This window comes from Crassostrea angulata, chromosome 2, assembly GCF_025612915.1.
Source record: "Crassostrea angulata isolate pt1a10 chromosome 2, ASM2561291v2, whole genome shotgun sequence".
Classification (NCBI taxonomy): Eukaryota; Metazoa; Mollusca; class Bivalvia; order Ostreida; family Ostreidae; genus Magallana; species Magallana angulata.
The window spans coordinates 10,780,907-10,925,085 of NC_069112.1; the positions used below are offsets into that span (position 1 = coordinate 10,780,907).

The following is a 144,179-nucleotide window of genomic DNA, read 5'->3' on the forward strand; positions in this document are numbered from 1 at the left end:
TGATGACGTAATTTGGGATTTTAGGGGACTAAACTCTTAAATCTTTGATATGCAAAATGTGAAAAAGCAAAACACTTTGTTACGCATTATAAAGGATATTGACAATCGTTTTTATTATCTGAAAGGGAGTGTTTTAGGTGGAATTCTGAAATATCATTTAAATATCGTTTAAAAATTGAACGGAAGACCTACTCGTTACTCGTAACGAGATCGTATCTAGTTATTATTATTTTTTTCCACAAATTTTGTGCACGCGATATCTCAAAAACTATTCGACCGATTTCGACCATTTTTTCACAGATGATTGCCAGTGATCATAATTCTAGAAGTCTTTTGAAATTTTGAAATCGTCACTTCCGGTTCCGATTTACGGCCGATTTTGTAATTTTTTTCAACCCATTTTGTGCAGACATAAACTCAGGGACTATTAGAGATATAATTATGAACTTTTCAGGATAGGTAGATCATAGTTTGAAGTTGTGCACAAAGCAGTTTTTTTACTCCAGTGGCGCCATTTCTTTGAGCTCGCCTAGGCTCGAAAATTAAGTACGAATTTTGCATCAAAATTTTCATACATTTTTATCTGTATCTTTTTATCAGTTAATATTTTGATAAGACATATATAACAAAAGTAGAAGATAATCAAAAGTTCTTTCCAACAAATTCCAGAACAAGGGGCTGGCCCCTTAAATTAGGGGCCAAGAGACTCGTAAACTCTATTATAAATAACTTAAAAATTATAAAGATTTATTAATGCATTATAGAAGCAAAGTTGTTGATCGTAACGATATCTATCAGGAAAAATCATTGCCATGCCCATTTGTTACGTAATTAGGGATTTTTAGGGGCCAGAGTACTTAAACTTTAACGCAATATATCTAGAGAAGGAGACATATTTTGTTAAGCATCGTAGAAGAGAAAATGCTTGCATTAATGATTCTCATCGATTCCATCAATCAAAATACCAATGTTTGTCCCCATTAAGGGTCTAGAGGGCTGGCCCCTAAAATATTAAAACATTTGTATCTCAACAATTATAAACAATTTTAAATAGGTGTAAGAACAAAACATGTTAGAATTAGTGAGACCTTTTGATTGAATTCAAGAAAAAGGGGCTGGCCCCTTCAATTAGGGGCCAAGAGACTCGTAAACTCTATTACAGATAACTTAAAAATGATAAAGATTTTGTAATGCATTATAGAAGCAAAGTTGTTGATCGTAACAATATATATCAGGAAAAATCATTGCCACGCCCATTTATTACGTTAAAAGGGATTTTTAGGGGCCAAAGTACTTAAACTTTGACGCAATATATCTAGAAAAGGAGACATATTTTGTTAAGCATCGTAGAAGAGGAAATGTTTGCATCGATGAATTTAATCGATTCCATTAATCAAAACACCAATGTTTGTCCCCTTTAAGGATCTAGAGGGCTGGCCCCTAAAATATTCAATCATTTGTATCTAAAAAACGAACAACAATTCTAGATAAGTGTAAGAACAAAAAATGTTAGTAGTCGTGGGACCTTTTAAATGAATTTAAGAAAAAAGGGCTGGCCCCTTAAATTAGGGGCCAAGACACTCGTTAAGTCTATTACACATATCTTAAAAACGATCAAGATTTTGTAATGCATTATAGAAACAAAGTTGTTGGTCGTAACAATATCAGTTTGTGAAACTCATTTCCAAACCAATTGATGACGTAATTAGAGATTTTAGGGGGCTAAAATCTTAAACCTTAAATGTGCTGTATGTGAAAAAGCAAAATTCTTTGTTAAGCATTTCAAGGGATATTGACAATGGTATGCATTATCTGAGAGGGAGTGGTTAAGAGGGGAATTCTAAATTTTCATTGATATTTTAATCGTATCGTTTAAAAATTGAACGGAAGACCTACTCGTTACTCGTAACGAGATCGTATCTAGTTATTTTTATTATTATAATTATTATAACAGTTTATTTTGTGCTTTGAATTATAAATCTGTAAAACACAACACTTGGGGTTCAAAAAGCTGGACTAAAATCTGTACACTAGCAACTGTAGAAGTCTTTGGGAATAGGTAATCTCGTGATTCATAAACTGACAGTGAAATGGCAAAGTATGCTAAATTGTGTTTTGATGCTTATTGCTAATTTCTTACATCCTTAACATACGTTTTACATTGAACAAATTAAAGAAATTAAGATTAAAAATCTGTATTTCCCAGTTCAGTGAAAATCAGTAGAATTTACCGGGACGGGAAATAACGCTATTTACCATCGGTAATTCCTAGCACTGGTATTTCCCGGGCAACCCCAGACCATACCGCTATGCAAACAGGAAAACACAGGAGAAAAATCTTCTTTGATCTGCCTAATTCTTTCATATCTTTATGAGGTCCTTATCATCTATTACATATGTGTGATCTAATGGTGTTCTTAAATATGATAAAAGAGGGTTTATATTCTAATAATTTTTAATAATTAGTAAATATTAATATATTAATAATAATTTGTATTAAATTTTAATTTTTTTAATTATAGATGCCAAAAAGAAAGAGGGCTGTAAATGCTAGAAAGCAACGAGAAAAAGACAGATACAAGAAAAGACAGCAGAGACAGACAAAACAAGCTGCTCAAGATGTGTCAGAAGTGCAGATAATGTCATATTCCTCTGTCCCCTGGGGGACAGATGATGAAGCTATCACAGCTTCTCCCGGTATTCTTCCGGGGCTTGGTTCTATGGGGTTTCCACTTAAAGAGGAAAAACCCCTGGCCAGGGTGCAGGCCTCGCCTCGAGTGAAAATGCATTCACCTGCCCTGAGGTTGCCATCTCCTCGGGGAAGTCTGTTTGTCCGTGAGCAGGACAAGGCACCTTTCCCTGACTCCCTAGAAAGGGTTTGTGCTCCACCGAGGGTTCCTGGACCGGACACCGTGCACGTGTCTGGACCAACAGGCGCAACTGGAAACCTCTATGTATGGAGGGACCAGCCGGAAAACAAAAGATGAGGGCTACTTGACGGTAAACAAAAAGGAAACTGAAAGGAAAACAATGATATATATAAACTAGAGCAGAGCTCGTGGCAAAGCCCAGAGTAGGTCTTCCGTTGTTGCTGCGAGTTGAAAATATATGTTATATGGTGTCAAACGATTATAATGACTATACTTTCAGTTCTGCTTTTGTTGTAAAAACGTGTTGTGATTGAAAGCCTGTATATAAAACGTGTTTTGAAACAAAGAAAGGAAGAAAATATTTTAGGAAAACTATTTGTCGAGCAGAGTTTATGTAATTGTTTCAAACATTCTTTAAAAAGTGAGATGTTTAACGGCGAGTTAAATTTTCAAGGGTAGCAAGCATTGTTATAAACAGTATGTACTCATGATTCATGTCAGGAATTGTATTTCTTTTTTAAACTGAACCCGCCTACAAAACACGTAAACCTTTCTCAAAGATAACTTCTATATTAAAATATTTCTATTTTTTTAAGACTATGTGCAAGTTTAGAATTGCGTGCTGACAAAATTTACAGACCATAAAACGTACTACTACACCAAAAAAGCGTGCGGCCTACGTGCGAGAAACGTTTCGTGTAAACCTTTTAGAGTTTCATGTAAACCGTTTAGCGTTTCGGGCAAAGCGTGTAAATCGTTTCGAGCAAAGCGTGCGAGAACCGTGTGAAACGTTCATCAGATTTCATTTGGAACTCTCTGACAAGTTAATTGTTTCAAAATGGCGCCCGTGTTTTACATTACTTTAACAAAATTGAGCGAATTTTTAACAAACAAAAGAAAGGTATATATATCAAAAGACGACTAGTAACAGATAATTACATGTATATTTAACGTTTTCATGCGATGTTTCAGTACTGAAACAATATTAAAATTCGCTATACATAAAAAATATTAAATACAGTTAGCGAAACATGATTTCTATCGGAACAAACCTAAATCAACTTTAACTTGCACGATCATGTTTTGATAAGCATGTATTTTTATTATTTATTTACATCGATAACTCTTACTGAGACCATTCGGCTGTGTACAAGCAGCACACATAACCTCGGACATCGGGTGAGACCTGCACCTGGCTAAACCTGTCAATCAAACTCTGTGTATTTGTTTTCATTGGATGGTCAGGCGTCTCTCTTTTGTCAAAAGCCAATGGAAAAATAATGACTTCAAGGTAATCGGAATACGTATTTGATGAAGCACACAATTTAAATGATAGAAAATTTATTAATTATTTGAACAAAATTAAATGTAAACATAGAAAGGTTATAAAAAAATTAATTATTATGGGAATCTATACGCATGGTACTCAATTCAAATAGATTATATTATGATTTTATTATTTTATGTAGTAAAATCACCCTTCCAACTGTTACTCAATTACATAACAATTGATGACCTGGGGCTATAAATGTTTTGAGCTGTGTGCGCTGAAGCGACACAAGATTCTCGGTCGCATGCGGCAATTGAATTAACACAGACTGGCCGAATAAACAAAGGGGTGGAAAAGTGAAACAAAATGTTACACATAAGAAACCACCAAAAATGATTTTCGACAGATCTTGCTATCTTTTCTCCAATTAAAAAAAAAATCCAGCGCGAGCACCTGTCAGCGGGGCGGGAGGAGGGGGGGGGGGGGCAGCAATGAGTTCGCTTCCACAATGAAACTACAGTAGTGACCGATAGAATCTAATCTAAAGTTGTTTAAACTCATGTGAATATTTTTTAAAATAATCATCGAATGCCTCAATTCAGGGCATTCCTTTATCGTGCTAGCACCTACTGCAAACATGTAACATGGAACTTTGATTATAATTTGATTTGATTTTTAAACTACCTTATACGCTATCGTATAAATCAATGCTTAATCAACTGTACAAGTAAAATAAATTTATCTTTTCATTTTAAACCAATATAATAGTTGAAAACATAATAAAATATAGTTGTGTCCGTGCAAAATATGAAACATAAACGCGTCATAAGGTACATGTAGAAGAACACGAACCGACCGCGGATCACTTATCCACTCGCGCCGGATTTCCTCAGCCATGTGCGAGGGATGATCATCATTTAAATGTTTAATATTTGAGGGGGGGGGGGGGTGTTGATTTAAAACATTAATTGTACAGTTTTTAAAGTAGTTTACATAATCAAACCAACCATTAGTTTATGTCTAACGATTTTTCCGATTTGGAGTAATATCGTTCATTAATATTCATTTACACTCAAATATTTAATTAAATATATACAAGTAGGACAAACTTTTATAACATAAAATTAAAACAGTTCTTGTATATACGGCTATATTAACTCAAACACGTTCATATGCATGTAAGTGTAAGTCGCGGTGTGCGAATCTTGTGTATTAAATAACCGCTTACCGCTAGGTAATGCAGCCGTCGCTGATCTCCTCGGCCGTGGGCAAAGAATATATTTCGTAAAGGTACAACGCACAGAAACGCACAGCTCACAACCAAGGAAGATTTGAAAAGTTTGCAATATAATGACCTTACTCTATCAAATAGAAGTTATATATTTTAAACTTAAACCCCACAATTGATCTATGTCTATTATTGCTTTAGAGAATGACATTGCTTTTATTAATTAAATGAACTATTTCTTACTTGACATCCAATCGTTTAATCCACAAAAGATTTTGTGTAATCAAAACTAAAACAATTCTTGAGTTCGCGGCTAAATAAACTCATATATAAGAGACGCAACTCTCGTGTATTAGATAACCGCTGACCGCTAGGTAGTCCAGCCGCGAGCATGGTGACCGATTTTCTCGGCCGGGGGCGAGGGAGAGCTTACGTAATGGTACACACACACACAGCTCTGATTCAAGGTAGATTTTAAATGCATGGAGTTAATAAATAAAATGTAATGCATAGAGTTTTTGAATTCCATATTTTGTGGTTAAAAAGAAAAGAAAAAGAATGTTTTGTTTTCCAATTGCCGTTTTTAATGATTGTGCACTATAAGAACTTAACAACAATGACTTAAACTCCAAAAAAAAAAGCATGCACTCCAACAAAAAAAAAATTCTGATAAATTAATGCCTCCTGTATAAACCAGCATACTTTCTGCGGCAACTTTATGCCAGTTGTACGCACAAAGACTTTCGTTAACTTGTCAAATGAAAACAGGTACATGTCAACATATAAAGCTTTTTACACTCATACTACACAAATCACTTACAAAATAATATTGTTACGACCTTTATGAGATCCCAACAAACAACTTTTCCAGCGACATCCATATCAAAATCCAAACCGTTTTTGAGTTATTAAGCAAAAACTTTTAGGGGCTATTGGCCCTTAATTTAAGGGGCCAGCCCTTTTTTATTGGTGTCAAATGAAAGCCCTTGATATTCTGCACAACTTTTATTCTACATGTCTTAACAAAATATTTTTCGTTAAAAAGATATAAAGGAAAATATGTCTAAATTTTTGCACTTTTTGGAATCCTGTTTTTTGACCCCTTACCTTTTCCTAAATAAGGAACGTAATCCAAAAACAAAAACCGATGTATACAACTTCAATGTCTTTGTTATTCAAATTCGTTGGATTCCTTTTCCCTGCTATCATAGTCTCGGAGCCTTTGTCTGGAAACCAAAGGCCCTAAAAATTTTTAAAAGGGGAATAACTCGTTAACGGAAAGGGAATTCTAACTTTTATGAATTGATGAAGATAGTGTTTTGTAAAGTCCATTAGCCCTGAAAAGTTGAGCAAAATCCGTTCAGAAATGAGCACGATATCAAGCCTCAAAGTTCGCGTCTAGGAAGAAAAAAAAAAAAGAAAAATAAGAATAATCTTAACCCGCACAATAATAGAAAGGTCTTCCGTTGGAAACGGAAGACCTTAAAAACAATGAAATAAAATATGAGAATGATATGAATGAAACACAATCAATTTCTGAAGATGACATTAAAGACAAATTGGTGGGAACAAATGCAGAAAATAATGTAGAAGGTAACATGGATAAAGCAAATGCAGGTCAGTGTTTGGAGACATTAAACGTAAGAAACAATCAAATAAGTTGTTCTGTTCCAAGGTTCATTTCATCAAACCAATCCATTGTTTTTTAAAACTCTGGAACACAATTTGTTGCAAATTGTCTGGCAGGATTGGCATATCACAAACTTAAAAATGCACAAAATTGGACAACAATGGATATGGACAGAGTTTTGATGACTGGAGATGAATTGTACACATTTTTGCAACGAAGCTCATCCATCAATGACAGGTACCTGCTTGTGGAAGAATTGCCACACCTCTTTGAATGTTTCAATCAGTCGTATGAATTTCTTGCAAATGAATCACTTGCAAGTGTTATAATGGCTGATGATGGGATAAATTATGCAGCATTTAATGCATTACCACTTGATGAAGCCGTTCAGATTGCTCTTACAGACACTGACGGCTTTTTTGTGTGCTTTGGTGGAAATACTTTGCTAATAGGAAAGTTACAAAATGGCTTCTTTTCTTTTGACTCCCACTCAAGGTCTACTGAAGGAATGTTAAGTATATTTGGAAAGAGCACAAGAGTTTTGCTTCAGAGTGTAGAAGAAGTATTTTCACATATTCAAAATCTAGCACTTTCAATGGGATATTCAAAAAGTGTTGAATGTAATTTGACTGGTGTTTCCTGCAAAATGAACTACATAGAAAATGACAGCTGTTTGCATATGACGGGAGATATCGTTACAGATTTTGAACAATCAAATATACCTGTTGAAAGTTCTTTTGAAGCTGGTAATGGAAAAGATGATTTGATTTTTATCGGCCAAGATCAGTTCAGTTTCTCCCCTCTGACTGCTAGCTTGAAGAAAGACCTTTGTCAAAAAGTGAATGTTCCTTACATTAGCGATTCTGCTGCAATACAGTTTTCTAGATCAACTATGACAACACCAAGACAGGAAAAGGAGATTTTAGGTGATGGCAACTGCTTTTTTAGAGCTGTCTCTTTCTGCCTTACAAATTCGGAAGATTTTTACAACGTAATGCGCAGTGCTGTTTGTCAGCATATTATTGGAAACAAAGAGTTATTTGAACCATTCTTAAATGGTGAACAGTCTATTGAAAATCATCTTAAATCCTCCAAGATGTCACAAGAAGGAACGTGGGCTACTGAGGTTGAAATATTTGCTACAGCTCACTTACTGAATATTGATATATATACATTCTCTTGAGGGCGTTGGATCAGATTTTTAGTCAGTGATGTAGAACCTTCAGAGCAAAGCAAAACTGGTGCAATTTATTTAAACCACCATCAGCAAAATCCTTACAATGTCGTCCTTTCAATAAATGGACATGAGTCAGACATGACACAAAAGCAAAATGATGAAATTGTAAATGAGTATGAAAAGCGATACCGAAGTTGAATACGTTTACGAGGAATCAGACAAACATTACAGGAAAAGGAGAACAAGACTAGATATGCGGAGAAACGTAAAGAATCTTGAAGGAAAAGATATCATGAAGATTTGGAATTTAGAAACAAGAAACTGAAATCGTCTTCTGCAAAATATGTAAACAGTGAAAAATTCCAAGCTAATGCGAAATGGCGAAGCAAACAAAAATACCATAATGATATTGAGTATCAAAACAGAACGAAAAACAGAAGCAATAAAACTATTACTGATAGATATGCAGAAGACGAGGAGTATAAGGAAGGTTTTAAGAGAAAAAGTGTGGAAAGATATGCTTCTGATGAAAAACACAGAGCTGACGTTAAATTGAGAAGTATTCGAAAATATGAATCGAATGCTAAACACAGAGAAAATGTTAAGAGCAAAATTAAGCAAAAGTATAAGTCAGATGAACTATACAGAAAGCAAGTTATTTCTGCAAGTTCAAAGAGATACAGGACAAATCAAAACTTGAGAGAAAAAAAACTTATAGCTACAGCTAATAGATACGAAAAAGATGAGATATATAGGTCAAAAACAAAAGTTTCTAGCAGAAATCAATATGATTCCAATCCAAGAGTTAAAGTCTTAAAAAAGGAGAGTGTAAAAAATCAGAGAAGTGCCAAACAATCTGAATTGAAAAATGAAGAACGAGTTGTGAAAGCATTTAAAGAAAAGGCTATGCAAGGCATTGATTATTCGTGTTGCTGTTGTGATCGGCTTATGTTTCAAAACCAAATCCAGAGATGTGATCGACATTCTTATGCCAAAAATGACCAAGCAAGAAATGTTGCTGAATGATGTATTCAGGATAAACATTGCCACACATGCATAGATACATGTCCAGAAAATTGCATCAAGTCTAAGTTATGGATTTGTTTTATATGTCACAGGAAAATCTTAAGTGGTAACATTCCAGCAGAAGCAGCATAAATAAAATGGCACTTGAAGACATCCCAGAGGAATTAAAGCAATTAAATAGCCTTGAGAGACATCTGATTGGAATACACATTCCGTTTATGAAACTTATGGCTTTACCACACGGCAGTCAAAAAAACATTCATGGCCCAGTTGTACGTGTACCATCAGATCTAAGAAAAGTTACAAGGTTACCATTGAAACCTGGATAAGATCTGCTGCTGAAAGTCAAACTAAAGAGAAAATTGAACTACAAAGGTTCAATCGAATACCAATTTGTTAACCCAAAGCACATATCAGAGGCTTTAGAATTTTTGAAACGGAACAATGAATGGTATGAAAATGTAACAATTGACACAAACTGGAAACAATCCGATGACAGTTGTCATGAAATGGTCGAAAGTGCTGATATTTTATCAAAAGATGATGAAGAACACATTGCAACAGATACCTGTTTACATCCAGTTGATATCGCACAAGAAGTTCTTGGTCATATATTACTTTGATTATATTTATAATATCGCACCTGCAGAAGGAAACAATCCAGTAAGGATGTTGCAAACACAAGGCAATGAGGCAAAGACATTTCCATACCATTTCCCTAGAGGACACTTCTCGTGGAATGACAAGAGAGACACAAGAATAACACTGTCAAGATATTTTAACAACCGCCTTATGCTTGACAGAATTGCATAAGACAGCAGTTATATTTTCTTCAGTCAGTATATGTCTGATTTGAATCAAGAAATAGAGAAAACGCAATTATCAATCAGAAAATCGGTCAAAGGCATACTCAGTGGTCAAAATATGACAGCAGACATGGTACAAAACCCTGAATTACTTTCAAAGTTGATGAAAAATGACGAGGCTTTGCGATTCATGCAACCGATACGGGGAACGCCAGCATATTGGTCAGCTGCTCAAAAAGATCTGTTTGCTATGCTAAGACAGTTAGGAATACCAACTTGGTTTTGCTCGTTTTCAGCAGCAGAACACAGATGGAATGATGCAGTTGCAACAATATTGAGACAACACAATGATTTAAGAGATCCGTGTGTTTTGCACTGGTCTGAAAAAATGAGGTGCTAAGAAGCAATCCCGTTACCGTTGCAGGAATGTTTGAGCATAGATTTCACGTTTTTCAGACAGAAGTGATATTTTCTCCATCAGAGCCAATTGGGAAAATATCAGTTTTTTTTCCAAAGAGTCGAATTTTAGCAAAGAGGTTCACCTCACATGCATTGTTTATATTGGGTAGAAAATGCCCCGAAACTCGATGAAGATGGAGAAGACGCGGTTTGTGAATTTATTGACAAATATGTTAGCTGCGCAGTGCCCTCTGAGAATGAAGATTTGGATCTAAGAGATGTGATATTAGCTGTACAACAACACAGCAGAAAACACTCAAAGTATTGCAGGAAAAGGGGGACAGATTGTAGATTTAACTTTCCTAGACCTCCATCTGTATGTACCTTTATAAATTCTCCAAATGATGAAGACAACTTGCAAGATGATGCAGAAGGAAGCAGGAGCAATCAAATGCTAAAGAAATATTATTGCGAGTTTGGAATGAAGTACAAGATGGATCAAACGAATCTGAAAATACGGAAGATATTTTTAAACGAATAGATTTGACACAAGAACAGTACATAGACGCCCACAGAAAATTAGCAAAAAAAAGTTCAGTTGTTCTTAAAAGAAACCCACGTGAGCTTTGGATCAATCAGTACAATCCGTGCCTTTTAAAATGCTTGGATGCCAATATGGACATACAGTTTGTATTAGATCCGTTTAGTTGCATCGTTTACATTATCTCTTACATATCAAAGTCGGAGAGAGAAATGGGAATGGTGTTGAAACAAACCAAAATAGAGGCAGAAGAAGGTAATGAAAGTGCTCGTACAACCCTGAAAAAAATTGGTTCTGCTTATTTGAATCATAGGGAAGTCAGCACACAGGAGGCTGTCTATCGCGTATGTAACTTGAAAATGAAAGAATGCTCAAGGAAAGGGGACAATCCTACAAGACTGACAAAACCATTTTCTCAACTTAAAAAAAGCAGAACAAGGTAAATGAAGGAAATTTTGACGAAGACAACGATGAAGAAGATATCTGGATGACAAATATAGTTGAAAGACATCAAAGCCGACCAAATGTACCATTGTTTCAAAAAATGTGCCTGGCAGAATTTTGCTCAGAATTTAGAGTACTCGCTAAATCCCAGGTTCCAAAGACACACAATGAAAATGTATTTGAACGGCAAAATTCGAAAGGTTTCATTCAAAAGAGAACACGTACAAAACCAGCAATAATAAGATACCCAAGGTTTAGATAAAATGTCAGAGAAATATTACCAGTGTTTGTTACAGCTGTTCTTGCCTTACTGGGGTATTAATCAATTGAAACCTCCAGGTTTCGAATTGTATGAGACATTTTACGAAAATGGACATGTTCGAATCCCAGGAAAGCAAAAGTTACAATCAGTCAAGTCAATTGTTGACATGAACAGACTACGGTATGCAAAGAATGAAAATGCAATAGCAGAAGCACAGGATAATTTTGAAAACATTGGAGATCCAGAAGATACTTGGGCTAACATCTGTCCTGAGACAGAATTAATGAGACATGAATGTTCTGCAGAGAGAAATCATGATCTGAATTTGAATGTTACTGAAGAATTGCCAGAGATGCAACCAGACACTAATTTTGATATTCTCTACAAGATACAACAGGATACACAGTCAAAAGAAGAAATGATAAATATTCTTCAAAATTTGAACGACACTCAAATGAAAGTATTTTACTTGGTGCGTGAGTGGTGTTTAAAGAAAAGTTTCGGAGAAAAACCTGAATTATTGCACATTTTCATAACTGGTGGAGCAGGAACAGGCAAGTCATTTGATTAAAGCCATATACTATGAGGCATCACGTTTACTTGGAAAAACAATGATAACTCCTGACAGTGTTTCAGTGCTTCTTGCAACATTTACAGGAACAGCTGCATTTAACATCGGAGGCAATACCATTCACCATTTATTTTCACTGCCAAAACATATGTCTTTGCCTTATGAACCACTGAGAGAGCAGTCTAAGTAAAATGAGAGTTTAACTTGGAGATCTGCAAATTTTGGTTATTGATGAAATTTCAATGGTGTACAAAAAATTGCTATACTATGTTCATGAAAGACTAGTACAGATAAAGAAATGCAAGGAACCTTTTGGAGGAGTGTCAGTGATAGCTGTGGGAGATTTCTACCAAGTTCCACCTGTGAAGCAGCGTAAAGATGAAAGACTTTATAAAGACAACGCTCTTTATCCTTTTGATTATTGGGTAGACCTTTTCAAACTGGTGGAGTTAAAAGAAATTATGAGACAACGTATGAGACAACGTGAAGACATCCCGTTTGCAAAAGCGTTGAATACACTTCGAACTAGAGAATTAAAAGAACAATTGGAAGAACCAACCAACGCTATCCTAAATGACTGTGTACGAGAGGGACCTGAAGATGTTCTCCTCGTCTATTCAACAAATGATGAAGTCAACGCCTATAACTTGTCAATGCTCAGGAGGAAATGTGAGGATCTTGTTGAAATTAATGCTCAAGACTTCACAAAAGATAAAACTACTGGCGAACTCATCCTGAGAAGCACACCTATGAGTAGGTCTAGAACAGATAGTCTTCCAAGCACCTTATTGTTGGGTCTCGGTGCAAAGGTCATGCTCAAAAGAAACAGCAATGTAGATGATGACCTTGTTAAATGAGTTATGGGCACTGTAACAAAATTTGTTTATGGTCAAAGACATGCACAAAATACTGTTGTTGCAGTGGTAGTACTGTTTAAAAATATAAATGTTGGGAAGAAAACTGGACAGAGAAGTAAAAATGGAAACCTTGTTCTTATTGAAAAAGTCCAAGAGGATATTCCTGAGCAAAAAACAAAAAATGTTGTTCGACATCAGTTTCCATTACGATTGGCTTGGGCTTGTACAGCTCATAAAGTACAAGGAATGATAGTTGACAAGGTGGTAGTTAATTTAGACCGAACATTTTCACCAGGACAAGCTTATGTTGCGTTGAGTAGAGTAACGTCAAAGCAGGGATTATTCATTGAATCGAACAAACCAGAAGTATTGCAAAAAAAGATGTAAGCTGATCCAGAAGTCAACGTTGCATTACAGAGAATGCCGAAATTAGAACTACCAACCTTTGAAACATCTCAGAATGGCATTGAAATTTATCTTCACAACATTCAAAGTCTAGGTAAACATTTCGGAGATCTCTTAAAGGATAGCCGATGCAAAGATGCAGACATTATCTGCCTAAAGGAAACTTGGCTAAGATCTGGACAACCTATCAATATGTTTGATATCAAGGGTTTCAATTTCTATCCAACAAATAGGCAAGATTCTTTTGACGACACCAATGCCCAAGTTTCAAAATTACGTGCCTAAAAAGGTGGTGGAGTAGCTGTTTACATTAACCAAACCACAGTTAACAAAGTTGTCAGTTTCCTTCCTGTAAAGAATGTAGATGTTATCTGTGTAAAATGTTTGCCAGAAGATATAGCAGTTCTCGTTGTCTATCGCCCGAACTCTGTGGATGTTCCTCAGTTTTTAGCGCAACTCGAAAAAGTGATTGCATATTACAGATTTCAATGTAAATTGTTTGTTTGTCTTGGAGATTTCAACGAAGATGCAACGTCTGCAGGCCCTATTCAGAATTTTATGATTAATAAAGGTTGTAAGCAGATTGTTGATTTCAAAACAACAGAGGGAGCTACTATTTTAGACCATGTGTATATGTCAACATCTTTAAAGGCAGAAGTGGTAAAAATGTCAACATACTACAGCTACCACGATGCATTAATTCTGAACATCATATCCAGAAAATAATTATTAACTGTGTTTCAACTCCTTTTTGCGCCAAAAAATATAGTTTTTGACAACAATCCAGTCTCAACTATTGTGGGCATTCTACATGTAAATACCGGTACTTACTGCAAGTAAAAGCCCAATTCAGGAGGATACTAGTAATATTTACCAATCATTCTAATTAAATTCACAATTTTCGACATCCGATTTGCAAAGACCTGCATATAATTTTAAAATTGATAAATTTAACGCTCACTTTCATCTTGAGATCTTGCGAATGATCCTTATATATTATGTTATAATTTTATCATCTGTATTGTAGAACAAAAAATTCACATTTACGGCTGACATATGCATTTCGGATTATCTATGAAATCATGTTTAAAATGAATTATGTGACAAACTTTTAAACTTATTAAGGACCAAAAAGAGTCTAAATCTATTCTAGATTTCTCAAGAACGAATTTCTAAACACTTGATGAACAAATTGTGTTTAGAATTATAAACCCTTTATTCAGTATCAAGAAAAAAGGAATGGTCCCTCAAACAAGCGACCAAGAGAGAACTTTTCATTTTTCATTACATATTTTCTGATAGATTATATATTGATATATATTATATATTATATATATATATATATATATATATATATATATATATATATATATATATATATATATATATATATATATATATATATATATATATATGTTATATTGATATCATCATTTCCATCATTAAGGTAAGGTTTGCGGCTTGCATTTTTTAGAGGTTGTACCAAAGTTACATACAATTTGGTTCACTATACTAAAGTCTTTTTTCTCATGAAATTCAATGAATTTTGTACGTCCCGTTTTATAACTACAAAAGGTTAAAGTTCATTTCCAATTTTCATTTTGAGGAAATGTAAACAATTTCGTGAAAATATGTACATTTTATATGTGACTATTATGGGGGTTATTTATGCTTAAAATGTTCGAAAATAATATCACTATTAATATCATGATTCACTTTTATTAATTTCTGATGAACTATTTAAATATAGAATAAAATGCAACAAAAGACATAATTTTGGACTACTATTATGTAAACGAAAACATCTTATTTGAAACCTTTCCAAGTCCACCGATTTCAGGAAAAACATATCTTAGAATATGTGTAATCTGATGTTTCTAAAATACTATTCAAAACCATATGATGCGGATTTCGTTTTCGTGAAAATTGATAAAATGCTTGTGTCCTCTTGTTTTTTCATTTAAACTCTAAAAAACCCGCGAAATAAAAAAAAACTGAATCAATTATGACGTCATATAAACTTTGACGTCATAACTGAAATAAAGGGTAGTTGGTGTTACGTCACAATGAAAATGTGTAAGTTATCTCCCTGTAACCGCAAACCTTATCTTAAGAAATTGACGATTTTGCAATTTGCGGTTTGTCCCTGGAACTTCTCCTGAACGATAAAAGATATTGAATTCAAACTCTCGGCTATAGAAGACAAAAGATCGTGGATTTTATTTTCATTTTGATCCGACTTGAATGGGGTCGAATCTCGCTTGGACCCGAAAATTGCGATTAAAAAAAAAAGCCGTATTTTTTTTCTGGATTTCTTTGTTTATCTATTTTCTGAAAAATATTTTGTTAAGACATGTAATGTAACAAAAGTTTATAATAACAAGAGATCTCATTTGATTTCAAGAAAAAGAGGTTGGTTCTTACAAGTTAGGGGACCAAAGGGCTCTAATGTCTTTTATTTGTTGCCCTTTACTGAGAGATGTTCTTTGAAATACTTTAGAACCAAATATAAATATCTAATAGTTATTGTTCTAAGAAATGTATTGATTTAATCATTTGTACGTAATAAGGGATTAAAAGTTAAACATTTTGATCATCCATATCGCAAAAAGGGAAACTATTTTGAAATGCAGTATAAAAGAAATAATGTTCAAAATGATATACTTAACAATATGCAATATTCACAATTTAGTTAAACAGCCCCAAAATGGCGGTACGGGATTGGCTCTTTAAACGTTATTTCCCATAGATCTCAAGAATGGTAACGAATTTCTAAACATAGCGATACAAATAGCATTAGTACTTTACACCATTTTCCAGATTATGTTTTGTTGTCGTAAAATTCAAAGTCGATGATGTCTAATCACCTTTTAAAAATTTGACGGAAGACCTCCTCGTTGCTCGCAACGAGATCGTGTCTAGATAAGGTCTTCCGTTTCCAACGGAAGACCTTATTGTTTTCGTTCGGTTTCTTTTTCCCTATTATTAAGGTCTTCCGTTTCCAACGGAAGACCTTATTGTTTTTCTTAGGTTTCTTTTTCCCTATTATTATGGTCTTCCGTTTCCAACGGAAGACCTTATTGTTTTTCTTCGGTTTCTTTTTCCCTATTATTAAGGTCTTCCGTTTCCAACGGAAGACCTTATTGTTATTGCTTTGTTTCTTTTTCCCTATTCTTCTTCTTATTAAGGTCTTCCGTTTTCCAACGGAAGACCTTATTGTTTTCGTTCGGTTTCTTTTTCCCTATTATTATTTTTTTTTTCTTACAAAATTTGTGCAGGCGATTTCTCCAAAATGGCTTAGCCGATTTTCGTGAAACTTTCAGATCTAATAGATATTAATCCGAGCTTAATATACATTTTTTTATTTTGATGACGTCATTTCCGTTCTTGAGAAAATGACGTTTTAACGATTTTCAGAGGGTCAGCTTGTCCAGGGATCTCCTCCTAAACGGTAAAAGATATTGAGTTCAAACTTTCAGGGATTGTAGACAAGAGATTGTAGATGTGCTATTTGGCGTTCATATTTGTCATGCTCAAAAGGCGTTTGAGCTCGCCTGGTCCCGAAAATTGAGACTAAAAAAACGTCGTAATTTTTAATGGTTTTCTTAGTTTGTCTCTTTTCTGAAAAATATTTTGTAAACACTGGTAATGCAAAAAAGATTTATATTTAAAAGACCTTTCATTTGATATCAAGAAAAAGGGGCTGGCCCCTCAAATTAAGGGACCAAAGGGCTCTAAAGTCATTCATCTGTAGCCCTTTACTGAGTGATATTTTGTGAACAGTTATAGAAGCAAATATGTTTATTTTACAGTTACGTATCCAATAAATGTAATGATTTTATCATGTATTACGTAATTAGGGGTTTTTAAGGGCCAAAAGTCCAGAATTTTGATCACCCATATCTCAGAAAGGAAAAATATTTTGAAATGCAGTATAGAAGTAAAGATGCTCAAAATGATGTACTAAATAATATGCAATTTTCAAAATTTCGTTAAATGGCCCCTATAAGGAGTTATGGGATCGGCCCCAAAAATGTTCTTTCCTATATATCTCAAGAACGGTAACAAATTTCTAAACACTTGTTGAACAAAATGTTATGAGATTTAAATGACCTTTTATTTGATATCAAGAAAAAGGGGCTGGCCCCTCAAATTAAGGGACCAAAGGGCTCTAAAGTCTTTTATCTGTAGCCCTTTACTGAGGGATATTTTGTGAACAGTTATAGAAGCAAATATGTTTATCTTACAATTATTTATCCAAGCAATGTAATGATTTTATCGCGTGTTACGTAATTAGGGGTTTTTAGGGGCCAAAAGTCCAGAATTTTGATCACCCATATCCCAGAAAGGAAAAATATTTTGAAATGCAGTATAGAAGTAAAGATGCTCAAAATGATGTACTAAATACTATGCAATTTTCAAAATTTTGTTAAATGGCCCCTATAAGGAGTTATGGGATCGGCCTAACCCTAAAATGTTCTTTCCTATATTTCTCCAAAACGGTAACAAATTTATAAACACTTGTTGAACAAAATGTGTTGAAATTTAAATGACCTTTTATTTGATATCAAGAAAAAGGGGCTGGCCCCTCAAATTAAGGGACCAAAGGGCTCTAAAGTCTTTCATCTGTAGCCCTTTACTGAGGGATATTTTGTGAACGGTTATAGAAGCAAATATGTTTATCTTACAATTATTTATCCAAGCAATGTAATGATTTTATCGTGTGTTACTTAATTAGGGGTTTTAAGGGGCCAAAAGTCCAGAATTTTGATCACCCATATCTCAAAAAGGAAATATATTTTGAAATGCAGTATAGAAGTAAAGATAGTCAAAATGATGTACTAAATAATATGCAATTTTCAAAATTTTGTTAAATGGCCCCTATAAGGAGTTAAGGGATCGGTCCCTAAAACGTTCTTTCATATATATCTCAAGAACGGTAACAAATCTCTTAACACTTGTTTAAAAAAATGTGTTAAAATTTAAATGACCTTTTATTTGATATCAAGAAAAAGGGGCTGGTCCCTCAAATAAGGGGACCAAAGGGCTCTAAAGTCTCCATCTGTAGCTCTTTAGTGAGGGATATTTTGTGAAAGGCTATAGAAGCAAATATGTTTATCTTACAATTATGTATCCAAGCAATATAATGTCATGTGTTATGTAACGAGGGGTCATTAGGGGTCAAGAATCCAAAACTATGACCACCTATATCTCAAAAAGAAAAAATATTTTGAAATGCAGTATAGAAGAAAAGATGCTAAAAATGATGTACTTAACAACATGCAATCTTCAAAATTTGGTTCAGCGGCTCCAATAAGGATATAAGGGACCGGCCCCTAAAACTTTTTCTTCTAAGATATCTCAAGAACAGTGACAAATTCTAAACACTTGTTGAACAATGCTCTTACACCTGTAACAAAATAGTATCTCGCCCCCTAGAATGTAGACCCTGTTTTTTTTAATTCTAAATCATGTTTAGCTGTTAAATAGCAAAATCAAGATAGAACAAATTCTAAAATCAGACGGAAGACCTCCTCGTTGCTCGCAACGAGATCGTGTCTAGTTAAGGTCTTCCGTTTCCAACGGAAGACCTTATTGTTATTGCTTTGTTTCTTTTTCCCTTTTATTATTTTTTTTTTTCTTACGCTTTTTTGTACAAGCGATTTCTTGAAAACGGCTTGACCGATTTTTGTGAAAATTTCAGATCTTGTAGATATTGATAAAAACCTTATATATAATTTTTTATTTTAATGACGTCATTTCCGTTCGGGAGATATTGACGTTTTAGTGATTTTTAGAGGGTCATTTTGTCCTGCTATCTCCTCCTAAACGAAAAAAGATATTGAATTTAAATTTTCAGGGATTGTAGACAAAAGATTGTAGATGTGTTTAAAGGCATTTATGGTTGTCTGGCTTCAAAGGCGTCGAAGCTCGCCTGGACCCGAAAATCGAGTTTGAAAAAACGACGTAATTTTTAATGGTTTTCGTTCTTTATCTCCTTTCCTGAAAATATTTTACTATAACATATAGAGCAAATAAAATTTATATTTACAAGAGCTTTCGTTTGATAACAAGAAAAAGGGGCTGGTCCCTTAATCTAGGGGCCAAAAGGGCTCTAAAGTCTTTCTTCTATAGCCCTTTACTGAGAAATATTTTGTAATATGTTAAAGAAGCAAAAATGTTTATCTTTCACTAAAAAAACTATACATTATAAAATTTTTATTCTGCGTTACGTACTTAGGGGTTTTAAGGGGCCAGAAGTCCAAAACTTCGATCGAATATATCTCAAAAAGGACAAATATTTTGAAAAGCAATATAGAATGAAAGATGCTTAGAATGATGTTTTAAACAATATTCAATCATAAAAGTTTCGTTATCTGGCCCCAGTAAGGAGATTAGGGGTCGGCCCCTAAAATGTCCTATCCCAGATAGCTCTAAAACGGCAAAGAATTTCTAAACACTTGTTAATCAAAATATGTTTAATATCAAAAGAACTTTCGTATGATGCCTAGAAAAAGGGGCTAGCCCTTCAATTTAGGGGCCAAAAGGGCTCTAAAGTCTTTCTTTCATAGCCCTTTACTGAGAAATATTTTGTAATATGTTTAAGAAGCAAAAATGTTCATCTTTCACTAAAAAAACTATACATTATAAAATTTATATCATGCGTTACGTAATCAGGGGTTTTAAGGGGCCAGAAGTCCAAAACTTCGATCGAATATATCTCAAAAAGGACAAATATTTTGAAAAGCACTATAGAATAAAAGATGCTTAGAATGATGTTTTAAACAATATTCAATCATAAAAGTTTCTTTATCTGGCCCCAATAAGGAGATTAGGGGTCGGCCCCTAAAACGTCCTATCCCAGATAGCTCAAAAACGGCAAAGAATTTCTAAACACTTGTTGAACAAAATATGTTTAATATCAAAAGAACTTTTGTATGATGCCTAGAAAAAGGGGCTGGCCCTTCAATTTAGGGACCAAAAGGGCTCTAAAGTCTTTCTGTCATAGCACTTTACTGAAAAATATTTTGTTATTTGTTTAGGAAGCAATATATTCATCTCACATTTATTTAACAATATATTATAATTATTTTATCATGTGCTCCGTATTAAGGGGTTTTTAATGGGTTTTAAGGGGCCAGAAGTACAAAACGTTGATAACATACCTCAAACAGAACAAATATTTTAAAAAGCATCATTTTGAAAATCAATATAGAATAAAATGCTGAGAATGATGTTCCTAACAAAATTCAACCATCAATTTTTTTTATTGTTGCCCCGATAAGGAGATAAATGGTCAAATATCAAAGTCAAGCTCTTATAACCTTCAAAAAATCGCACGGAAGACCTCCTCGTTGCTCGCAACGAGATCGTGTCTAGTTATTATTATTTTTTTTCTTCCTATTTTTGTGCACGCGATTTCTCAGAAACGGCTCGGCCGATCTCAATGAAAGTTTCAGATGTGATAGATATTGGTCTGAACCTGATTAAATTTTTTTTGTGTTGATGACGTCACATCCGTTTTTGAGATATTGAGATTTTTCTAATTTTTATATGGGTATTTTGTCTTCTGTCGTTCTCCTAAACTATAAGAGATATTAAGCTCAAATTTCTACGGTTGGTAAAGGAAAGATTGAAGTTTTGCATGATTGTTGTTTTGTATGTTTAGCACTACTGGCGCCAAAGCTCGCTATGGCTCGAACATTGACATTAAAAAAGCGTCGTGAATTTTTGTGCTCTTTTCTCTTTATCTCTTTTCTGGAAAATATTTTGTTAAAACATGTAATGTAAAAAAAGTTTATATTTACAAGACCTTTCTGCTAATATAAAGAAAAAGGGGCTGGCCCCTTAAATTAGGGAGCTAGAGGGCTCTAAATAATTTTACCCATAACTCTTTTCCGAGGGATATTTTGTCATGAATTATAGAAGCAAATATGTTTATCTTACAGTTATAAAGCTAAGCAGTATAACGATTTTCTCATATGTTACGTATTTAGGGGTTTTTAGGGGTCAAAAGTCGAAATCTTTGATCACCTATATCTCAAAAAGGAAAAATATTTTGAAATGCAGTATAAAAGAAAAGATGCTCAAAATGATGTTCCTAACAACATGCAACCTAAAAAATTTGGTTCAGCGGCCCCAATAAGGAGATAAGGGACCGGCCCCTAAAACATTCTTTCTCAGATATCTCAAGAATGGTAACGAATTTCTGAACACTTGTTGAACAAAATGTCTTTATAATCAAATGACCTTTAATCTGATACAAAGAAAAAGGGGCTGGCCCCTCAAATTAGGGACCTAGAGGGCTCTATAGTCTTTTTCCTATAGTTCTTTACCGAGGGATATTTTGTAATAAATTATAGAAGCAAATATGTTTTTCTTACATGTATGTAGCCTAACAGTATAATGATTTTCTCATGTGTTTCGTAAAAAGGGATTTTTAGGGGTCAAAAGTCCAAAACTTTGATCACCTATATGTCATAATGGAAAAATATTTTGAAATGCAGTATAAAAGAAAAGATGCTCAAAATGATGTACTTAACAACATGCAACCTAAAAAAATTGGTTCAGCGGCCCCAATAAGGAGATAAGGGACCGGCCCCTAAAACATTCTTTCTCAGATATCTCAAGAATAGTAACGAATTTCTGAACACTTGTTGAACAAAATGTCTTTATAATCAAATGACCTTTAATCTGATACAAAGAAAATGGGGCTGGCCCCTCAAATTAGGGACCTAGAGGGCTCTATAGTCATTTTGCTATAGTTCTTTACCGAGGGATATTTCGTAATAGATTATAGAAGCAAATATGTTTATCTAACAGTTATGTAGCTTTACAATATAATGATTTTCTCATGTGTTTCGTAATAAGGGATTTTTAGGGGTCAAAAGTCCAATATTTTGATCACCTATATGTCATAAAGGAAAAATATTTTGAAATGCAGTATAAAAGAAAAGATGCTCAAAATGATGTACTTAACAACATGCAACCTAAAAAATTTGGTTCAGCGGCCCCAATAAGGAGATAAGGGACCGGCCCCTAAAACATTCTTTCTCAGATATCTCAAGAATGGTAACGAATTTCTGAACACTTGTTGAACAAAATGTCTTTATAATTAAATGACCTATTATCTGACACCAAGAAAAAGGGGCTGGCCCCTCAAATTAGGGACCTAAAGGGCTCTAAAGTCTTTTTCCTATAGTTCTTTACCGAGGGATATCTTCGTCATAGATTACAGAAGCAAATATGTTTATCTTACATGTATGTAGCCTAACAGTATAATGATTTTCTCATGTGTTACGTAATTAGGGATTTTTAGGGGTCAAAAGTCCTAAACTTTGATTACCTATATCTCAAAAGGGAGAGAATGGTAACTAATTTCTGAACACTTGTTGAACAAATTGTCTATAAAATCAAATGACCTTTCATCTGATACCAAGAAAAAGAGGCCGACCCCTAAAATTAGGGACCTAGAGGGCTCTAAAGTCTTTTTCCTATAGCTCTTTACCGAGGGATATTTTGTAATAAATTATAGAAGCAAATATGTTTTTCTTACATGTATGTAGCCTAACAGTATAATGATTTTCTCATGTGTTACGTAATTGGGGGTTTTTAGGGGTCAAAAGTCCAAAACTTTGATCACCTATATTTAAACAGGAAAAATATCTTGAAATGCAAAGTAAAAGAAAAGATTCTTTAAATGATGTACTTTTAAAACAACATGCAACCTTAAGAATTTGGTTCAATGGCTGCAATAAGGAGATAAGGGACCGGCCCCTTAAACGTTCTTAATCAGGTATCTCGAGATCGGTAACGAATTTCGTAACACTTGATGAACAAAATATCAAGAAAAGAAAAGGGGGCTGGCCCCACAAATAAGGGACCTAGAAGACTCTAAAGCTTTTTATCTATATTCATTACGGGGGGGGGGGATATTTTGTATTTGATTATAGAAGAAAATATGTTTATCTTACAGTTACATGTATGTAGCCTAACAGTATAATGATTTTCTCATGTGTTATTTAATTAGGGGATTTTATGGGTCAAAAGTTTGTTCAGCAGCCCCAATAAGGAGGTAAGGGATCGGCCCTATAAACGTTCTTTCTCATGAATGGTAACGAATTTCGAAACACCTGGTGAACAAAATGATTTTTAAAGTAAATTACCTTTTATTTCATATTTAGAAAAAGGGGCTCAACCAAAGCTCTTACAGCTGAAACGAACTATTTTGAAAAGCAGTTTAGAAGAAAAGAGGTTCAGAAGGATGTGGTTCACGATATGCAACCAGCAAAATGTCAATAAATGGCCCTGATAATTTAGGGGGGAAAAGGTCGGCGCACCTCAGAGTCATTTACGCGTGTAAATAAATTTCTTAAACAAAATGTATGTAAAATCAAGAGTCCTTTCAATTGATATCAAGCAAAAGTAGCTTTGTTCGCCATACATTAAAGAAAACTAGAAAATTTTGAATGATATTTTTTTCCGTAAATTATAGAGCAGCAATTAAAATGGATATGTAAAAAAAATACAAACATATACAACCTGACTAATCTATGTACATATAGTTACATGGTCTTCTATTAGATAAGTTATTTATTATCCATGAAATGTTTTGATTGATGAAATTAACTATTCATTGAACAATATTCAATAATAAACACAATTTAACTAATAATTTTAAAAAAACTGGATATATACATGTCGGATAAATATGCCAGTGACAAGATGGTGATGTGGAGCAAACAGATTCCTGAAGACGAACAAACCAGATACTGAATATTTTAAAGAGTTTCCCTATTCATTGAAAGTTTGGAAAATCCAGATGGTTTTTTTTTTTTTTTTTTTTTAACCGTTCAAACAATCAAATACGAAATTTCATCGTACGATTTATTATAATGTCGTAAGTGATGTCATAAACTATAAATAGAAGAGCTTAAAAGCGGTGGTAAAGAATCTACGCAGTTGAAAAGTTCTATTGTTTTTTACCTTTGGCATTGCCAAAGTTAGTTTCTCTATATAGAATTGAACTGATCCAGAGCAGAAGGCATCGGCAGAACTGAAATCCAGTTATTTGACACAGTACTGTTCAGTACAATTGTCAAGAGTAAGTAAATAAACTCAGGTTAGGCATTTATCGTCTTTATGCGCCATTTTGAATCTGCAGAAGTTGATTTGTTAAGATGCTTAGTTCGATTACCGTATTTGGCAAATGCTGATCTGCAGTTAACCTATTTAATATTTATTTTTTTATGAGAAACCATTTAGAATGTATAGATTTTCACCTATTTACACTAGCAGTATCGATTTGCATGCATTACGTCATTTTGGGTGTTGCTAAAATGCTGAAAGGAAAGTGGAACGGAATATGAAAACGGAAAATCTTATGTAGGGTATTTACTTTATAATATATGTGTTAATCATGTTTAAAACAATTTAATTTGTGTAAATTATTAGTATTATTAAAGTTTTATCAATATGAGGTTATTTATTCAGGAAATGGTCCTTAAAATCAACAGTAGGGTGATTTCACCATGCATCGGACACCTTTGGATTTTTCCCTTTGATCACGCATTAAATATCGTCCAAATACAAATAAAACTTGTTTTACAACTTAAAGTTTTCCCCTTGCTTAATTATTGGAGAAAAAATTGTGAAATTGTTAAAAATGTAGAAAATGAAGCAAATTAATGAAGTGTTGAACTATTTCACCATGGATCGTACAATATTTACCAAGCATCGGGCAGCTATAGCAGCACAGTAGAGTTTAAAAATAACATTTTCTGGATAAATGCAAAAATACAAAGGTTCGAAAAAAATTAATTTATTCAATTGCTTTTCAGATTTCTTTTAATGTAAATCCCCAAACCTACATATAGGAATTTAGACTAGTGCTTCTGTTTAAAGGAATATTTATCATAAGGGGTTTTTTATCGTGCCAGCTCCTGTGTTTGTATGTGTGCATGTATGCTTGTATGTGTGTGAGTGTGCACTCCATCTCAATTTTCTAGTAAATTAAAAAAAAAACTTCCAATGGACTTTCCTTAACCTTTGCACCAGTATGCCGTATTGTAAAAGATTAAAACAAATGCAATGTCATATTAATTGGTCAATTTGTAATGCAAAAACTTAGATAAAATTACACCATTGTAAAGGGGGGGGGGGCATACATTATGACAAAATTCGTTCAAAACTAAAAATATTTATCATAGATTGCACACTTCTGTAAAATAACATATAAGAAATGCGTGTGCCTTTCAAAACCATTAATACTATTACAAATTATTATTTCATTAAATCAATGTCATAACCAACTTTGTATACGAGTTATCAATCGAACTTTCTGAGTAAGAGTTATCAATCTTCACTTCTTTGAAACCGAAGTGAAAGTAAGCAGTTCAAAACAACAACTTGATATCTTTTGGATTTAGATCGAGTACAGGTAAAGAAAATATAGTTTTTTCAGTAATGTAGGGATAGTAGAATATGGTCTTATCATTAACATAACTATATATTCCTAAATAATACATCCCTACACACAATAATTCATGCCGCGTGGGGATGCTGTGCTTAGCGGTGCCCTTGTTTATAGATTGTTTTTCTTTTTTCTTTACATATTTGTATCAATCTTTAAATGATAAGCAACTAACTGGATATTTAGACGAGCCAACAGAAATGAAAAACTAAACTGAAATAAGTGAAATTAATCATAAGTGGCCTGAATTCTTTTTGTTGCTGCTGTAAAATTTAGTAAGTTTTTATGGAGGGTAATCGTGTTCAAAATTCCAGACATGTAAACGTGTAAATCTGAATATGCAATTGTCTTAGTGTGTGAGCCTGAGTATAAAAGAGTGTAATTGTGATCGTGTAACCTTTAAAACTGGGGGTATAAACACATGTAAGATTGACTCAGTTCCTTCGTTTGATGCACATTTTGCAGCTTGATTTTTTTCATTAGTTAATTAAACCTTCAACTTTGCACACTTCCAATCCCTAGTTTCTGCATTTGTATCATCAGAATCGACAATACTAAGCACATGTGACATGATACAAATTGACAAATGTAAAGTCTACAAGTTTGTCAAATTTTGGCATGACCTTATATGGCAACTGCCTTGCTGTGGGAAAAGGCATGCCGTAATCACCGGAATGGACGAAAATAAACATATTATGTAATTTCGGCTAAACTATTGCAATAAACTTACAATGAATGGCACTTTTTCTGTCGAAAATGCTGGTATTAGAAAAATCATTGAGGTATGATGAAACTGAACCAAACAGAAAGAGGTTCATTTTATTCAAAGCGGAGAAAACCTCTAAACTGTAGAATGTTTTTAAAAAATCTTCTTCTCAAGAACTACTGAGACAAATTCTACTTAATTTAGCATAAGGATGACGTTTACTCAGAATGAAAGAAAAATACACTGATGATAATGGAAAACCGTCTATTGTGTGTATAGACCTTTGCTTGTATTGTTATTTTTCACTTTCAGAAAAGTAGGTCAATGACCTACTTTTTGAGTAAATGGCCATTAAATATATATTGAAAAATCAAGAAAAATCCCATAAAATTTTAAACTATGATTGAGATTTTCTTAATTATAAAAATATAACAAATAGTTAAACACTTTAAAAAATAAGATACAGTTTATGAATGGTAGTGGCACTAAATATGTACACAGCATTAAGATTCCAGCAGCAATTTTAAAAAATAATTCAGTCCGAATTTCCTCTTTCAGTTTTCAAATCCCTACCCATATTTGATCCAATTTTACAAAAAATTGAATGATGATAATACAAACACATTTATGATATTGAACTACTTATATTGACCTTATTCTGTTGCCATAAAATTTATATGAGGTCAATGATCAAAATTTTGAGATATGGTGTCTTTTATTGTTTTTAAGCATTTTTCAATATTTTTATTATTCGTGCCATAAGATTATTTAAATGAATAAGTAAGGTAAAACCAACGGATAATATGCAAAATTACATAGACTTAAATATAAAATCCTAACTTTGAATATTAGACTAGTGCCAAAAAACTTTTAGCAGAAAACAAAATCTGCAAAATTTAGTCCGAATTTCCTCTGTTTGGCTAAAAGTCAATTTTTGTTTGAGCCTAATTCCATAATAATGTAAAACTATTGAATGTTTTGTCAATAATTATTCATTTCATAAATACTTTTTGTGTTTAGAACAAATTTTACTCATTACATTGAACTTTATAACAATCAGAATTTGAGAACTCAAACCCTGAGTAAACAACACCCATAAATCATCCTTATGGAAAAGAAAATTTAAATTGCAAAAATTAAGGTCTAATTTTTTTTCAAATTTGAGTAATTTTCGAAAATGATAATATCACAGAGAGAATGGGGGGTCAATCAGTTTAACTTCTGGCTCAGTATTTCGGAAACAAGTTTAGAGGACCAGTCTTTGTTAGAAGCAGCCATCTTGAACGGAGGTGAATTTGCTTGTTGTGCAACAGTTTACGTGCGAAGGGAATACTTGAAACATCCAAAATATATCTGTGCTGTTTATGTGAAGTAAATTGAGGTTAAATATTTCAATGGGTTGACATTTTCATTTGTGACTGGTTTTAGCTTGTTTTGTTTTTCGTTTAGCATGTTTAGTTTCTTTCTATTTAACTTGAGAAGTACCATCATCTTTATGTTAAAATTTAAGATTTTTATGTTTAGACTGGTAAATCAGACAGCTGTTTACATCAATATCTATAATTACTTGCATCAACTTTTTGCATTTTCCCCGAGCTGCCTACGATCATGCCTGAACTTTTGAGACCACCCCTGTGGTATCATCTAGTGTTTACCCATAATGCACAAGCATACTTCCGTTTCAGTTTTGTTCCTGGTCAAAATCTGATGGACTAACAACAGATTATAAAATACTATTCATTATGTTGGTACATGTAATTTGGTACGATCTTGACGTAATGGTTGATTAATGCAATATGTTTCATTAAGATGCCCAGCAATTTCAGGATAACTCCTCCACAGTTTTCAAGATAGGAAGTTGTTCTTTGCAGATCAATTGTACATATATCAGAGGTGTGCATATTGCTAGGAATTTGATTTCTGATAATTTATGAACAAACACCAGCTTTTGAACTAAGTCATTTTTTGACAAAATATTGCATATAGGGTACCGTTATTCTACGGATAATTCTTCCTACATTTTTCAAGATAGGAAGTTGTTCTTTTGCAGATCAATTGTACATATATTAGAGGTGTGCATATTGCTAGGATTTTGATTTCTGATAATATATGAAAAGAATAGTAGGTTTTGAACTTAGTCATTTTTTGGCAAAATATTGCATATAGGGTACCCTCATTGTACGGATAACTCCTCATACAGTTTTTAAGATAGGAAGTTGTTCATTTGCAGATCAATTGTACATATATCAGGGGTATGCATATTGCTAAGATTTAGATATCTGATAATTAATGAAAAAAAATACCAGCTTTTGAACTTAGTCATTTTCAGGCATAATATTGCATATAGGATACTCCATTTCACTTGATACGGTTGGTAGTGTTTATCAATTCAGGTTTGACATGGGTTATGGATACAGTTCACATAAAAGAAATCCGGTTTGCCATCACAATGACAGCTTTTCACTTGTTTTTTTTTTTTTTTGATTAATATCTATAAATTGTATTAAATGTCAACCATCAATTGAATATACATGCCCAAGGAATTTTATTTCAAAACGAGAAGGGAGATGTAATGCATCTCATAATTTTCCTTAATTTTACACTATATTGTAAAGGTCATAACTTAAAAAGTGTAAAGATATTGACATAAGGTCTTGAGATGCATTTTTTTAGTGTAATGTGTAATATACACTGTATATGGTACATGAGATATGGTCCCTAGTGTCATCCCCAGCCCTTAGCTTTGGTAAATTACTTAATGACAAATACCGTTGACATCCCCACCCCTGAAACATACATATTCTTGTTTCTTGTGTAATGGGGCATCATATAGTATAGGTTATGGCCATATGGGTAATTATGTCCCCCTGAAAGAGGAAGTGCCCAAAATTCTCAAATTCCGTTGAGACCCGACCCCCCCCCCCCCCCCCCCCCAAAAAAAACAAAAAACAAAAACAAAACTATATATATATATTCTTGTTCTTTGTGTTAAGAGACATCAAATGGTATAAAGGTCATAGGCCCCAGGGGTCGTCCCAACCCCCTCAAACAGGAAGTGCCCAAATATATGAAAATGATTGATATCCCCAAACCTTAACCATATATATTCTTGTCTCTTGTATTAAAGGGCATAAAATAATGAGTAGGTTATGGGCCCCAGGGGTGTCCTGACCTACCTCGAAAAGGAAGTTCGAATATTTGAAAACTGTTGAGATCCCCACCCCTAAACCATATACTTGTCCCTTGTGTTAAGGGGCATCAAATGGCATATAGGTTTTGGCCCCAGGGGTTCCTCTTGACCACCCCTCGAACAGGAAGTGCCCAATTATCTTCATAATGGTTGAGATCTCTACCCTTAAACCATATATATACTTGTTCCTATTGTTAAGGGGATTTAAATGATATGTAGATCATGGGACCCAGGGGTGGTTCTGACCCCCTTCAAACAGGAAGTGCCTAAATATCTTGTAAACGGTTTAGATCCCCACCCCTAAACCATGTATATTCTTTTTCCTTGTGTCAAAGGGCATCAAATGGTAGTGCTGAAACGAATACCATAAATCAGTATTCGAATATTCGTGAGTACTATTCGATTCGTATTCGAATATTCGTAGACGTAATAGACAATGTATTAAGCATATATGATAGTTTGTATTACGAAGTGGGTGTACGTGTAGACTGCTTAAACATGTCAATTCGAAGTTGACAATGCATGAGTATCCATTGAATTGGGTGCGCATTTAATTTTTAAGCAAATAATAATATACTGATTTTTTAAAAATTTCCATCATCTACAATCAAAAGATTTATTTCTTCTTTAATAATATACTGCAGTCCTGACTCTTGTATGAGACCGATACGTAGCTTCGTAAGTCAGTCCAAATATTTCCGCCATGTTTGATATAGTATTAAACAGAAAACTGATAACGCTCATAACTCCGGAAATGTTCTGTTTATTTAAAAAAACAAAACAAATTATATCGATGTATCTTTTAAAAGAAACTTTCGATGTACCTTTCGATATTAACTCTCCGTAGCTCACACTCGTTCAAACAGTTAAGCATTTTTTTCTTCAGCGTCTGAAATGAATTGAAAAATCTAGAATGTTTGTCTCCGTTCGATGTAAACCCTGCTTTTACTTTCAAGGTAAACAAGCATGGCGGAAGAGTCTATTACTGGGTCAAGTAATAGACTCTACCAAGCATGGCAGTCATAGATGGCTTTATATTTACTTTCGTTCCGAGTAAAATGAAATAACACGATGCTGCATAGTTTACAGTGCTTGATATGGGTGTTTAACATGTGATCGAATATTCGAATGCTAAATATACATTCGAATATTAGAAATTTACTATTCATTCGCGAATATTCGAACATTCTTTTCAGCACTATCAAATGGTATATAGATCATGGACCCTGGGAGTGGTCCTGACTCCTTTTTGAACAGGAAGTGCCCAAATATCCTGAAAACCAATGAGATCCCCATCCATAAGTCATATACATTCTTGTTCCTAGGGTCATGTCAGTTCAACTGATATACAGTAAATGACACCTGTTGAACATCATCAATTTTCAGAACTAGAAATAATCAAGTATTTAATATTTTTGTCTGTAAAGCCTAGCCTAGGTCAACCCTACCCCCAATGAGGGCTTCAACTGTTTGGGAGAAATTATTATTCCCTTGATTATACTTACATTTTGTTTTAACATGCATATGAATCAAAAATTGTGATCTATGACTGCCATGCTTGTTTAAATTGAATGTTCAAGCAGGGTTTACATCGGACAAAAACAAACATCCCAAATATTAATTTGTGATGAATTAATAGCAGAAATATTGAAATAATTTGTAAATATGTTTGAGCATTTGCATTTTATAACTGATTGTTAATATAAATAGTACATTAAAAGGATTTTTAAAGAAGCAACTTTGATAAAAAATAATTTTCGAGACTTTTCTTTCCTGACCGTAAAATCATATTAGAGTTTATAAATCTTTGATTATTGAGATGTTCATTTATTTTCTTTTATATCATTTGCATAAAAAGAAAATGTGCCTCTAATTCAATGGACACTAGCTGACATATTTATGCAGTCTACCCATGCAACTTCATACTATAATAAGCTGTCAAACATGGATACTACTTCATAGATGACACCAACAAATCTTCGAATACAAATAGTAGCAGTCAGGAATATTCTAATATTGATAAATGGTATTCATTTCAGCTCTACTGATTAAGGTTAAGTTTTGGGAGCTGGTTAAATTGTTTGGAGCAGGTGCCCTTAGATGATTATATATTAGTTATTACTGTTCTTAACTTCACCTAACTTGCATGGATTATATAATGTGTCTATGATGCTTATGCATTTAACAGGCTTACAAGTTGAATCAGAGCCATAGGCTAAAAATTCTGAATGACGTAAAGGTTTTTGGGGCTGGTAAAAGCTTTTGAAGCAGGTGCCCTCTGATGATTATATCTTGTTTATGACTGATCCTACTTTATGATAATGATGAACTTGATAAGTTGATTGCTGAATCTGAGCCAGGTTTTGGATGCTGGATGAGGTTAATGTTTTTGAGCTGGTTAAAGTTTTTAGAGCAGGTGCCCTCTGATAGACAAATCTTATTAGTCCCCTATCGGTTTTCACCGGAGGAGACTATAGCTTCCCTCTGCGTCCGTCTGTCCGTCTATCTGTTTGTCCGTCTGTCTGTCCCACTTCAGTTTTCCACACTTTTTTTCTTCATGCGTTTGAGGAATAATATGAAATTTGCTGAACAGCTTCAAAATATCAAACTACAGATCAAGTTTACACTTATGTAGCTTCTGGTTGACATATTTTCGAGAAAATTAAATTTTTATATTCGAATTTTTTATTGTTCGGGTTCGATATTCTGCATAACCAGGTCTAGGCAACCTGTGTTTTTGGAGGATAGATTTTATCCTCCAAAATTGGAGGATAGATGTTTGCGCCCCCTGGTGGATCTTTTCAGATGAAGGGCAATTAACTTTGATTTTACAAAGGGAGTTAACTATGAATAAAATGTAGTTATTATACAATAAAAATATCACCTTATTTAGCTATTAATAATTATATTTATTGATAATATTTAATAAATATTTAAGTTTAAATAATTGCAGGGCTGATTTTAAAGAAAAATATCTTATGTGAAGACTCTCACATTTTTTTCAATATTCAGGATAATTGATATCTATAAATGGTATCATTTTGATTAATAAAATTTAACAATGTCTTTTTGTGTGAAGGGAATAAATTTAAATGATACTTAATAACCTGTGAATTAATTATAATAAGAGCTACAAAGTTCCTAAGGTATATGCAAATATTTACTTTGTACATGTACAATATAGCAGATGAAGATATCTATTATGTGTCTCTAAACGTGAATGAACTCATTAATGTTTTAATGAGGAATAAACATAACTTTTTTGTGGTTTTTATTAAATGAAACAGATGTCAATAGTCTATGTCATTTGTTAAACTGAACACAGGAAGTACACACTTTCAAAGCATATTGTGAAGATACTATACATAGAATTTCAAATCGCCGCATACAATCATTATTTTATTTCCTTAACTTTAATTCCCATATGGTCTGGTGCTTGCATTTTCTCATTAAATATATGCACGAAGCCTTTAATGAAATATACCCATGCTATCCTCCAAAAATGGAGGATAATTTCACCCACAATGCAAAGTGACTTTCCATATATGGTAAAAATCAGCAGCCATCTTGAAATTGAGCTATCCTCCAAAAACGGAGGTTGCCTAGACCTGATAACAGTGCATTGTTTTCACAATTTCCACAAACTGGTAGAGGACGTGTATTGCTTATGCAATACTCTCAGAATGCTTGTTTATCATTATTTAGTTCCATGTTTATCAAATTTGAATACATGATGCATCTTCTGATTGTCAATGTGGTGCACTCCACAATTATAAAATTTAAATTATTAAAAATCAACATATGTTGTATAATCATTTGTTGTTCAATATAATGAAACTTTTATTGCATGAATGTTTGTGAAATATGAAGATTTATTCCCCCATACTTCCCTCACCATCATGCAATAAATGTATATTGTACCATTTAAAAAGATTAGGTATAATATTGTATTATATGATATGGTATTCTATCATTCTGATATTGCATTTATATATTATTGTATCACATAATATTGCATTATATGGTATGATAGATCATACTGTATAATATGATATCGTTTTATGTAATATATAGTTGTATTACATGATACGAAGCAGGGGCTGACAGATTTGATTACAAGGGCTCCAGGGCAAGTGATTTCACTGATAGGGCAAAAAAATATTCTTGGGGACTTTCTCATGAGCAAGTGTCTTTTTATAATATGCATATGTACTGAAAATGAGAGTTCTGTATTTTGCTGAATATAATACTCACTCCCTATTACTAGAAAGTTCTTTATGATCTAGGAATGCCTAAATTATAAATCACAATAGGATTTTGACATGTTTTTTTTTTCCAGGTGCAGCGCAGGTTATCATAATGAAATAAAATTCTTACTTTTCTATTTCAGTGCTACAGTTCTTGTGTTTATTTATGATATTGTAATGTTTAAACCTAATTATACCCCCCGCAAACAAAGTTTTGGGGGGGGGGGGGGTATATAGGAATCACCTTGTCTGTCCGTATGTGCAATCATGTCCGGTCCATATCTTTCTTATGGAGAAACATTGGAAGTTCTTACTTCACACAAAGATTGCTTATGACCTAAGGATGTGTCATGACCTTGACCCAAGGTCAATCAGGCAAGGTCAAGGTCACTTGCAGAAAAAAATGCAAAAATTGTATCAGGTCCATGTTTTTCTTGAGGAGAAACATTGGAAGCTCTTACTTCACACAAAGATTGTTGATGACCTAAGGGTGTCATAACCTTAATTCAAGGTCATTTAGGCAAGGGCAAGGTCACTGGCAGGAAAAGTGCAAAATTTGTGTCCTGTCCATATCTCCCTTATTGAGAAGTATTGAATGTTCTTACTTCACATAAATATTGCTTATGACCAAACGGTGTGTTGTGACCTTGATCCAAGGTCATTTGGGTAAGGTCAATGTCAGCGGCAGAAAATTGCAAAATTCATGTCCGGTCCATATCGTTCTTATGAACAAATATTAAAGTTCTTAATTCATATAAAGATTGCTTATAACCTGAGGGTGTGTCATGACCTTGACCCAAGGTCATTGAGGAAGTTCAAGGCCATTGTTTTAAAAATGCTTAATTCCTGTCTGTGCCATGTCTTGTATGAATGGGAATATAAGAAGCTAAAATTTGCTTGTCACAGGCCACATAAAATTATTTTTAGATTATCATCCCCGTCTCTCTGAAAATGGCCTGCCCTGAAATTTCGGAAAAAATCGTGCTCGCTATACCAATAATTCAAAATGTTTAAATATTAAATGGATGCTTGACATTTGGATTTTGTTTGATTCGAGTCATGGTTGTGCAAATGTCCTCATGCATTAACAGTTAACTTAAAATAAAATGGAATTAAAGGATATAAATTGGTTTGTTTACTCATATTAGCATTAACAGTTTAAAAAAATAAAGCAGTTGTTATTTATAGAAAATGGACAGTGAAATAGATTCATCCAATATTTTTTATATTGGCAAAAATACACGCGTTATGATTTTTTAGCTCACCTGAGCCAAAGGCTCAAGTGAGCTTTTCTGATCCGTTTTGTCTGTCGTTGTCGTAGTCGTCGTTGTTGTTGTCGTCGTCGTTGTTGTAAACTTTTCATATTTTCATCTTCTTCTCAAGAACCACTGGGCAGATTTCAACCAAATTTGGCACAAAGCACCACTAGGTGAAGGGGATTCAAGTTTGTTCAAATGAAGGACCACGCCCTCCTTAAAGGGGAGATAATTGAGAATTATTGAAAATTTGTTGGTATTTTTCAAAAATCTTCATCTCAAAAACTATTCAGCCTGAAAAGCTTAAACTTGTTTGGAGGCATCCTCAGGTAGTGTAGATTCAAGTTTGTTCAAATCATGGTCCCCGGGGGTAGGGAGGGGCCACAAGAGGGGGATCAAGTTTTACATAGAAATATATAGGGAAAATCTTTAAAAATCTTCTTCTCAAAAACTATAACGCCATAAAAGTACAAATTTGAGTGGAAGCATCCACAGGTAGTGTAGATTCAAGTTTGTTCAAATCATAGTCCCCGGGGGTAGGGTAGGGCCACAATTGGGGGATCAAATTTAACATAGGCATATATAGAGAAAATCTTTAAAAATCTTCTTCTCAAAAACTATTAGGCCAGGAAAGCTCAAATTAAAATGGAAGCATCCTCAGGTAGTGTTGATTCAAGTTTGTTCAAATCATAGTCCCTGGGGGTAGGGTGGAGCCACAAGGGGGGGGGGGGGGGTCAAGTTTTACATAGAAATATATAGAGAAAATCTTTAAAAATCTTCTCAAAAACAATTAGGCCAGGAAAGCTCAAATTTGAGTGGAAGCATCCTCAGATAGTGTAGATTCATGTTTATTCAAATCATGGTCCCCGGGGGTAGGTAGGGGCCACAATTGGGGGATCAAGTTTAACATAGGAATTTATAGAGAAAATCTTTAAAAATTTTCTTCTCAAAAACTATTAGGCCAGTAAAGCTCAAATTTGAGTGGAAGCATCCTCAGGTAGTGTAAATTCAAATTTGTTCAAATCATAGTCCCCAGGGGTAGGGTGGGGCCACAATTCGGGTATAAATTTTATACAGGTATATTTAGAGAAAATCTTTAAAAATCTTCTTCTCAAAACTATTACGCCAGGAAAGCCCAAATTTGAGTGGAAGCATCCCCAGATCATATAGATTCAAGTTTGTTTAAATAATAGTCCAGGGGTAGGGTGAGGCCACAATTGGGGATGAATTTTTATATAGGAATATATAGAGAAAATCCTTAAAAATCTTCTTTTTAAAAACTATTTGGCCAGAAAAGCTCAAACTTGTGTAGAGGCATCCTTTGGTTGTGTAAATTCAAGTTTGCAAAATCACAGTCCCTAGTGGTAGGACGAGGCCGTGATGGCGGTTTGATTTTTTACATAGGAATATATAGAGAAAATCTTAAAAAATATTCTGGGAAAATTTTCAGTCCAAAACTCAGTACTTAGTGTGAAAGCACAGGTTATGCAGATTTATGTTTGATGAAACCATGATTCCCTAGAGAAAAGTGGGGCCACGAAATGGGGGTAGGGGTATATAGGATAGAGAAAAATCTTCTTACAGGTACAACAAAAAATGGGGCTTGGTATTTACCAAAAAAAGAGGTGGAAAAAAATTTGCAGATTTCCAATTTTTTTTAGCAAGATATACTGTACTTAGTTGTCAAGATATTTTGATACAGTAATGCTAATTTGATCAGAATTTTAAAAAACAATTGTTGCTCAGGTGAGCGATGTGGCCCCTGGGCCTCTTGTTTTCTTATTTGGGATATCAATTGTGAGCTTGCTTACAGTACCTCTAGTTTTATCTTTGATAATAGACCGTTTCATTGCAAAAATTGTTTTGATTCTAATTTCTTAATTGATAAATACTTATAAAATGGCAATTTAATATAAAATTAAGCTGTTTAATAGCTCACCTGAACCGTAGGTTCAAGTGAGCTTATCTGATTACCCGTTGTCCGTAGCCCTCCATCCGTCTGCAAACTTTTCAGATTTTTTAATTCTTCTCTAAAACCACTGAGCCAAGTTAAACCAAATATGGTACAAAGCATTCGTACGGGTAGGGAATTCTAAATTGTTGAAATAAAGGGCTAAATCATTTTTAAAAGGAATATAATTGCGAAACAGTTAAAAGGGTGTGTGTCTTTAAAATCCTCTCAAGAACCACTGCACCTTTACATTTATAAACAAAATTGTAAATAGTGAAACTTGTGTTCCCAGGACCAAATCTGAGGCTCCAAAGTTTAACATAGAATTACATATTTAACAAGAAAGGTTTAAAAATCTTTCTTTCAAGTGCTACAATGTACACTGTAAAATTTGCTGGATAACTATGCAAGGATCCTCATTTTGTGTTGTAAATTGTGAACGCCTTGATCTTAAGTCTAGTACTGGACCCCCGAGAGTGGTTCGAAGTTAAACATAAAAGTATATAAGGAAAATGTTTAAAAATCTTTTTTTTGAGAGCTCAATGCTATAGTTAATGAGATTACTATACATGCATCCTTGTATAATGTAGATTCTATTCTTTGAAAATCTTTGGCTTCGGACTAATACTGGGGCCGTAAGAGGGGTTCAAAGTTTACCATAGAAATATATAGGGAAAATGTTTTAAAACCTTCCTCTCGAGAACTTAAATGCTACAATTTGTGACATTACTATGCAGTATGAATGTAATCTTGGATAACATAGACTCAATATTTTTAAAATCGTAACCAAGACTAATACTGGACCCCCAAGAGGGATCAGAGGTGTAACTTAGAAGTATATAGGCAAAATGTTTTTAAAAAATTTCCATAAGAACTAGAATAGTTCATCTTGTCAGATTACATCTTCAAATATTGTTTATTCTCAATCATAAAAGCAGTGGCTCTCAATCTAATACTGCGGCCCAAGAAGGGGAAATATTTAAAAAAAAAAACTCAATAACTACATTGCTTTTATTTGTAAGATTGATATGCAAGCATCCTAAAATAATTTAGATTGTAAATGAATCAAACTGTCACCACCAGAATTATATTGGGATCCCAAGACGGGTTTAAAGTTTAACTAATGATTATATATAGAAAATGTTTCAAACTCTTATTCTTGAAAAGTACAATGCTACAGTTTGTGAGATTACTAAGCAAGGATCCTTAGAAAGTGTACATTCTAATTTTGTTTATGCCAACATAAACCCAGGACCAATACTTGGGCCTTAAAAAGGGTTCAAAGTTTAAAATAGAAATAGTATATGCTACGAAATAGAATGTTACAAGGAACTGTTGTTCAGGTGAGCAATGTGTCTCACGAGCCTCTTAATGTATGTTCAACCTCTTTTAGCTGTGTCATCGTGTCAATTTACGTAACCATAATTGATGTATAAAATAAATATGTGCCTGTTATCACTCGCTTATGTAATCATAGCATTGCACGTTCTAAAATTAAAATATTAGGCCTTATATAGATATGATTGGTTTAAGTTAAAATCGCATAAGATTCATTTCACCATTATTTAACACCTCTGCGGCCTTAATGAAACCATAGCTGTGAACGTTAAATCGTAACATATCATATAGTCATATTGTCATATTGCATATGATACAATATCATAATTTATTAACCTATATCGTACATTTTTATATCATACAATGCAATTTTGTGGTGTATCATGGGAAATGATGTTGTATTACATGATACTATTTTGTGTCATTTATTATTTTATGATATTGTATTATGTGATCAAAAACAATAACGTAAAACAGAATACATTACAGTATCATTTTATGTAATACAATATCATATCTTGAAATGATGTCATATCTTATTGTAATATGATTATGAAATTTTTCTTAAAGATATGATATTGTGCCAAACCATACTACAGTATCCATGAATATCCAATATTATTTACTATGATTTATATATAACATGACTAAGGTGGTCTCATAACATCGTCGCTTGACAAGGGTTTACGATCCACTCTTCAGAGCATCAGAGTGGATTGTAAACCTTTGGCTAGGTAAGGTGATGCCTCATAAAGGTGATATCACGCCTCAGTGAGATTTGTAATGAGATTAAATATGTTAAAACTTTACTGCACATATTATCATTATGTTTTTATTTACTTGCCACAAAATTCAAATTTCTTATAAACAACAATCAAATAGAAAATGCACTTGAAGTATGACAGCGCTTATCATATAATTCTTTTATATTTTGAATTTCACATATACTAGCATGATTTTAATTATTTCCTAATTAAACCAAACATAAATAACACATTCAGAATTGAAATAATGTTTTATAGATGATTTTGTTTACCCAAAAACCATGAAAATTGCTCTTGTTTGTAACCCTGTCGTTTTAATGAATATAATTAAATAGATTGGTAGGATACTTAAGCATAGATGATATATTACCTTTATATTTATACACGTCATGTCAACAATCATAAATTAAATCTATATAAATACAACTTACAAATAATGCACCCATTAATGACCGTTAGTTCCAGGTATAGTCTCATCGAACTTGCTTACTAAAATACATGTAATGTGACACTTAAATAACCTTTCTGGCATGTGAACATGCTTACTGAAATATATATAATTTGACACTTGTATAATCTTTAATATGACATAAAACACCTCCACATTATGATATTGATTTATATCCTATTGAAAAAAATCAGGATTAATTTTAATTTAAAAAAAAAATGTTCCTTCTCATTAACATTTTGCCACATTTGTATACCAGTAAATATTTTGCTTCATTTGTTTACCAGTTAAGTTGAAACCTTTAACGAAACATTTTTCGGTAGTGTACTTTAAACTTTGCTTAAATAACTATCCTTGGAGGTAAAGTGGAGCAACAATGCTAAAATTTTAACATAGGAATAATTTTCAAAAATCTTTTAACCTCTCATTGTTTATTTTAATCTCAATGTTATAAAATCAGCTAAAGACAAATATGCAATATATCATTTCATACATTTTTTTATGTATTGAAGCTCTTTGGTTATATCAGTTTGGTATTATAAGTCAGTTGAGCGATATGGCCCCAGGGCCTCGTGTTTTATAAAATGATGCAAAAATATGGTAAGAAAGGAATGATTCTTGATGAGATGTATACTAATTAAGAATTGCATTTTGTGTTTAGATGGCAAAGAGAAAGAAAGCTGTTAACCAAAGACTAAAGCGTGAAACTGAGAAACTTAAAAAGAGGCAGAAGAGACAGAAACCTGCACCAACCGATGCACCACCAGACTTGTCTAATTTCTCTGTTCCTTGCGGAACAGAGGAGGAAGCTGTTTCAGCTTCTCCCGGTAACTTTCCGGGGCTTGGTTCTATGGGGTTTCCATCTAGAGAGAAAAAACCCCTGGCCAGGGTGCAGGCCTCGCCTCGAGTGAAAATGCATTCACCTGCCCCGAGGTTGCCATCTCCTCGGGGAAGTCGTCTGTTTGTCCGTGACGAGGGCAAGGCACCGTCCCCTGACTCCCCACCGTGGGTTTGTGCTCCACCGAGGGCACCTGGACTGGACACCGTGCACGTGTCCGGACCAGCAGGTCAGGCGCAGCTGGAAACCTCTATGTATGGAGGGACCAGCAGGAAAACAAAAGATGAGGGCTACTTGAGGATAAACAAAAAGGAAACTGAAAGGAAAACAAATAGAAATGAAAATACTAAGAAACAAACAATTTCAGGTACTTGTATTGAAGAAAACACAAATGAAAGAAATCCTGATCAGAACTGGCAGATACCATCCAAGAAAGGTACCTATGAAATTTCTTCCTCTGTACAAGGCTCATTTCATCAAGCTCATCCATCATTTAGGGATAATGCTGGGACACAGTGTGTTGCTAACTGTTTAGCAGGATAAGCGTATCACAAATTTAAGAGTGCATTAAATTGGACAACAATGGATATGAACAGAATTTTGGTGACAGGTGACGAGTTGTACACGTTTTTACAAAGAAGTTCATCTATTAATAATAGATATCTTTTAGTAGAGGAATTACCTCAATATTTTGAATGTTTCAATGGATCATATACCTTTCAACCAAATGAGTCGATCACAACTGTTATTTTAGCAGATATTGGGTTTAATCTCGCAGACTTCAATGCTCTACCACTCAAAGAAGCACTACACCTTGCATTAACAGACACTGATGGCTGTTTTGTGTGCTTTGGTGGGAATACTATGTTAATTGGAAGAAGTACAAGTGGTTTCTTTACATTTGACTCTCATTCTAGATCTTCTGATGGACTTTGCAATGTTAACGGAAAGAGTTCAAGACTTTTATTTCAAAATATAGATCAAGTGTATGCACATCTTGAACGTCTTGCTCATTCAATGGGATTTTCGAAGGGTGTGGAATGTAATTTGACAAGTGTGTCTTGTAAATTGAACTCGCTAAGAAATGTTTGTGGATTGGTAGTGGAACAAGACATCAGTAACATATCTAGAACAACTGACCTACCAGTAAAAACCTCAATTGAGGAGTGCGATGAAAATGATGATCTGGTTTTCATCAGACATGAAGAATCAAATTTTGATTTCATACCACTGAGTCCAGAATCTAAAGAAAACATCTGCCATGATTTGAATATTCCGTATATAACCACAACAGATGCAAATGAAATGTATTCAAGAATGAATTTGACAAAACCAATGTTTGAAAAGAAAATAGCAGGAGATGGAAACTGCTTTTTCAGGGCTATATCATTTAGTCTTACGAACTCTGAGGATTTTCACGGTATAATTCGTAATGCTGTCTGTGTGCATATGATGGAAAACGAAGAACTTTTTAACCCATTCTTAAATGATGGCGTGCAGACTGTCCAAAGTCACCTTTCTTCTACTGAAATGTCAAAACTAGGTACATGGGCTACCGAAGTTGAAATTTTTGCTACAGCTCATTTACTGAACATTGATATCTACACATATTCTAGTGGATGCTGGTTAAAATTTGCGGCTGATGACGTTCAGTTTTCTACTGAAACTAGATCTGGAGCAGTCTATCTGAATCACCACCACCAAAATCATTATAATGTAATACTTTCTGTTGATGGTCAGGAACTGCAAGGAGAATGTAAGCGAAATTGTAAACATTCAAAAAACGAGTACGAAAGGAGATTTCGAAACAGAACTCGTATGCAGAGAAAGAGGCTGTCATCAAGAAAAACACAAGACAGTTTGAGTCCTGAACTTAAAAAGAAACAGCAGTTAAGATCCAAGTACCAGAAAAATGAGGGTTATAGAGAAAAAAAGCGAAAAACAACACATGCAAGATACTTAAACAACGAAACATACCAAGCTGAGACAAGACTAAGAAGCAAACAGAGATATCATGATGATATTGAATATCAAACAAGAACTAAAGAAAGAAACAAGAAAGTATATACATCAGACCAAGGTCGAAGGGAAAGTTTGAAGATGAATAATATTGAAAAGTACAGAAATGATGATCAGCATAGGAATAATCTAAAAAAAAAAAGGATTGAGAAATATGCAACTGACGACCATCACAGGAAAATTGTTAGAATGAGAAGTGTTCAAAAATATAAGATGAATGCAGAACACAGAGACAACGTTAAAGCAAAGAGCAAACTAAAATATGATTCAAATGCAGAACACAGAGACAACGTTAAAGCAAAGAGCAAACTAAAATATGATTCAAATGCAGAACACAGAGACAACGTTAAAGCAAAGAGCAAACTAAAATATGATTCAAATGCAGAACACAGAGACAACGTTAAAGCAAAGAGCAAACTAAAATATAATTCAAATGAACAGCATAGAGTTAAAGTCAATGCTTCAAGTACAAAGAGATACAGAGAAAATGCAGAATTCAGAGAATCCAAGCTTCTTGCAGCAGCTGCAAAATATAAAAGTGATGAATCCTTCAAGTCAAAGGTAAAAGACAGTAGTAGAAAACATTATGCTTCAAATGAAACAAACCAATCATTGAAGAAAGATAGAGTTAGAGGTCTGAGAGTAGCTCAACAAGCACAACTGGAAAATTCAGATGAGGTTGTTAAACTATTTAAAGCAAAGGCAAAGCAAGGTATTGATTATTCATGCTGCTGTTGTAGTCGTCTACTATTTCAAAATCAAGTTAAAAAATGTGATCGACATACTTATAGCAGAAACCAGCAAGCAGCAAACATTGCAATCCTTTGCATTCAGGAAAAGTATTGCCATCAGTGTACTGATTTATGTCCAGTGAATTGCATCCAATCAAATCTGTGGATTTGCTATACAGGTAACAGGAAAATTCTAACTGGAAAGATCCCAGCAGAAGCAGCATATAACAATCTATCACTTGAAGATATTCCAAAGGAATTGAACAATTTAAACAGCCTTGAAAAACACTTAATAGCAATACACATACCTTTTATGAAAGTAATGGCTCTTCCACATGGTGGGCAACAAAATATCCATGGACCAGTTGTATGTGTACCATCAGATCTCAAAAAATCACAAAGTTGCCAATGAAACCAGATGATGATTTGCTACTCAGAGTAAAATTAAAGAGAAAGTTAAGTTATAAAGGTTATGTTGAATACCAGTTCGTCGAACCAAAACACATATTTGAGGCATTGAATTTCCTGAAACTGAACAATCAGTGGTATAAAGATATTTCAATAGACACAAATTGGAAGGGAAATTTTGGAGATTGTGAGGACATTCCAAGCAATGCCGACTTATCATCGGAAGATAATGTTCAGAACATATCGACAGATACATGCTTGCAGCCTGTTGATATTGCTCAGGAAGTGCTCGATCATTACTTCGATGATATTTATAATATTGCTCCAGGAGAAGGCAATAACCCTGTGAAGATGTTACAAGAACCAGGTAATGAGGCAAAGACATTTCCATACCTTTTCCCGAGTGGACGCTTTACATGGAATGATGCAAGAGACACAAGAATAACGCTATCAAGATACTTCAACAATCGCCTTATGAATACTGACGATCGATTTGCAAAAGACAGCAATTATGTTTTCTTCAGTCAGTTTTTGTCTGATTTAAATCAGGTTATCGAAAAAACTCAAATATCAATAAGGAAATCGGTCAAAAGAATTGGAAGTGACGAGAAAGTGACAGCAAATATGGTGAAAAGCCCTGAAGTACTTTCCAAATTAATGAAAACTGATGAGGCTTTGCGATTCATGCAGCCAATACGTGGAACACCTTCTTATTGGTCAGCTGCACAAAAGGATCTCTTTGCTATGCTTCGACAATTAGGAATACCTACATGGTTTTGTTCGTTTTCTGCTGCAGAACATAGATGGAATGATGCAGTTGCTACAATATTAAGGCAGCAAAATGATAACCGCGATCCTTCTATGTTAGACTGGTCTGAAAAGAATGAAGTGCTAAGAAGCAATCCTGTGACAGTTGCTAGGATGTTTGAACATAGATTTCATATATTTCAAACTGAGGTAATATTTTCACCATCCGAACCAATTGGGAAAGTATCAGATTATTTCCAAAGAGTTGAATTTCAGCAAAGAGGGTCGCCACACATGCATTGCCTGTATTGGATAGAAAATGCTCCAAAACTTGATGAAGACGGAGAGGAAGCTGTATGCGATTTCATTGACAAATATGTTAGTTGTGCAGTTCCATCTGAAAATGAAGATGTAGAGCTAAGAGATGTAGTACTGGCTGTACAACAACACAGCAAGAAACATTCCAAATCATGCAGGAAAAAAGGCACAGAGTGTAGGTTTAACTTTCCTAGGCCACCTTCTGTACGCACGTTTATCAATTCTCCAAACGAGGAAGATGATAATCAAGATACGAATGATTTATCAGACAATCAATCAAAAGCTAAAGAGGTGCTATTAAAAGTATGGAACAAAGTGCAAGATGAACCAAATGAATCGGAAAGTACTGAGGATATATTTGAAAGTCTCAATTTGACACAGTCACAGTATGAGGAAGCACATAGATTATTAGCCAAAAAGAGATCAGTTGTTCTCAAAAGAAATCCACATGAGCTATGGATCAATCAGTTTAACCCCTGCCTATTAAAATGTTGGGATGCAAATATGGATATTCAGTTTGTCCTAGATCCATTTAGTTGCATTGTATACATCATTTCCTACATTTCGAAGTCTGAAAGGGAAATGGGAATGGTGTTGAAACAAACCAAAATAGAGGCAGAAGAGGGAAATGAAAGTGCTCGTACAACTCTGAAAAAAATTGGCTCTGCATATTTAAATCATAGAGAAGTAAGCGCACAGGAAGCTGTCTATCGGGTATGCAACTTAAAAATGAAGGAATGCTCAAGGAAAATTGTTTTTATACCAGTGGGTGACAATCCAACCAGGCTGACTAAACCATTGTCCCAACTTAAAAAAAGGAACAAAAAAGAAGAACATGATGATTTTGAAGATGACAATGATGAAGATGATATTTGGATGACAAATATAATAGAAAGGTACCTAAATCGGCCAAAGAAAACAATGTTTGAGAATATGTGTCTGGCAGAATTTTCTTCAGAATTCAGAGTGCTTGCTAAATCACAGGTTCCTAAATCTGAAAATGAAAATGTATTTGAACTGCAGAACTCAAAAGGGTTTATTCAAAGGAGAACACGCACAAAGCCAGCTATAATTAAGTACCCACGATATAATGTAAAGCAAATGCCAGAGAAGTACTATCAAAGTATAATTCAGCTGTTCTTGCCATACTGGACAGATAATCAATTGAAACCTCCAGGATTTGATCTCTATGAAGACTTTTACGAAAATGGACACGTACGAATCAAAGGAAGCCAGATCGTGCAATCAGTGAAATCAATTGTCGATTCAAACAAATCACAGTATGCTCAAAATGAAGATTTGATTGCAGAGGCACAAGAAACTTTCGAAAATATTGGAGAACCAGAAGATGCATGGGCACATCTTTGCCCGGAGACAGAATTAGTGAGACGAGAATGCGCTTCTGCAAAAAATGAACCTACGGATTTGAATGTTCCAGAGGAACTTCCAGACATGCAAAATGATAACAATGTCGATGTACTATACAGAGTTGAACAGAACACACAATCCAAAGATGAAATGCTACACATCCTTCGAAATTTAAATTTGACGCAAACGAAGGTATTTTATATTATACGAGAGTGGTGTTTGAAAAAGATCTTTGGGGAAAAACCTGATCCGCTGCATGTTTTTATAACGGGTGGAGCAGGAACAGGCAAAAGTCACCTTATCAAAGCCATACACTATGAGGCTTCTCGAATTCTTGGTAAAAATTTGACAACACCGGACAGTGTTTCAGTGCTTCTTACTGCTTTTACTGGGACAGCTGCATTTAACATCGGAGGGAGTACTATTCACCATTTATTTTCATTACCGAAATGTATGCGATTGCCGTATGAACCACTAGGAGAACAAACTCTGAGTGAAATGCGTGTTCAGCTCGGGGATATGCAAATCCTAGTTATTGATGAAGTTTCAATGGTGTATAAAAAGCTGTTATTCTATATTCATGAAAGGCTTGTTCAAATTAAAAAATGCAAGGACCCATTTGGAGGAGTGTCAGTAATTGCCGTGGGTGATTTTTACCAACTTCCTCCAGTTAAGCAACGCAAAGATGAAAGACTTTACAAAGACAACCCTTTATATCCTGTTGACTACTGGGTTTATCTTTTCAAAGTAGTGGAATTCGACGAAATAATGAGACAGCGTGAAGATATTCCGTTTGCAACAGCACTAAATTCCCTACGGACACGAGTATCAAAAGAACCACTGTCAGAAGAAACAAATTCAATCCTAAATGACTGTGAAAGGGAAGGTCCAGATGATGTCCTTCATGTCTATTCAACAAACGATGAAGTCAATGACTTTAACTTGAAAATGATAAAGAAAACCTGCAAGGACCTCATTGAAATTGATGCTCAAGATTTTACCAAAGATAGATCGACTGGCAAGCTATTCTTAAGAGATAAACCAATGACAAAGCCTGGAACAAGCACTCTGTCAAGCAGTTTGTTATTAGGAGTCGGTGCAAGAGTGATGCTAACAAGAAACTGTGATGTAGGTGACGGGCTTGTAAACGGAGTTATGGGCTATGTATCCCATTTTGTATATGGACGCAATAATGTAGCAAACAATGTTGTTGCAATAGGAGTGATATTTGACAATATAAACGTTGGAAACAAATCTGGAAAAAAAACTAGAAATGGGAACAATGTTTTGATTGAAAGGATTCAAGAGGAAATATTGGACCAAAAAACAAAGAATGTTGTTAGACATCAGTTTCCATTGCGATTATCTTGGGCATGTACATCTCACAAAGTGCAAGGAATGACAGTTGACAAAGTTGTTGTTAATTTAGACCGCACATTTTCTCCTGGACAAGGATATGTTGCATTGAGCAGAGTTACATCAAAAGCAGGATTGTTCATTGAATCAAACGATCAGGAAATGTTTAAGAAAAAAATATACGCTGACCCAGAAGTAAAAGCAGCTTTGCAAGAGATGCCTAGATTAATACAACCAACCTTCGATATCCCTAAAGAGAGCATCACAATTTTCGTTCACAATATTCAGAGCCTCAATAAACATTTCGAGGATTTGAAAAAGGATAGTCGATGTACGAATGCGGATATCATATGTCTAACAGAGACATGGATGAAATCAGGACAAAATGTAAGAATTTTCGAAATAAATGGCTTTAGTTTTCACCACACAGCTAGAGAAGATGCATATGACGATACCAATGCTCAAGTGTTTCAACTGCAATCAGCAAAAGGTGGCGGTGTAGCTGTTTACATGAAAGAAACAGGTCCTGAAAAAAATGTTCTTGCGGTCCCGGAAAAGAATGTGGAATGTTTAAGTATAAAATATGTTTTGGAAGACATAATAGTTCTAACTGTTTATCGCCCAAACACTTTAAATGTTACCCAATTTCTGTTAAAACTTGAAAAGCTCATTGAATATTACAAGACTCAGAGTAGTTATGTTGTCTGTCTTGGTGACTTCAATGAGGATGCACGATCTTCAGGCCCTGTTCAAACATTTATGAGAAGGAAAGGTTTTATCCAAATAGTGGATTTCAGTACGACAGAAGGTGCAACTATTCTGGACCATGTATATATGTCAACATCAATGCAGGCAAATGTCGAAAAAATACCTACGTACTACAGTTACCACGACGCATTAATTGTGAAAATCGAGAAGAAGAAATAGAAAATGTGTACTGATATGTTTTTGATTCCGGAGAGAAATTTGAATAGAAGTCACGTTTAATCTGTTAAAATGGTTATTAAATTATACGATTTACAGTTATAAACTGTTTTCATTCTACCGACCAAAACACTTAACTGAATCCAACTTATCTTTCGGTCAACCTTTCCAAAAAATCCGTACTATCATGAGCAATGGCATAAATTTAATAAATATTATTTTGTTAATACAATTCAAACACAACTTTTAAAGAGACAGTACAGCTGAAAACGTATGTGATTGACATCAGATTTACCAATTGTATCGATAGAAAATAAGAAATAACGTTGATATTGTAAAAGTTGAAAAACATCAAAATCCCTTTCAAATACTTAATTAACGTAATCACGAGCTTCCAGAAATTAATGGATCGTAAAAAACAGAATATTCTTATATTGTTTATTTGTACCAAGTAGACTTTAATTGACAGTAATTGACACGTGCTGAAAACTTTAAGAACTTCGTCCGATTACGGTCCTAGGGTTATACGAGGTTAAACGGACTCCCTAAATGGAACGCATCCTCACTTACTCGAAAATTCATAAATGGTTTACCAATTTCGGTTCATTTCTGAAATGAACAGACATAAAATATGTCAAAAACCACTCAAGGGGCCTCATTTACAAAAATGAATTTAGGTTGTAGCAACTCCAGTCCTAAAATAAGGGGACCAAAGATCTAAAGTCTTTTATCTATAACCCTTTATTGAGGGATATTTTGTGAAATGTTATAGAAGCAAATATGTTTATCTCACAGTTATGCATCCAACCAATGTAATTATGTTATCATGTGTTATGTTATTAGGGATTTTAGGGGCCAAAAGTCCATAATTTTGATCAACCATATCTCAGAAAGGAAAAATATTTTGAAATGTAGTATAGAAGAAAAGCTGTTCAAAATGATGTCCTTAACAATATGCAACCTTCTAAATTTCGTTAAACGTCCCCTATAATGAGATAAGGGATCGCCCCTTAAACGTTCTTTCCCTTATATCTCAAGAACGGTGACGAATTTCTAAACACTTGTTGAACAAAATGTTCATTGATATAAATGGCCTTTCATTTGATTTCAAGAAAAAGTGATTCTCCCCTCAAATTAGGGGACCAAATAGCTTTAAGGTCTTTTATCTATAACCCTTTATTGAGGGATATTTTGTAAAATGCTATAGAAGCAAATATGTTTATCTCACAGTTATGTATCCAAGCAAAATAATAATGTTGTCATGTGATATGTAATTAGAGGTTTCAGAGATTTTTAGTGGCCAAAAGTCCAAAATTTTGATCAACCATATATCAGAAAAGTATAGAAGAAAAGCTGTTCAAAATGATGTCGTTAACAATATGCAATCTTCAAAATTTCGTTAAACGGCCCCTATAAGGAGATAAGTGATCGGTCCCTTAAACGTTCTTTCGCATATATATTAAGAACGGTAACGAATTTCTAAGCACTTTTTAAACATGATGTGATCAAAATAAATGAACTTTCATTTGATTATCAAGACAAAGGGACTGGCCGAATAAATTAGGAGACGAAAGGGCTCTAAAGTCTTTTATTTATAGCCCTTTACTGAGAGCTATTTTGTAAAATGTTATTAGAGATAAATTAGGTATAATACATTTATATATCCTAACAATATAATGATTTTCTCTTGCGTTACCTAATTAGGGTTTTTAGGGGCCAGAGGTAAACAAATTTAATTCTATCTTAATTGGAAAAAATACAAGTATTAAAAGACATTGTAACATAATTTATCAAAGTCGATGATCTCTTAATTCCTTCTAAAAATTTGACGGAAGACCTCCTCGTTGCTCGCAACGAGATCGTGTCTAGTTATTATTCTTTTTTTTCTTACCGATTTTGTGCACGCGATTCCTCATAAACGGCCGAACCGATTTACGTCAAACTTTCAGATCTGATAGGTATTGATCTGAACCTTGTTGGAAAATTTTTTAAATGATGACGTCACTTCCGGTTTTGAGATATTTACAATTTAACGATTTTCAGAGGGTCGGCTTGTCCGGGGAGAAACTCCTAAACTATTTGAGATATTGAGTTCAAATTTTCAGGGATTGTAGACAAAAGGTTGTACATCTGAAATATGGTACATATATTTTTTTGTGACCAAAAGCGCCGAATCTCGCCCGAGCTCGAAAATTACTGTTGAAAAAGCGTCGTGATTTTTCGTGGTTTTCTTTCAATATCTCTTTTCTCGATAGTATTTTGCTAAAGCATGTAAAACAAAAAAACATTATAACATCAAGAGCTTTTATTTGACATCAAGAAAAAGGGGCTGGCCCTTCAAATAAGAGGCTGAGAGGGCTCTAAAGTCTTTTAATTTTATATTTTTACGGTGAAATATTTTGTGATATATTATAGAAGCAATTATGTTCATTATAATGTTATTTATCTATACATGACAATCGTTTACTCCTATATTATGTAATTAGGGATTTCAAGGGGCCATAAGTTCAAAACTTTGATCCTCAATATCTCAAAATGGAGGAAAATTCTGAAAAGCAATATTGAACAGAAGATGCTCAAAATATTGAGCTCAACAATATGCCACCATAATTTCCTTGTTATGCGGTCCCTAAAAGGAGTTACAGGGTCGGCCCCTAAAACGACCTTCTCAATCGAGAACGTTACAATATTCCTAAACACTTGTTGAACAAAATGTGTTTGAAATGACAAGAGCATTCTTATGAGATCAAGAGTGGGGTAGATAGTCTTTCATACATAACTCTTAGATCCCACCTATATTTACAGATATGTTTCGTTGACGAATATTAAGGGCAATGTCATTTCCTTTTCTTAAAATCGGACGGAAGACCTCCTCGTTGCTCGCAACGAGATCGTGTCTAGTTATTATTATTATTTTTTTTTCTTACCGATTTTGTGCACGCGATATCTCGGAAACGGCTGAACTGATTAACGTCAAATTTTCAGTTCTGATAGGTAATGATTTGAACCTTGTTGGAAATTTTTTTTGTTGATGACGTCACTTCCTGTCTTGAGATATCGTGGATTTAACTGTTTTTATAGGGGTATTTTGTGCGGAGAATTCCTCTTTTATCATTTAAGATATGATGTTGAACTTTTCAGGGCTGATAGACGAAAGATTGAAATAGTGTCTAATGGTAATTAATCATCTCAAAGAGCGCCGAAGCTCGCCCGAGCTTGAAAATTAAGATTAAAAAGGCGTCGTGATTTTTCTTGGTTTTCTTTGAATATCTCTTTTCTCGAAAGCATTTTGTTAAAACAAGTAGAACAAAAAAACTTAATTAAATCAAGAGCTTTCATTTGAGATCAAGAAAAAGGGGCTGACCCTTCAAATTAGGGGCTGAGGGGGCTCTAAAGTCTTTTGATGATAACTTTTTACCGTGAAATATTTTGTGATGCGTTATAGAAGCAATTATGTTTATTCTTAGGTCATTAACCTAATCATGGCAATCATTTACTTCTATGTTACGTAATTTGGGATTTTAAGGGGCCAGAAGTCCAAAAGTTTGATGCTCAATATCTCAAAATGAAGAAACATTTGGATAAGCAATATTGAACAAAAGATGCTCAAAATATTGAGCTTAACAATCTGAAACCATAATTTCCTTGTTATGCGGTCCCTAAAAGGAGTTACAGGGTCGGCCCCTAAAACGACCCTCTCCAGATATCTCGAGAACGGTACAAAATTTGTAAACACTTTTTGAACAAAATGTGTTTGAATTGACAAGAGCTTTCATTTGAAATCCTGAAAAAGGGGCTGGCCCTTCAAATTAAGGGCTGAGGGGGCTCTAAAGTCTTTTAATGATAACTTTTTACCGTGAAATATTTTGTGATGCGTTATAGAAGCAATTATGTTTATTCTTAGGTCATTAACCTAAACATGACAATCATTTACTCCTATGTTACGTAATTAGGGATTTTAAGGGGCAAGAAGTCCAAAACTTTGATGCTCAATATCTCAAAATGAAGAAACATTTGGATAAGCAATATTTAACAGAAGATGCTCAAAATATTGAGCTTAACAATCTGAAACCATAATTTCCTTGTTATGCGGTCCCTAAAAGGAGTTACAGGGTCGGCCCCTAAAACGACCCTCTCAAGATATCTCGGGAACGTACAAAATTTGTAATTACTTGTTGAACAAAAAGTGTTTGAATTGACAAGAGCTTTCATTTGAAATCATGAAAAAGGGGCTGGTCCTTCTAAGAAGGGGCTGAGGGGGCTCTAAAGCCTTTTAATGATAACTTTTTACTGTTAAATATTTTGTGAAACGTTATAGAAGTAATTATGTTCATTCTACTGTTATGTACATGTACATGGCAATCATTTACACTTATGTTACATAATTGGGGATTTTAAGGGGCCAGAAGTCTAAAGCTTTGATGCTCAAAATATTGAGCTTAACAATGTACAACCATAAATTGTTTTTATCTGGACCCTAAAAGGAGTTTTGGGACCGGATATCAAAACGATTTTTCCCAGATATCTCAAAAACGGTAACCAATTTCTAAATACTTATTAGTGGTACACAAAAATACCTTTTGACTAAAATGAATGAAAAGGAGCTGATCCCTCAAATAAAGGACACCAAAGGGATAAATAGTCTTTCACCAATTACTCATAGAGCCCGCCTCCTTTTCCGGATACGTTTCGTTGAAGAAGGTCAAGAGTAAGGTTATTCCATATTCTAAAAATCGGACGGAAGACCTCCTCGTTGCTCGCAACGAGATCGTGTCTAGTTATTATTATTATTTTTCTTTTTTTTCTTACAAATTTTGTGCACGCGATTTCTCAGAAACGGCTCAACCGATTTTCATGAAACTTTCAGATATGATAGATAGTGATCGAAACCTTATAGGTTTTTTATTATATTGATGACGTCACTACCGTTTTTGAGATATTGACGTTTTAGCGATTTTTAGAGGGGTGGCTTGTTACTCTAACTTCTCCTAAACTATAAAAGATATTGAGTTCAAACTTTCATGGAATGGTAGACAAAAGATTGTAGATTTGCAATTTTATTTTCATTTTGAACTGGATTGAAAGGCGCCGAAGCTCGCCTGGACCTGAAAATTTAGTTTAAAAAAATGTCGTATTTTTTTCTTGTTTTCTTTGTTTATCTCTTTTCTGAAAAATATTTTGTTAAGACATGTAACGTAAGAAATGTTAATATTTACAGGACCTTTCATTTGATATCAAGAAAAAGGGGCTGGCCCCTCAAATTAGGGGACCAAAGGGCTCTAAAGTCTTTTATCTGTAGTTCTTTACTGAGAAATTTTTTGTGAAATGTTATAGAAGCAAATATGTTAATCTGACAGTAATGTATCCAAGTAATGTAATGATTATATCATGTGTTACGTAAATAAGGGTTTTGAAGGGCCAAAAGTCCAAAATTTTGATCACCCATATCTCAGAAAGGAAAAATATTTTGTAATGCAATACAGAAGAGAAGTTGTTCAAAATGATGTTCTTAACAAAATGCAACCTTCAAATTTTCGTTCAACGGCCCCTTAAAGGAGTTAAGGGACCGGCCCCTAAAACATTGTTTCTCGTATATCTCCAAAACGGTAACGATATTTTAAACACTTGTTGAACAAAATGTGTGTAGAATTAAATGACCTTTTATTTGATACCAAGAAAAAGGGGCTGGCCCCTTAAATTAGGGGACCAAAGGCCTATAAAGTCTTTAATATGTAGCCCTTTACTGAGAGATATTTTGTGAAATGATGTAGAAGCAAATGTGTTTATTTTATAGTTATGTATTCAAGCAATGTAATGATTTTATCATGTGTTACGTAATTAAGGGGTTTTAGGGGCCAAAAGTCAAAAATTTTGATCACCCATATCTCAGAAAGGAAAAATATTTTGTAATGCAGTTCAAAAGAAAAGTTGTTCAAAATGATGTTCTCAACAAAATGCAAACGTCAAAATTTCGTTAAACGGCCCCTAAAAGGAGTTAAGGGACCGGCCCCTAAAACATTCTTTCTCATATATCTCCAAAACGGTAACGATATTTTAAACACTTGTTGAACAAAATTTGTGTAGAATTATATGACCTTTTATTTGATACCAAAAAAAAGGGGCTGGCCCCTTAATTATTATTATTATTAGATAGAGCTCGCTAAAAATCGTAAAAACTTAGCTTTACCTATACAAATAGGTTATTTTGTACATCATTATGCAAAATTGTGTATGCTCGACTTTTACTGTCTTGCTAAAAGTTCAACTTTGTTTGAGCCTTATTCCATGATATAGTAAAAATATCGAATGTTTTGTCAAAAATAATTTATTTCATAATATTTTTGTGGATTTTAAAATAAATTTTACTAATAAAATTAAACTTTATAATTATCCTACTTTCAGAACTTAAACTCTGAGTAAACAACGTTCTTAGGTAATTTAGCACATCACTTCCTTTTTTTATTCTCACCAAGGCCTTGACAACTGACTGTCAGTATTTTCAGGAAATTGTGAGTTGTCTTTTCCATTATCAAACTGGAAAAACAGGGTATTCATCACCAAAGAGAAAAAATGAGGTATAAAAAAATATAGTCAGTAACAACTCTAACGAATGTCAGAGACATTTGAACAGTTACATGTACGTTGTTTTTTGTTGTTGTTGTGGGTTTTTTTTAACGTAAACGTTGTGACAAAGACGCACTATTTGAACATGTATTACATCTTTTTGCATATCATACTGTTATAAAATATTCTTTTTTTTCCAAAGTATAAATGAATCATTGATATCATTGAATCATTGATATCAATTTGTGGATATTGTTTGTCAAATAATCATAAAAATGCGCACGTCAGATAGAATTGCAGCAAAATGTTTTAATTCAAGAATGGCATTCAACAATAATCTTATTCACTTTTTTTAAGATCAAAGGTATAATGTATCTAACACTCGTTATAAAGTTGGTTTAATTGTTTTACTTCAATAAAAAAGTATACCTTTGTTTTCATATTGTTGATTCAAAGATATTGACAAACAACGAAACAATTACCTTTGTTGCAAAAGGATCTTGACCAACCCACGTCACAGCCTTTTTCGCATTGACCAGTCATGTGATTACAGAAAGTATTGCGTTTACAGTACCCAATACATCTTTGTTCACAATCTTGTCCATACCACCCATGAGAACACGCTGTTAAAGGAAAGTTTGCATTCACTATATTGATATATTTTAAGCATGTTGTAAAAAGGCTAAATGACGGATTGTTCACATTACTTTATCAAAAAAAAAAGAAAGTACAAATTGCATCTCTCCAGCCAGGTTTACATGATAAACATGTTCCATTGTGTATAAAACATGTGTTGTCTGCACAATGTGCTGGACAAGGTGTGTCACAGTTACTGCCATATACACCAGATTTAAAACACCCTTAAAATAAAGGTATACTCAAATTTCTTCACATCAATTTTAATGCTTTTTAAAAACTATTAAAATTCTATGTAATTTGTTTTGCAGTTTTATATATTTTTAAATGTTTTCTCTCTTTTTTTTTGAGTGAGGGGTATAAATTGTTACCTGACACTATAACCTCACAAAGTTCAGTGTATACTGCATTGATCCGATAATCTACAGGATAATGAACCCTGTCTACCCGTTCGTTGTAAAAAGTGACATAACGTCCCTGTTTAACACAAGTTGCTGTGAAGTTAAGAGGTGGCAACAAAGGGCCGTCCTTGTAGCACAGGGTAGATTTTTCTTTAGTACTCAAGTTAATATGAATAATGAAAATCCAGCAAAGCGGCCTCTTTGTCGAGTCTCTTTGAATCACAGAAAATATAACTTGTATAATCAACATGGAATTCAGCCATATTAACATTCTGACTAGCACCGCAATTAACTCTCATCAAATATCATTTATATTTATTTATCAAATAAAAAAAAATATTGATTTTTTTCTTCCTCCTTAAAAAGACATACCTTTTCATAATTACAAGCAAATCTGATCTAACATATGGCAGCAGTGAGTGAGAATATACAATTTAATGATTTTTTTTTCAAAGTTTGTTAAATTGAAGGATGATTTAATGCACTTTAAAGAAAGCATTTTTTGGTCAAAGTCATTTTGATATCATTTTAAAACTCGTTATGAAATTGGATTTTTATCATAGCGACTCTTAATGCAATTGAAAAAAAAACATATATATATACATGTACATATCAAATATACAAGTATATAGAACCTGAGCATTTAAACACTATTAAATACGATCGAACTTATTGAGAAGGATGTGGGAGCAACGAAATATACAGTTGAGCTATCTGTTGTTGTGGGTTTTTTTTAAATGAGTTGACCCAAGGAATGATACCCCTTACCCGTACGTACCCTTCGATATAATATAAAGAAAATATTGTTTACGTTAACAAACTACAAAATATAGTGTGTTCAAAATAAAGAAAGATAAACTGAATAAAGATCCAAATGACAGAAATATAGCTGCAAAAAATATATTTAGTATGATGTTATTTGAAGGATATAAGTGTTAACTAGACTAGATATATTACATATGACCTCTGTTTAAAAATCCAATTGATGTGAACATCAATGTAATGTAATGTGAATGTAATTATTTGTCATAATTTGAAATGTCAAGTCTTTTAAACAAACACTACACATTTTGTTATTATCGACAACTTCAAATATTACAGTGCATTGACTTGGACGAACAATTAATGTCCATTAAAACAAATTATGTGGTTCCTTTATTAATTAAAGTTCGCTGTAAGAAAGCAGTTATCTGTAATCTATTTCTGTTCTTAAGACTTAAGATATAGTTAAGTTTTGACAAATTTTGCTAGATACTCTAAAGAGATGGAGAAACAAAACAAGTGCGAGGAAGCTTTCTTTGTCTTGTGAATGCAACATTTTTACTACATGTTTAATTCTATACAACAAATTGTATTCTTTAAAAAAAAAAAAGAAATCGAATTCTACTGTTGACTGATGTCATACATTTATACATCACGTAATATAATATAATCAAGATTCAAGACTTCATGATATACATTTTGAATTTCGGAAAATGTCTCACATGCAATTGAAAGTTTATTGATACCGATAAACATTTTTATCTTTTAACACATATACTTAATTGTTGTATCAAGCTGAGTTTTTAAAAAAGAAATAGCTGGTACTGGATAGCCTTTGAATCTGTCTGTTTGAATCGCCTTTTTACCGTACGATAGATCATCTTTTTAAAAGAATGCGATCATTAGATTTAACAACATTAAGCAAATAATCGTGATATATATTTAGACTGTCGTTTAATTCATTGACCTTTGTTGATGTTGTGTACACTTTGATTTCTATTGTTTTATATATTTGTATTTGGAAAAGGCAGTCTAAGTTTTGGAACGTGTGCCAAATACCAATTGTGTTGTATCTTTATATATAAAAAAGTTATATGTTAAAATCAAATCAATCATGATATTTCTTACTAAATTTCACTTAATAACCACACTTTTGTTTATTTTTGAATATATATTATGTCCAGTTTTTTCTTATTTGCTTTTTTTACATATTAAGATTTTAAAAAAACCCAGCATGTTTGATATAAATTGAAGTTGACAGGGATAAAAAGATAACTGAAATATGTAAAGATAAACGTGGCGTTTATCTATATTTTTTTTATATTTTTTGCAGCAGCAGCAGCAGCAGCAGACTGAAAAAAAAAATAGCGAACTTTTCATTTAATTTCAAATCAGTAAGTCGGTACTTAATGCGTCGTAACTCCTAATTATGTTCTTTTGGTCAAATTTCCCTATAATACTTGCCACTGTTCCAAATAATAATTTCATATAAAAGACTGTTTTAAAGGAAAAAAATTGCCACCCCAACTTATTCAACTTCTTCGTTTTTTCCATTTATCATTTATTAATTTTAACGTAGAACACAATACAGTCGCACCTGTTGTTACGGCCAACTTTAATCAGCGGCCACTCGCCACGAGCAGCCAGTTTCAATCCCGCCCGTTTAGTTTTTCACTATATTTTAACTAATATAAACGTCCACTTGTCTAACTTGGCCAGTGTTTATAGGTCACGTACATTCAACATGCCTGTTTTCAACGGCCATGTTGTCTGTTTTGTCACATGTGACCCCGTATCGAAAGAAGCCAAACTTAGACAGCTGATAATGAGTTAATGAGAAATAATTGAGTGTGTAATTTGAATTCTGCTAAGATTTAATGAGATAATAAATTATAAAACCAGTGTTGTATTGTTCATATATTTATTTATGTACTTAATTCATTGCAAAGTAATTAGATTGCCAGTCTTGCGTTTAACAGCTGAACATGTACAACAATTTACCGAATATAATGTCCGCACCTTTTTTTCTTGAAAATTTCTTTGTGAGAAAGGGGTGCATGTTATACACTCCAATGGAATTTGGGCTCTTTTTTCACGGTAAGCATTGGCTATCGTAGTTCAGTACATAGCCGTTGTACGGAAACACTACTTCTGTTTGTCAACCGCATTAAACATCTGAGAATTATTGTTTGGGGTATTGAGCAGAAAATGTTTTGCTCTAAATTGAATCAAATCTACCATTTAAAATTAATATAAACTGTTTATTCTGCGACGCGAGCTACGCATTCGCCATCTCCGTTTACCAGCCATTACAGTTGTAATTAATAGATCTGTGCAATAGAGCCAAAATGAATATACCCGCTGCTCACTCCTCCTTGGCACCTGATCATACCTCCATCTTCTTAAACGTCCGTGTTGCTATGCTTTGAATTTGTATTTCGTTGTATGTTTTTTTTTAGATGATTGACATTTTGTTATTGACATTTTTCATTTTAATTATATACATAAGTAAATGGGAATTTTATTTAAAAGATATCGTTTGTTTTTAAAATTTGTGAATAAATAATAGTATTTACATTCATTCACACTATCGAGAGATTGTTTACTCCGTTAAATATTTATTTTCAAAACCAGCAAGTTTTCAAACTTTGTTTGGGCCAAAAGTTTGTTTTAAAATACTTTGAGTCAATTCATAGCATCTTTTTCTTTTAACTGACAAAAATCCTGCCGCTTTTTTGAAACCAATTGACATCCTCGCTGTTTCAGATATATTCCCCATTATATAAAGATTGTACCTCTGTTACAGAGAGACCCTGTCCAACCAGCATCACATCCTCCGGCACACTGACCAGTCACGAGATTGCAAGTATCATTGTCTTTACAATGACCTGCACACCATTGACTGCAGTTTACACCATACCACGTTTTTTTACATTCTGTTAGGATAAAACACATAATAAACGAAAACGTCACCAATTGTTCAAGTTTTGAAATTGAAACCAAGCTATTGTCAAATATCGGTAGAGAAATCAATACTTAAAACTTTTTATGGTTGTAAGAGTATTTTTGTCGAATTGTTGTAAACTGTTTGTAAACTGTTTTCAAGCAGAATTTATCTGTTAATCCACGCTTACATGATAAACGCTTTATATCGTGAATATGATATGTATTTTCGCGAACAGTCTATTTTTACTATATACTATATACCTTCTGTGCAGTTATCCCCCATCCAACCTACATCGCATGTACACAATATATCTGTTTGTTGACAGGTGACAGATTTACAGTTAAGAAAACAAACCAGTGAACAATTTCTGCCATAATATCTTTTTTTGCAAGCTGAAATATAAAACTAAAGCTTTCTACAACATAATTATTTATTTTATGCAACCTATGATCTTTTTTTCTAAAGTAACAGACGATGATGACTGTTTATTTACTTTTAAGCTCACCTGAACCGAAGGTTCAGGTGAGCATTTCTGATCTGTCCGTCATCCGTCTGTCCGTCATCCGTCTGTCCGTCTATCTGTCTGTCCGTCTGTAAACTTTTTACATTTTTGACTTCTTCTCTAAAACCACTAGGCAAAATTTAACCAAACTTAGTACAAGGCATCCTTATGGGAAGGGAATTATAAATTGCTAAAATAAAGGGCTAATCCTTTTTAAAAAGGGAGATAAATGCGAAACAGTGAAAATAGGGTGCATGCCTTTAAAAATCTTCTTCTCAAGAACCACTGCACCAGAAATGCTAATATTTACGTAAAAGCTTGTATATATAGTGAAGATTGCAAAATTGCAAAAATCGTGACCCCCGTACCCAGGTGGGGTTCAAAGTTTAACATAGAAAAACATAGGAATAATGTTTGAAAAATCTTCTTCTCAAGAACCACTGCACCAGGAATGCCAATATTTACACAAGAGCTTGTATATATAGTGAAAATAATAGATTGCAAAAATTGTGACCCCCAGACCAAAGCAGGGGCCCAGGCAGGGTTCAAAGTTTAACATAAAATACATAGGTCACATGTTTTTAAATCTTCTTTTCAAGACCCACTGCACCAGAAATGCCAATATTTACATAAAAGCCTGTATATATAATGAAAATTATAAATTGCAAAAACCGTGACCCTCGGACCAAAACTGAGGCCCCAGGCGGGGCTTAAAGTTTAACATAAAAATACATAGGAAAAATGTTTAAAAATCTTCTTCTCAAGAAACACTGAACAAGAAATGCAAATATTTAAATAAGAGATTATATATTGCGAAAATAATAAATTGCAAAAATCGTGACCCCCGGACCAAAACAGGCGGGGTTCAAAATTTAACATGGACATACATAGGATAAATGTTTAAAAAATCTTCTTCTTAAGAACCACTGCACCAGAAAGGCAAATATTTAAATAAGAGATTATATATTGCGAAAATAATAAATTGCAAAAATCGTGACCCCCGGACCAAAACAGGCGGGGTTCAATATTTAACATGGACATACATAGGATACATGTTTAAAAAATCTTCTTCTTAAGAACCACTGCACCAGAAAGGCCAATACTTACAAAAAAACTTGTATATATAGTGAAAATTCTAAATTGCAAATACATGTATCGTGATCTCCAGACCAAAATTAAGGCCCCAGGCGGGGTTCAAAGTCTAATATTGAAATACATAGGAACAATGTTTGAAAAATCTTCTTTTTAAGAACCACTGCACCAGAAATGCCAATATTTACACAAAAGCTTGAACATATAATGAAGATTATGAATTGTAAGAATCGTAACCCCTTAACCAAAACTGGGGCCTCAGGCGGGGTTCAAAGTTTAACATGTATAGGAAAATGTTTAAAAATCTTCTTCTCAAGAACTACAATGCAACAGTTTGAGATATTACTATGCATACATACTTGGCTATTGTAAATTCTAAATTGTTAAATTCGTGACCCACGGACTAATACTGGGGCAACAAGAGGGGTTCAAAGTTTAACATTGAAATATATAGGAAACATGATTATGAATATTCTCGAGAACTACAATGTTACAGTTTGTAAGATTATTATGCAAGGATCCTCAAATACTAAATTGTAAAGTTTGTGACCCCCTGACTAACACTGGGGCCCCAAAAAGGTTTCAAAGTTTGACATAGAAGTATATAGGGACACTGTTTAAAATCTTCTTCTCAAGAACTACAATGCAACAGTTTGTGGGATTACTATGCAAGCATCCTCAAATTGTCAAGATTCTTATTTGTGTAAGCCGTGACCCCCAGACTAATACTGGGGACCCAGAAGGGGTTAAAAGTTAACATCAAAATATATAGGGAACTTGTTTGAAAATCTTCTTCTCAAGAACTTCAGTACAACAGTTTGTGGGATTACTATGCAAGCATCCAATTTTAGCATAGAAGTAAATAGGCAAATGTTTAAAAATCTTTTTCTCGAGAACTGCAATGCTACAATTTGTGAGATTAATATGCATGCAACCTTGGCTAATGTAGATTCAATATTTTTGAAATAGTGACCCCTGGACTAATACTGGTGACCAAAGACGGATTTCAATTTTAACGTAGAAGTATATATGGAACATGTTTAAAAATCTTCTTTTCGAGACCTACACTGCTTTCATTTGTCATATTACTACGTAAGCATCTTTTAATAGTGTGGATTCTAAATTATTAAAGCCGTGACCCTCGATCTAACACTGGGGCCCAGGAAGGGGTTCAAAGTTTAACATAGAAATATATATGGAAAATGTTTTAAAAAATTCTTCTCGAGAATTACAATCCTACAGTTTGTGAGATTACTATGCAAGCATCCTCAAATAGTGTTGATTATAAATTGTTAAAGATAACCATAAACCCTGGACCAATACTGGGGCCCCAGAAACGGTTTCAAAGTTTAAAATAGAAATAGCATATTATACCAAATTTAATGTTACAAGGAACTGTTGTTCAGGTAAGCGAATGGCCCATGGGCCTCTTGTTGTTGTTGGCGTTGTTGCGGAATGTTTAAGTGAAAACATATGTCTGTAAACAAATAAAATATTGATTCTTTTATGAAATCGTACCCGGTTACTTTAACTGTAACCACATCGACTTATAAAAGTTTTATATTAATTTTGGCTAAACAGGTGACAAATTTTTTAATGCATTCAACTTTTATCTGAATATTTGTATTTTAAAACACAGAGACAAACTGCACACATGTAGGATGAAAATAAATGTACATTGTATGCAAACTTCTGCAATAAACGAAATCTTACAGGAACTATAGCCATCTGTGTGTCGACATGCTATACAGTTGGGAGGGCACCTCAAGGAGCAGTTTGTACCGTAGAACCCGTCAGCGCATGCTAAATAGTAAAAACAAATTATATTACGACAACCAAACATGAGTTAGCAATAATATATTTTGATGATTTTGCATTGGACTTTGGTTAGGGACACATGACAATGTTATTTTAATGTAATGAACCCCAAACGCACACAATTAATGCAAATTATGTTTCAAATTATTTTAAATACTATTGATAATAAGAAAATGTTTGTTAGCTTATAAAATGTTGCATATCCAAAAGCAGTAGAAACTCTGATCAATATAAGCGATTCAAATTCGTACAATTGTTACATAGTTTTCCCGTGTAACCGTCTTCATAACCATCAGGACATACACCGCTTACGTGGTCACATGGTTCATTGTTTATACAATGACCGCTACATCGTTCACTGCAATTTGTTCCGTAATGTCCAGGTAGACATACTAAAAATAGAAAATACAATTTAAGATATAATGAAAATAATAAAAAAAAATTCCACAGCAGTTAACATTGCTGTTTTTCACAGAAAAATCTGAATATGATATAATGTGTAAACAATTTACTTTTGCTACAGTAATTATTAGTATATCCAGGGTTACATCCCCTGTCACAGTGTCCAGTCTGTTTGTTACATGGAGAGTTGTCCAGACAGTGACCACTACAGTTGTTGACACAGTAATAGCCATAGGTACCGCTAACACACTATGTAACCGGTATATATAATTTCACACATTAGTGATTATTTTAAAAAGATTAAGCATGTTTTAGCACAGAAGTATATATAAATTACATTCATGTATCTTAAATAAATCGGTCATACTCTCTTTATTGATCAACAAGTTTATGGGGTTTTGAATAAATTTTTGTAGTAATAATAATCTTAACAAAAGCATATGATAATGTATTGCTTTTAGATCCAGTATCTAGAAAAATGACATTTTGACGATAAATGTAGACAACATGCCATTACATAGAATTTAATTTATATAAATGTTATTATTTTTTTAATTAAAAAGTACATATATTTGTTTCAATGTATATTATCTTTTTTTAATTTTAGCAATAAAAACTATGGAAATGTTATAGTGATTGATAAAAAATAGATTATGAATAATTACCCATTTCACACATATATCCAGTCCACCCAGAATCACACCCTTTGTCACATAGACCAGTCACGTGATTACAGAAAGCAGCGTCTCTACAATGTCCTGAACACACTTGGCTACAATTTCCACCAAACCACCCTTCTTTGCACTCTATTTAATAAAAAAAATGCCTTCTGTCAAAACTTTACCTGATAGTTAACATGTATGAAAACATAGTTAAAAAGTCAATGTATTTTACAGAAAAAATAAGATTAATTATTAACTCTTTTTTTTTTTAAAACACCGTTTAACTAACACTTTTCCTATTATATATTAATTTTTGTTATACTTGAAATCGATATACGTCTTACTTTTTTCACACGATATTCCAGTCCATCCGGATTTACATGAAGAACAGGTCCCATTTTGTATGTGACATGTGTCGTTTCTACAGTTGATGGGACATGTCGTGTTACAGTTACTAACGTATACTCCAGATAGGTTACACCCTTTACCAAAATGAGAATAAAAATATATCTAATAACGTAGTTCACTTTTAAAACATAATATCCTTATCTTGTTTCATGTCTATTTGATTGTAAAGACATGTGTATAATTCAATAATAAATACAATATCAAAAATGAAATAGTTTTTATGATTTTTTTAAAAGAATTACGACAATATCAATGTCTGTGTAACGATATTTGTTACCCAAAAACTTTAAAGCAAGTCATTAATCTCACATTTAAAACAGATTGGTAAATTTGATTAAACGGCTTACACATATTCAAAAGAGATTATATACTCTTTAATGGGATGTATTTGCATTCTGAGTAAAGTCATACTTAAAAACTTAAACCCAATAATTACTTAATAGCTTGTCAACTTGTGTTTTGTGTCAAGTAAGGGTCCGTGCTACCGCGAAATTCAATACTGGTTTATTTTTGAAAATATCATTAAATAAAAAAAAGTTATTGAAAGTAGTGTACCTTGTATTATTACTTCACAAATTTCAATATAAGCATTTAGCAGTTCATATCCATCCGGGTAGATTGCTCAATCAAGTCGTTCGTTGTAAAAGATGACGTATCTTCCACGTTCTATACATACTGTTGAAAAGTCTAGGGGCGGTAAGTGTAGGCCGTCTTTGTAACACAGAGTAGACCCTAATATGTCACCAGTAGTTGATACATACAGAGAAAATCCAGCAAAACGGCCACGTTGTCTATTATCTAAAAATATTTTATTAAAAGGATATAATTACTTTAATGCTGCCATGCATATAGTGTTTTGAGTGTTGTAAAATGTTCGAACTTACTATTACAGTTTTTCTGGTGATCATTTTTTTAAGAAGAAAAACATGTTCAGACGATAACAGTTTCCTCTCTTACAATTGTACGCTGTAATTTAACATTAAATGCATCTGATATAAATTTCTTACATGCCATTTTGACAGCTCTTTGAGAATATGGTATGAATTCTTGTACAGATTACATGTATGTTAGCTTTCGTCTGTTTAGTTGATTCTAACTTTCTATGTTTCAAAAAGTGTATCACTGATATTTGTTTTCAGAAGTATTGCTTATTACATATATCCGATTTGGATAACTGTAGGACTTATTGTAAAGCTAAATGTTGTGTACTTGCATTCATACCAAATATACTAACTTAATCTAAATATTGTAAGAGGAATGACTTAAAAACATATCCAGTCCGCTTGAGATTATGATGATAAAACTTGTTTCTTATAAGCTACAAAAACAGCAAATTTATCTGTGATTGTGTTAGAGAGTTCAAATGAGATAAAACGTCTTAAGAACAAGAGTAAGGAAAAACACAGTGTTTATATTTTGAATTTTGTAGTTTTGAAATGTGTATGGGATACATAATCTACAAATTTAATGCATTATTTTAGGTTAATCAAGATGAACAGTGTCACTTTCCATTAAATTTTCTGACACCAAACCATGTTCATCTAAAACACTTTTTTAGATATTCAAAATTAATACCAAATTCATCATTTCACTAGCACGAGATAAAACGATACAAGGGATAATCTTCAACACACAGTGTAAAATCAAAAATTTATTCCATGAGTGATATCCATCGTATATTAAAGTAAGCATGTAATAAATCAATATATCTTTTTATACGCTATGAGATTGTATCTTCAAATATGATGTGAAATTGCATCATGTGATTTGTTATTATAAAATCAGTGTACTAATATTGTTCAATAACACAATGTATTATAGGATATGGTATCATATGAAACGATAATTCATTATGTGACACCACAATGTATGATGATAAAATACAATATTGTTTTATCTTAAATAATACAATATTGTATCATGTACACATGTAATAGTGTATCATATGTGTTGTATTATTTGATTTTCATGTAATTGTGTTGTGTTGTGCATGTGCTATGTCTAAAACGCAGTCAGGGTTTGATACACAGGGCACGAAACGGATACTCGTTCACTCTGTTTGAAACTCTAACTACTTTTTTACTCATAGTACATATGGGTATAGTCCACTAATGCATTTTCCATAGGCGGTAATGTTAACGTTAGGGTTCATAGCTCCGGCCCTAATTTTCGTTCAGCAACGAGGGACCTCTTGAATGAAAGCTCATCAAATTGTCTCTTTCCTGTTAAAATTTCGTGGTTTGAAGTCAGATTCGTTTTCCGGCAAAATGAAAGTAAAAGTAGGGAATTTCTCAGTTTTGGAAAGGGTGTACATCAAACAATTTCAATTCTTTTCTTCAAATGATAATTCAATTTTGACACTTGTTTTAAAAATTGCAAATCCTCTTTTCTGACATGTGTCAAACATTCTGATTTAAAATGTTCCAATAAATGCATATACACTCTGCAAGTATAGGGACTATTTTCCTTAAAGGCACTTCTTTGTTGTCCTACCGATTCTAAAAATAGTTAGAGGGATATACCCAATATAAAACAGTCATTGTGGTTATTTACAATTCTTAGCTTATATATTCACTCTAGACACTATAAAGAACCATGATTCCAAATTTGGAAAAATTCAATACATAACTATGGATTTTGCAGCATTGATACACATGCATGAAATTTGAAGAAACAGTCCAGTCATAATTTACCTGAACAACATATAGCTCATTGGCACTCGATGCTCTTCAAATTGCATAAATTGAGGAAAATTTAATCTCAAGGATTAAAATACATGTAAAACATAAACATTCAATATTTTACCAAATTTATTTTGTTCATATTCTTATGAAAAAGCTCAATTATGTCTGATTTTATAAAATTGTTGTCGTAAAAATCATGAGTTTTTCTTTAGTTACAAAAAAGAATTGTTTTCAAACACCACGAAAAAGGTAAAATAGAAAAGTATAGGAATTTCCCTATCCATCAAGGTATTACATGTAGGTATTGGTTTATAAATGATAAAGTTATATGACTCTATAATGTGAGGCCCTCAATTCAGTTTTTGCTCCATTTTGATGCTAGCTTGAGATTACCTCACCTATGACGTCATAGTGATGAGTTGTTTTTACTCATATAAGTGTAATATTTGCTGAACTTCTATTTAAGCCTAATTTCGGAACAAATGCACCATGACTTAACTCATTAAATATATGTCATAGGGAAAAGAAACTTGCTAATAAGGAATTTTTCTTTTACTCTTGTATCTTGTTACCATGGTAACAAATTTAGCAAAAATTATCAAAAGACATATCCTGTGGAAGAGAGTCTACATTTAACTAAAGTTCAAAATCCAGAAGAACAAGAAATACCCACAAAGTCTGTGAAATATGTATAATCAATGTAAAGTTTCCCAGTATCTATAATATTCTAAATTATCTGCATGTAAAATACTGGCCTTGCAGGGTATATAGATTTTATAGGTTCCTTCTTTTAAACTTGGACGAGGGAAGTTACAAAAATAAATTTTACTTACATAAAGTGTGGCTCATTGTTGTGTTTTATTCTTTGAAGAAGACTTCCATTTCAATTTACATGTTATCTAAAATAAAATGTTTTGAATTAAATTCTACATTATTAAACACTATTCCCAACATTTGCAATTCCATATCAAAAGCAGCCATATATTGAGAGAGAGAGAGAGAGAGAGAGAGAGAGAGAGAGAGAGAGACAGACAGACAGACAGACAGACAGACGAGAGAGAGAGGGGGAAAGATACAGAGAGAACAGATAGGCAACAATAACTACATCTTCATGCACAACACATCTATACAGCCTAAAGACCACCCCCCCCCCCCCCCAATAACATTCAATATCAACCCCCACCCCAACATATTGATCTATTTTTTCAATAGTATGAATAAATAAATACTAGTAAATATCTACTTAAAATGATTACTGATAATTTCATTCAATTTTGATTATGATAAACAAAGATAGATTTTGTGGATTAAGTACTAACCAACATGGTAGGCTTCTACATGTTAAAGAGTGCATACCTACATCTTCGGTACATAGTCATGTCACATGCATGACAAATTAATTTACTCCAATTTAATGCAAATCTATCATCATAAATATAGAATTGGAACTTACCGGACACTAATACAATTCCCTTACAATGCAAACTAATCTTAGATAGCTGGACACTGCTAGAATGAAGTATTTTTCCTCACCGGAAACTTTCTGCTTTTCTACTTTCACTTTTGCTCGCTTGAAATGATCGCACTAAAAACCCGAAGTGATATTTGGTCTCAAAATTTATAAAAATGTCTTCTAAACTCATAGAATTTAGTTTATTCACATAAATGAGAAGATGTACAAAAGAAATATGCACGTTTATCATAATAATAGCAAATAAACAAGAAATATGCCTTACCAGCATGGAGCTCAATATGGGTATAGTCCACTAATGCATTTTCCATAGGCGGTAATGTTAACGTTAGGGTTCATAGCTCCGGCCCTAATTTTCGTTCAGCAACGAGGGACCTCTTGAATGAAAGCTCATCAAATTGTCTCCTTCCTGTTAAAATTTCGTGGTTTGAAGTCAGATTCGTTTTCCGGCAAAATGCGTCTGTATTGAAAAACTCTGAAAATGAAAGTAAAAGTAGGGAATTTCTCAGTTTTGGAAAGGGTGTACATCAAACAATTTCAATTCTTTTCTTCAAATGATAATTCAATTTTGACACTTGTTTTAAAAATTGCAAATCCTCTTTTCTGACATGTGTCAAACATTCTGATTTAAAATGTTCCAATAAATGCATATACACTCTGCAAGTATAGGGACTATTTTCCTTAAAGGCACTTCTTTGTTGTCCTACCGATTCTAAAAATAGTTAGAGGGATATACCCAATATAAAACAGTCATTGTGGTTATTTACAATTCTTAGCTTATATATTCACTCTAGACACTATAAAGAACCATGATTCCAAATTTGGAAAAATTCAATACATAACTATGGATTTTGCAGCATTGATACACATGCATGAAATTTGAAGAAACAGTCCAGTCATAATTGACCTGAACAACATATAGCTCATTGGCACTCGATGCTCTTCAAATTGCATAAATTGAGGAAAATTTAATCTCAAGGATTAAAATACATGTAAAACATAAACATTCAATATTTTACCAAATTTATTTTGTTCATATTCTTATGAAAAAGCTCAATTATGTCTGATTTTATAAAATTGTTGTCGTAAAAATCATGAGTTTTTCTTTAGTTACAAAAAAGAATTGTTTTCAAACACCACGAAAAAGGTAAAATAGAAAAGTATAGGAATTTCCCTATCCATCAAGGTATTACATGTAGGTATTGGTTTATAAATGATAAAGTTATATGACTCTATAATGTGAGGCCCTCAATTCAGTTTTTGCTCCATTTTGATGCTAGCTTGAGATTACCTCACCTATGACGTCATAGTGATGAGTTGTTTTTACTCATATAAGTGTAATATTTGCTGAACTTCTATTTAAGCCTAATTTCGGAACAAATGCACCATGACTTAACTCATTAAATATATGTCATAGGGAAAAGAAACTTGCTAATAAGGAATTTTTCTTTTACTCTTGTATCTTGTTACCATGGTAACAAATTTAGCAAAAATTATCAAAAGACATATCCTGTGGAAGAGAGTCTACATTTAACTAAAGTTCAAAATCCAGAAGAACAAGAAATACCCACAAAGTCTGTGAAATATGTATAATCAATGTAAAGTTTCCCAGTATCTATAATATTCTAAATTATCTGCATGTAAAATACTGGCCTTGCAGGGTATATAGATTTTATAGGTTCCTTCTTTTAAACTTGGACGAGGGAAGTTACAAAAATAAATTTTACTTACATAAAGTGTGGCTCATTGTTGTGTTTTATTCTTTGAAGAAGACTTCCATTTCAATTTACATGTTATCTAAAATAAAATGTTTTGAATTAAATTCTACATTATTAAACACTATTCCCAACATTTGCAATTCCATATCAAAAGCAGCCATATATTGAGAGAGAGAGAGAGAGAGAGAGAGAGAGAGAGAGAGAGACAGACAGACAGACAGACAGACAGACGAGAGAGAGAGGGGGAAAGATACAGAGAGAACAGATAGGCAACAATAACTACATCTTCATGCACAACACATCTATACAGCCTAAAGACCACCCCCCCCCCCCCCCAATAACATTCAATATCAACCCCCACCCCAACATATTGATCTATTTTTTCAATAGTATGAATAAATAAATACTAGTAAATATCTACTTAAAATGATTACTGATAATTTCATTCAATTTTGATTATGATAAACAAAGATAGATTTTGTGGATTAAGTACTAACCAACATGGTAGGCTTCTACATGTTAAAGAGTGCATACCTACATCTTCGGTACATAGTCATGTCACATGCATGACAAATTAATTTACTCCAATTTAATGCAAATCTATCATCATAAATATAGAATTGGAACTTACCGGACACTAATACAATTCCCTTACAATGCAAACTAATCTTAGATAGCTGGACACTGCTAGAATGAAGTATTTTTCCTCACCGGAAACTTTCTGCTTTTCTACTTTCACTTTTGCTCGCTTGAAATGATCGCACTAAAAACCCGAAGTGATATTTGGTCTCAAAATTTATAAAAATGTCTTCTAAACTCATAGAATTTAGTTTATTCACATAAATGAGAAGATGTACAAAAGAAATATGCACGTTTATCATAATAATAGCAAATAAACAAGAAATATGCCTTACCAGCATGGAGCTCAATATGGGTATAGTCCACTAATGCATTTTCCATAGGCGGTAATGTTAACGTTAGGGTTCATAGCTCCGGCCCTAATTTTCGTTCAGCAACGAGGGACCTCTTGAATGAAAGCTCATCAAATTGTCTCCTTCCTGTTAAAATTTCGTGGTTTGAAGTCAGATTCGTTTTCCGGCAAAATGCGTCTGTATTGAAAAACTCTGAAAATGAAAGTAAAAGTAGGGAATTTCTCAGTTTTGGAAAGGGTGTACATCAAACAATTTCAATTCTTTTCTTCAAATGATAATTCAATTTTGACACTTGTTTTAAAAATTGCAAATCCTCTTTTCTGACATGTGTCAAACATTCTGATTTAAAATGTTCCAATAAATGCATATACACTCTGCAAGTATAGGGACTATTTTCCTTAAAGGCACTTCTTTGTTGTCCTACCGATTCTAAAAATAGTTAGAGGGATATACCCAATATAAAACAGTCATTGTGGTTATTTACAATTCTTAGCTTATATATTCACTCTAGACACTATAAAGAACCATGATTCCAAATTTGGAAAAATTCAATACATAACTATGGATTTTGCAGCATTGATACACATGCATGAAATTTGAAGAAACAGTCCAGTCATAATTGACCTGAACAACATATAGCTCATTGGCACTCGATGCTCTTCAAATTGCATAAATTGAGGAAAATTTAATCTCAAGGATTAAAATACATGTAAAACATAAACATTAAATATTTTACCAAATTTATTTTGTTCATATTCTTATGAAAAAGCTCAATTATGTCTGATTTTATAAAATTGTTGTCGTAAAAATCATGAGTTTTTCTTTAGTTACAAAAAAGAATTGTTTTCAAACACCACGAAAAAGGTAAAATAGAAAAGTATAGGAATTTCCCTATCCATCAAGGTATTACATGTAGGTATTGGTTTATAAATGATAAAGTTATATGACTCTATAATGTGAGGCCCTCAATTCAGTTTTTGCTCCATTTTGATGCTAGCTTGAGACTACCTCACCTATGACGTCATAGTGATGAGTTGTTTTTACTCATATAAGTGTAATATTTGCTGAACTTCTATTTAAGCCTAATTTCGGAACAAATGCACCATGACTTAACTCATTAAATATATGTCATAGGGAAAAGAAACTTGCTAATAAGGAATTTTTCTTTTACTCTTGTATCTTGTTACCATGGTAACAAATTTAGCAAAAATTATCAAAAGACATATCCTGTGGAAGAGAGTCTACATTTAACTAAAGTTCAAAATCCAGAAGAACAAGAAATACCCACAAAGTCTGTGAAATATGTATAATCAATGTAAAGTTTCCCAGTATCTATAATATTCTAAATTATCTGCATGTAAAATACTGGCCTTGCAGGGTATATAGATTTTATAGGTTCCTTCTTTTAAACTTGGACGAGGGAAGTTACAAAAATAAATTTTACTTACATAAAGTGTGGCTCATTGTTGTGTTTTATTCTTTGAAGAAGACTTCCATTTCAATTTACATGTTATCTAAAATAAAATGTTTTGAATTAAATTCTACATTATTAAACACTATTCCCAACATTTGCAATTCCATATCAAAAGCAGCCATATGTTGAGAGAGAGAGAGAGAGAGAGAGAGAGAGAGAGAGAGAGAGAGAGAGAGAGAGAGAGAGAGAGAGAGAGACAGACAGAGAGACAGACAGACAGACAGACAGACAGACAGAGAGAGAGAGAGGGGGAAAGATACAGAAAGAGAGAACAGATAGGCAACAATAACTACATCTTCATGCACAACACATCTATACAGCCTAAAGACCATCCCCCCCCCCCCAATAACATTCAATATCAACCCCCACCCACACATATTGATCTACTTTTTCAATAGTATGAATTAATAAATACTAGTAAATATCTACTTAAAATGATTACTGATAATTTCATTCAATTTTGATTATGATAAACAAAGATAGATTTTGTGGATTAAGTACTAACCAACATGGTAGGCTTCTACATGTTAAAGAGTGCATACCTACATCTTCGGTACATAGTCATGTCACATGCATGACAAATTAATTTACTCCAATTTAATGCAAATCTATCATCATAAATATAGAATTGGAACTTACCGGACACTAATACAATTCCCTTACAATGCAAACTAATCTTAGATAGCTGGACACTGCTAGAATGAAGTATTTTTCCTCACCGGAAACTTTCTGCTTTTCTACTTTCACTTTTGCTCGCTTGAAATGATCGCACTAAAAACCCGAAGTGATATTTGGTCTCAAAATTTATAAAAATGTCTTCTAAACTCATAGAATTTAGTTTATTCACATAAATGAGAAGATGTACAAAAGAAATATGCACGTTTATCATAATAATAGCAAATAAACAAGAAATATGCCTTACCAGCATGGAGCTCAATATGGGTATAGTCCACTAATGCATTTTCCATAGGCGGTAATGTTAACGTTAGGGTTCATAGCTCCGGCCCTAATTTTCGTTCAGCAACGAGGGACCTCTTGAATGAAAGCTCATCAAATTGTCTCCTTCCTGTTAAAATTTCGTGGTTTGAAGTCAGATTCGTTTTCCGGCAAAATGCGTCTGTATTGAAAAACTCTGAAAATGAAAGTAAAAGTAGGGAATTTCTCAGTTTTGGAAAGGGTGTACATCAAACAATTTCAATTCTTTTCTTCAAATGATAATTCAATTTTGACACTTGTTTTAAAAATTGCAAATCCTCTTTTCTGACATGTGTCAAACATTCTGATTTAAAATGTTCCAATAAATGCATATACACTCTGCAAGTATAGGGACTATTTTCCTTAAAGGCACTTCTTTGTTGTCCTACCGATTCTAAAAATAGTTAGAGGGATATACCCAATATAAAACAGTCATTGTGGTTATTTACAATTCTTAGCTTATATATTCACTCTAGACACTATAAAGAACCATGATTCCAAATTTGGAAAAATTCAATACATAACTATGGATTTTGCAGCATTGATACACATGCATGAAATTTGAAGAAACAGTCCAGTCATAATTTACCTGAACAACATATAGCTCATTGGCACTCGATGCTCTTCAAATTGCATAAATTGAGGAAAATTTAATCTCAAGGATTAAAATACATGTAAAACATAAACATTCAATATTTTACCAAATTTATTTTGTTCATATTCTTATGAAAAAGCTCAATTATGTCTGATTTTATAAAATTGTTGTCGTAAAAATCATGAGTTTTTCTTTAGTTACAAAAAAGAATTGTTTTCAAACACCACGAAAAAGGTAAAATAGAAAAGTATAGGAATTTCCCTATCCATCAAGGTATTACATGTAGGTATTGGTTTATAAATGATAAAGTTATATGACTCTATAATGTGAGGCCCTCAATTCAGTTTTTGCTCCATTTTGATGCTAGCTTGAGATTACCTCACCTATGACGTCATAGTGATGAGTTGTTTTTACTCATATAAGTGTAATATTTGCTGAACTTCTATTTAAGCCTAATTTCGGAACAAATGCACCATGACTTAACTCATTAAATATATGTCATAGGGAAAAGAAACTTGCTAATAAGGAATTTTTCTTTTACTCTTGTATCTTGTTACCATGGTAACAAATTTAGCAAAAATTATCAAAAGACATATCCTGTGGAAGAGAGTCTACATTTAACTAAAGTTCAAAATCCAGAAGAACAAGAAATACCCACAAAGTCTGTGAAATATGTATAATCAATGTAAAGTTTCCCAGTATCTATAATATTCTAAATTATCTGCATGTAAAATACTGGCCTTGCAGGGTATATAGATTTTATAGGTTCCTTCTTTTAAACTTGGACGAGGGAAGTTACAAAAATAAATTTTACTTACATAAAGTGTGGCTCATTGTTGTGTTTTATTCTTTGAAGAAGACTTCCATTTCAATTTACATGTTATCTAAAATAAAATGTTTTGAATTAAATTCTACATTATTAAACACTATTCCCAACATTTGCAATTCCATATCAAAAGCAGCCATATGTTGAGAGAGAGAGAGAGAGAGAGAGAGAGAGAGAGAGAGAGAGAGAGAGAGAGAGAGAGAGAGAGAGAGAGAGAGAGAGAGAGAGAGAGAGAGAGACAGACAGACAGACAGACAGACAGACAGACAGACAGACAGACAGACAGACAGACAGACAGACAGACAGAGAGAGAGGGGGAAAGATACAGAAAGAGAGAACAGATAGGCAACAATAACTACATCTTCATGCACAACACATCTATACAGCCTAAAGACCACCCCCCCCCCCCCAATAACATTCAACAGTCACTTATTTGTTGTCCTGCCGATTCTAAAAATAGTTAGAGGGATATACCCATATACATGGAAAACATATTACTATAATTGTTATAATTTTGCTGACTGTTGTGCCTTGCTATTAGTAGTTGGGAAGTTTTAGTGTTGTCTAGTCCCTAAAAAATAATCATCGGAAAAGCAAGTATTTGTCCTCATGAAAGAATTAATTAATTTGATCATTTACTTTAAATTGACAAGCGTTTATGTTCTCTCCAAGAAATGAGACACGTTTGACCTTACCGAGAAAACTTTAGTTGTTTAGCAGACGAAATCTCAGTGATTTCTTTTGGTCCAACCTTTTTCAAGCGTCAATGAAAAAAGCGTTATCAAAATTCTTATGTACTATTTCTTTGTAAAATGTCAAAGTAATCAATTCAATATTTTATTAGAAAAGTAAATGCATAACTTCCGTCAATAATAAGGCATTTAGGGAAACGTTTTTAATTTCAATTGCTTGATGTCAATTGTATGCGTATACGTTTAAATGCAGTCTTGACTGTACTCATCGTTTCGTTCCATGTTCCATGGTCGATACAACGACCTTGTCAGTAAATACAATTTTCTGCTAGGTCGAATACTAACTGACGTTTTTCATTCTTAGTTTCAGGCATTATTTATTACTGCATTGTCTACGGATTTATCCGTTTTTACCATTACGACAAAGAACACACGGCGGGTTTGACTGGCCAGCACAGGATGATTATATTATTCATAGCATCTCATCTTATCTTACCGCAAATAGTAGACCTTTGATTAGATGAACCTTAATACATTAAAACATTTTACTCACATGTAGTGCTGATGATGCATCTTTAAGCCATAAACATATTTTTTAAGTCCAATAACGTAATATTGGTGTATGATACACATTGCGTAACACCTGTAAGATTTTTTCTCTTTTCACAATATGAACACTATGTGTTTGCATAAATGATTCCATGTTTGTTGATGATTTTTTTTATATTTTTGAAATAAAACAATGTATTTTAATCACAATATACACATATCAGTTTAAAAACTAAACATTTCATCGTTTTTACTCCCCGTAACAATTAAACGATAGAACTAACTTTATAACTGTTTTCAACATTTGGTTTCAATAATCATTGTTAAAAACTGATCTCTGAGTCAAATTTTGACCCTTAAGGTAAAATTTGTTTCGCTACAACTGAATAAATATCTTGTACGGAATATAATTGAGACTTAAAATGCATCCATAATCCTCTTAATTAGTGATAATGACAGCAGAAATTTTTACGATGTTAAGCATCAGTTAAAAATTCCCACTACTACGCCTACACTAACCATCAGATTTAAAATTCAGACTTGGGCACATATATGTATTTGTCAAGGGAAAGAACATGCTCTGTTTGCTTGATATAGCGGAAAGTCTACCCCCATTACTTCGGGCAAAAGAACGGTCTCAATTCGAGATGGTACCTTTTTTTTCAGAACTTGTCAATTTAAAAAGAGCAAATATCATAATTAGGTAATGCGGTTTTATGCATTTTTTGCCCCCAAAATCAAAGTTTTAGAAAGAGCTTTAAAAATAAAGCGAAAGATAGTTAAAATCATATTAGAAATAAAGGTGTAAAAAGTTATCAACAAAGTGACGTCATAATGTAAACATGACGTCATGAAGATTGCATTATTTTGATAAATTGATGTTTTGTAGCGAAATATGGGTGTTTTCCGATGGTTATTCGACTGGGAAACATCGAGCGCAGGCTTGCTCAAGTACCATATTTTAGTATAATGTGTATAACAATCTGAAGAAAAACATTTGTTAAAATCGAACTTGAGCAGACCTGCGCTCTATACTTCCGAATCCATAATATAGAGCAAAAATGAGAATATTTTTATTTGATTGCAAATTTGCGGGAATTTGGCCATTTAGGTGACGTCATAGATACACAGCGAATGAGCAATGATGACTAAAATCATTATTAAAGTTACAAGCATCCTCTATATAATGATTTGTGAAGATTTTATTTTTATACGATACTATTTAAAAATTGGTTGAAATCGGGGGCAGATATTTGACGATACCGCACATAGTCCTTTAAGTCTTTAGATTCATATTTCTTGGGTTTCGTGTGTTTCTTTTTATATGGTCAATAATCACAGCCAATGTTTTTTATTTGATTTATTATACTACCTTTTTAACGGACTTCTTAATGTTTAACATATTTTAAAACTTCAAAAAACCACGGCAATATATTTTGTATAGATTTTTTTTCGAATCTGTAATTTTCATATATTGTATGATATCATACGTATGATATATATTATGGTATGAATATGATTATAAATGTAGAATGCATAATACAGGGTGCTGGAAACAGAATGGGATAACGATTATTAAAGGTATTAATCTTTATTGGCTGCTACCCTGTAATACTCCCGAGAAAAGTGTTTTAAACTAAAAAGTAATCCGTGTTGAACATTAGTTATTTACAAAAATTGTCACCAATCTAGTTGGTTAAGTTGGTCATGTTTTAAAGATTTTACCAACCAATAGCACAATCGTTGACAATCTATGTTTACCCCCTTCGCCCTTTGCTCATTGCGTCACTTGCAGTTATCCAGTGAATGCATCTAAATAATCATGCCATTTATACACATACTAGTTGTAATAATATATTATCTGTAATCTTGAAATTAATTTATTAACCGTATACCATGTTGTCGAATACAAAATGTAGTCCCAGTTCAGAACCAGTTTCAAATAAAGATGTCACCATAAACAAAAAGTGTTTGTGTCACTGAGTCAAATCACAAGTCATCCGTCCTTCAGAACATTACTCTATTACTAATCCTTTTTTTTTCTTTGCATGATATAAACAAGATGCTTAGGAGCCGTATTGCACAAATTAACAACAATAGTCAAACCTCTGACCCCTACAGCTTTATTAACTATTAAGTGATTAAAATTTGGCAGAATAGATCGTGTTAAACGGGATTTTGAAATATTCCCTTCGATATTATTATGTTAAATCGTATGCCCCTGTTGCTGTTTCAGTGATTATTATTTTTGAAATTAAGAATAAAACTATATTAAACTGAAGATTTATGTGACCAGTTCGATTAAAAAAAAATATTTCGTTTCCGTCAATATGCATTGAACGTTGGTTTTAAACACAGAAGTTATATTTAAACTCAATATTTTGCTAATATTGCGTTGAATTGCAACAAAATATGACGTTTTAAACGCATTGAATTTGCGATTATATTAAATGATTATTGCGTTTAAAGACAAAAGTCAAACGTTTAACCGCAATAGTTAGTTTGCTTTTTTCTCTTTGATAACAGACAAACCCGTCGTGGCACTACCCTTTCATCAGCAATGATGATTTCATCAAATTTCAATCGACACAACAATAGAATGCTTATTAAGTATTTCTACTGAAATAATTATTAAGAAAAAGATGTTTCATTCTAATTTGCTAACGTCTTTCTAGTAATTCAGAAATATTTCTCTTGAAAAAAAGGCGTAACGATTCTTTTTTAATGATTTCAATTTCCCTTTTACGAGAATGCTTTTTGCTATTTTTTGCTGAAATTGACCAACTGGTTCTGTTACAAATGTCACAATTAAAAAGAAGGCTTACGGACAGACGATCGTACATGTACGCCTGCAAAAAGCAATGCGTACTAATCTTTGAATCCGTTCTATTGCGTTTGTAACTCTCCTAGTTGACACATTATTTCTGTTGCTTAGATACGCATGGAAGCAAATTGATTTGATTTTATTCCTAAAAATTATACTCTTCAAGACATTTAGAGTATATTAAACACTTACCAAGACCATCGTAATTTTTAAAAATAATGTTGATGCTGTAAATGCTGTACAGACCACCCAGATCCACCTTCCACCACATTGTCTTATCAGGAGATCTAGTTCCTATTTTTAATGTCCTCATACACGTAAGTGTATTTCTATCCACGGCATTGCCTGCGCCATACATTGTCTCACCACCAGTAGGGGTTGTTGATTGGGTGGCAGTTCTAGGGGAAGATAAATCATCTTTCCAAAAAGAAAACATCAAATTAGCTATTGACGTAGTGAATACTTTCAAATAAACAAGAAAACACACATATCAACATTTGGAAAATACAGCTAGTATGTCTTTATATGGAAAAAAACAGTTAGTAAAATTTAACATGTAATACCATATTTTAAAGCCAAAAAAAGAATATCAAGCAAAAATTTGACATATAAAATATCAAGAATACACGTTGGTATTAGATCTACTACTGTTTTCTTAGACATCCTGTATTCGGCTAGAAAACATCGCTTATGTATCTATTGATACCAACTTTGTATCCAATCTTTACGAAAAAAATGGAGGAGTACAGTTACGCTCCTTAGCCGAGACTTGTTCTTTTCCCTGTACAAATTGATAGCAGCAAATTATATTTTAGGGCATTTGCCAAGAAATACATGATGCTAAAAAGCCGAACAAGTTATTATTTCATTATAAGCATATATCAGAAAGTATGAGTCCGTTTATCTTTCCAAGTCAAGGGTTTCTGATCCGCTCCGCTCTACATAAACCCTTGACAGAACAGACAAAACATATGCGGATCAACGATTATGCCATCTGAAGAGAATACCCATTAATGAACTCTTGTGATCTTTTCTTCTGACAAATCAGAGAATGTGTATCAAACAGAAACTCTATAGCAAAATGGCTGCTTTTATGAACAAATTATTTATTGTAATCGGATGGGTTCTCTCGGATTAAAAATCGATAGCAGAAAGTTAATAGCTTACTAGTCTGTCTCAAAATTATTTGACAGAACTCAATATTAATCAGAGCACAATTAACAACATTATTGAAACAACTTTTTTATATATATACAAATTTGATACCCGCGGGATCTTAGTCACTGTAAGTGACTGAGACACGAACTTTTATGAATGATAGAAAATTGATTGAAGATGTGTTTAACGGGCTCCTTTTGTCAACCGTCACTTCAGGTACTCACGAAAAGAGTTCATACAATTTATTTTTTTAACAAGTTTAAATGTTTGTCTTTGATGTTTCATCTAGGATGATAAACAGTGATGTACACTAAGCAAATGTATAAAAAACTCAGCTTTTAATCTAATTAATCACTTTCGTTTGTCCGTTTCCGGTCTCGAGATTAAAAAAACTAGTTTCACCAGGATCTCAGATTAAGCAGAGAGTATCGATATTACATCGTATCGTATAAAACAAAATCGGACGAAAGACCTACTCGTTACTCGTAATGAGATCTAGTTATATATGCATTTACTTAAATGCAAGCAATTTTATATATTGCTGATTCTTTAAAATTGTTTAAACTTTGGCTCCTGGACGATTATTGGGCCTCGCAAGGGGTTCAGAGTTTTAATGTAGGTTTATATCCTGTATATAAACAATTGTTCAGAGTCTTTTTGAGAACTGAAATGCTGAATGTGATATTACTATAAAATCATCGTCGAAAAGGGACTTGAACATAAATTTAAGAATGTCTAGAAGGAAAGTTTTTTCTTGTATAAGATCTACATGTATTATACCACATTGTCATGATATTTTGTATTCTGACTCCATGAAGCTGATTCTATCATGGATATTGTTGCTCAGATGAGCGATGTGGCCCGTGGGCCTCTTGTTGGATCATGCAAAATATTGTGCAACAACCAGCTTGCGAGGTTTCTAACGCCATCAAACTCTGCCTATTCGGTCAAGAGTCTACGTGGAGCAGAACGGATCAGAACCTCTTGACTTAGGAAGAAGGATTGCATTGCTTTTATCAAATCGAGGACTTATAAACAAAGTACATGGAAAATTGTGTAAAGTATATCGCGTGAAATTAAAACAAAATTTTTTGCGTTTCATCACAAAAAATATTGCTTTCGTTTCGCAGAAATTAAACGCCATAATAGATGTGTGTTTAAACGCAAAAGGTTTTGCGTTTAATTGCAATCGCCAGCGTTTAAGAGAAATATATTGCAATTACATCCCAAAAAATTGCTTTTAATTGCCGCAACTGTTGCGTTTAAAAGCGGCAACTTTTACGTTTAACGCAATGGATTTATTTTTCTATCAAACTGACCCTAATAAGCTTCCGTAAAATACCCACGTTAACAAAAAAAATTAAACCTTCTTTAAACAGGACTCAAACTCAAATGATGCGAAATTCACCTGCGTACAATGTAAAAATAATTTTAAGTAATGGTCCTTACCGTATGCTGCCACAAGGAAACCCGCTAAATATGTTTCAAAAGCAAGAATGTTCATTTTTTAAAAATTCCACAATACCCGATTACCCGGAAGTTTAAATAATTTGTTTGTAAGTAATATGGTGTGGTGCCCGATTTATGAAAAAATCCAACAAATATTGGAAAAAAAGAAAACATTTCATTTGGTTTCGCTCTTAGTTTTGACAATCAATTCTTGATTGTAAAAAAATATTTGATTCTTCCTAGGCAACAGTCCGTAGATCATAGCAAGTGGTAAGGCATTGCCAGTGGTTTTATTTATAAAGAATTATCACTGTGCATTAATTCTCGTTTTGATGTAGAGCATTATCACCATATGTACTTTTTTTGTTTTTACTATTACAAGTAAATGTGTTATACTCGTTAGTAAACTTTGAGACCTGTGTGTTTGTTGTTCATATTAACCCCCACCCCCCACCCCCCCCCCAAAAAAAAATGTTATTGCTGTTAATCCTATTGATTGAATATGAGAGAACTTTTTATGTAGTCATACGAAAATATACCTAATGCATTTAGATTAAGAGATTTAGTATTAAGCTCGTATAGCGATTGCTTAAACACATTGCCACAACTTAAAACTTACGTCATAGTATGTTTGTGAAAAACTGACATAATCTGTCATCGTCTACAAAAACAATCACAAACGTGCTATAGATTTTGTTGGACATGATAGTGAAAGTAGCTGAATTAATTCTTATGATAGAATTTTTCATATTTCATAACTTTATTATTTATGCCATATCTTTCTTACGACCAGCCAACCTTTTAATGTAAGATTTCGAACAGTAAATGATGATGAAACAAAATGTAAACAAATTCATTTAGAGATTTAGCAAACTGATACGCATTGCATATTGTGCAAAACTAGATAGAGTCTATTGAATTTTCAAACCAACAGTAAAAATCCAAAATAAAATGTGCCAATAAATTCTCGGTTGATTGCTTTGAAAATAACTAATTCACACGCTGATTTAGTTGTGTTTATTTTTTGTTTGTTTGGTTTTTGTTTGTTTGTTTATTGATGTGTTTTTGTTTTTTATTTAGCTGCAAACGTTCTCTATATGAGAATGTTATAAGTGAAAAAACGAAACTGAAGACATATTACAAAGAATTATTAACTAGGCTTAAATTTATTTTGATAAATAGAAGATTAACAAAGAAAATAATAAACACATTACAAAAATTAGCGTTGCCATTCACAAAGCAACGAATCGTGCTACGTTGCTGAAAAATCAACTATCTATTAAAAGAACCAGTCAACTAGTTAAACGATGTTCATTAGTTAGCATATACGCATGTACACATAAACATAAACATATAATATGCATGTATATCATACTTTTGGGAACAAATCATCTTTTGTATGAGAACCAAAAATTACAGCGAAAAATTTTAATCAGATAAAAACCCAAACGAAATCGAAAGCATCACATGTCGTTGTACAGAGAAAAGGACTTCAGTCAAACACTGATATATTCTGTCAAAAGCATCAATTTGGATAAATATTGATAGTAATATAAAACCTTGCTACTGTAATGTTACTAAAAAACATTGTGTGTTAGGAAAAACAACAGCAAAATCCATGTACATATACCAGACAAGTTTACTACCAAATAAAGAAGTACAAAGATATCAATTAAGGAAGTTTAACTTAAATGTTTCGTGAATTGTTTACAATGCTAAGGATTGCTTCTTACATTTATGTACTGCTGAATGACTCTGAAATGTCAACGGCCTATATGTTGATTACAGATTTTGAAAAGAACCTAAAATGCAGTTTGAATAAAAATTGGAACAATTTATAAGATAATTGAAAAAATAATTGGTTATCTTTTGTATTTTTGTAATACCTACTAAATTGGATTAATCAGTTTTAAAACAGTAACAATGATTCAACGTTTGTTTTAACATTTATTAATTATGCATAACAGAAATCTAGATTAGAAATTAATTTTAAACACGCATTATGTCCAAATTAAAGCGCGATAACAAAATTAACAGATACCATATAGTTTAGTTAGTGAGTTACACAAAGTTAAACCAATAGTCAAACTCAATATCAAAGTAGGAAATTGAAATAGGTTTTCAAGTTAAAAAAATAAATTGCTTTTCTTATAAACAAAACCACAGAATCAATATAAATGCAGTCTACAGTTTTAGGGATGAAAAAATTACATGTGCATAAAAAACACAATAACATTTTTATATCAGCCAAAAAAAGTGAACATATTTGTACAAAAAAAGAAAATGTTTTTGTAAAAACTAAAGTTTTCAAAGGTTACAATTGTTTACTGCTCAATTGTGTATCTTCAACAATTTCCATATACACAGTCATTCAGGAGATACTCTGCCACGGCGTCATGACAAAGCTGGTATTCCTCCTTAAAAAACCCAAAACACTCCATGTATTTACCAGATACTGTGATTCATGCATTCATGTGTATATAACTGTATAGAATAAGTGCATGCTACTAATGTTGTAAAAATAACCTATGATCAACATTTAACATATATATTTGATTTTAGCTACGAACAAAATCGGAACAATAATTATCTTGTTTAAAAGACAACATATCTTTAACGTAATAATTGTCGGCTATTGATCCTATGATTTTTTAAACTAAACAGATAAAAAAAAACCAAAACAAAAACAAAAAACCCCAAAACTGCTTACCACAGTGGAGACACACTCTGGTCTCCGTATCTGGATCTGACGTACAGCTGTAAAGATGTCCACCTCTCTGTCTACGGAGATCTGTTCCAACACGTTGTATACAACAAAGAAAGGACCACAGCGTGTAGCTCCATCACTAAGTAGTAAACAAAATATAATGCTTTAAGTTAATTTGTTCAAAAGAATAATCGAGCACACCTGTACCCCCTATATGATTGATACTACCTAAAATGCATGATGTTTTATGTGGATAATAAATAAGATCATGTTTGAAAATGTGTATTTAAAGTACTTGTTATTTGGAAATATTTACATTTTCAACTTGTCTGTGATTGCATTACGAATCAACTTTTGAACCACATTGCCCAATATTTTCATAAACGATTAGCGACAAAACATGTGCGTGTAATATAGCATAACGGATAAACAGCATTGGCTACGCTTCGTAGCAATACATAGCATGTGCTACATGAAACATTTGTGGTTTTAAAATGTAGTTTAAAAGTGTAAAAATTGAAAACAATAGATATAAGCAATAAGAAACCAGTGTTTGAATATTATGATGTAATAATTTCCGTCGGAGTGTGGTCAAACTTATCATTACGCCCTTGGGGCTTTATTGGACTTGATCGCACCCCGACCAAAAGTATCACCTCATTATACCCAAAGAATGATTCTTTACTCCTTACAAAGACCGTATATGCTCATTTACCTTATAATAATGCATTGCGTAAATAACATTTAATTTTAATGTCACAATTTTATTCTATTAAAGTTTTATATAAATTGGAAAATCGCTTTTCATTTTTAAATTCTTTTATATGATTGTATTGTTCTTAATGTAAATAACAGGTTTTTTTTTAAATATAAGGAAAGTACCCCATTCGATCATAGCACTTTAAACGCTCAGTATTATAATGTACCTTGACAGAACTAGAACCCGTCCCTTTTCGTTCGTCTTTTCAGTTTTGACAGACTTGATCACATCCAAAAGAATTCTTTTATCAGAAGTTTTCTGTTTTTCTCTCCATTTTGGGCATTCCAAAACGGTTATGTCCATTTGGTTAAACCCCTAAACATAATAAAAACATCAATGCTTTATTATGTTTGAATAATTATAGTATAAGTTGCTGCACGATTCCTTAAGATATTTAAATTATTTGAATGTTCGTATATCTAGTGCTTAGTTGTTACTGAATAACAGTTGTTGCATGAATGCTGTTATTCCTTTTTTCAATACTTTACTTTAGTTTTCGTTTAACAAAATATACCGTTGGCTGTATATTTAATTTGTTTATTGTAACGTTTGAGGCCTTAGAGGAGGATAGGTTCTTAATGTAGAACATTCCATCAAATTTTGTTTGGCCTTCCGATGGATACCATTTGGATGTCTGTAACAAAAAAATACAGCATGTTCCGAATTAGAGGTTTACAGATATAAAGATCAATAGATATATAGATAAATAGATAAGTAGATAAAAGATGTTAAACAGAGACAAGATTTTCCTTACAGATTCGATGTCCTTGAGTGGACACAGGAAAACGACAACACGTGCGTCAAAGTCCTTGATCAGTCTAAGGAAGTCCTCGGTGTTGTCTGGTAGAGGGTACTGGGCGCTGATCAGGGAGTCCTTCTCCAGGTACGACTGTATGAAACACATAAATTGAGAAAAATATATTGTGTCCGAGTAACTTCAACTTCATTAGTTTATGACAGACACTTCATTTGACTTGCCTTGCGTAAAAGATGTTTAAATAAGAATTACTATTTATTGAAATTGGAGGGAATTTTTGTTAATAGGAAAAATATAAAAGGTCATGTTGAAATTAACCTCATGATCATTATGTCAAAATCAAAATCAAAGGTGTATATTTTTGTTATATTCTACCTGGAGAAGAACTGCGTTGTAGTATGTATTATGACCCTTTATGTAGGACAGATGACACAAGAACTCTTCAACTACGATATACAAAAGTAAAAAAAAATATAATCTGTAAACGTTTGAAAAATATGAAATTCATTTTACTCTTTGATGAAAACTTTTGAAGTATTGATTTGATATTCTTTACCAGGAAGTACGCTCTCTGTGTAGTTAGCTGATATCTGAGCCCGACCAGATATGTAATCTTGTTGTGTATACTCCTTTCTCAAGGACAGTAACTCCTACAAATACAGAACAAAAATTACATTCATTTAATTGATCATTGATCAATTTGACAGTGGAACAAAAGGATAACAAATGAGTAAGTAATAAACACTATAACAAAAAAAAACACAAAAAAAGAAAACTAAGTGTAAACCAAAAGTTCGATGTTCAGGTGTTTTTACCTCTATATCGGAAGAATATAATTGCTTTTGTTCTACATCTCCACAATTGGTATAACAGGAATGTTCTTGGTAGTGACTCAGAAACTTTTCTGTTTTCAAACATTTGGACCGACCACTGAAGGCGTCTCTTAGTGCTAGATAGAGCAACCTGTACTGGTCCTTTGGGAAAAGAAAGTTATAATTTCACAAATACATGTCACCACATACACAGGTATACTGATATATTTCAAGAAAATTTAAAAAAGCATAAATTTACTTGAATAACATATCATTACGTGAAACGCTTAACATTTAAAAATGATTTTGTCGACGTTGTAATTTTTTTCAGGTTGTGTTTTTTTTAAAACTTCTGAAATGCATTTAAACCACAATAATGATCGTTTCATGAAGATTTTAAATAATCTAAATGTACTTGTATTAAATATCAGTATGTTAAACGGTATACATTTTAAAAAATAAATGTTTGATGAAGTTTGTAAATTTGTTTAGGTTGTATTTTGTAAAACATCATTCGACGTATTGGGCGAGATATTTGTCACGAGGAAAACATGTTGATCAAGGAAGAGACCCGGGAAAAGACCTTAAAGGAAGACTGTTTGAATCACTCCTTGTAAACAAAGACAAAAGAGTGCTTTGAAAGAGTAAAAATTGTTTCCTCTAAGTCAAATGTCATTTCCTTGATTTCAAATAAGATTTATTATACTAAATTTTCTTCCAATCAAGATGTTAAATTTCAATACGAAACCTTGATTACATAAGATGCTTTATTTTTTAAGGAAACTAAAATTCTGTAATCAATCAGCAAATTAAATAAAACCTGGATTGAGGATATTATTTAGAAGGAAATTTTATCCACGCGATAACAAAATCATTTCATGAACATGCACAAATGCGGTTTTTAGCAACCAAAACAAAAAATCTGCCTGCTTTTTTCTTCAATATCAAATTGAAAAAAAAGGTTGTAGAGAACATGTATCAAAATGATATTTAGTTTTATTTTTTTTAAATGCCATGAACGACCATAAATAATAATGTTTTAAATTCCTTCTCAATTTTACCATAAATGCACAGTAATACAAGCGAGATTTACTAGTAATTAAATTACAGTGTCTTTGATAAAAATATAACAAGGACAATCTGGCAGCCACAACGAGATGATGGATGCAAAGTAATGAAATAAATAATATTAAATACATATATAGCTATGCCACAATAAACAAACATAATGTTCGAGGGATGTTATTTTCAACTGTTGCCCTCCCAAACAAGCATTATTTAGGTAATTTTACTAAATGTCATAATTTTAAAGAAAACTTTACTGATAACGTGAATTCTACGGCTGACCATGCGCGCAAAATATTTGCGCATGTAGCAGGTCGTTGTGTTACCCGTTGTCATGTGTTTTGCCAACGCTAAGGGTTATAGTATATAAATAGTGCCTGTTTGGGAGGGAACAGTTGAAATTGACACCCCGAGGAAACCATTGTCAAACGACGCAAACCAAAGGTTGACAATGGTTTTCAACTGTTATCCCCCAAAACATGCGCTATTTATTTATTATACTGAATGTCTTAATTTGAGAGAATTTGTTTACTACTTTTATATAGAAATGACATGAATTCTATGGCGAACCGTACGCGCATGATTTACGCGCATGTAACAATTCGTTGTGTTACCCGTTGCTAAATGTGTTGCTAACGCTGGGGGTAATATAACGGTTTATCAACTGCGTCTAAACCAATCAGACTTCAGTATTTAACATGAAAGAATAAAAAAACAGATTATAAACTGCGTTTAAGCCAAACAGAATTCTATATTTAACTTGAAAGTATAATAAAAACACTTGTTGTTAGTTGGTGTGTTACTTTAAAGTGAGGTAGAACTGTAAAATGTTTTTATACATTTTAATTAATAAAAACACCCTACATCTCCCTGAATCATGTTCATTCTGTCTTTCCTCATTGTTCTGACGTACATCGGTACGTTGATTTTACCAGTTCTCTCTCCTTCTCGGTAGAGGGCGTCTAAGGCAATGTACGTTCCGGTCCTACCAACTCCTGCACTAAAATCAAATCAAACAATGAATATTTTTTGGAGATTTTGTTCTGGTACACCTAACTTTTCAGTTTTTTGAAAACTAAACAACATTGATTGGTGATGTTACTCAAATTTTGATAAGAACAATTGGTTGATAATAAAACAACCAAAACCTTTAACATAAACATTCTGACACAACATACGCAGTATTTGGTATAAAAACATTTGTCAGCGTTAAGTGTTTGAAATTTTTATAAGACTTTTTTCAATCCTATTAGTCGTTGTTAATTATGAAATATGTGTTCAATCACTGTAAGATGTATAATACCCCCCCCCCCCCCACCAAAATAAAGTTGTCGTTTGGTATATGTATTATTGTCGTCAATGTAAGGCAAATTTAATTAACCGGTAAAATGTTTATGAAATTCCAAGTATTTTGTTTTATCTATTAGACGTGGAAAAATATTAATTGTTATTTTAAAAGTGGCAGTAGTCATTTCTATCTCCTGCTGAGTGCATAATTCCCCCACATTGTTACCTGCAGTGTACCACTGTGTACTTCCCAGCAGAGTTAGCAGTGGCTCTGATCACGTGACGATGAAACACGACCAGACTGAGGGGATCGGCCACTCCATGATCTGACCACGTGGTGAAGTGGAACATCGTCACTTGACGGTCTGTTCTGGTCTACAAAAATGAGTTAAGCTCAAATTATAAAGTATTTAAATAATTCGTGTTTTGGCATATTTTACTTCCGACTTTTCCCTATAATTCTTTATGTTTCTACATAACATGTTTTAATAGAACACAATCGATACCAATATTCATATAGATTTACTTTGTTGCGTTCGCATACACATCCATCATTTTTTAAAGGCTGCCTGGTCCGATTTGACATTAAACTTCGTTATGCTAAGTATGTGTATAAAATAATACCTTGCAGAAGGTTTCTCGGTCAATTAAGCCATAACTGATGTACACAAAATTGTTTTTATAACAGGTGGACACAATCGAGTATCGTGTAATTTTTGCTTCATATCAAAATTCGCCCCTGACGTCGAGGCGGCTATATTTTTATTAAGACTTTGACATTGTTGTAAATAAAAGGTCATAGTTTTGGCACCTCAGAAATAACCCTTTATACATTTTGTTCACTAAAATTTCTGAAGTTGGCTTTGTTAACAAACGATGGATAACATGCTCCTAGAAAAAACTAATCATTCGGGGAAAGTAACCAAACAGTTCCATTTTCTTAACATTTTAATGATGCATTTTTGTTTGTTTCTTGTAAGGCCATGAAGAATTTTTTTCTCTACTTTTCATATTTCGAAGATTTAAAGGAGACCGATTCTAAATGTGTAAATAGGCGAAAAAGTTTAACTTTTAAAGATTGTTGCTTCGTATGGATTTTTTTTGATACTGTAATATCGTAGACATCGTACGATGCAGCTGTAAGGCATTTAAACTCATTTGAGAATACTTTATTACATTTTAGTTTGGTATTTTCTAATAAGCTGAGACTTAACGTTTGTCGAAAAAAGAACACTTAAAAAAACGAATTTACAGATAAGTGATTATAGTTTTCTTTTTGGAGCCTGCAAATTCATGTACATTTGTAATGCATTTTAAAACAAAATCGGAATTAAAAACGTCTTTAAAAATCCGTTTAAATAATTTATGTTGAATTTTTCCTCATCCCCATTTTTCATGTTTATTAAAGATGAAATCCTTCTTTAGAAACCTTAATTATAGGAATGAAAATTCAAGTAAAAAAATCCCTAAAACAATAATGAAAGAAAGCTTCTTTACTCCAAATTTTTAACAACGCGTTATAAATGATTTACATATCGGGAATTAGAATAATTGCTAATTGTAACCAAAGTACTGAAGTACTGAAAGCCGGGCTCTTTTGGTGTGTCTTTATGCATATTGTGTAGTAAAGACTGAAAATCTCTCTCTCTCTCTCTCTCTCTCTCTCTCTCTCTCTCTCTCTCTCATGCTTTTAATGTCGGCAAAGCATCAGAGAGCGACCAAATTTTTTAAGCGGCTATAAACAAACAATATGTCTGTCTAGTAGAAGTTAAAGAGTTCAACAGTTGCTGCCTTGAATTTTGCAACAAGCAATAATGGAAATTCATGCGCATTTTATATATCCAAAATGCATAGTAATGTTTTAAAAACACGTTATTTATAAGAAAACTAAAAAAGATAACAATTTATTAGAAATTTTAAAAAACAACAACATGCCAACACTTTTGACAAAACGTGGCTCTTTGTTTTACTATTTGGTATAGCGGAAGCTTAACCTTAACGCTGTTTGGTTTGTTGTTTATTTGTGCTATTTATAGTAACATTGGCGATTTTCCTGCCTATAGCCAGGACTCTGCTTTCAGCAGAGCCCGGCTAAAAATGGTTTGACCACCAATCATGGATTGCAATTATAAGCGAACTAAATGTGTATTTGTTTTGTCAGGGATTTTGTGTATAGTTTTTATTGAAAGTGTGTTCGAATATGGATTCTCAAATTTATGGCTGTCCATTTGCGACCAAGCAGTTGATTAATGAAGCGAGCTCTACCGGCAAGGCGTATGTGAATAGAAAATTCGGACTAGTTGCACATTCATTCAACGGATTTTTTTGGCGTCAGTAAATCGGACCAGTAATGCATCGTTTTAATCGTCCCAGTAGTTCCCTGTAATCATGGCAATTTTTATCACTTCACTCTCTCACGAGAATCAGCAAGACAAAACAATAACGATGTAAGCGACATACAGTCAATGTTACCTCTAAAGTTCACCTCAGTACACTTTCAATCAAAAATAATCGTGTGACGTCACAAACGTTTACACATTGATCCGATATATTTTTTCGGAATCAGTAAATTTTGACCCACAATTCATAGTACCAATGGTTTCCAACCTCACGTTCCAACATCACGTTCTCCCGAGAATCAAAGTAAAACCTTTGAAAAGCTTATAAGATGTGTAATTTTAAGAACATCATGAGACCCATTTTAAGAATAGGGTGCCCTCTTTTACGACAAAGTTACAACTTAAATATGCAAGCTTAGACTTTTTCTCAACATATGATTGTAGAGAGGACACTAGGGAATCTCCTTGATATTTTTTCAGACTTCTAAAATTCAAAATAAGGCTGTAGTTGCACAGTTCGACAGCTATTTTAATAGACTAATAAGGCATTGTTCTGTTCATGTATGAATAATCTGCATACAAAACAACATGTAGAATCTCATATTTACTGTTTTGTGTCTTTTGGCAACAGTTTTAGTCAGTTTCGGGCAGAAACAAGCCAGTTCAAGATATGTTTACATTCTTATCAAATGTACAAGATGGCCGTACACCCCCATTAAAGATGTGTGGAATGCTATATAAATGTATATGTTTTTAAATTGGTTATGTTAACTGTAGAGAACTTAGTTATAGCTATAAACAAGACTCGATATCAATTTGCTATATCCGTAAAACGCTATATCTGAATTTTTTTTTATAACCGTAGATTTATTACAGGGATTTAAAAAAAAAGAATTTGGCGAAAGACTCTTCAAAACTTTGCTATATTTAATATTTGGCTACATTCGTAATCCCTACTACAAGGGTTTCCCTGATTTTAATCTGATAATATAAACCACATTAAAAAAATTACGGTCAAATACAACCTGCAACAGTGATATGAATTTCATCATGATACACTTGTATATGACAAACTGCATCAAGTAAATCAAGGTAATTTTTGATTTTACTAATATCTAACAATATTCAAAATGACTCACTTTAATGTGATAATATTTTTAATGAGAATATTGTGTTTAATGTTTTTTTCATAGAATTAAAAACAAGATTGAACGACAGATTGATACCATTTTCGGTATAATGCTTTTTATAATGCTTTTAAGAACAAATTGTAATTTTGATTTTTACAGAGATTTTATAAAATTACCAACGAATCACTTCATAGGGTATAAAAAGCCACATACGCATTATAAATCAAAATACTATTCCTTATGAATATATTATAACGGTGCGATTTCATTCCCTGCCTGCTTTTCTAAATTTGTTACGTTTTTAAAGAAAGTTTCATGCACGTCACTATATTGCTAAGAAATACGTGTACCAGAATGTTTCGTTCTTCTTTATAATATCATTTCATTGGTGTTTTTAGACACAAGGGGCGTTATGGGGCTGAATTTGATTGTGCCAATTAAGTCTGTGTTTTCTTTACTGACATCTACGAATTTCTTCAGGGGTGTGTGCTAAACATTTTAAGCCTACATCATTTAGAAATAAAATGAACTTCATTCTCCCGTTCTAAAACTTCATGCAAAGAAGACATTTCTGGCCGGAGTGCGTCATCATAGGATCATGTAAAGATCGAATCAGCGCGTGTAATTAGAAATACGATACATGGTATAGACTCAACTAAGTAAAAGTCAAAGTAAGTAAAATATTCAATATTCTATTTTCCTTGGTATGAATATAATCAAATTTATGTAGCATGTATCTCAAAAGTATTATTTGTGATTAAATTGTGATTAGATTTATTACCTACAATGTAATGTCAAATATTGGCATAATTCATTTTGTTTTACTACATGACACATATCCTATACCTAAATTTTTTTTTGATTATCTATGTACAGGGCAGTGATGAAACTTTGCTTCAGCAATGACGCTTGATAACTTTTTAACATTAAACTTAAATTAAAAAAAAATCCACAAATCATGAAACAAAAAAAAGTTTTAAAAAAATGGTTGGTAGTTTGGTTAATATTGTGGTTTTGTTCCTTTTTTATTATAAAGATGTTTATGTTGTGTCTTATTTCATAATTAAAACTTAGACGTTTCTATTATTATATAACAATCTATATGCAAACATTACATGTACTAAATATAACATATACTTAATCTCAGTCTTGTTTTAAAAGATATCCCATATATATATTTACTATTAACGGCAATTTCCATGCATATCTCACACTGCTAACATTATATATTAATTCTTATGTTTTACCGATTTGTTGTGTATCTTGAATCGTCTGATGATGTACTCAGCGTAGGTTTTTTCCTCCAGATGTCTAACAGTCAACGTCCCGCCCTGTAGTTTGTCGTTGATATCTGGCCAGTACTGGGCACACTTGTTCTGTCATTATGAAAAATAGTTATTGGAAGCGCATAAAAGAGTGCGAATATCCAATTAAGAGCAATGCAAAGTTGAGGTCAACATTTGGTCCAGTACAGTAAATCATTTAAACATCAAACTGACCCTTAGCTATCAGGATGGCATGGCTTTTGCATAGAAATTTGATTTGATTTTGAAAATACTTAACAATAACTAGCATGGGCTGTTTTTAAAATTGTCATCAATTTATATATCCTAAACATGTACTTCCACAAGAGGTCAACATGTCTTAATGGATCTTTCTTGTTTGCATTTTAGGCTTTGTTTCGGAATTATTCAAGACTCCTCCAACTGTTACCGCCGCTTTTATTATTAGATGTTTGCAATTATAAATTTAATAAAGTTGGGTGGGGTTGAGGAATTTCTATATCCTATATTCAAAATATTCACTGTTTCATTGACAAAGCAAATAACATGCGTACAGACTATTGCTACAAGCATACAATACATGAAATGAATGTTTTTAAGATGAAGTTAAAATTATAAGAAACTCTTAACGGACGATCCAAGACGACTATAACGGCAATATGTTACCTGATAGACTGAAGGACATAAAAAAACATGTTTACAAAATGACTAAACTTGTCACCCATCACTGAAAAGCCACAAACTCCGCCTTATGAACTAATAGTTTCACTATCTCAGAAGACTCCTTGAGTATCACATAATATTGCATTTAGTTTTTCAAACATACATTGTATATGGGAGTAGAGAAGGTTTTCTAAGATTTCATAAATTTCACTATGAAGCTCTATTGACCCCACCCTCAGGCCTTAACTATTGACTAAATATCCATAGATTTCAAAATATAAGTAGACAGCTTTAATTAAATCTTGACCATTTATTTTGTTTTCCTAAGATATATACGGAAATAAAAATGTATAATGTCTTAGATTTTATACATTTTCACTATATGGCAATATTGGCCCCACCTTAGGGTCTTAACCTCTGACCCAGGAGACATGGATTTCAAGATTTAGGTAGAGGGCATCCTGGCATTATATGCATTTTTTCCTCAAATGTGTAGCATATTTTGTTCCGCAAATGAGACTCCGTAGATGGTAAGGTAATAACTTTTACAATTTATACTCCTCGTATAAGAGGAGTTTCTTCATTTAAAAAGTAGAAACAATTGGCCTTGTTGTTTTAAATCAATGTTAACAGGCGACCCACCATGCAAAGACGAAGACCAATAGCAATAGGTCATCTTAGTGACTCATTGTCCTAAACAGACGGACACGCAATTTTTTATTGTCAAAGCGGCAATGTATTTTTGATGCAATTACAAAGGAACGTAAATGTATATATTATATGTTCACCTTTGTTCCCTCTGTTAGATTGGTCAAACAGACAATGTTACAGACTTCCTCCTGCCAAATCATGGTCCAGAAATCTGCTATTGTTTTTGGTTTTGGACCTTGCGAAGATTAGAAAAATAAAAAGTAAAAATCTTAGTATCGATTAAAATTAAAATAATAAAACTGTAAATGAAAAATCGATTATTAGAAAGGTTACCCTGGGTAGCAATATATGTCCGCCTTTCTTTAGTATCCTATTAAAAAAAAAAAAACTCCATTCAATTCTAAAGAAATATTGTTAAACAAAACTTTTATTAATTAAAGTTTATGATTTGTTCGTTTATATGAAAGACATCAGAAATCAAATACTTGCGTCAATGTAATTAGCATTAATGTATCCCCCTTGATTGCTGGCTGCTTCCTTTAATATTACTCGAGAGTGATCATCTAGAACCAGAAAAAAATATATTTATTTTATGCTACTTTACTTTTTACATTATCTGAATTGGTTAAAATACGTACATGGGAATATGGTAGTGTATCTATTTTTAACTTTGTTTTCCGGTTTCTTTCCCTCAAAGCATGGGTGAAGCTCTCCTCGAGGTATGTCCTGTGATGTTTACATTAAACACATTTTTACTTCCTAAGAAAACACAATTTGTTTCATCGTTTTCAAATATGCTTGGCAATAAAACAAAACCAGTTACAAACTTATCTTACATGGTATTCACTCTTAAATCCAGCGTTTTCATTCAGAGACATGTTTGCAATCTGTGCTTTCATATTTCTGATCGGAATGTTTTTGTTGGTTGGAGGACCCCGCTTAGTTTTCTCAGGCAAAGCATATGTGGTCTCTCTACTTCCATTTGCTTCCAACATTTGTGATCTACAACCTATCATGGATACTTATTGTGAGTTTAATATGTCATAATCCTCCCCCCCCCCCAAAAAAGAAAAAAAAAAATAAACAACAAGAGGCCCATGGGCCACATCGTTTACCTGAGGAACAATATATATGATAAAATCAGCTTAATGGAGTCATAATACAAACTATCTGGACAATGTACAATAATACATGTAGATCCTGTATAAATAAAATCCATTTTCCCCTGGATATTCTTATGTTTATAATCATTAGTCCCTTTTCTAACAGGATGATTTTATAGTCATATCACATGTTGAGTATTGCAGTTCTCAAAAAGATCCTTAACAATAGTTAATATATGGGATATAAACGTACATCAAACTCTGAACCTTCTCGGGAGGCCAACGAATTGTCCTGGGGCCAAAGTCTTAACAATTATAAAGAATCATCTGGCTGATTAGTTTCTGAGAAGATTTTTAAAGATTTACCCTATATATTCCTTTGTTAAACTTTGACCCCCCATTGTGGCCCCACCCTACCCCTGGGGATCATGAGTTTCACAACTTTGAATCTACACTACCTGAGGATGCTTTCACACAAGTTTCAGCTTCCTTGGCTGATTAGTTTCTGAGGAGAATATTTTTAAAGATTTACTCTATATATTCCTATGTTAAACTTCGACCCCCCCCCCCAATTGTGGCCCCACCCTCAGGTGAGCTAAAAAGGTTAAGTTTACAATACAATAAGTTGTTAAAGTTGGTTTCTGGAAGAACAGACTTTGAAAATTTTCTTAATAAATATTGACATTTTTTACTTTTTTAATCTTTAGTTTTTAAGATCTGTGTACAAACATAGAATTGTGAGCAAATCTATGTATCTTGCTTATAATTCGAAGCTTAACAATCAAATATGGTTAGTAAATAGAAATTGTAAACAATTAAACACAAGAAACATGCACTACATGTATAACAAATAAAGAACACAATTTATTTTTTCGAAATGAATCATATATATATACATGTTTATACCTACATATTTCCGTCAGCGATATCAAACTCTATTTAAACTGAATAAACTCGAGAAAATGCCGAGCATCTCAACAAAACCTATTGCATCAGTTTTCCATTACGCAAAAGATAATGCCGAAATACCGATAGAATGAATTGTATTTCAGAACCCCTACATCAGATTTTGCTTAATTTGCGCAGGAAAACAGTTAACTGTTTGATTTACTGAAGTCTCTGTTTGATTTAATACGTAAAAATCACGAAATACAGACGATAGTTTCCAGGTTACAAAGCATAAATAATGAAAACGAAACGAAAATCAGAACAAGCTAACACCAACGTCATGTGTGAAAACTGTCAACGCATTGAAATATTTAGCCTCAATTTACTTCACAAAATCGGCACCAATATATTTTGCATGTTTGAAAATTTCCCTTCATACGCGAACTGTTGCACAACAAGCAAATTCATCATAGTCAGATCGACCCTTGTTCGTATAATGTCATGGCTGCTTTAAACAAAGAACCTCGTTTTAGAAGTATGGAATCATTTTACCGGATGCTGAACCCGAAGCTATGAAACTGATTGAAACACGCCTTTCCTTTATCATTATTTTCGTAATAACTCAGATTTGAAACAGAATTACCCCTTAATTTTTGCAATTTATAATTTCCTTCCCATAAGAATAATTTATGCTAAACTACGTTGAATTTGCCTCGGTAGTTCTTGAGAAGAAGATTCTTAAAAATGCACCCCCTTTTTCTACAGTTTCAAAGTTTTCTCCACTTTGAATACAGATCGGACTTTTGTTTCTGCAATTTATATTCGCCCTCCCATAAGGATGTTTTGTGCCAAATTTAGTTGAAATTGGATAAGCGGTTTTAGAGAAGAAGTTCAAAATGTAAAAAGCTTACAGACGGACAGACGGACAGACGAACGGACGGACAGACGAACGGACAGACAGGCGGACGGACAGACGGACGACGGACAAAATGTGTTCAGAATAGCTCACTTGAGCTTTTAGCTCAGGTGAGCTAAAAAGCTGTAAAATAAATAAAAATAAGCCTCATTTTGCTTACTTGGTGGATTAGGAAGGTCCTTCTTCGATTTCTTTATATCGAAAGTTTTTGTTTCCATCACAAATGACTGTCTCTTTGCCATTTTTGTAGATTTTCGTTTAAGTCTAATTGCAAAGAATAGTGTACAATGTGTTTATTAAATACCTTTAATGATATTTGCAATAAAGTTCAGTACAATTAATCCAGAATTGAAATGTTTACTAAAGTGAGTGCATGAAAAATGGACTTGATATCGTTCTTTGATTTGTTAATATTTGCATGAATGTTACTTTAACACATACCGTATAGCAACAAAGGCCAATATAACTCCAATAGCTACAATTACTAATGAGCCAACCGTTCCTCCAACAGTTACAGTCATATTGTTCGATGAAGGTAATTCGGTAAGATTCGGAGATTCTAGAAAAAATGATTAAAACATTAAATGATGAACAAAATGTCATCAAAGTTTTAGACACTTCTTATTATCCTATTAAAAGTTATCAGAATAAAAAAAATCTATAAACGGTGTCCTTCGAAAGTGCATCGAAGTAATATATGCCATCATTAAATGTGGTTTTCGTTTTCACAGCCTTACTGAATACTTTTATCAATTCTATCACATTCCTGGTTTATGCAATACTTATTGTAATAATACGTTTTGTTTTTATAGTAAGATATTAGTGTCACATCATGCTTTTAATTCTTAATTCCTTTATAAATAACGTGAATGAGCAATGCAGAGTTTGATAAATAAATTATAAATCATTTGAACATAGTTTAGTTTTTTTCATATTTGAAAACAATGAAATGTTCATGGCACAATAAGCAGCAGGTGATTGTTCTTATAGAAAAAGCTCAAGAAATAAATTGGCGTGTCTTATACTCTGAAACAGGTATATTTTTGGTATTGTTTTGTAATTGATTTATATAAAACCATGATGTAGATATCATTTATTTTACCTTATATGCATTTATGTCCTTGATGTTTTTTGGATTTTTAAAGCTTTTTGGTTAACCTTGGAGGTAATTTATTTATATGTGTTAACTTATGATGCATACATTTTTTTAAATTACAGTATAATAAAAACAAACAAACATATCGAACGTTAATCGGAACTTCAAATATTTGGAAGCTATTTTGTTTACATTGTAGATACTTGAATTTGCACTTAATATTACATTTTACAAAGATAAATTTAACGCGTCTATGAATGTTAAAAAACATATACAATATTGTTATCTGTATTAACAGCGAAAAGTTCTATCTTTGCTTTGCCGATGAAAATAAATAAAACAATGCATATTCTGCAAAAATTACCGATGGTACAATTATCAGCCTTTAAACCTGCAGCACATGTACACCATCCGTCTGTGTGTCGACATGTATCACTTTTACAGTTAGGTGAACATTGTCGTGAGCATTTATTGCCAAAATATCCTTCATCACAAGCTAGAGGTAAATGATACAGAAATAGGTCAAAGGTGATACAAAAGATAAAAAAAAAAACCACAAGAACAACAAAAGACAAATAATACCGATTGTCTTTTAAAATAACACGTTTACGCACAATTGTTACCCACGCAATCGTTACTCGAACGTTATGTTGAGAGCGACTTAATGTAGCGTGTACATTGTACAATGTCTGATTAATTTTTTTAAACCATGATTACAGCAATTTTATGCATATCTTTTACAATTTTATGCTATGCTATTGTATACTATTTTAATGATAAACTATTAGGTTCCAATACAATGCTCTAAAATTTGTATGCTATGTTATGAGAGACAGAAATGAGGGCCTAAGGATATGCTATGCTATAATATTTGAACAAAAACGACTCCATTCACGGAAAACATTCCAAACAGTTCGGAATGAAATGATAAGAAGCCAATATATACACCTAATGTGAATATTTATTATTTTAAATAAAACTAGTTAAAGCCGAGTTAAAATCATGTTGTATGCTATACTATGGAATGCTATGATATGATATGTTATGACAGCTGAGAATCTATTATATTGTATGCTATGGTACTCTAGTCCAATGCGATAGCATGGTATTCCAATGCTATGCTCTTAAGCTTTCAATGCTATGCTATGGTGTATGTTGTAAAAGATATGCTTGAACTGATCTTACCAATACATAAGATGTGATACTTTTCATATTGTTTACTACTGACTTTTTCTTAAACGGGAAACAGATTCCTTTCCTCCAAGTATGTACACTAACTTCATTAACACATGCATATATACAGTCAAATTTTCTCTACAGTGCAGATGTGCATCAAGAGTCGAAATAAAATATTTTTTAAATAATCGAAAATCTTTAGATTTGTGAAAACATTTTTGTACATGATTTACATATATATATATATATATATATATATATATATATATATATATATATATATATATATATATATATATATATATATATATATATATATATATATATATATATATATTAACATATATCATTTCAAATGTATCTGAAATAGCCAAACTTAGAGATCAAGTCTATTAACATTGTAAACGATGTGCTAGTTCTTTCTAAACTTATGTTACTGGATGAATATTGAATACTCCTTACCGCTTTTACAATTGTCCCCAATGTATCCGTCCTGACAACCACTGTGACACACTCCATTGATATGGTCACATGGTTCACTGTTAGCACACTGACCGCTACATCGTTCTTTGCAGTTCAATCCAAAATATCCCTTTGAGCACTCTAGGAACAGGAAAACGTGTTTGAAATATAGAGCACTTTTGAACATTGAAATATTTAAATGAATGCAAATAATATCAATCATTAAGGTATACATTTGCATTATCAAACTTTCCAAACTTAAAAATAAACTGGAACAAAGCTCGTTGCAAAGCAACGAATGGGTCTTCCGTTAATGTCGAGAGTAAAGCTAGATGCTAGTTCTTATACCAATAACACGGGTAACTTAAACAAAAACAGAGAAAAAAATCGAATAATTCTTTGTACGATTTAACAAAATCCGACTGATTTTGAGTACGTATTAACAAAAACCTTTTCGATTTCAAGAACGACTTAACAAAAAATATCAGAATGTGTCAAAGTAAGACTTAACAAAAATCGAATAAATTTTGGTACGAGTTGATTTCACTTTGAAATTTACGCTATTTTTTAAACCTAGAACGCGGAATCAAAATTTACAGAAAAATCAATTTTTAATCCCAATTCCTCTGTAACGCATCATCCGATTTTTAAACTGTTTCCACTATTAGGTTCAGCTATTAAAGCTCTACAAAATACGTATATGGTTTGTTTTTTTTATCAAAAAATTTAAGATTTCGAAAAATTTGATTCACTTCCTGTTTCGACCATAAGTGACGGACTTTCAATACCAGAATTATTACAGAGGTAAAATGACAAATGCATAACCATAAAAATTGTCAAGCTCGTATCTTAAAGCATTTTTGAGAAAAGCCCCGGACAAAATGACTTTCTTAAAATTTCAAGAATGACGTTACGTCAAAACGGTAATGACGTTGCCTTTAAAACTTTAACGTCTTCGAGTGACTCTAATCTGCAAAAATCTCTGAAGGTTTCATTGAAATTGGTTAAAAAGACCCTTAAGAAGACCCTAATAAGTAAAAAATAAAGCAAAATGTGTACGATTTATTATTAAACTTACCTTTGCTGCAATCACCTATAGTATATCCCGGGTTGCATCCCTTGTTACATTTACCCGTCTGTTTGTTACACGGCGAATTGTCCAGACAGTGCCCACTACAGTTGTTGACACAGTTATATCCATAGGTCCCATCATAACAATCTATTACCGATAATGGTATCAATATGAATAGTTTTTTTTTTTAATAAATCATATTAATGTTTAACTTATTATTGCTCAAGTCATTTTTTTTTTGGTTGCTTAAAATAATGTATTTATATCAATTTTGTATTTTAATTCTACATTTCATAAGCAAATCGATTCTAATTCACAGTGCTATAGATATTTCGTTTTGGGTGATATATCAAAAAGCATTAGAGTTTTTGCAATAAATCCTTATATCACAACATTTGATGACCTAAAGAAGATCCCTATTGATTGTGAGATCAAGAAGTTAAATGGTGTACATGAAATCTCAGATAACAGTACAAAGCTGTCATTTTCCCTCCCTCGTTTAGTGCTTTTCTGAAAGATATTGTTTACTCAGGGACTGGATTTTTAAATTCAGATTGTTAAAAAAGGCCCGATGCTATTATACAAACAAGTATTTTATAAAATCAATCATTATTGACTTAGCATAAGTTTGTTCTAAACTCAAACAGTATTTTTTAAATAAATTATTATTGACACACCATTCGAGACTTTAAACCACACTTTGGCTAAAAATGCACATATAGCAAAGCAGAGGAAATGTTGACTACATTTGTTTATTGTGTTGTCCGCTAAAACACTTTTGGCAGTGATATGATATTAAAATCTAAATGTTTTTTGTTAGTCAATATTATTTTGCATAATTTTGTTGGTTTGACCACACTCATTCTTTAAGTTAATCGTAAGGCACTTAATGCAAAAATACTGAAATATGATATAAAACAATAAAAAAAACTTTTTTATCATTCACTTCAGATACAAATTATGGCAGCAGAATAAGGTTAATATATGTTGTTTAATACTAAAACTGTTTACGTATTATGATCATTCAAGTTTCTGTTGCATTGAATGAAAATTGGTAAGGATTTGCAAAGTAATTAGAACCTTCGGACTAAAAATTTTCATTCTAAACTACTACTGAACACTTAAAGGGACATGGTCACGATTTTGGTCAAAAATTATTTTTTCGATTTTAATGTTTACAATGCTTTACTAAGGCATAATTAATAGGCAACCAAAATTTGAGTGTCATTTGATGAGTTATAAGCGAGTTACAGAGCTTACAATTCTTCGCTATGTAAACAAAGCGTTTGTTTACATTTCGAATGTTGAAGTGAAAATTCCAGTTTTCGACCTAAAATAAATGTGCTAATCGTTCGGAACTATTTATTTATGCTTTAAATGAAAAATAAGATAGACGAACCAGCTATAAAAAGATTTTTTACTGGTATATTGAAACTATGTAAACAAAAACAGGGCACGAGCCTTGTTTGCATGACCAAGAATTGTGAGACCTGTATCTTGCTTAAAAATCAACGACTGGCACCCAAATTTAATTTGATCATTAGAAATGCATTCCTAAAGCATTGCAAATAATAAAAACAGAAAAATAAAATTTGACCAAAATCGTGACCATGCCCCTTTAATGATTTGTATGTATATTGCCACTGTCATTCATAAACCGAGTTTATTTTTAACAGAATTGATCTATCTTAATATCCTCACGATGGCGAAAGTTTCAATTAAAGTGAAACATTTTTAAGGTTTTTTTTACATTTCAAAATGACAATTAGCTCAAAAAGTAGGTCATTAACCTACTACTTGAAAGTTTAAAAAAAAAACCCACTACACTCAAAAGTTAATAACATACTTGATGGTTTTAACAATTAACATGAAATGAAATTCATAATTAAATCGGAATCATTTGATAACAAAATTAAATAATAAGTTAACAAAAACGAACGCACAGGAAATCAAACTTCCTATTAAATCGAGAGCAGAATTGGCATTGTAAGTCAAAATATATTTTGTTAAATCTTACATCCTCTTTTTTTCTCCAAGTGATGTAAACAAATTCTCTGATTTTTTGATTTTTTTTTGGTATTTTACTTTTAAGGCCAAATGATTTGATACGACGATTTCATAAGAATTTTGCATCAGAGAGCAACTTTGTAATAATTTCACCATACAAATAACAATTAAAGTACATATAGTGTACATTTTGTTAATATTTTTTTTTAAATTTTTATCTTAGTGAAGAAAAATATAATTTCAATCAAAATCAATCCTGGTATAGGTATAACATCTATCTCATCAGGTTGTTGTTGTGTTAGGCCATAAAAGAAATTTATGATCGTTAAAGGTATACTGATGCCTTTACAAAGGTAACATATTAATAGTGTTTTAATTAGAATGCAATTTCTTGAATTCTATCTAAACAAAACACACGTGCAATTTATATTACAGATGTTTAAATTAAACCAACTTTGAAAATGAATGAATTAATTCTATCATACCATGTAAAGCGATTATTTTTTCGGAGACAAACTATGCAGCTGGGACAGAAGTGAACGTTTTTTACACCTGAAAATCTAAATCTTAAAAGTTGTTTTTTTTTTCGCGCGAGCCAATAAATAAAACCAATTTTCTTTGAGGTTATCGAAAAATATTTATTGACAATTTATTTAGCTTTTTGATACATCTAGCTCAATAAGATGACACAAGAATTATGAAGTAATCTTGAATAACTTTCATCCAGTCATGTCACAATACTAATCAAAAGATTACGTAACTTTATCATCAGAATGCCCTTATCACTAAGTAATTCATGTTACTATATTATGACGATGCAAATATTATCCTAAATTGTGAATTTATCTGACATATCTTCTTAATTTTTTTTTTTAAATCACAAGCATTACCTATATCACAGAAAGTTCCTGTCCATCCAGCATCACAACCTTTCTCACAGTGACCATTCTCGTGATTACAGATAGTACCATCTTTACATTGTCCTTCACACTGTTGACTGCAGCTGAAACCATACCATCCTTCTTCACATTCTGTTAAAAAAAGTGGTATACTAACCCAAGGACAACACTTGAATGATGTAATTACTGTTAAAAATGAGAAAACTTACACTGTTTAAATATTAAATATAAAATGTGTCGGTACACTTACCTGAAAATTAATGCTTAAATAAATTATTTAAATATAACTGAAACAAAAAGAATGAAAATCTTTCAAGGTGAAATATAGAATGTGTCATCTTACTTGTATTACAATAATGTCCAGTCCATCCGGGTATACACGTAAAACACGTTCCATTTTGTATGTGACATGTGTTGTTTTTACAGTTGGTGGGGCAAGGCGTGTCACAGTTCTTACCGTATACACTGGCATTAGCACAACCTGTGTCAAGTATAAATCAAATGTACATTTAATAATAGATAATGTAAAGTATGCGCTGAATCCTTGGAAGCTGTGGTACTAGTTCTTTGTATCACTAAATGTAGAATTATAAGAAGTAAACACATGTTATAAATCATATAAAAAACTTGCCTGAGTTCTTTGTAACATTATTGTTTTTTTAATTTAATGGTAACGATGATGTGATTTTGGTGATATACTAGAGAGTAAAGGCAAAGAAATGTTAATCATTTTTATATCATTTTATTTCATAATTTTCAAGTTAATAAATTGAGCAGGATGACCATTAAATGGTTTTGTTAGTATAATTTGCTTTAAAACGCAAGATATATTAGAATCTTTAAGTTACATTTTTTCTCCTAATTGATGCAAAGTCAATAAATTCAACTTGATCATATGTACTTTTTCTCCGATTGTTCGCTTAGTCGAATCATACAAATAGCAGAAATGTAAGTCTTTGAAAATATACGATAACGAGTCAGTATCTCCATTTGCTCAATCAAAATTCCTTGATTATTTGCAAATAATAAATTGTTTAAATATTTAAAGTGATATACATGTGTAACATTCCAGTGTAATTAACGCATTTATATTTTTGTGTTAGTTGTAATTTCCCAAAAACTATTTGGCTAATTTTGTCCATTTTTGGGAAATTACAACTAACAAACAAATATAAATGATTGCCAGTGGTTATTCTTCTAGGGGTTATTTTGAATTTTTGATATCGTCACTTCTGAAACCGATTTATTGCTAATTTTGTAGCTTTTTAGGAATCATACTGTGCAGATCTAGACTTAAACTGAAAAAATGTGAGAGATGTAAATAACAAAAAAGGTTAGACAAACTACAGTTTAGAGTTATGCAACGTTATTTTTTTTATGCCAGTTGCGCTTTTTTTTTGGAGCTCGCCTAAGCACAAAAATTAGGTATAATTATTTGAATTTCCATACGTTTTGATCATTATCTTTTTGTCAATTCACATTTTCTTTTGACATATAAAACAGAAATGTTAGGAAAAGTAAGTACTTTTAAATGGAAAAAGAAGAAGGGGCTGGTTTGTTTAATTAGGGATCAACTTGGTCAACAAATCTATTACAAATAACTATGTAACAATCAATATTTTGTTAATTATGCATTGTGAATGCCAAATTGTAGTTCGTAACACGAAAAGACAAAAAATCACTGCCACACCCATTTATTACGTAATAAGGATTTTTTGGGGGCCACAGTCTGCAAACTATTAAGCAATATATCTAGACACAACGTTGATTCGCATAGTAGAAGAGAAATGTTTGCATTGATCATTCTAATCGATTCAACTTACAATTACTCAAATGTTTTGCATTTTGATATTTTGAAATGCTCCCCACGAAAAAACATGACAATTTCCATTGTTTTCCTATAATAAATGTACCTATATTTTGATATGACTCCTAAAAACGCGGAGGGTAGACTTTCTTAAACCTAGCGGGTATACAAAGTTAGTGTAAAGTACACATTGTTAAATAGTACAGAGTTTTGCTGATAAGTTTTTTACGCACCCCTCCCCCTCCACTTCCCGAATCTGACTCTTGAATATACTTGTTTCGTGACATGTCGCATTAATGTAATGACATGAAGAGCTAAAAGCATTGTTTGTGATTTGTTGAATTAAACAAAATGTATCTTTGATCTAAATGTACACTACTTTTATCAAAAAAGGGCTAGCATGAAGACATGAACAGCGATCTTTTTATTTACATCGGTTGTAATTTGTGTTTCCTAACAATTCATTGCCATATATAGATTTTGAAACAAGAAAAGACGCGATCTCCTAACGAGAGGTCTTCCGTTTGAATGTATCTTGAAAACAGGCATATTGTTATTTTTAATAAAATTAAAACAGATATTAGATCTGTCATATTAATGATTAGGATAAATAGACACACAATTAAGGACAAAAAACATTCGGCACACAGGGATTGAACCAAAGTCATCTTAGCACAAGTCACCCACTCTAACCAATACGCCATGGAGACTCTCGCTTTAAGACGTTGAAGCACACAAGCTCGAGAATTTGAGGATTGATTTAAAACAAATTACATTTTCTGCATTCATAAAAGCGTCTTTAAAGGGGCATGGTCACGATTTTGGTCAACAATTATTTTTCCGATTTTAATATTTACAATGTTTCAGAAAGTAATTTTTAATAGGCAACCGAAATTTGAGTGTTATTTGTTGAGTTTGAAACGAGCTACAGAGCTTGAAATTCTTCGCTATGTAAACAAAGTGTTTGTTTACATTTTGAACGTTGAAGTAAAAATTTCAGTTTTAAATCTAAATCGAATGTGATAAACGTTAGGAACTGTTTATCTATGCTTAAGATGAATAAAAAGATAGACAAATAAGCTGGAAAAAGATTTTTACTGGTATATTAAACCTATGTAAACAAAAACAGGGTACGAGCCTTGTTTACATGATTAAGAATTGTGAGCTCTGTATCTTGCATATAATTCTACGAATGACTCTCAATTTTTTTTTTTTTTTGATCATTAGTAGTGCATTTCTAAAGCGTTGTAAATAATAAAAACATACAAACAGAATTTGACCAAAATCGTGACCATGCCCCTTTAATCCAACATTCTAAGAAAAAAAAGTTATTGATATTCGCCAGTAAGTGGCCTAGGATGTCAATATAACATTTGATTTTTTTTTTACATTGAACAAAAGATAGATTGGGTATTCATAAATGCTACAATTGACTTTCATGAACTTGTTCATGTCATCCAATTACAGTAACGATCACACCCAACTTAACAGTAAGTAAACCCCAACTAAACTCCAGGTTTATTTTCTGGGTTTACTGTGTGGACCTTGAGTAAACCCACAGTAAACTCCGACTGACACAGAGAGTAAACCCCGATCAGAAGTATACCCCTAAAAGCAGACGCTGCATTATGTATTCGGAATATACAAGGAGCAGGAATTACAGACAGTAAGATGGTAAGAATTATCTAGTAAACCCAAAGTAAACCCCGAGTAAACCCAAAGTAAACCTCGAGTTGACCTACATTTTAAAAAAGTAAACACAGAGTAAACCCCAAGTAAACCCAGAAAGTAAACCCGGGGTTTACTTAAGGTTTACTCTGGTGTTTGGTTGGGTCTAATCGGTACTGTAAATATCGCGTTTCTCAATGTGTTCGGCTATGGTTTTAATTTCTTTAATTTTTTCACTAAATAACACTCAGTTTGATGTATGTGTCTAATCACTTGTCGCTAAATCATAGGGTAATTTTAATCATCGGATATAAGGACAATTATTGCTGGTTTTTTTTTACCAATACGATGTTTTAGCTACAATTCAGCTTGGTGGATATTGTCCTTTTCGGGTAACTAATTCATCACATTCATTTAAAAACAGCAATGGTTTGATACGATTTACCTTGTACAATGACCTCACATAGCTCTGTTTGAACATTTTCGGTTTCATATCCTGCTGGGTATTGGACTTCTTTAAAACGTTCATTATAATATATGACGTATCGCCCCATTTCTGTACACACTATTGAAAAGTTCAGGTGTGGTAACAGGTTTTCGTTCTTGTAACACAGAAAGGAGCTTTTTATAGCTGCACTAGATAGCACATCAGAGTTTGATACATAGAGCGAGAATCCTGCGAATCGTCCTCTTTGACGCTCAACTGCAATAAATATTTTTACATATTTTGTCTCAGTGTTTCAGAATGTTTGGAAGACAATACAAATACTTTAAAACTTTAAAAATGATTATTGAAAGAGATGACACTGATTATGGCTGCATTATGAAACATTTCTAATTAAATTCTCAATTTCATGTATTTACGTTTTATGATTTTTTTTATTCAGACAACTCTATAAGATTCTAGCATTAAATTGTTTTTGTTTCCTTTTTTAAGAAGGGAGGGGTTATTTATAAAATGATTGTGTCTTTTGCCTCATAGTAAATTACAAAACCCCAGCAAATTAAAACAAATAACTAATTATTACGTTTTAAGCATCTTGCTGTCATAAATGTATCTTAAATGAAAGATAGCTGGTGTTACACAATTAACATCTTAGATATCTCAAATAACCGTAAAATTCAGTTTTTGGAAGTTGATTTTAATCAACTCTCCTATGCAGTTACCCTGACAAAATAAAAGTGAAACAGTGTTTGGACCAAAGCACAAATCATCGCCGCTGACAAGAATTAGTTCTTAAGAATAATTAATAAATCCGAAATAATGTATGCTAAAGCATTGCTTTTCAAGGAAACTTATTTATAAATACCTTGAACATAGTTAGATTTTAAATGGTACGAACAATTTAGAATTTTTTTGTAGTTGTATGTATTCTTACGCCAGAGTTCAATATAGTCTCGTTCAACTCGATGCTCAGCTGTCTCCGTAAATCTCCGACAAGCAGAGAGTCTCTCTTGCTTGTCGGAGATTAACGGCGATATGAACGAGACGAGAGTTCAGTATTGCTTGGATCCAAAAAGTTTCCAAAAATATTTATATCACTGATACATAGTTTGATTTAATTTATTCTATCTTTAAACATTACTTAACATGATTCATATGGGGTTTTATCAACATTCTTGTGTCGAAAAAGTCCGAAAGTTCAAATTATAAAAATGTGCGTAATTCAAATACAGATTAGAAACTACCTGTACTTGTCATGCAAAATAACACATCATTGATTTTATAATAAATAACCATCGATAAAATCAGCTCCCGTCAGTTCCTCGGTACTTTGATTAAGCTCTGTTCACATATCCGTTTCCAATTTAAATTGACTATTCAAATTAGCTAATATTATTATTTCTACAGTTAAAAAGGGGTAAATTAATGGGCAATTTCTATTGTAATCTGCCAGTGTTTCTGAATGTTTCTATTTTGTTAAATACACACTTTACAACTGTTTTCTAATGGGTGTTTTCGGTTTACTTATTAAATTATTGACCTGTTAAGTTCCAAACCGACAAAAGTTTTCGAGATACATAATCATTTGATAATTATCTTTGCTATATGAATTTGTCTTTGATAAAAACATTTTCTGTGGAATGGATATAAATAACACTAACAAATAATTTTGTAAAATGTTAATTATAAGATTGATGCACTGTATAAGAGAATAACACATTCATTTGATAAAAACAAAGTTAACGTACACACCATAACCGTCGTAGTTTCTAAACAAGATGTTTATTCTGTATATGTTGTAAACAGCACCGAGATCCACCTTCCACCACACTGTCTCTTTAGGAGCATTTTGTCCTATTTCTAGCGTCCTCATACACTTTGTTATGTTTCCATCAACTGCGTTACCAGCGTCGTACATCGTGCCAACATAGGTGTGTGATTGGGTGGCAATTTTGCCGCTTGAGATGTCATCTTAAGGAAAAAGGCAAACTTTCTTTAAAAGTTTACAAACAATTCAGAAAAAAGTAATCAGTACTATTATGATAAGCAAACCTAATTATCAATTTGGATTTACATACGTGTACTTATAGAATACTTTGACATAATTAGAATAAAACCGTGTACAATGTAACTTGTATTGTTAAAAAAGAACGTGCTTAAGAATGCCAATGAAACGAAACTAGAGCATCTACCTTCACTGAATTTACAAAAGTCTATGATAGTATAAATGCACGAACAAACAGTAAAACTGTCAGAAACGAAGAAATTAAAAACGTAATTGTCTTCTTTCTAAATACGATTAAGTACTAAGTCTATGATGAATATTTATATAACATCTTAGTGCATAAAAAGTAATTCATTTAAACACAGACAAACATACCATACGCAAATGCTACAAGTATTCCAGGTACATGAAAAAGACAAAGAATGCATTTCATGTTTCTAATATGACACTCTACTATCCACACCTTAATTTTAGAACATAAACAACCAGGAAGTTTCTTAATGCCAATACGTCTTTATACGGATTGACGTTAATGCTATTAATCAATTTGCTCTACGGTTTAATTAAAGAGTGAAACAGCATGTAATCCTTCAATAATATATACGCCGGGCTGAACTGCACAAATTGTTGAGCAAACAGGTGATAATACAATTCTAACAAAATAATTTCCAAAGTGACAACCATTTTCGGACCAATTATTTGAACACCAAGAATATAAAGACTTTATGAAGTCCCCGAAACGCTTAAACCACCAAGATTGCATATTAAATATTGTTGTCTAATTAGTTCTAATTCAGGAATTCATGTTGTTTCGATCTACGTTATTTAAGTAGATCGAAACGACATGTGTGTTATAATTATTCGACAGTTTTTTTTATTTTTTATTTTATTTTTATTTTTATTTTTATTTTTTTTTTTGGGGGGGGGGTGTCTGGTTGGTTTGTTTTTTTGTTGGTTTAACAGCTAATAACCAGTGCCCAATTTTTGGTACACGTTGAGGTTAGTCGCGTTTTCATTACTTTCCATCAATCATCTTATTTTTGTTTTAATGAACATTTACCTTCAAGAGTTTCAACATATAACTTCGCTTTAAATAAATATTGTCATTATTTATCGGAAACCCCTCGACTTCTTCAATTTCATTGAAAATACTACGCACTTTTTATTTACAACAACAAAGCAAAGGACTCTAGCAGCACTTTTCAAGTAGTTTAGGTCATACGCTTTTGATATATGCCAAATTCAACTTTCATAATATTCGGGGTAGTGTTACACTTTTGCCTTTTTTGTACACTCTGACAAAGGAAAGGCCGCTTACCTTATAATACTCGCTAATGAAACAAAATATCCATGCCCGTATTATCCTGATTATGTCCAAACTGACATTCATCTTAATCTTGTGTATCAGTATGAAATAAGTCTTATATCGGCATTATTAACACTGCAATCCAATGATTTGTCTCCCGACAATGATCTTCTCTATTCAACATGCATATGACGTCATCAATGATAATTATACGTAATACAGAGAAATCAAAGTTAAAGTCAAAGTAAAAATTGACATGTTTATGATTAAAATATGACACTTTATTGCTTATTGTGACGTCATATCGATCGGAGTAATATTTATTCAATTGATCCCGGAGAGTTGCCTTATCACACCGCGTAATGGCGCCAAAAAATGCTTAAAAAATGATGTTCTGAATTAAAAACAGTGCTTAAGAACACTAAGGCACTACTAAAAGTCAGAATGCTAGAATTCATTTAAATATTCACGTAACTATTATTATAAAAATACATTATTGTTGAAAAACATAAAAAACATACCATATGAATATGCTTCAAGTAATCCAGCAACATAGAAAAGAAAGTTAAACAATTTCATGGTTCTGATATTATACTGTACTGTTCAGAGATAAAGCCTAGAGTAAAAACAACAAGGAACTTTTTAATTTAACCTGTATTTTTATAACATGGAAAACGTTAATGATATAAAAAAGCTTGCTGTCAGTAGAGCACGTGTTTATGCTATTCCCATTCATGAAACTTTTTCTTCATCGTTATCATATTGTGAATACTATTCAGATCTGCGTTCATCATATGATCGATATATTATCTTAATTGCAAAATAAACAGGACATATCCGGGTCGGTCACTTTAGAAAAATGTAAGAAAAGAATATGATCACTTCTTCGACGCCTTATATTTTTTTTATATTTCGGTCAATTTATTAATTATTTGGGTCATGCATCAATTCATTTCTTTCATATGCAAATATTTGTTCACTGCATCATTTGTTAAGGAAATGTATAACATTAAAAAGCTATTAACCCCCTTCGGGCGAGTTCAGCTCTAAAACTAGAAAGATAGGTTTTGCATTAAAAGGAGTGCCTCTTGTCGTAGAAATGCAAGAAGTAATAAATCTATTACAAACATTTGTTTAATGGCTGCCATGATTTAGTCGGAAAACGAATCTGACCTCACAACACGAAATTCTAACAAGCGAGACAGTTTGATGTGCTTTTGTTCAAGGGGTTCATGTTGCTAAACAAAAATTACGACCGAATCCTTAAGTTAACATTACCACCTGTGGAAAACGCAATAGTTGACCGTGGCCATTTTACCTTAGTCTGCCAAATATGGGATACGTCTCATTTCGACAGAATATCGATTTCTACATAATCGTATAGATTGTTTAAAAGCCAAATTTATATGCTCTTCTTGATAAACAATACTCAAAATAGTCGTGTCCTATCCTTAGAAAAGATCAAAGGTTTCATTTTTGTTTTGTTAGGAATGGAGCATGATCTTAAACTATATATGTGCAAATTGTTAAGTGATATTCTTTGTATTGCGCAAGAACACTATATATTGTTGGCCCTTATCTAAAGGGTTAAAAAAGATATTAAATGATTTATTTATTAAAAATGATTTACCTAAAAAGAAAAAGCGTAAAAATAAAAAAAAAAAATGCTGCGAGGGTGTGTCTACAAGCCCCTACTAACCCAGAGCTAACGCATAACACATTAGAAAAGTGATGTTTAAAATTTGCCAATATTAATAAAATAAAAAGGTTTTTTTTTTATTATGTAAAATCCATGTCTGCTGGCCCATTATGGGTCTAAACTCCACATTGATAAAACATTAAAAAACAAAAGTGTACAAAAGCCTATCCCTTAAATATAATTACTTTTAGGATAGAGTGGTAGCTGGCTTGGTCATTAAACAGAAGTCTTTAATATTTTGAAGAAGCATTTTATTGGTTCCTCAACGTAAGAACTGTAAACTGCCTTACTTTACTGGTCTAAGAGGAATAACTCTAAGATACTAATGACACAAAGTTCTATGCGTGCAGCAAAAAATTCCACTAGTAACAATTTAGGTAGAAAATGAAAACTATTTTATCAAAATACAGTATTGAAAAACTGAATACAAATGCTAAGGGACTAATCATTCTGAAGATGTCTCATTACACGTCGGTCAAATTGGCGCCACGTATTAAATTCACCCTAGCAATACTTGAACGAAAATTGTCTAAATATAGAGTAATCGTTATGTGTACATTACAATATATATAAATATATATATATATATATATATATATATATATATATATATATATATATATATATATATATATATATATATATATATATACACACACACACACACAGACAATACCAATGACATTAAACGTAAGAGAAGTTCGTTTATCGTTTTCGTTAAACAATGTGCACAGAGATGCTGGGCGAAAGTTACATTATACAACAAAGGTCACCGGAACCAAAATAGAAAAATTGCCCATCTGGAATTTATTACGTAAAATCATACACGCAATAGACAAATATAAGTAAAGGTAAAAAAAAATTATTAAAACGTGTGAAGTATTAAAGAAAATTACGACGTTTACACTACCACCAAAATCAGCATGATATTCAGATTTTAAAGAGATTTAGCAGACCAACGGGTATTCGTACGTGTACGTGTAGGCTACAAGTAAGAACTACGCGTACCAGCTCACATTAATTTTCTTGCTTAGCAGTTGTAAAGTGTACCTGTACCTGTATGTGCATATGTTTTAATGTAATTTTTGATATCCTCCCCTCCTTTAGTCAGGGTTAAAATTTGAGAATTCATTCATTTTATTTTACACCATTGTTTATATGTGTATTTTTGTTTGAGCCTAATTAAGTAATAAAGTAAAAATATCAAATGTTTTGTCAATAATAATTCATTTTATTAATACTTTTTTTGTTTAGAACAAATTTTACTCATTGCATTGAACTTTATAACAATCCTAATTTGAGAACTCAAACCCTGAGTTAACAACACCCTTAAGATGCGGTTCGGAATAAGTAGCTCTAATGAGTCTGAGTTGTCTATCTCGCGAACTGTAAAAGGGCAACAGTTCACGATAGACATTGCCCCGTAAAATACGGTTCTCATCCAGTCTTCCAGTACAAAGTAATAAAATGGCGTTAGGGATGTTACGAACAGTTTTTTGATGTTCCCATAATCTTCTGGTATGGCTAGCACTTAGTGCGTTAAACACAAATTTACACTGTTACTCTACCAAGATTGAACATATTCTTTCTTTGTCCGCAGCATTTTTAAACTCGTTCGTTGCTCGAATGAAGTTAGTTCCTTGGTCTGAGGGCAGTTGTCGTATGACTCTTCCAGTGGCGATAAAACAGCGAAGACGTCCCTAGTCATGATCCGCGTGCACATGCATGTATATAGTAAACCATAGCGTTTCATTTCCTTTAGACACTGTTTCACAATGAACGGGTCAAAACAGTCTATACCACAATATGTGAACGATGGAGATGGCTCAATACGCTCCTTGGGCAAGTCAGCCATTTCTTCTGCGTCTCCGTTGATCGTTTTAACTGTCTGCATATCACACAGTGACGTATGTAGTTAGCTATTGTAATACTACCTCCTAATATCCAATATCCCAGAGACAGGAGTTCGTTAAGGGTAAAGCATCTTCCTTAATGAAAAGTTTTTATGTGAGCATGAGATAGAATCAAGTGTGTAATGTGACTATTCTTGTTTGTAGTGTGAATACAAGGCTGCCCTTCTCAGTCTGCCTCCAACTCGAATAATCCTATCCTGTAAAACTGGCTCTAGGGTCTTCAAGGAGTTTATCTTAGTAGCTTTCTAAATATACTGATTGTGCTGATAGAGTCTTGAAAATATTCATGTTGATCAAAGTTGGTCAGTTCTGCCTCAGGTCTTTCATCCAGGGTTGGTAAATGAGTTCCCTTATTATAGAGTCTTTGCATTCTGGCAAAGAAGGATATCAGCTTTTCCCAAGATGAGGATCTGGACAGAATGTCGAGAACCCTCATATAACGTTCGGTTTTAGTACGAAGTGTCCTCACAAAATTTTACTTTAGGGTCTCCTAGATGCAATTCTGCTTTTTCAACACTTTGTCTTTCAATATTCGGTTTTCTAAAAAGAGGAGGGCCATTCAAAATTGTTGATCTCGGATGCACGAAGCCCACTAGAGGCTTGATCAGCGTGGTATCCAGCAGACTCTATGTAATACCACTGACGAGGTTATGTTGCGTCTTTCATTATCTGAACGCGGTTTGCAACGTATGCATGTAACCTGTCAGTCTCATTGTTGATCTACCCAATTATCACTTTGGAATCTTTCCAGAAGTACTCTCTGTCGATAGGTAGATTCATTTGCAATTACTAAAGCAAAGTGTAGTTTCCTTCCGTTTACGGCCCTGTGGTAGCTAGACCACCTTTATCTGTTTGATGCTGCTCAAAACTTGTAGCTTTTACAAAGCTACATGGACGAGACATCTGGGAACCTTAATCAAGGTTCCGTAGATCCTGTATCCACGTTTCCAATCCAAGCATTCTTTCCGCTGGCAGGGCGTCTTTCCATCCGATGTTCCCCTGGCACATCGTTTGTAGTATTCCATTCCCAGTTAGGGCGAACCGCAGTACAGTTAAGGCGGTCAATAAAAATATGGGCAAATTTTTGTGATGAAAACACGTATACTTTAGTTAAACTGGCATGTCCTTTTTAAAATCAATAACAGTCACTCAAATGCAATATATTTCTAAAATATATATATAACAGTACAATATTTTATGTTCATAGTGGTCACGTGATATGGCAGTCGCATGGTACAAGCAGATGTATTTGTGGTTTTGAGGTCATTTAAAAAATTCAATATTGCAAGGGCATAATCATGTCAAAATTCACAACTGAATTATGAAATAACTTGATGTTATATCGTAGATTTTGAAAAACGGTGCGAACTTTTTAAGATAAGAATATTTGTTAGTAGAAACCGTAATTTATAATGCATATGTTGAATAATTTTGAAGGTCACAGGGTTAATTTCATTAAAAAGTAATTAATTTGTAAGATTTTACAAGGATCGTAGAAGTTTTTAATTTACATAACATATTTCAAATTCACATGTAAAAGTTTGTTGGGATCAGGTAAGTGTATGCCCTTGCAATTAAGTGATTTATTTAGGTACTCAGATTTTAGATATACGATATTTTATACAAAACCGAGGTGGCTTCATTATACGATGCATACTTTTAACAAAATGAAAATAAGACTATATAGGTAGCATTCTACTAATAATAATTTTAAACAAAATATTCATTTATACTTTTCCGTTAATGTATGACATTTATTTTTCTTCGCTATAAAACTGCACGATAGCCTTCAATGATTTAACTTAATGCGTCATTTTGGAGCATATGACGTCATATTTTGTAGTACAGCGAGAACGACATCTCGCTTATATTTCAGTGTGTAGGATATAACGGACATCAAAATTGTAAGTAATAGCATTTGTTGTTTTTAATTAAAAGATTAGTATAAGTTAATTTTACTAATAAATAGATTAATAAGTACTTTCGAGGTTTGTAATATACTGTGATGTCATAATGCACATTTCCCGTACTTTTTGTCTGAACGGAGTTTATTGACAGCCTTAACTGTGCTGCGACGGGAGGGAAATCGAAAACGGATCAAATATTGATGCTTCGATGGAACGCATACTGCGCCCTGTAAGAGATGTACTCTTGCCAACAATTTTGAAGCACAATACGACATCATCAACGTTCCCTAACATATATTTACATAAATATTATCTAGAATGGATATGTTGCAATACATAGATGTAAAAAACAACAAAGTGAGTCGAAAATGTATGAAGATAAAATATTTTGTCACTTATTTTTTTCCTATTTATCGTAATATTTATTTCAAATTTTGCTTAAACGTTCATTTTAAGCTTATATACATTGATTAGACTACACATGTTACGCTGGAAAGTATTCTCATTCTGTAAACCCGAAAGCTTCCAAATTAGGCTTAACATTGCATTTTATGTCTAATGATTTACCATTTATCATAGTGTTTATTTGCACGGAACCAGTTACAGAATTCTTCATAAATTGACAGACAACGTTGACCTCGCCGCTATACAAATAATATGCCAAAAGTTATTCGCATATTTTTGTTAAACTGTTTGTTGGATTAGTAGTAACTGTAATGTGGACATCAAAAAGCTTGAAAGAAAATAGAATATCAGTAAAATTGTTGTCAACAGTATAAATTTCGTCATTTGCGATTCGGATTTTTTTCTACTGTGAAGGAGGAAATACACGGCAAAAAAAAAATGAAATTTTTAATAAACAATATTTTTAAACAAATTTGTGTAAATAAAATGTGGTTTATTGCCGTTTTGAAATACTGAGTGAAAGATTCTAAGCGCGGAGTAAGTTTTTCGATAAACCGTGCATACGTCATATTGACATCATGTTTTTAACATTACTATTCTCCGTGGTGACGAAACGTGCTGATTTTCAAATCAGTTAACAAAGCTACTTTTTCATCAATTCGAATAATGCTCACGTATCAATAAAGTAAGTGGTGGTGCATAAACTGATATGTTAGTTATGACTTTTATGAAAAATATATGAAAGACAGCCAAACTCTCTTCGTATTTTTAAATGACTCTCTTAAACTCTGAAATTGTACAGATTCAGACAAAATTTCGAACCTGCAATCCTTAACTTTGAATACACAATTTCACAATCATTCGGCCACGGCGACTGTTAAAATATTGGTGTTAAAATTATGTATAGTGTCAACACACACCCGCGTGGTATAGATTCGCCATGTTTACCTTGTAAGAAGTGTAAATACAAGATTAAAATGCGAAGTGGATGGATATGTTTTACGTAATCGGTTGACATGACAATATTTTACAAGAAAACATAATAAAACATATAAAGAATGTGGCCAGATAACGTTGGCTAAAAAATAAACACGCCAGATCAAATTCTTGTTCCGAGCGGCCAATTTAAGATGTTGGGAGGTCACGTTTGATTAAGTGATGCATATTCCCTTGCTGTTTAGAATTGCATGTGGTCAGAAATCGAATCAATTTCGTAGATTTGTAGATTACAAGGACCCTGTCTATTATGTTTCAAGGTAAGTCATGTATTTTAGCCACGTCAATAAAAAGAGAACACCGACAAACAACAACATACAACCGAGTGAAAAATGTGTACACAATTCAAATAACATTGGGGTCTGGGAAGACAGATTTATTCTTCGTGAAACTGTAACTGTCAATGGTTCCTGATAAAAATACAAATACAAAGTGTTAGTGTAAGTCGAGATGAATTTATTACATAAAAATATCGAAGCGTCGTAAAAGGAAAAGTTATCCCTTGTAGAAATGTACAAACTACTGTCACTGGTTGCTGATAAAAATAAACACAGATTTTAAGAGTAAATCGGGATGAATTTATCAGATACAAATATCGTAGCGTTGAAATTTCGTTTTTAGGGATACTGGCGAGTTGCTCGTTTTCGTCGATAATAATAATTTCCTTTCATACTTGGCAGGCATATAGATTCAGGTGTACGAAACAATTCCCCAAAGTTTTGGCAAGATTTAAATAATTTTACTGCAGCTAATGTTTTATTCAGAGACATAGTACAAAACGTGGTCTGCAGCGGAAGAACGGTAAGAGTGTCAGACTTTGTAAAATTATGACAAACAGTTGTAAAAATTGATTGGTGTTATTTTTAAAAAGGGCTAATGGATTTCAAAGTCGAACATCTATAGGGATTCAATCGTTGTAATTAAAAGAGTGAGGGGTATTTATATAAAGCAAAGCAATGGTCAATGTTGGGTATAATGAGATCAAGGCATGAAACTATTTAGCTAAAGACTAATAGGTCAAAGGTCAAGGTCGTTAAGTCACGTATTTTTATCAAATTATTTTCTTATCATATATATTTGAGCGTAATTATCACAAGCTTATCTTTTAAAAAGATTGGTGAGCTAGCGCTGTACATCATAAAACACAGAAGCAGATTTCTAAAACATTGGTTTAATTTCTGAATCGATTTATTAACAATAGGAAGGCACAGTGGTGTGCTGGATAGTGCTGGAGTGGGGTCTCAATTTAGAATTGTGAATCTAGAGTGGGCTTCACACATCGGCAAAGGCATAGCTCATTGACTGTGCCTTAATCATTATGTAGATACTGTAATTTCAATTTCGAAAAACTTTTGGTACTGCCCTGCAGCAATCGTATCTTCTCGGGCCTTTCCGCCAATCTCGAAAAACATGTCGTAGGTTGTTGTCCGAGCTTGAAGAAATTTTAAGATAAAGCTAGTTTTTTATTATAAAAGATAACTTTGCATTATAAGACCTAAGATACAGTTGTTTTTATATTTACAAAAAAAAAACCACAAAACTTCACGTGAAGATCATAAAACGAAATTCAAATGGTACAGTTAACCAACAGTAGTACAGTCTTCCCAGAATCCCCTACAATGGAGTCGAGCATGCATATTCAAGTGAAAAGGACTAACGTAGTTGCTAGCGCTCGAGAGCGCTAGCATTTATTCGAGCGATTCGTTCGGGGATAAATGTAAACACGATCTGGAAATGAATAATTCCTTTAGGAAGTTTATGTCGTTTATAGTTGAATCACTCTGAATCATTTATAATGTATAAATTCTTAAGCATTTATAGCTAGCTAACATTTATTAATTCGATATGTTCAGGTTAATATCGGACAGAACTATGCGTTTCTGTCATTGGGCATCGAAGAAATTATATGAAACGTGAAGCAATGTCTGTTTCTTGTATATATGTTTATCTTTTAAAATGCCAAATTGGTCGTTCATAAATTCAAGCTTTTATTGCTTTGCAGACTTTAAATGAAGTAAATACAGAAATTTATTTCTGACGTTGTCAAATATTGCATCGAATTCTCGCAGTAACTCCGTACTTGCGTAAGAATTGACAAAGGTGTAGCGCCGACATTTTTGCGAGCATCAATGTTATGCACCGCGTTCTTGATATAATAATTATTCTTAAATGGTTTAACTTGTAAAACTTATTAAATGATCGTTTCGCAAAATAACTCTGAAATTTGTACTCGAATCTGATTGGCTACAGGATGCAGGATAGGATAGGATAGGATAGGATAGAACTTAACTTTTATATTTCTATCATGTATCGTGCATCATGCATCCTATCCTATCCTATCCTTGTCAACTTTCATGATAGCAGCAATGTACAATGGGCTCCTTATTAAGGTCCTGCGTTTCCAACAGAAGACCTTATTGTTTTCATACTGTCTCTTATTAAGGTCTTCCGTTTCCAACGAATTTTGCGATTTCTCTAAAACTTTACCCGTACGAAAATGTTGGCCGTTTTCCGGCTGGACTCAGGGTGAACTTAGACGTATTCCGGTTTAAATGTAGCCGTACTTATGAGTATCAAAGGCGTACATGGGAAACGCTTATAATGTTAGACTGACTCCATCTTATTCATAACCCGGCCTTACCTCAAACCTTAGCCGTTTTTTCAACATCTAGCTTTCTCACTGACCGTTCCCCCTTACCATCATGAGTTATAATATAAAATTTACTGCTAAAACTTGGCCAAATCGTGTTAAAGGCGCACAACAGTTCATTTTCTGTGATATAAAAGGCTCATTCTTATTTAAAATTTTCAAATGACACAAACATTTAATTTGAAACAATGGTTTGTAGCCTTAAATTCAAATTGATAATCCGATGACACTATCAAACAGGTATTATATGTATATTCTACACACAGGCTGGTTAATTTTATCTTGACCTCAATACACAGGCTGCCATTTGAAAACAGGCAAGAGCCGCAGCGTCTCCCTGTATTACAAAGGGGTGTCAACAGGGAACATCTTTTTTTTCTAACATAATTTTAAACATGTACATACTTTTTTAGCCGCAATGTTTAATCAATATAAAGACAGGAATGAATTATGAACACACTAGCATATTTATTGTACATTTAAACTGCTACTAAAAATGGTTTTACTATGGCCATCAAGCACTTGTAAACATAGAATCAGCGTTACCCCTTATCTTATTTCTGGCCTCAGTGGCTAGCGTTGTGAGTTTTTAATTTCAGGGCAACAACGGTCATGCTTAACTTTCCTGATCATCTTTGTGTTACAAAATGTAGACATGTGTAAACCGTTATGAGGATTATTTTTGGAGAAAATACATTGAAAATTATTTACAGATAGTTGATGTAAACTAAGTCTTATGGAGTTAAGCAACGTTATGTGGACTATAAGACATGAACACAGGTACCTTAATGTTAATATCGAAAGTAAGTCAACATAAACTTTAATTATGTTCATGACTTTATCAATAATAGTACTAAAGTACAGTAAATATCGTGCTAATTGTATGTGAAGAAAAAATAGGTTTAAACTATTCTTCATTTAGACAGTGCGTATGGACATCTCTATGGTAAGAAGAATTTAAATTGTAAAATTCATGGCTCTACCACCCCTGGGGTGCCACGGGTGGGGTCAAATATGCAAAAAAAGCCAAATTTTCAAAAATATTTTTCTCTACTCCCACGCATCTGAGGAAAAAAACGGTTGCATGATCATGATGTCCATGGCCCTCTACCTAAATTGTGAAATTCATGACCCCTGGGTCAGGGGTTCAGGATTTAGGGTGGGACCAATATGGCCAAATAGTAAAAATGTATTAAATCTTAGAAAATCTTCTTCTCTACTCCCATATATATTTGTTAAAAACTAATTGCATGATCATGATGTCCATGAGGACCTCTATAAAATTATGAAATTCATGACCCCTTTGTTAGGTGTTCAGGCTCTAGGGTGGGGCCAATATGGCCATATAGTAAAACTGTTTTAAATCTTAAAAAATCTTCTCTACTCCAACACATGTGGGCACACAACTGAATACATGGTTATGATATCCACAATCTCTTTTACCTAAATTGTGAAATTCATGGCCCCTTGGTCAGGGGCTCAGGACATGAAGGGGGCGCAATATGGCAATATAGTGTTAATGCATATAATGTTTTAAAAAAATTCTCTATTCTCACACATTTGTATTAAAAACAAGAGGCCCATGGGGCCATATCGCTCACCTGAGCAACAATAGGCGTTCAAAAGATAGTGTGCCATATGGTCCCTCGGTAAAATAACAAAAAATAAATATTGTCAAGTATTCGAATTTTACACTTACTTTTGCATACACGTAATCTTTGACATTGTACCCTTATGAAATACTATTTTTTTACCAGAATAAAAAAATCCTGCGCAAGATATAAAACTAAACATTTGATAGGGGTACACTGTTAAGTTGTTAACTTCCAATTCCCTATATATATTCGTTCTGCCCCCCCCCCCTTTGTAAAGCAATCAAAATATATGAGAGCATATAGGTACATTTTTTTTCATTAACTACTTACTAGTTATTGTATTTAAAAAAAAAAATAATAGTTATTGTATTTTATTTAAAAAATACTACATGTATAGATGTGAAGAAAAAAATTGTACCTCAATGTGCTCAATTCCTCAAATTTAAAACCTTCAAAAATTTAATTTGTCTTCTTCATTATAACTAAATGACTGTTATTTACCTCGCGTACAAACCAGGATAATTTTCCGCTGTGATATGTTCTTAGGAATAGCGATAATTACTTTATCCCCGCAACATAAATGTGTCAGAACTATGGAAACTGTTTTAAAGATGTCGTTTTTATTTATTCGTGTTTGAAAAACTATCAAAATTGATGTAAATTTCACATTTTTTATTGTATAAAGCCCCAGAGAGTAGGAATATACAGAATATCATGCTTTTATTGTGTTTTTACAAGTATTTAACATACTCTAATTCATATAGAATTTCTAATGTTCAACCATAATTTCAGCGTCAATCGTAGAATTATAAGCAAGATACAGAGCTCACAGTTCGCCTAGGTTTGAGTCATATTTTGTTCACATGAGTTTATTACATTCAGCTTAAGATTTTTAACTTGGTATTTCCTATTCAGTATTTAAAATGGAAAAAAAAAGAATGGTTTAAGATTTTCAATTCTCTTATTCACTCAAGACCAGTTCACTGGTATTTGAGATTCAAAATCAGTTTATACAAATGTACAAAAACAGAGTCCAGGATCACATGTACAGTAGGAGTAATAATGACGAAAATAGGTTAAGCTTAAAATACAATAAGTTGTTAAAGTTGGTTTATGGAAGAACAGACTGTGAAAATTTTCTGAATAAATATTGACAATTTTTTTTACTTTTTAAATCTTTAGTTTTTAAGATCTGTGTACAAACATAGAATTGTGAGCAAATCTCTGTATCTTGCTTATAATTCGAAGTTTAATACTCAAATATGGTTAGTAAATAGAAATTGTAAACAATTAAACACAAGAAACATGCACTATAACAAATAAGGAACACAATTTATTTTTTCGAAATGAATTATATATATACATGTATATACCTAGATATTTCCGTCAGCGATATCAAACTCTATTTAAACTGAATAAACTCGAGAAAATGCCGAGCATCTCAACAAAACCTATTGCATTAATTAATCTACCATTACGCAAAAGATACTGCCGAATTACCGATAGAATGAATTGTATTTCAGTACTTTTTTTATACATCAGATTTTGCTTAATTTGCGCAGGTAAAGAGTTAACTGTTTGATTTACCGAAGTCTCTGTTTGTTTTTATACGAAAAAATCACGAAATACAGACGATAGTTCCCAGGTTACAAAGCATAAATAATAAAAACGAAAGAAAATCAGAACAAGCTAACACCAACGCAACGTCATTTGTGAAAACTGTCAACGCATTGAAATATTTAGCCTCAATTTATTTCACAAAATCGGCACCAATATATTTTGCATGTTTCAAAAATTTCCCTTCATACGCAAACTGTTGCACAACAAGCAAATTCATCATAGTCAGATCGACCCTTTTTCGTATAATGTCATGGCTGCTTTAAACAAAGAACCTCGTTTTAGAAGTATAGAATGCGAGTCTTGGTAAAATGGGTATGCAAACCCGGGCCGTGGCAAAATAAAAGCCGGTGCAGATCGACAATCGTCAATTCCAAATATGCATTATTTTGCACAATATTTACAGCGAATACAAATTTACTGGTCTATCAAATATCCTGAAATTTTAATGAGATTGGCAGATTAATAACTGCCAATCTTTTGTTTTGCCCAGACCAAGTCTTGCCTACCCATTTTACCGGATGCCGAACGCGAAGCTGAAACACGCCTTTCCTTTATTATTGTTTTTTCGTAATAACTCAGATTTGAAACAGAATTAGCACTTAATTTTTGCAACTTAAATGTTCCTTCCCATAAGGATAATTTATGCTAAACTACGTTGAATTTGCCTCGGTAGTTCTTGTGAAGAAGATTTTTTAAAAATGCACCCCCCTTTTTCTACAGTTTCAAGGTTTTCTCCTTTTTGAATACAGATCGGACTTTTATTTCTGCAAGTTATATTCACCCTCCAATCAGGATGCTTTGGGCCAAATTTGGTTGAAATTGGATAAGCGGTTCTAGAGAAGAAGTTCAAAATGTAAAAAGTTTACAGACGGACGGACGGACTGACAGACAGACGGACGACGGACAAAATATGATCAGAATAGCTCACTTGAGCTTTCAGCTCAGGTGAGCTAAAAAACTGACCAATAATTATGTTTACCAGGAAATTTTAATTTTCATGTTCCCTCAAGGATGGATTTTGACTCTAGGGCAGGGCCAAAATGGATGTATAGATGCTAATGCATATAATGTTAAAAAATTATCTTCTTTACTCCCACACACCTGAAAGGAAAACTGAATTCATGATTTTGTAGACCAGATCTTTTAGTTTTTCACCAAAATTATAGGTTTCACAGTTCTTTTTGAAATGTGGTCGCCATTACAAATTTATAATTTTTCTACTCCAGTATGAAACCTAATTAATTAGATGCATATATGAGACTCCAGGACAAGTTTGTGTATGGGATATATGCTACTCGGGTGACCGTTAAGGCCAATTGGCCTCTTGTTTCAGAATATGTGAGAGAAGTATTTTTAGTGATGCAATTACCGAAAGATTCGAGGAAGATCTGAGCTACTCTAGAAACTTTTCAAGGAACTACCTGTACAAAAGAGTGAAAACGTGGACTGTAAATCAATAAGTTCAATTTATTATATTAAGTGTAAGGCAAACATTAGGAAAATATAAAGATATTCTGGATGTAATATATGTATTATGCTGTGTTTAAAAAAGGAAATACACAGAAATTATAGATGGTTTTATGTTTAAAGTCTGGCCACTGATTTATAAAAGAAATGAAGGCAATGATTCCACCCCATCCGCTGCAAATTTAAAAGGATTTAGTCACCGAATTCAAAAGCATAAATCAAAAGAAGTTTTTCTGTCCGTTGTAAAAAGTGTTCATCTTTACCCTAAGGCGGATTCGGACGCAACCTTGTATTAAGGCGGATTCCACCTTATACTAAAGCGGATTCCACCTTATATTTAGGTGGATTCCACCCTACTTTAGGGCGGAATCTGTGATATTAAATAAACATTAATAGGAATGAAAGACGGAATCCGCCTTTCAAATTTCGCCTAAAGTCAGCCTTAAGGATGACGTTTACTCAGAATGAAAAAAAAATCCACTGATGATAATGAAAAACCATCTATTGTGTGTTATAGACCTTTGCTTGTATTGTTATTTTTCACTTTCAGAAAAGTAGGTCAATGACCTACTTTTTGAGTTAATGGCCATTGAATATTTATTGAAAATTCAAGAAAAATCCCATAAATTTTACACTACGATTGAGATTTTCTTAATTATAAAAATATTACAAATAATTAAACACTGTAAAAAATAAGATACAGTTTACGAATGGTAGTTGCACTAAATAAGTACACAACATTAAGATTTCAGCATCAAATTTTAAAAAAATTCAGTCCGAATTTCCTCTATCAGTTTTCAAATCCCTACCCATTTTTGATTCAATTTTACAAAAAATTGAATGATGATAATACAAAAACATTTATGATAATGAACTACTTATATTGACCTTATTCTGTTGGCATAAAATTTATATGAGGTCAATGATCAAAATTTTGAGATATGATGTCTTTTATCGTTTTTAAGCATTTTTCAATATAATTATTATTCGTGCCATAAGATTACTTTAATGAATAAGTGAGGTAAAACCAACAGAAAATATGCAAAATTATGTAGACTTAAATATAAAATCCTAACTTTTAATATTAGACTACTGCCAAAAAACTTTTAGCAGAAAACAAAATCTGCAAAATTTAGTCCGAATTTCCTCTGTTTGGCTAAAAGTCAATTTTTGTTTGAGCATAATTCTATAATAAAGTAAAACTATTGAATGTTTTGTCAATAATAATTCATTTCATAAATACTTTTTGTGTTTAGAACAAATTTTACTCATTACATTGAACTTTTTAACAATCGGAATTTGAGAACTCAAACCCTGAGTAAATAACACCCTTAAGTAAGGGTGGAGTTTTTCGTACGGGTATTCAACCGATTTCGGCCATTTTCTTTTTACAGACGATGAAACTTATTATAAATTTCATACATTTGTGATATTTTTCCTGTAGTCACTTCCGGTACCTACGTATCGGCTTTTTTGTATATTTTACGACCTATTTTTTGCAGAGATGATCTCAGGATCTATTTAAGATATGACTATAAAATTTTCAGGGTGTGTAGACAATAACTTGAAATTGGGCCCTATTACATTTTATGTCGGTGGCTCTATTTGTTGGAGCTCAACGAGGCACAAATTTGGGTACGAGTTTTGTTTTTCTTTTTTCCCCTCTCTTTGTCGGCAGAAAGTCACCGAGGTGACTGCATAGAATTGCCTGAAATTTTTAGGGATTATAGAATCTGATTATATCTCTTAGCTTTTTTGGCATTTAAGAAAACACATTTCCGGTTGTCCGTGTCCAGTCCCGCAACAAAAAAACCTTGTTTCCTCGAGATCTAAGAAACGATTAAAACTTGAACAACCATACTTTGTAGGATGGTAGACCAATGCCTGTAGATGTAAATAAACAATTTTGTTTTGTTTGTCGTAACTTCCGGTCGTCACCGCAAGAGTAATTAAAAAAAATATTGCATACATCTACTAAATATGACGCAAAATAGACAAAAGCTACACCTGTGTATATGAGACCAGAGGCACTGTGGGCATGCTTACAATTAACTAATCTTTGAGTAAAATATGGACAACCTTCAAGACATATTTCAACTTTGTGTGAAGAATGAACTAATGTTCATGAATTAGACAATTATACACCAGACACAAATTTAACACTTTGTTCTGCCAGTAACCTTGAAATTGCCAAAATTACCTTTGGTTAGATTATGACATCTCTAAAGTCATAAGCTGTCGTGTCAAGTATCAACTTCTAAGTTGTAGACAGTACCTGAATAAAACACGTTTTTGCAAATAACCTTGAACTTGTAGAATGATCTTGGGGCATACTCATTACACAGCCTCAAGTAATAAACAATATTTATACCAAGTATGAGATTTCACTGTATCTCCATTAATGAGTTAATGCCCAGCACGAACAAACGGAAAAGGTGATTCCTATTACATCTCTCTGTTATTGTTTGCATTTTTCACAGCATGTTGCACATAAGTTTGAGAATTACTGATGACATATTTTTGAAAAATATATTAAACATATTACAGACTCAAAACGTATGTTGAACATATATTTGTGGTGATCTTATGTTCAACGTATGTTGAATATATTTTGAGCATATGTTTCTTAAAACATATGATCAGCATATGTTTTCAATTTGCGTTATCTTGATTAGGCATGTTTGCTGGCTTACATTTTACACACGTAGTAATAAATACGTGTGTAACAAATAATATAACCAACATTAGCCGTGTATTTTTTCATTTGAAGTGTTTAGTTTAAAGATAATATAGAGCAAATGAGTGAATCTACGGGCGGTAGTTGTGTTCTCCTAGAGAATTCGGATTGAAAAAAAAACATACTGTAGGCTGTAATATAAATTAATGTAATGTCAATGACCGACAGTCATTATTATTGTCAAACTTTTTAAAATTTCTAAGGGTTTTCAAATTGTTTTAAACAATACAGTGATTAATTTTTACAGTAATTACCATGTTTACGAATGACAGAATGCAGACTATCTCAGAAAAGGTTAGGTCTCTAAGCTTCTTTACACAGAGCTACAACTCAACAGCTCACTAGCTATAGCTCTTTTAGACCTAACAATTCTTATGGTAAACAAGCATTAAATGTGGATTCCAAAGATATAATAAAATCAGACGCATTTAAAAACTTGCAAAGTGAAAGAAGCCCCCCACCCCCCAAAAACTAGAGCAAAGTTCATTGCAAGGCAACGAATATGTCTCCTATCACAGGTAATCAAGCTCATGAAAAACAGTCTTTAAAATCCCACAGGGAATTTTGAATGAATGCTTTTTTGTCAACACAAATTGTTCAATGGTTAAAATATTTTCATTGAAATACATGTATTTATATCAATTCAATTCATTTTTCATTTTAAAAAAACCTTTATCAATATTATATACTGCTCAAGCAAAAATATTTTAGTATTTTTTTATTACATGCTAATTGGAAAAAAAATCCTTTACTTTAGGGATGCAGCGACTACTGGGCATATCACAGATGACATTAAGTACAAAATTATAAACATTTCTTAGACATTCAAAATTGCAGCATGATGTTTATTTTCTAAGCTTATACTATTTTTGTTGCAAAGTGATTAATTCACAACAATTTAATAACTGTTGCAAACTGGATTTTTCAGCAATCAATTTGAGAAAGGAAAAAGTATTCTGAAATGACATGATATTGATATATCATACTCCATGACAGTGAGAGAACTTTAAGACAAAACAAAAAGAAAACAAATTACATTGATATTACATCTTTTACATAAAAATCATTAATGTTTGAAATAAATGTACCAAATATTGATTTGCACAAAATTACATCTTACAAATAATTATTATTATATATACATATATGCATGCACCATATTATACTATGTTTTGTACTTTGACGTTTGATTGTGGTTCATTGGGCAACAGTTTCTCATAGTTTTGTCTTGGTATTTTTTTTTTTTGGGGGGGGGGATGTTTTGGTCGAAACAAAGGGTAAGCTCCCAGGTTTTTAGGTTTTCCTTCCTTTTAGATCTTCCAAGTGTCTACTTAAAATCTTCAGACTTAAAATATTGAGAGCAAACAACTGTTTGCTCTATTATCTGTAGCAATAATAATAAAAAATTAATGGCAAAGCAAATTATTTCTATCATAATTTGGGGTCTGACATACAAGCGAAAAAAACTAACCCGCTTTAATTCAAATTACCACATATTAAGTTTTCAGTGTTTTACATATGATAAAAAAACATTGTCTTTATATATATTTTTATAATTGATTAAATAGTAATCTTCGATATGTTATATACATGTATTTCTGAAAAAAGACTTTGAATATCTTACATGTCATCATTATATACATGCACTCATATTGGGCATGTATGAAACTCAGGAAAACGAGAATGTTATATGAAGGTCCCGGTGGCTTACTTTAATAAAGGGCCCGGCTCTCTTATGATGGATGCAATACATTTTTTCTTGGATGTGTAACACCGTAAAAAGAGAGGTCGCGGTTTTGTATGGTATTTTCAGTACAATATGGCACAAAACGATGTTTACCGTTGATTTGTACCATTGCTTTTTTCATTAGCCGCCATATTTGTGTATACTACCTACAGACCTTAGCCTCGTGTTCAGGTTTGACGCAGAGCTTAAAAAGATTTTTTATGGATAGAGTCGTGGACATTAACGATAATCCTGCGATAAAAATGCATATAGGCATAGTGCTTCTTGATACTGATAGTCATTTCATGCATATTTTTTACAATTAAATGCTAGGCTATGGTGTGTGATTTTAATGATATGCTATGAGATTTCAATGCAATGCTATGAGATTTGTATGCAATGCTATGAGAAATTGAAATGAAGGGCTTAATGATATGGGTGACTATGCTTTGGTATGTTATGAAAGTTAAACAAAAGGCTTCATACACTGAAGAGTTCCAAACATTTGGAAGTTAAATGATAAAAAGTCAAAGTTAATTAACAACTAATCTGCAATGTGAGCATTTTTTCTTCCAAGTAAAACCATTTTAAACCCAGTTAAAGTCATGTTGTATACTATGGTATGTTGTTGTATGATATGACGAATGAGAATGTATGCTGTTGTATGATATTCCAATGCTCTGTTATGAGATTTCAATGCTATGCTATGATATTTCAATACAATGCTATGCTATAGTGTATGTTGTTAAAGATATGCTTGAACTGACTGTTAAGCCTGACAACTTAAAGGGGAAGGAAACTAAAAATATGTTGTACAATAAATCAATTAATTATCATCTACTGTAGTTGTAAATTGTATTTATTTTCATTAAACCCCCCGGAACAATGAATAAATCAAGAAAATCGATCGCTTAATTTAAATTTCCCGCCGCCATGAGAACTTTAATCTATGACGTCACACCATCTATTCCGGTTTGTCTTATCAACAAAACATCGTGATATTCGCTCTAAATGACAAGTTCTGGAAAATTTGAAACAATATTGATTTGAGACCGTTCTTTTACCTTTGCAAACTACAAACTAACTTCAAATGGAGCATGTTCGTTGAAATCTAAACGCGGAGGTTAGTGTCGGAGAAATCTCCGCGTAAATCTGGAAATTGTCAACAAATGCCAAGTATCATAGAAAATGTCTGCCGTCGTTATTTCGACATGGTAATTCTGACTTTAAAGAATGAATTTTAAACATCCCGATTACAATTATAACATTTAATTCCGTTAGCGAAGAACTTGATCGAGATCGTTTTCAACTTTGAATGATAGCAGATTAACAGCTGTCATTTACTTATGAAAATGCATATATTTATGCATACAATGATGCATGTATTTATTCTTTAGATTGACGTGTGAACTGAAATATTATCAGTTTTGTTTAGTCGATTATTTGAGTAACAGAAAGACATAAACCATCGTTAATAATAGTCAGATCACTGTGTACATTCATTTGTATATGTAACCAAACCGGAATAGATGGTGTGACGTCAAAATAACTAATTTTTGGGGGTTTTTAATACAAAAGAGTTCTACACCATGTCAGCCTCCAGTAAATACGATTTCTCCAACTTCAAACGTTCATTAAAGCTTAATTACGTATTTTATTTTCAAAACAGCATGACCACATGTGATAGTTTACACCACTTTATTAAAATAAATAAATTATGTTTTTGACTTTCCTTCCCCTTTAAACAAACATAAAGTACACCTGGAATTTCTACAATAAGCTTTACATACCTTTGCTGATGGTCCCGTGCCCAAGCTTTTAAAACACAAAAGAAGGCTTAATTTTTGACCATCCACCTTTGATAAAATACGCGTCGGTATAACATATCACAATATTAACTTACATGCAGCACACTTTAGTCGAACATTTGTTACAAGTTATCTTATGTAACGTCATGAATTATTATGAAAACATATTCATTAACATTATTATGAGGCTCTCAACTCTCCAACTTTAAACTTGTTTATGTTCAGTGTCAGTGCTACTTAAACCTTGTAAAATCACATTAGAATATACAGCAAGTTAAAATTATAAAATCTTTGTGTTGACAAGTATGTTCCACTATATTGAAGTATTATTAAGATTAGGTCATTAATTATTTAAATTTAAAATTTTTTTTGCACGAATCCTCATTTAGGATTAAAGGAACACGACACGTTCCCCGCTGATGCATTGATCATAGATATTGTACCATAAGCTTTTTTACACGTAAAATCATGGTAATCATTCTTCGTTATGGATCAATCATAGAGTTGCCAAGACAACATATACCTTTGGATTATAAATGTTTTAAAAAACAACAATGCAATTTGAGAGACGACAAAATTTGCTTTTTTTCTGTATCAATAATAACTGTATTGTTATACAGGATAGTTTCTACCAGAGATACTGAACACGCTATTTGACCTCCCATATCATATAAGTTCAATCTGAAATACCGTTTGTCTTTTTTCTTTCTTTTCTTCCCTTTTATTTAGATAACCAAGATTTGTGTCAAAAGAAAATTGCTTTTATTTCCCGAATATGTAATTTACTTTTTTAAATCAGAATACACTACACTTGCTCTTTACAAACAAGGACATATTTTAATTTTGATTCCTGAATAAGTACGACTCGAACGAAATTTGTCGAGTGTAAATACACAAAAAAATAAATGACCAGGAAGATATCGAATTTATTATTCAACATAATTAATGTTATTATCAATTTTGTAGGGTGGAGTGTATTGTTGATGACGTGTTCACAAATTGTATTGTTGGAGGCTATAACCTTGACCAAATAAATTATTCATTGTAATTTCGTTTTGATACGTAATCTTTAAATGTTGATGAATAATGTTTTTGTTCTTTGCACTCAAATGAACGTCCAAATTAAAGCAGATCACAGACGTTATATTCATTATCTGAACTTTAAATGTAAATGCAGATTTTCAATTGAATAATTGTGATACATTTGATACAAAATGATTTATTCTTACTGCCGATTGAAAGCAAGACTCCATTTTATTTATTTTACATTTTCAGCCTTGTCAAATTGAAGGTCTCGATCATTTAATAGTGTAGTGATTGTGGACTTATTTCATTTAGGGGCTGTTTATAGCCCATGACGTCACCAACCGGGAGTTCCAGCACAAAATGCTTAAGTTTCTCCACCCTAGATGTTTTTATGGTTAAATCTGTGAAACATTTGTTTAAATTTAAAAATTAATATGTAAACATTCAAATTGAACTTAAATATTGGTATGTTGCAAATATTTTGTTCATGCTGTAGGAGCTAACACAGGTACACTACCAACGCAATTATAGCGATGACTGCTCTCCAATCAAACATCACTTTTTTTTTTTACTGATTTCTATAAAATAAAGCAATTTTCTAAAGAAATTAATTGCAATCCCTTATGTTATGTATTTAAACATTTAAAGGCCATTTAAACTTGCCAGTATGAAAGCCATTACAGTTGGAGTGAATTTTGATACATTTTTTTAACCAAAATCATCACCTAATTATACACCTTTGTATGCACGGATTCAAAAGAAAAAACGTGTATGAGAACAACGATATAGAACCCAACTCTCCTGGTAAGAACGTTTTGATAAAAATTGGATCTTGGTAGAGTTAATAGTGTTTTACAAAGCTAACATTCAAATTAAATATTTCGACGGTTTCGGGTAAGTTTTTTTTCATATTGTTTTCTTACCTCATACAATTCTTATTCAAATTCTTTAAGCAATGGTATATTAACCATTTTTTTTGTTCTGAGAAAGCATACCAAATGAATTCTTTAATTTAAATTTAATAACTTAGGTCGATACGTTTTTCCCTTTTTCGCAAATTCAAAGAATCAAGTATTCTCGGACCATGAGAGATGTACATCATTTATGGTTTTAAATTGTAATATTCATTTGACCTCAAAAATATTGAGCCTTCTGATTAATAATGAGACCGCAATAGAGGTGTGCAATTTTAATTCCAATGCATGACGTTTTAGGAGACCAAACTTTTCTCGACATATTCTCGCCTGCAGTTTTTAATATGCTTGTTCAATCACTGCACCAAAAAATATGATGAAGGAAAACGTATAATGATTATATTAAGATTTGACGTATATGAAAATCCACAAGATAACGACATTTATTGATAATGGTTATATAAACAAAAGCGTGTGAATGTGACTCATCTAATCAAGTGTGCATCATATTTGACAAAACACAAGTAAATTCATTTTTATGATAACTTACCATATATTTACAAATATTCGTTTTTTAGAGGGCATATTTTACAGTTAATGAAAAAAAAGATATCCTACGCTTAGAGAATTTTTTTTTTTTAATCATAACAATGCGTAACGTATTACTTTATTTTGGATGTTTATAAGATATATATATATATATATATATATATATATATATATATATATATATATATATATATATATATATATATATATATATATATATATATAGTTTCAGCGGATAATTTATTGAAATTGATCAACAATATATTTAGAAAAGTCTTACTTTTTAATTTATGTACACTGCATTGCATCTTCGAAAAATATGTGCATTTATCGAACGGGCCTTAGTAAATTTTACCAATACATATTTTGAGTTTTTTGTATAGTGTATGTTTGCATAAGAACAACTTCACATTAAAAAAATTTACCCAACTTTTGAATTTAAAAAAAAACGATACGAATATTGTTAGTGTTCCAAATTCTCTTAGACATCTGAGAACTACTAGGGATATGTTTTCTAATTACTGTGTAAGGTATAAATATTGTTATCATTTGCATAAACAAACTCAATGTTATGTAAAATCATTAAAATATACCTTCTCTACTGATAGCCATATTATATTATTACATTAATGCCACCCCATATAATAAAAGTACAGAATTACTCAGAATCTTCCTGCTTCTTTATATCTAGACTGGATCGTGAACAGTACAGTGTTATATCGGAAAAAATGAACTGTGATCATTTTCTTTTCAATGTGGCTGGATTACTTGTAGCATATGCATATGGTATGTTTGTGTTAAAAACATAGGTTCAATGCATTATCATAATTATGGAACGTCCGAGACGTTTAAGTTTAATAACGAGCGTTTAAATGCTTAAAATCTAAAACTATATATTCAACGCATGTGTTGGATTTTTTAACGATTTTTTTTAGAACTTATGTTTTGCATTTTGTATTTACATTTACATATACAACGTGTTATATTATCTACGATGGGATACTTCGAATACGCGTCATCGGTACATGTAATCAAGTACCGAATGTACAAGGATATGAAATCACTTGTATATTTATGTATATTTATGTTTAATATATTTTAATTGTAAGTGTTTAGTTTATAGGGTCGGTAACTGAATTTAAAAGCGTAATTTATCTTTGATGCCATTATGATTGATTTGTATCATTGCCAATTTTTTTTCGAAAATCATTGCTGGTGTCACTATAATAGTATATTTACATTCAGTGTAAATTTCCCCTTATGTTTAAATTGGAAACCTGCGACGTTCAATTTTCTATGAATACACTTAGATAATTCATGCGCCATGAGCACCGATACAAACATGTTCACACAGAGAGATAACTTGGTATTTTGGGTTAAAATAGATCAGTTCATTCTAGAAACTAACGAAAAACGGACTTTCTTTACGTCGAAGTTACACAGATAATATATCATATCAAGCCCTATAACAACCGTTATTGGTACAACGCTGCATAATGATATGAATATATACATTTTCTACCGCTAATTTAACAAACTGTTTATTATTAAGCGTTGCTGTGTCGCCGTTTTAATCATACAAAATAGTAAAACTAAAAATATTTTTTTTATCAAATAGCACCTTTTTATTTTTGTAAATTTGCTCTTCATTTGTATTTTTCTTTCTATCACATGTGCCTGCACTGAATTTGTACATTTTGTGCATTGTACAAGTTGTGCATTAATGATGAAATTTAAAATTATAGGGATTTAGATGTGAATTATCTGAACAATGATTTACAAAACACATTCATTGACTGCATTTGCGAAGAGGAATGTTTGTGACGACAATGCCCTTACAAACTTAAAACGCGATGATTTACAGTAATAAGGGGAATATAATGTTCTCGTCCAGTTATATTTGGTACTCTATAATTAAGTTACACCTTTTTCTTAGCCTTTTTCATTGTCAGCGCTGTAAAAAAGATAAATTATTTGTACGGCTTTTTTGTAATATCACATGTTTCGCCCTAATTGTATATATTGCAAATTGTATGAGAAAGTTGTCATATGCACTCTGCATGAACAACGCATGTGTTCGATGTAAGGTTTGATATCATGTTTGGCAAAGTTGATTTAAAAATGTCAAAATTAAAATAGCCGCAGTGCAATTATGTCATCTACATTTGGAAATTTGAAGTGGTGTATACTAGTATATAGGATATCTCATGATTTGCGATGGTTTTATGATTCTTTTCAATTCATGAAGAACAAATAAACAGCATCAAATTTTTCATATTTATAACCATACAGTTCTAACTTATTTTGTTACTTTTTTGTACGTCTAACTTATTTTGTTACTTTTTTATTCTACTTTAAATATTCGCCTAAAGCTATGTAATGTTTAATTATGACGTCACGTGGCGTAAGAACACACATTATAATATTATACAAATATTGACTTGAGTTGAGGGCAACATTAATTATATCAGTCCCCGAGGTACGAAATATTGCCTGACGCAAAGCGGAGGGCAATTTATTCCGCTTCAGACAAATTGTAGGCAGTTTATTGGATAAAATCAAATAATATGACGGCCTGAAATTTCTTAATACACCGTTTATGAAAACTCTTTGATGGGGTGTCTTAATCGTTGGGCGCGAGATTCTGTTACGTCGTTTCAATCGAAATGACGGCGAGTAAACGGTTTGCGCAGACGATCGTTGAAGAAGTGCATCAAAAAAGATTTAAGGTGAACTTTTCAAACACTATCAAATGTTACAACAAAGCCGCAAACATATTACGCGAATATTTAAAGGATAAGGGACAGGATTCGAATGTTGCATCGTTTGATGATGTACAATTAAATGAAGTTTTGGAACACTTTAAATAAAAACCCGGACATCTGATAGATAGAAGTATAAAACAACCTCTCTAGAAAACATTCGACACTCGTTTAACAGATTCCTGAGGTCGCCGCCACATATTAAAAGCTTTGATATTGTCAAATACGCCAATTTTCAAGATGCAAACCAGTACTTTAAGGCTATGATGGCAGAGTTGAAAAGAGAAGGATTAGGTCCATTACACACCTTCCCGTAATTGCTGAAGCAGGTGGTGAGAAGTTGTTCATCTGAGTCCAACGACACCAAATGGTCTGTTTAACAAAGTTCACTTTGATATCCGGCTGTACTTTTTCAGGTGAGAGTAATTTTATACATATAGGACTTAGGCCTATACATGAACTATAAATTAAAACAATTTGTGATAAAATAATTCTTCTAAAATTTATTTAAAATTTGTTTTATTGATTCAGAAAGGGCTGTAAAAATATTTGCAGCATGACGAAAGACACATTTATTATTAAGACGGACCCAAAGACAGGTTGGAGATATGTAGCAAAGGGCCTTGATGAAATGACAAAGAATCATAGAGAATGTGACAAGGAGAACACTGCACCAATAATGCCCGAAACACCAGGTATGTGTAATAGATTTTCCTGTAACATTATTTAAAAGGTAATTTCATAAGTGTACAGAAATATAAATATTTAATATCAATTTTATTGTGAAATTTGTTTTTCCACTCAGGTTCACCATTTTGCCCAGGTCAAAGTTTTGAGTGTTATGTTAGTAAAGAACATTCAGAACTTGACCGTCTTTGGCAGCGACCCTTGGGTTCCTTCACCGATAGCGTAACAGTTTGGTATTCCAAAGTACCGATTGGTTAAATCGTTGACCACGTTTATGTCAGATCTCAGCAGGAAATGTGATCTCGATTAGATCTACACAAACCATTCTCTTAGAACCACTGGAGCAACCATGCTGTCGACTGGAATGTATGGTCCATCTCAGATCATGGCTGCAACTGGTCACAAATGCGTCCAGTCTCTCAATGTATACCAGAGGGTGGATGAAGATGAGAAGTTGCGAAGTGGGACAGAGTATTTCCGAAGCCATTATGCCAAGTGGGGAAACTGTATTCGGCGCGTCCGCGCGCGCACGCAACATATTTTGTTTGTTAATTAAGGTTTTACGTTTCCAGCGGAAGACCTTATTGTTTTCGTACTTTTTATTATTTTTTTTCTCCAAATTTTGTGCACGCAATATCTCGCAAACTACTCAACCGATCTCAACAATTCTTTCACAGATGATGAGACATTATCTGAAATTCATATGTTTATGAATTTTTTGTCGTCGTCACTTCCGGTCCGGATTGACGGTCGATTTTGTAATTTTTTACGACCAATTTTGTGCAGAGCTGATCTCAGAAACTATTATAGTTATGACTTTGAAATTTTCAGGATAGGTAGAGCATGGTTTGAAGTTGTGTACTATTTAGTTATTTTGCACCAGTGGCGCTATTCCTTGGAGCTCGCTTAAGCACGAAAATGGGGTACAAATTTCGAATCAAAATTTTCATATGTTTTGATCAGTATCTTTTAATCGGTTGATATTTTGTTAAGACATATAGAACAAAAGTAGTAGAGAATCAAAAGTTCTATCCAATAAAATCAAGAAAAAGGGGCTGGCCCATTTCATTAGGGACCAAGAGACTCCTAAAGTCTATAACGAATAACTTGAAAACGATAAATATTTTGTTATGCATTATAAAATCAAAGTTGTTGATCTCTACATTATCAGTTTGAAAAAGTCATCGTCAGGCCCATGTTTGACGTAATCAGAGTTTGTATTCTTTATCTTCTTATTTGGGGGGAGGGGGTGATTTTAAAATTGTATCGATATTTCATGGTATCATTGAAACTAAAAACAAATCGGACGGAAGACCTACTCGTTATTCGTAACGAGGTCGTATCTAGTTAGTATCAAATTGTTTTCTCCAAATTTTGTGCACGAGATATCCCGAAATCTATTCGACCGATCTCAATCATTTTTTCACAGATGTTTGGGCGTGATCTAAACTTCGTACATTTTTTTTTCATTTTTTCGTAGTCACTTCCGGTACCGAATTATCGGCCATTTTTTTAATTTTTGACGACCCATTTTGTGCAGCTATAAACTCAAAAACTGTAAGAGATATGAACATGAAATGTTCAGGATATGTAGCCTATAGTCAGATGTTGTGCAGCATGTAGTTGTTAAATGCCTGTTGCGCCATTTCTTGGAGATCGCCTGGGCACGAAAATTGGGTACGAATTTTCATTCAAAATTTTGACACGTTTTGATTTATATCTTTTCATCAGTTGATATTTTAATAAGACATATATAACAAAAGTGGTAGAGAATCTACAGCTCTTTCCAACGAAATCAAAAAAGGGGCTGGTCCCATTATTTAGGGGCCAAAACATTCGTAAACCCTATCACAAATAAGTTAAAAACAATAAAGATTTTGTAATGCATTATAGAAGCAAAGTTGTTGATCGTACCAATATCTATTAGAAAAAATCAATGCCACGCCCATTTATTACGTAATAAGGGTTTTTAGGGACTAAAGTACTTAAACTTTGACGCAATATAACTTGAGAAGTAGACATATTTTGTTTGACATCATAGAAGAGAAAATTTTTGAATTTATGATTTATATTGATTCCCTTTATCAAAACACGATTTGTTGTCCCCATTAAGGATCTAGAGGGCTGACCTCTAAAATATTCAATCATTTGTATCTCAATTTTAGATGGGTGTAAGAACAAAAACATGTTAGTATTCGTAAGACCTTTTTAAAGAAATCAAAAAAAAGGTCTGGTCCCTTATATTACGGGCCAAGGCACTCGTAAACTCTATTACAAATAACTTAAAAATAATAAAGACTTTGTAATGCATTATAGAAGCAAAGTTGTTGATCGTACCAATATCTATTAGAAAAAATCATTGCCACGCCCATTTATTACGTAATTAGGCACTTTTAGGGGCCACAGTACTTAAACTTTGACGCATTATATCTAGAGAAGTAAAACTATTTTGTTAGACATCATAGAAGAGAAAATGTTTGAATTATTGATTTAACGAGGCCGGGTCCAATTTTTTCTGCCCTAGATTTTTGAATGAATTTTTTTACAAGAATTTCTAGTGATATAATTATTATTTTAAGATTAAAAAATAAGACATTTACCACACCGTTTGTTTAAGGGGTCATCTCAAAGTTTGTTAATTTTTAACATAGGTCCCTATGGGATTTTGCTTGAAATGTACCAACATTGCACATTTTTTAAACTTCTGCCCTAGGGATTTCTTTTTTTGTTCTACATATTAAAGTTATTGCTAAAAGGCATCAAATTGTCAAATAAAAAAAACCCTTTTTACCACCTGGTTTGTTCCAGGGGTCTTATCAAAGTTATTTTTTGTACGCCCAATTTCCAAGTTAGATAATGGCTATTTTTTATTTGACAAAGACGGAAATTGTGATCTTTATTTTGTTATTAAAACAGTACGACATATTTAAGTAATAAATAAATATATAACATCACATGTTAAGGGTAATTAATATGGAATACATTGTTAATGTCTTGAAATAAATGAATTAAGTGATATTTAGGCGGGTTAAGAAAACGTGACAGAGGGTTAGGCTTGCTGAACCCTCTTCACGTTTCGACCCGAGCCCAAATATAGCTTATACTTCGAGACATGTATGTTTATTCCACAATATAATATCAATTTTACACATCAAACGAGCTATTTTCAACAAATTTCGCTGAATATCTGCAGTTGAAACTATCACGCCATGGCGTCAACAAAGCAAACAGATGACGTCACAATACAAATGAAACGCTGCGCGAAAGCGTGCGTACTCGTTCTGTACTCGGCCTCGTTAAATCGATTCCCCTTATCGAAACACGAATTTCTGTCCCCATTAAGGATCTAGAGGGCTGGCCTCTAAAATATTCAATCATTTGTATCTCAAAAATGATCAACAATTTTAGATGGGTGTAATGACAAAAAATGTTAGTATTCTTAAGACCTTTTCAAAGATATCAAGAAAAAGGGGCTGGTCCCTCTTTTTTTTTGGGGGGGGGGGGCAAGAGACTCGTAAAGTCTACTACAAATTACATAAAAACGATTAAGATTTCGTAATGCATTATAGAAGCAAAGTTGTTGATTGTAGCAATATCTCTCTGGAAAACTCATTGCCACACCCATTTATTACGTAATTAGGGATTTGTATACATTATCTGAAAGTGTGTGTGTGTGTTGGGGGGGGGGATTATTCTGAAATTGTATCGATTATTCATGGTATGATTTAAAACAGAAATCGCAAGGAAGACCTACTCGTTACTCGTAACGAGATCGTAGTTAGTTAGATTGCCGATTATACGATTTTACTTTCATCGGGCATGATGTTTAACTCTGCCAGAATGAGCAACGATGGTAATTGATGAAGGATGAGTTTGATTAATATGAGGCACTTGGTGTCTTTTTCAATAAAAATCTATTAGAAACATTTAGTATAATTTATGACACTAATGGCTCTTAAATCCCCTGTCCGTATGAAAACCCCCTGTCTTCCCCTGTCACCCCCTGTCTTTTCACTGTCTTCCCCTGTCATCCCCTGTGTGCCACTGTACAGAGCCCCTGTATACCCTGTCATCCCCTGTGCGCCCCTGTACACAACCCCTGTGTGCTACTGTAAGCCCCCTGTCACCCCCTGTACGCCCCTGTCATCCCCTGTAAGCTACTGTATACCCCTGTGCATGCCAATGACAATCCCCTGTATGGTTTTTAACTGCTCGCTAATTAAATAGATAGCCTTTAAATAATTCGAATTATTAGAAATTTATAATTAGCATTCATGTTTTAGACAGTGCTGGTTTTTCTGTGCATTTCATAGAGGCCAATATATTACAAACGTGAATAATTTTTACTAAACATTGACACAGATCAAGACAATTCTATACTTGTATACAGATAAACCGCTTATTTTATTTCATGCATTTAAAAATATAACCGTGTTCTGTAATTTGTAAAAAAAAAAAAAAGAAAAAAGAAAACAAGTGGAGGAGTGCGTGAAATCTGCAGTGTTCTGTGCCATGTAGCCTGCTTGAGCTAATGCGCATAATAACACAACATGATCAGCACGTCCAGATAACCACACACCTATCATAACGTCAACCACTATATCATAATGCCTCCGGTCTATTTTATGAAAGTCGACTGTTGGTTATATGGAGTGTTATGATATTTAATTTATCAAGATCCTCGAGATCTTTGTTGGGGATGTTGGAACAAAGATCTCGAGGATCTTGATAAAATTAAATATCATAACACTCCATATAACCATTATTTTCTATAGATTTTGTCTATCGGTCTACCGTTAATTTCGCACACTGCTATTTCTCTTAGACATGTAATCTCTCTCTCTCTCTCTCTCTCTCTCTCTCTCTCTCTCTCTCTCTCTCTCTCTCTCTCTCTCTCTCTCTCTCTCCACACACACACATCACCATAACTTAGTTATAGAAATGAGGGCCGACACAGGATTTGCCTTCTGTCTGATTCTATTGAAACACTGTTTTTCAAATGTGACACATATCTTCAGTATGTTCTTATTTACAATTCACCTATGAAATACAGAATGTAACTTTTATTTTTATATAATATGACATTTTAACAATAAATATCAATATTAATTACAATGAAATTTATCAACATTAATATTCATTACAAAAATCTCTGAAAATAAAATATTAGTTGAACCCTCTGAATCTATTTACTTTACTTTTGAGAATGCGCGCAAGCCTTTTAATTTATCTTACTGGTATAAAAGAGGAGGCAGAAAGACAGCTTCCAGATGACTACTGGAGAGCTGTGTTTCCCTCACCCCCAT

The 144,179-nt window shown here is 32.8% G+C and overlaps 2 protein-coding genes, 1 long non-coding RNA gene and 1 pseudogene across 10 annotated transcripts; 1 reads left to right on the forward strand and 3 right to left on the reverse strand.

Annotated features, from left to right (window-relative positions):
- Nucleotides 1–40,519: 40,519 nt before the first annotated feature.
- LOC128173887 (uncharacterized) lies at nt 40,520–48,570 on the forward strand. The gene is made up of 4 exons (XM_052839564.1): nt 40,520–40,925; nt 41,799–43,427; nt 43,626–43,813; nt 43,933–48,570. Exons 1-4 carry the CDS (start codon nt 40,520–40,522, stop codon nt 48,568–48,570), a joined length of 6,861 nt encoding a protein of 2,286 aa, XP_052695524.1.
- An 11,559-nt stretch (nt 48,571–60,129) lies between these two features.
- LOC128173888 (protein draper-like) lies at nt 60,130–82,163 on the reverse strand (annotated as a pseudogene).
- Nucleotides 67,234–75,752, reverse strand: LOC128173047 (uncharacterized). 7 transcript variants are annotated; one of them, XR_008242405.1, is made up of 10 exons: nt 75,429–75,752; nt 73,963–74,172; nt 73,680–73,811; nt 73,015–73,080; nt 71,549–71,758; nt 71,266–71,397; nt 70,648–70,713; nt 69,182–69,391; nt 68,899–69,030; nt 67,234–68,344 (listed from the first exon to the last, which is right to left on the reverse strand). It is a non-coding gene; the product is annotated as an uncharacterized LOC128173047 (long non-coding RNA). The 7 variants fall into 7 exon arrangements; XR_008242410.1 differs by lacking the exon at nt 75,429–75,752 and having other exon boundaries at nt 73,760–73,811; nt 73,963–74,325; XR_008242409.1 differs by lacking the exon at nt 75,429–75,752 and having other exon boundaries at nt 71,346–71,397; nt 73,963–74,325.
- A 1,098-nt stretch (nt 82,164–83,261) lies between the features above and the next one.
- Nucleotides 83,262–112,994, reverse strand: LOC128172968 (receptor-type tyrosine-protein phosphatase epsilon-like). 2 transcript variants are annotated; one of them, XM_052838706.1, is made up of 26 exons: nt 112,934–112,994; nt 110,854–111,072; nt 109,102–109,359; nt 105,525–105,662; nt 105,173–105,313; nt 102,282–102,422; nt 101,204–101,344; nt 99,930–100,061; nt 98,911–99,028; nt 98,630–98,733; nt 96,399–96,571; nt 96,201–96,288; nt 96,052–96,125; nt 95,896–95,932; nt 95,700–95,797; nt 94,213–94,341; nt 89,723–89,871; nt 89,074–89,209; nt 87,148–87,306; nt 86,889–86,982; nt 86,708–86,778; nt 86,330–86,464; nt 86,090–86,209; nt 85,742–85,890; nt 84,819–84,954; nt 83,262–84,525 (listed from the first exon to the last, which is right to left on the reverse strand). In XM_052838706.1, the coding sequence occupies exons 1-26, from the start codon at nt 112,989–112,991 to the stop codon at nt 84,454–84,456; spliced, it is 3,270 nt and encodes a 1,089-aa protein (XP_052694666.1). In that variant the 5' UTR covers nt 112,992–112,994; the 3' UTR covers nt 83,262–84,453. The 2 variants fall into 2 exon arrangements, with proteins under 2 accessions (XP_052694666.1, XP_052694667.1); XM_052838707.1 differs by lacking the exons at nt 83,262–84,525; nt 84,819–84,954 and having other exon boundaries at nt 85,748–85,890; nt 86,064–86,209.
- Nucleotides 112,995–144,179: the final 31,185 nt, after the last annotated feature.

Bases quoted from the DNA above. Each gene is read 5' to 3' on its own strand.
- LOC128172968 (XM_052838706.1), bottom strand. From the start codon at position 112,991: ATGAAATTGTTTAACTTTCTTTTCTATGTTGCTGGATTACTTGAAGCA. The intron at 101,345-102,281 runs GTAAGTTTAATA...TCCTGTTCCTAG, and splicing joins TATAGGTGATTGCAGCAAAG to AGTGCTCAAAGGGATATTTT. The intron at 87,307-89,073 runs GTAGGGTGTTTT...CTTTTCCCAAAG, and splicing joins TGAACATGATTCAGGGAGAT to GACCAGTACAGGTTGCTCTA.
- LOC128173887 (XM_052839564.1), top strand. From the start codon at position 40,520: ATGGCAAAGAGAAAGAAAGCTGTTAACCAAAGACTAAAGCGTGAAACT. The intron at 43,428-43,625 runs GTATTGATTATT...TTTGCTATACAG, and splicing joins TAAAGCAAAGGCAAAGCAAG to GTAACAGGAAAATTCTAACT. The intron at 43,814-43,932 runs GTATGTGTACCA...GTTGAATACCAG, and splicing joins AAAATATCCATGGACCAGTT to TTCGTCGAACCAAAACACAT.